Source organism: Garra rufa, chromosome 20, assembly GCF_049309525.1.
Source record: "Garra rufa chromosome 20, GarRuf1.0, whole genome shotgun sequence".
NCBI classification, from domain to species: domain Eukaryota; kingdom Metazoa; phylum Chordata; class Actinopteri; order Cypriniformes; family Cyprinidae; genus Garra; species Garra rufa.
In genome coordinates this window covers 17,337,652-17,481,830 of record NC_133380.1, presented here as the reverse complement: position 1 = coordinate 17,481,830, position 144,179 = coordinate 17,337,652, and the positions used below count along the sequence as shown (strand labels likewise).

General features: G+C 36.8%; 6 protein-coding genes across 6 annotated transcripts in view; all 6 read left to right on the top strand.

The window, feature by feature from the left end:
• Positions 1-9,399, top strand: part of ipo9 (importin 9) — a 14,699-nt gene extending 5,300 nt beyond the window's left edge. Inside the window, exons 9-24 of the mRNA XM_073825756.1 lie at positions 436-494; positions 591-742; positions 817-915; positions 995-1,101; positions 1,791-1,930; positions 2,025-2,187; positions 4,430-4,656; positions 4,738-4,886; positions 4,971-5,099; positions 5,191-5,466; positions 6,322-6,488; positions 6,577-6,710; positions 7,663-7,782; positions 7,879-7,989; positions 8,589-8,665; positions 8,761-9,399. Coding sequence (XP_073681857.1) covers positions 436-494; positions 591-742; positions 817-915; positions 995-1,101; positions 1,791-1,930; positions 2,025-2,187; positions 4,430-4,656; positions 4,738-4,886; positions 4,971-5,099; positions 5,191-5,466; positions 6,322-6,488; positions 6,577-6,710; positions 7,663-7,782; positions 7,879-7,989; positions 8,589-8,665; positions 8,761-8,871 — 2,221 coding nt within the window. The 3' untranslated portion in view covers positions 8,872-9,399. The remainder of the gene's footprint in view (positions 1-435; positions 495-590; positions 743-816; positions 916-994; positions 1,102-1,790; positions 1,931-2,024; positions 2,188-4,429; positions 4,657-4,737; positions 4,887-4,970; positions 5,100-5,190; positions 5,467-6,321; positions 6,489-6,576; positions 6,711-7,662; positions 7,783-7,878; positions 7,990-8,588; positions 8,666-8,760) is intronic.
• A 2,152-nt stretch (positions 9,400-11,551) lies between these two features.
• On the top strand, positions 11,552-20,337 carry shisa4 (shisa family member 4). The gene is made up of 5 exons (XM_073826053.1): positions 11,552-11,976; positions 15,095-15,272; positions 15,592-15,728; positions 16,222-16,410; positions 18,620-20,337. The coding sequence occupies exons 1-5, from the start codon at positions 11,919-11,921 to the stop codon at positions 18,658-18,660; spliced, it is 603 nt and encodes a 200-aa protein (XP_073682154.1). The 5' UTR covers positions 11,552-11,918; the 3' UTR covers positions 18,661-20,337.
• A 1,625-nt stretch (positions 20,338-21,962) lies between these two features.
• Positions 21,963-27,392, top strand: lmod1b (leiomodin 1b (smooth muscle)). The gene is made up of 3 exons (XM_073825864.1): positions 21,963-22,407; positions 23,136-24,878; positions 24,972-27,392. The coding sequence occupies exons 1-3, from the start codon at positions 22,138-22,140 to the stop codon at positions 24,996-24,998; spliced, it is 2,040 nt and encodes a 679-aa protein (XP_073681965.1). The 5' UTR covers positions 21,963-22,137; the 3' UTR covers positions 24,999-27,392.
• Positions 27,393-30,930: 3,538 nt separating this feature from the next.
• On the top strand, positions 30,931-35,048 carry timm17a (translocase of inner mitochondrial membrane 17 homolog A (yeast)). The gene is made up of 6 exons (XM_073826334.1): positions 30,931-31,046; positions 31,668-31,767; positions 31,873-31,936; positions 33,596-33,724; positions 33,884-33,994; positions 34,106-35,048. The coding sequence occupies exons 1-6, from the start codon at positions 31,021-31,023 to the stop codon at positions 34,174-34,176; spliced, it is 501 nt and encodes a 166-aa protein (XP_073682435.1). The 5' UTR covers positions 30,931-31,020; the 3' UTR covers positions 34,177-35,048.
• An 18,064-nt stretch (positions 35,049-53,112) lies between these two features.
• sulf2a (sulfatase 2a) lies at positions 53,113-100,061 on the top strand. Its single transcript, XM_073825690.1, has 21 exons — positions 53,113-53,244; positions 84,447-84,686; positions 85,043-85,282; positions 86,146-86,297; positions 87,369-87,538; positions 88,681-88,831; positions 89,101-89,276; positions 89,362-89,490; positions 91,666-91,731; positions 91,978-92,101; positions 92,210-92,408; positions 94,360-94,603; positions 94,693-94,789; positions 94,869-94,963; positions 95,053-95,112; positions 96,361-96,530; positions 96,614-96,756; positions 96,852-96,960; positions 97,065-97,098; positions 98,706-98,759; positions 99,128-100,061. Exons 2-21 carry the CDS (start codon positions 84,506-84,508, stop codon positions 99,156-99,158), a joined length of 2,625 nt encoding a protein of 874 aa, XP_073681791.1. The 5' UTR covers positions 53,113-53,244; positions 84,447-84,505; the 3' UTR covers positions 99,159-100,061.
• Positions 100,062-102,599: 2,538 nt separating this feature from the next.
• On the top strand, positions 102,600-143,775 carry arhgap46a (Rho GTPase activating protein 46a). Its single transcript, XM_073825862.1, has 10 exons — positions 102,600-102,842; positions 117,228-117,686; positions 130,236-131,541; positions 134,639-135,263; positions 136,998-137,087; positions 139,526-139,599; positions 139,680-139,879; positions 141,951-142,042; positions 142,135-142,304; positions 142,392-143,775. The coding sequence occupies exons 1-10, from the start codon at positions 102,829-102,831 to the stop codon at positions 142,584-142,586; spliced, it is 3,225 nt and encodes a 1,074-aa protein (XP_073681963.1). The 5' UTR covers positions 102,600-102,828; the 3' UTR covers positions 142,587-143,775.
• The last annotated feature ends 404 nt before the right edge of the window (positions 143,776-144,179 follow it).

Below are 144,179 nucleotides of genomic sequence, written 5' to 3'. Positions count from 1 at the left end.
TTTACTCACCCTTAGGTCATCCAAGATGTAGATGAGTTTGTAGCTTCATCGTAACATTTAAAGAAATCTAGCATCACTTGCTCACCAATTGATCCTCTGCAGTGAATGGGTGCCATCAGAATGAGAGTCCAAACAGCTGATTAAAAACATCACTAATCTACAAGTTATCCACACAACTTCCGTCTATCTTATAAAGGAAAAGGCTATGTGTTTGTAATAAACAAATCCATCACTAAGCTGTTTTTAAATTAAATCGTTGCTTCAACTAAAATATGGGTCCATAATATTACTTTCTCCATCTTGGATGGTCTGGAAGTGAGCAAATGTCATTTTTGGGTAAACTATTCCTTTAATATCCTAGGCAAATTTTATGTTTTTATTGGTGCCAGTCATTTCACTCAAATTTTGAAGTGTTTTCCTTAACCCAGCATGTACTTATGTGAGAACTGAGGTCAACTACACAGAAGAAGTGGATGATCCTGTTGACTCTGATGGTATGTTGCACTAGATTTTTCCAAGAATTGATCGTCATTGCTATTTAGACTAATTTAGTAAGCACTGTGCTCTATTAATTCGTGTCATTGTCACAGGTGAGGTCCTTGGCTTTGAGAACCTCGTCTTCAGCATCTTCGAGTTTGTCCACACACTTCTGGAGAACAAAAAGTTCAAGAGCACAGTGAAGAAAGCTCTACCAGAGCTCATATATTACATCATCCTCTACATGCAGATCACGGAGGATCAGGTTTGTGGGCAGTGTGGGTGTGTGTCATGTCTTTTTTTATCGCTTTTGTCTTAACATTCTCATCCACCTCACAGATCAAGGTATGGACAGCCAATCCCCAGCAGTTTGTTGAGGATGAGGATGATGACACCTTCTCTTACTCGGTCCGGATATCAGCACAGGATCTGTTGCTGGTGAGAGCACAGGGAATTTATTTGTAGGTGTTTAAATGTTTTTCCTCCTTTATGTTGAACGCATCCTTTTGTCTATCAGGCTGTTGCTGCCGAGTTTCAGAACGAGAGCGCTGCTGCTTTAGCGGCGGCTGCAACACGGCACCTACAAGAGGCAGAACAAGCCAAGAACACAGGCAGTGAACACTGGTAAAGAGAGAGAAAACATCCTCTATCACAACTAAACTTTCTTTTTCACTGTTGCTTTACGTCCAGCTTTCTCAAAAAGGTTTGTGAGGGAAATGCAGGGGCTTTGTTGGTTAAAACAAGTCAGAGTTAAAGGATTTGTTCACTCCAGAATTAAAACTTTCTAATAATTTACTCACCCCCATTTCATCCAAGATGTGAAAAAATAAAGGTTTTTTTTTTTTGTTTGTTTGTTTGTTTGTTTTTTTGAGGAAAATATTCCAGGATTTTTCTCCATATAGTGTACTTCAGTGGGGATCGGTGGGTTGAAGGTCTAAATTGCAGTTTCAATGCAGCTTTGAAGGGCTTTACACGATCCCAACCAAGAAATATGACGAATACAAAGAAAATGACTGATTGTTTCGCTAGATTAGACCCATGTTCCTCAGCTGGGACTATGTAGCCCTTTAAAGCTGCATTGAAACTGCAGACCTTCAGCCCGTTGGCCACCATTGATATGGGGAAAATTTCTGGAATGTTTTCTTAAAACCTTAAATTCTTTTCGATTGAAGAAAAAAAGTCATGAACAACTTGGATAACAGAGGTAACCTATCAGAAAATTACAATTTTAATTCAGCAGTGAACTAATCCTTTAAAGCAATATAATATAAGAAGGGACCTTTTTTACATCAGTATCTCTTTTTAATATGCAGGTGGAAGGTGCATGAGGCTTGCATGCTGGCCCTGGGCTCAGTCAAGACCATCATCACTGAGAATGTAAAGAACGGTCGAGTGCAATTCGATATGCATGGATTCCTTGCCAGTGTCATCCTTGCTGACCTCAATTTACCAGGTAACATTATTCCACACTTTCATTTTCATCTTGCATCTCTATATGGCCTGAGTGTAGACCTAAGGTACTGATCCTCATGTTGTTCAACTCCCAGCGGCCTCTCCATTCCTGTTGGGTCGGGCCTTATGGGCAGCCAGTCGTTTCACTGCAGCAATGTCTCCAGAACTCATTCAGCAGTTCCTTCAGGCCACTGTGAGTGGTCTACATGAGAGTCAGCCACCCTCTGTCCGGATCTCTGCTGTGAGAGCAATATGGGGGTAAGACTTTCATTTCCAGTGACTAATGTGCAGGGTTTAATAATTTGCACAGAACTGTATGGGCTGCTACTAAGCAGGAATCTTATTTGGTTCTATATCTTTTAGTTTTAAGGATGAAATTAATATACAGATACAGTTGAGGTCAAAACTTTACATACACCTTGGAGAATCTGCTAAATGTTCATTGTTTTATCAAAATAAGAGGGATCCTACAAAATACATGTTGTTTTTTTATTTAGTACTGACCTGAATAAGATATTTCGCATAAAAGACATTTACATAAGCCGCTTTTCCACTATCGGGCCGAACCGTTCTTAGAACGGTCGGGTACAGTTCCAGTTGTGTTTCCACCTGAGCCTGGTACGGCACGGAACGATTACAAACCGTTCTCGGCCCGGAATTCTCGGCACGGTTGGACAACCGTGCTGAACCGGGCTGGTAAAATGCGTGTGCATGACGTCGCCACGCTGTTGCCTGGCTACCAGTTTCTCTATGGCTAAGCGGATGCGCAGTAAGCAGATACGGTAAATATAAATATAAATGGCTGAGACACTTTGGTCTGTGGATGAAACATTTGCGCTAATATTGATATTTGGACAGAAAGAAAAATTCAAAAACAGCTGGAGGGTGCAAAGAGAAACGAAAAGTTTTTAAAATTATAGCGCAGTGTCTTGCAGAGTAGGGCATTAAGAAAAGTTCAAAACAGTGCCGGGAAAAAATAAAAAACTCAAACATACATATCACATCCAAAAGGACAATAACAGTAGAAGTGGGGCTGTCTACTCTTGCGTTCCCAAGGCAACGACTTGACGCATTTGTATTTATATTCCAAAGAGTTCCGTTATCTGCACCACAGTGGAAAATCAAACCGTATCTGTGCTGACTGGCCCGGATCGGCACGGAACAGAACGGTTAAGCATTGAGAACGGTTCGGCCCGATAGTGGAAAAGCGGCTATATAGTCCACATGAAAAAATAATAGTTACATTTATAAAATGATCCTGTTCATAAGTTCACATACACTTGATTCTTAATACTGTGCTGTTATCTGAATGATTCACAGCTGTGTTTTTTGTTTAGTGATAGTTGTTCATGAGGCCTTTGTTTGTCCTGAACAGTTAAACTGCCCGCTGTTCTTCAGAAAAATCCTTCAGGTCCCACAAATTCTTTTGTTTTCAGCTTTTTTGTGTATTTGAACCCTTTCCAACAATGACTGTATGATTTTGAGATTCATCTTTTGACGCTGAGGACAACTGAGGGACTCATATGCAACTATTACAGAAGGTTCAAACGCTCACTGATGCCTCAGAAGGAAAAAATTATGCATTAAGAGCCAGGGGTGTAAACATTTAAACAGAATGAAGATACATACATTTTTCATATTTTGCCTAAATATCATATTTTTTTCATTTAGTACTGACCTTGAGAAGGTACTTGCATGTTCCCCAGAAGACAAAATAAGTTAAATTTACCCTGATCTTCAAATTCAAAAATTTGTTTTCACCCCCGCCTCTTAATGCATTGTGTGTTTTTTGGAAGCCTCAGTGAGCGTTTGAACCTTTTGTAATAGTTGCAGTCACTGTTGCAAAGGGTTCAAATACACAAAAATGCTAAAAAAAACAAAGACTTTGTGGGACCTGAAGGATTTTTCTGAAGAACATCAGGCAGTTTAACCATTTAGGACAAACAATGGACTCACAAACAACTATCTCTTAACAAACAAAAATAAAAACAGCTGTGGATCGTTCAGGTAACAACACAGTATAAGGATCAAGTGTGTGTAAACTTTTGAATGGGGTAATTTTTTATAAATTCAACTATTACTTTCTCTTGTGGACTATATGTAAACGTCTTTTATGTGAAATATCTTATTCAGGTTAGTACTAAATAAAAAACATGCATTTTGTATGACCCCTCTTATTTTGGTAAAATAATCAACATTTTGCAGATTACTCAAGGTGTATGTAAACCTTTAACCTCAACTGTATGTGGTTTAAACGGAATAATTAACACAATTGTAGCCATTTTAATTATTTTAAATAAATGCCATATTGTATGAACATTCAATAACTTAACTTGTAATTGGATAAAAAATCCTAAATGACAGTAATGACATTTAGGGTAGTAAATATTTCTATTTCAAATAAATGCTTTCTGGTTATCAAACCCTCTACCCTTTTTTCTTTTTTTTTAAATCACGATTTCCACAAAAGTAGCGATCTCTCTTTATGTCTGTTTCACAGGTACTGTGATCAACTAAAGCTGTCGGAGAGTACACACGTCTTGCAGCCGTTTCTGCCCAGTATCTTGGAAGGGCTGGTGCAGCTTGCGGCTCAGTTCAGCTCTGAAGTTCTCACTTTAGTCATGGAGACCCTCTGTATTGTTTGCACCGTGGATCCGGCTTTCACCACGAGTGCTGAGAACAAGATCTGCCCACTCACTATTGCCATCTTCCTTAAGTACAGTAATGGTAAGATCATTTTATAGTCAACAGCCAGTATCATTTCTAATTACTTGGGGCTTATCTTGTTTTCTATTCCTTTCTTGTTAGATCCCGTTGTAGCGTCTTTAGCACAGGATATCTTCAAAGAGCTTGCTCAGATTGAAGCCTGCCAAGGACCCATGCAAATGCGCCTCATTCCTACTCTTGTTAGCATTATGCAAGCACCGCCTGATAAAATCCCATCTGGCCTTTGCGCTGTAAGTTAAACTTCTCATTTTGTTTTGCTTTTAGCTGTTTTCTGTAAGTAATACATCTTTTTTTCTTTTTATTTGTTCTTACAGACATCCATAGATATCCTAACTACGGTTGTTCGTAACACTAAACCCCCGTTGTCTGACATGCTTGTGTGCCAAGCTTTTCCTGCAGTGGCTCAATGCACCCTCCGCACAGATGACAACACCACAATGCAGGTAGCATCATTCTCCCAGAAACAAATTAGATGTCTTTTCAGAGTCCCCATGTCAGTTGTTATCTAACTCTTATCATTGTTGATTTTACCAGAATGGTGGAGAATGCTTGAGGGCCTATGTGTCTGTTGCACTGGAGCAGATTGCCCAGTGGCAAGATGAGCAAGGCCACAGTGGCCTGTGGTATGTCATGCAGGTTGTCAGTCAGCTCCTGGACCCCCGCACATCTGAGTTCACCGCTGCTTTCGTAGGTCGTCTGGTGTCCACTCTTATTGCCCGAGCTGGCACTCAGTTGGCTGATCAGCTGGACCAAATACTGCGTGCTATTCTCAGCAAGATGCAGCAGGCTGAGACCCTCAGTGTGATGCAGGTAGGGTTGGATTGGTACCAGATGTTTGGCTTATATATATATATATATATATATAAGCTATTCATTAAAGGGATAGTTCACCCAAAAATAAAAATTACCCCGTGATTTACTCCCCCTTAAGCCATCCTAGGTGTATATGACTTTCTTCTTCCAGACAAATACAATCAGAGTTATATTAAAAAATGTCCTGGCTCTTCTAAGCTTTATAATGGCAGCAAAAAGGTGTTGAGATCTGAAGCCTAATAAAGTTCATCCATCATAAAAAGTACTCCACACAGCTCCAGGGGGGTAAGATGTTCGTGTAAGATGGATGCATTTATTTTGCTTCAAAATATCAACACCCATTCACTGCCATTATAAACCTTGGAAGAGCCATTTTTAAATATAACTGATTGTAATTATCTGAAATTTGTATCCCTTTAAGCAGAAGAGTTTAGTCAGTTCTTTTTGAATAAATCAGTCTAAACGGTTCACAAAAGAATCAGTGTGAATCAAAAATGGGTTTGAATAAATTGCCATAACCTTCCATTTTTAAAAAAAAGTATAAACAAAATAAACACCTTGGGCAAATTATTAAATGAAACTAGGACTATAAGTACATAATAACAGTTATTCAGTGTCAATAATTGGGGATTAATTAGTAGTTAACATGTTAGAACATTCCGTTTTATGTAATCAAGAGTAACACAGATCCAGAAATAGCACTCACTTAAGCTAATAGTAATAACTTTAATTGTTTGCTTGTTTTTTTTTATGTTGAACATTAATTTTCTTGTACAACAAATAAGTCTGAATTGTGGTGTAGCTGCTGGCTCAAATGAGGTGTGAAATGCATTCTCGCTCTTCATTTAACAGTCCCTGATCATGGTTTTCGCCCACCTGGTCCATTCCCAGTTGGACCCCCTCCTGGAATTCCTATGCAGTCTTCCAGGTCCCACAGGGAAACCAGCCCTAGAGTTTGTCATGGCTGAGTGGATGAGTCGCCAACATCTGTTCTACGGCCAGTACGAAGGCAAAGTCAGGTGAGGCTTTCCAATATTGTCTGCAAAGTGTTTGAAGAAACTGCACAGCTTCCATTTTGAAATAACACCGTAATCGCTCTGTCCACAGTGCTGTTGCCTTGTGTAAACTTCTCCAGCATGGTCTGAATACGAACGACAAGCGCCTCCAAGATATAGTCGTCAAAGGAGATGAAATTTTTAATCCGGACGAGGGAATCTGCACACGTTCCAAATCGGCCAAAAGTAAGTTAAAAATCTCTTAAAGGATTAATTCACTTAGAGAATAAATGTTTCCGGATAATTCACTCACCCCCATGTCATCCAAGATGTTCATGTTATTCTTTCAGAATTAAGATTTTTAAGGAAAAAATTCCAAGATTTTTCTCCATTTAGTGGACTTCAATGGAGATCAGCAGGTTGAACGTCCAAATTGCAATTTCAGTGCGACTTTAAATGGGCTCTACATGATCCCAGTTGAGGAATAAGAGTCTTAAGTAGTGAAACGATAGGTCAATATCTAAAATAAATTTAAATTTATATACTTTTTAACCACAAATGCTTGTCTTGCTCTAGCTCGACTTCACGCATTATGTAGTTGTAAAGTTCACGCATGACATAGGTGGGAGTACCGACCCAGTGTTTACAAAGCAAAAGTCCAAAGAAAGTCAAATGCCCTTTACAAAAAAAAGGTAAAACGATGTCTGAAGATTTTGAAGTTTGAGGAGAAAATTAGATGTTTTCACCCTACCTTTTTTAACTCTACGGGATTATTTAATGCACTAGCTCTGCAATGTGCATCTATGACTTCATGCAAAAAAAGCATTTGTGGTTAAAAAAGTATAGAAAATTGTGCTTTTTTTTTTTAGAAAATGACCAATCATTTTGCTAGATAAGACTCTTAATGCTCAGCTGGGATCATATAGAGCCCTTTGAAGCTGCACTGAAACTGCAGTTTGGACCTTCAACCCATTGGCCACCATTAAAGTCCACTATATGGCAAAAAATCCTGGAATGTTTTCCTCAAAAACCTTTATTTCTTTTCCACTGAAGAAAGAAAGATGTGATCTTGGATGACATGGGGTGACTAAATTGTCAGGAAATCTTTATTCCAGAAGTGAACTAATATTTTAAATTGCCTAATTATTCATCAATAATTGTTATAGTCTCGGACATCTGACCAATCTGTTTCTCTCAGACCCACAACGGTGGACCAACATTCCTTTGCTGGTAAAGATCTTTAAACTGATCGTCAATGAACTGTCTTCTGTGGTGGAGGCTAATGCAAACAGAGCAAATCCTGCAGATTGGAGCCAAGGTACTAGTGTGGTTTAACTATTTACCTCTAGTATTAGTATTGATCGATGACACTGAAATGTGGAGCTGTCTTACCTTTAGTACATTTGCTTTGCAGACTCTGGTGGAATGTGGGATGATCTGGCAGAGGAAGATGATGATGATGATGAGGAAGATGAAGGATTAGCAGGACAGCTTCTATCTGATCTCATTGCCTCCAACAAATACGGTAAAGTCTGATATTACTGACAAGAGATATGAAATGAAAATTTAAATTAAAATTCGGTCATTAATTACTCTCCCTCATGTCGTTCCAAACCCGAAAGACCTTCATCTTCAGAACACAAATTAAAATATTTCTGATGAAATCAGAGAGCATTCTGACCCTGCATAGACAGTAATGTAACTGACATGTTTAACATGGTTAAAATAGTCCATGTGACATCAGTGGTTCAAGCTAAATTTTTTGAAGCTACAAGAATATTTTTTTTGTGTGCAAAGAAAACAAATAATGACTTTGTTCAACAATTTCTTCTTTGTCTTTGCCACGTGTTCACAAGAGTACCACAACACATTCCTCTGCTTACAAACAAGGCAGTGCATCAATAAAGTCGCTATTTTTGTTTTCTTTGTGCACAAAAAGCTTCATAAAATTATGGTTGAACCACTGAGGTCACATGGAGTATTTTAACAATGTCAGAAAGCTTTCGGGTTTAAATCAAAATGATCCTAAAAATTGAATAAAACTGAAATCCAAAATGTTTTCCATATTCACCACCTTGTCTTGTCTACAAATAATCTATAACAATTCTTGTCGTTTCCCCATAGATGATGATTATTATGAGGATGATGATGAGGAGGATCCAGATGCTCTTAAGGATCCCATATATCAAATTGACCTTCAGGTAAGTTTTTTGGCATCAACACCAAAGTATTGCCATATCCAAATTTCAAGTGTTCAATGCTCATCTGTTTTTTTTTTGTTGTTGTTGTTCCACAGGCGTATCTGACAGATTTCCTTACCCAGTTTGCTCAGCAGCCTTGCTATAGCATGTTTTCAAGCCACTTGAATGAAGTAGAGAGAAGAGCCCTGCAGTCCATCGGTATATGACCTGTATCCCCATCCAACATCGGCTCCTTGTCCTTCGTTTCCGTCTTTACCACTCAGTCACCTTTTCTTCGAACTTGAACATTTGAGTGGACTCGGATTGCCTTTGGGACGACGCTCTTGATCCACAACCCAAAAGAGGACTTAAAGTAAAGGTTTACATGCCTCTCCCTGTGTTTTATTGAGGGAAGGAATGGACATTGATTCCCGGGGATGTTATAAGAGCAGGGTGCGAGGGGCAGCTTCTTAGCATCCCAGACAGGACCGTGTGGGTGCATTCGAATCGGATGTCAAAACACTACTGTCTAGTATGATGAGTGAATTTTCTGCAAAGGGACTGGTAATAGAATAGGAATGATTTAAAAGTATCAACTGTCCATTTGTACCTTCTCACTTTATTAAATCATGATGGTTACAAAATCTTTCTGTAGAGGAAGGAAAAAGACTTCTGACAGATGATCAATCTACACTTTGAAAAGAAGTTGGAACTGTTGGCGGCCTTATTAAAGTTATCCATGTCGTTTGTCATTACGTGGTCTCATGAGCATGATCTTTATGGCTACACTGTTGAGTAAGCATGAAAAATGATATAGTGTTACCATAGTGATCCTACAGTCTTATTAGCTGCATTGTCTCCAGTGAAGTATGAGAAGAATTTCAAAATAAAAGGCCTGTTAAGGTCTAAGTTTTAAGTGCCTAGTTTCAAATCTACGTTTTTGAAGATTTAGACATCTGTAAGAAAGTTTTTTTTTTACTGTAAGAGTAAATGAAGACTGTTTAAAAGATATATTTTGCAGAGTGCAAAAAATGTTACTGTTCACTGCCATTAAAATTTAACTGATTCAGATGACAATTCAGATGACAATTTTGGTTTTACATATGTGACCCTGGACCACAAAACCAGTCATAAGGTTAAATTTTACAAAACTGAGACATATATATAATATGAAAGCTCAGTAAATAAGCTTTCTATTGATGTATGGTTTGTTAGGATAGGACAATATTTGGCCGAGATACATCTATTTGAATATCTGGAATCTGAGGGTGCAAAAAAATCTAAATCCTGAGAAAATCACCTTTAAAGTTGTCCAAATTAGGTTCTTAACAATGCATATTACTAATCAAAAATTACATTTTGATACATTTACAGTAGGAATTTTACAAAAAATCTTCATGGAACATGATCTTTACTTAATTTCCTAATGATTTTTGGCATAAAAGAAAAATCAATAATTTTGACCCATGCAATGTATTTTTGGCTATTGCTACAAACATACCCCAGCGACTAAAGACTGGTTTTGTGGTCCAGGGTCACATATTATATTACATACACTTCCAATCAAAAGTTTTTGACCAGTAGGATTTTAAATGTTTTTTTGTTTTTTTTAAATAAGTCTCTTCTGCTCTTCTGCATTTATTTGATTCAAAGTACAGAAAAAACGGTAACATTTTTAAATATTTTTACAATTAAAATAACTTCTATTTGAATTTATATTTTAAAATATAATTCATTCCTGTGAATTCAAATCTAAATTTTTTAGCATCATTACTCCAGTCACATGATCCTTCAGATATCATTCAAATATTGTGATTTGCATCTCAAAAAACATCATTTTGTTGAAAACAGCTGAGTAGAATTTTTCCAGGTTTCTTTGATGAATAAAGTTCAGAAGAACAGCGTTTATCTGAAATAGAAATATTTTGTAACATTATAAACAGAAAATATATAAATCCATTTAAAACATCTATGCTAAATAAAAGTTTTAATTTCTATCATTTCTTTCCCCCAAAAAATATGCTACACTTAGTGTAGTGTTTAATGTTACAAAAGCTTTTAATTTCAGATAAATGCTGATCTTTAAATCTTTCTATTCATCAAAGAATTCTGAAATGTACTTAACTTTTTTAAATATTTGTAATCATTTAAAAAATCTTAAACAGCAAATCAGAATATTAGAATGATTTCCGGAGGATCGTGTGTCACTGAAGACTAGAGTAATGATGCTGAAAATTTAGCTGATCACATTTTAAAATATATTCAAATAGAAGTTAAGAGTTATTTTAAATGGTAAAAATATGTCAAATTTTTACTGTTTTGCTGTACCTTGGATCAAACAAATACAGGCTTGGTGAGCAGAAGAGACTTGTTTAAAAAAAAAAAAAACATTAAAAATCTGGCTTGACTGGTAGTGTATATGATAATTATGCTACTATTGTTTTGTTAAAACAAATGTGGCCTCAGTTTTGTTTTACTAAATACATTTAAGAACTAAATTAAGGTTTAGGAGAAAAAAGGACTTTAACAATTATTATTTACTATTTTATTTTGAAGTGATTTAAATTGTACAGTTTGAAATTAACATTCTAGTACAACCCTAATAGTGGCACTCTGTATTTGGCAAAGTTTTCACATTTTAAGATTAAGTTGTATATTTGAAAACTACTCTGGGAATATTATATCATATTTTGAGTTATGGGTGCTGAAACAAAATACACTTCCAGAGCTCCTCTGCCTTTATGTATCGCATACGACGCATTTGTGAATTACGAACTGATTAATACATGTAATTTATGTAATAATAATTTCTTCCTTTGAGAAAAGACACAGTAATATCTCTACATAAAGTGTGAATGAGCGTATTTATCTCCAGAAATGTTAAGTATTCAGAGGGGCCGAGGCGAGCTGCTACAGGAGCCCACGGGCTCCATTTTTCCTCGTGGAATTTCGCGCGTCTGCGGTCATTCTCCTGAATAATTCCTTTCATTTTCCCCTCACAATTTACATAAATTCATCGCGTTATCCAGGCGAAATGAACGTCCTTTAATTTATTTCATCAATGAGGAGGCTGGTACTGGAGATTTGGCGTGCGGGCGTGTAGCGTCACGGGCGGTGTGTCATTCCACACAGATCGCATGTTGATCACGAAGCCGCTGGATTCGGAGCTCCGCTATCTGCAAGACGTGGCAGATTACATCCTTTAAAGATCTTTTCAAAGGATGCAAATGTAACCGCTTTCGTCTGCTGTAACGGAAAGTGTACTGGAAGCAGGATGTCCTTCTACGCCTTTATTATACCGGTCCTCTATATCATTTTCTCGGCTTGGCAGGGTAAGACGATATTGTAGTTTCTTCATAGGCCCCATTGCCGCAAATATTTACTTATAAGCATGTTTTGTTTATGATGCATTATCGTCGTCAGCAAGAAACGCACTGTATTTCGCAGATGCCATGTATAGCTTTTATCTAATGCATTTTATATATACATAGCATCCTTGGCTACAAACCAGAATGTCATTTCTATAGCAACGGCTCTCAAACCCCTCAGATTTGTAAGTTCACACGAGGCTGCAGTTGTTTTCTTCTGCATTCTGTATAGGTAGGTCATTCACTGCAGAACCAGTAGCTGAAACATAATCCAAGAGTTGAGCCCTTGAAGCAGGTGGTTAACTGACCTACATTTAAGACACTGCAACAGAAGATCAAAACAAAGATGCAATTTCTGTTAAAAACGGTTATTAGATGTTTTAGAGGTTTTTTTACTCAAAATAAATGTAAGAAATTACTTTCTTAGCGGCACATCAGTAATTATTTGGGTTAGGTAAGTAAAGCCTCTACTGAAATAACTAATAATGAATTAATGATTCATGCACTTATGTAATAATGTGCGCATTAATTGTCCCACTGTCTATTTAGGTTACTGTTAATGTTTAGTATTAATATTTAAATATGTGTTTGTGTGTATACATACAATTTATTATGTAATAACATATTACAATATGTTTAATGAATGCATATTGTATTGCAAAATCGTTCAGTTTCTCAGGTTATTTTTAAAATTTATATTGAAACTAGAGTTATTCGGTGTCAACTCAACCAGAGGTCCCAGACTAAATTTTTTGATTTTGTTCATATTTTTTGCAGAAAGACACACATATAATGATAAAAGCCAAAATATTAAATGTCATAGATGTGTATTTACTGATTAATCCACTATTTTATAGAAGGGGATCAAAATGACAATTTTCACCTGAGATTTGAAGCCAAATTACAGGGGTGTGAAAATGACTGTAGAAAGCTGGCAGCATTGTCATTTTATTTTTACACAGAGATTGCTAGGTCTATTAGTAAAATCTGTTGACTGTAGCAATTTTTGTTTTATTAAATGCTAACTGTGACACTTCAAAAATGGCAAAGAGCAAGTTTGCATGCTCAAGTATTAAAGATATTTTAATATCCTTTTAGATTCTGGTTCTTAAACCTTCCTTTTGGTAACTTAATTTTATAGGCCCTCGATGGTTGAGTTTCAGAGATATGGAGATATTAATGCAACTGGTCAAAAGCCAAATGTGGGTCACTTTGCATATGGCTGATCCTTTTGTCTTTTAAAGAATAAATAGTGTTAAAACTAGAAGAGTATCTCTTTTTTTCTATCAGCTCAATTGCATAGAACGTTCTTGTCTGAGTGCCATAAATATTCTTTTTCTAAGTTGTCATGCCTGTAACTCTAAAAGTATTCAAGATGTCTTAATATCCTTCTAGATTCTCATTCTTAATATAGATTTCTTTGGGAATCTTTATTTTAAAGGTTCTATGTCGTTCAGTCACACAGATATTGGGACCCCAATGTGACTCCATGTCCAAATTTTACCTATTTTCAATGATCAATAACCAAATGGCAACATTTTAAAAAGCTGATAGTTATTGTTTAAAAAGGGATGTCTAAAGAACAAATAATCCTGAAACTTGAAATGTATCTTGTTTCCTTCTATCAAAACTATTGAATATAACACACCTCTCGAGTGCCAAAAACAAACATTTAAAAACAAAGTTTGCAAGTTCTTCATTCACGAAGTGTTAAGCATATCTTATTGTCATTTTAGATTCTTGTTCTTGTAACTTTGGAGTCTTCATTTTTAAGGCCCTATGGTTCAGTCTCATAAATATCGGGATTGCGGGATTGTCAATGCGGTAGGTACAATACTGTGTATTTGAAAGCTGTTAAAATAAATATAATCCCTTCTTCCAAATATCCTTAAAACTGATTCATATATAGATTTTTATAAATACACCTTTGAGAGCAAGTTAATGTGCCTCAGCTTGACCATTTTCAGTAGATTTTGGTACTCAGAGAGTTGTTTTAAACAAGAAACACTTCTAGTTTAAACACTATTTATTCTTCAGACATTCCTCTTTAAATGCAGTAAGTATCAGCTGTGTGCAAAGTGAACCACATTTGGATTTTAAAATGTAATAATTTGAACATGGAGCTGCTTTGAAATCCCCATATCTATGGGGAATGAACTATATGGGGACTTAAAAAATAATATTTCAAAAGGAAAGTTTATTAATAATGAGAATCTAGAAGAATATTAAAATATCTTGAATGCTTTTAGAGTTACAGACATGCAAACTTTGGAAAATGATCATTTATGGCATGTAGACAGGTTTGTTTTATGCAATTGTGTTGATAGAAAATCACGAAATACCTTCCTACTTTCTAGTTCTAGTTTTGTTATTTAGATATTCCACTTTAAAAGAAAAAAAAGTATCAGCTGTATGTAAAATGACCCACAATTGGTTTTTGACCACTGAAAATGTGTCAAATTTACCAATTTTCTCATGGAGCTGCATGAAGATCTCCATATCTCTGGCATTGAACTATTGAGGGCATTTAAAATGAAGATACCAAAAGAAAAAATTGCTAAGAATCAGAATCTAAAGGGATATTTAGATATCTTTAATACTCCTTGACTTACAGGCATACAGAAGTGCTTTTTGCCAGTTTTGAGGTGTCACAGTTGGCATATAATGCAACAAAGATTGCTAAAGTCAACAGATTTTACTTATAGACCTACCAATCTCAGTGAAAAAATAAAATAACAATGCTGCCAGCTTTGTAAAGTGTAATTTGGCTCCAAATATTGAATATTGTCATTTTGCACCCCCCCCCCCCCCTCTACAAAATAGTGGATTACTCAGTAAATATACATCTGTGACATAACATTTTTTGGCTTTCATCACTATATGTTTGTATTACTACAGAAAAATGAACAAAATAAAAAATTTGAGCCAGGGAAGTTTCCAAAATTTGGTTGATTTGACGCAGAATGACCCTATATTATATTATATACTGTATTAACTAGATTCAGCTTCAACTTCATCTTTTTTCAAATATTTTTTTAATTATATATACCTTTATCCACAAGTTTTGTTTGATTTCTTTCAGTGAGTGCGGATGAGGACTGTTTGTGGTACGTGGACAAAAATGGCACCTGGCATAATGGTTTTGACTGCCCACTCATAACCTTCTGCTGTGGGAACTGTCACCGCCGTTACTGCTGCCTGGATGGCTTCAAGATGATCACCGAGGCGGGACAGAAGCGCTGCATGCTGTTCCATCTCAGGTACACTTTTCAGGACTATTGACCTATAGCGGCATAGAGAGGGTCATGAACCTCACATTAACAGGCAAATAAAAGTCATTTGTTTTTAAAGATAGCTGAGGAGAAGGATAATTCGAAATGCCTTAGAAATGATCATCTTAATGTTGAAGGAGCTAATTGCTAGACCTAAGCAAGCATTTTATTTCACATTTATTTAGCAGATGCTTTTATCCAAATCGATTTTTTCCAAAGGGAGTTGCTCCCAGAGAAGTCTGATAATTCGAAATTGGTGTTGGATAAGATTAGTGAAGTTTTCAGTTTTCTATCCTGCCTCTCTCAGCCCGTCCACCATAGCTGGCATTGCTTCATCGATCCTGCTCTTTGTGGCTGCTATAGCAACCATGGTCTGTTGCTTCATGTGTTCCTGTTGTTACCTGTACCAGCGCCGCCAGCAACGCGGCAGAACCCCTTATGAAGGTAAACCCAAGTACTTTAAACTCTTCACAGCAAAGTACTATAAGTGCATCCAGTCTTACCTGGATATATACAGTACACTCCTAAAGCTAGATGTAATATTAAGCAAAACTCAACAGTCTGTATCGTCAAAAAAATTTTTTTAAGTATAATACATCCAACTTTTTCTGTATAGATACAGTGCATTCACATTATGTACTATAGAGCAAATACTTGATTGTTTATATCATGTAACTATATTACCACCCAGCTCTAATCTACTAAATGTGACTGTAAGGCTGCTTTAAAACAACTTGTATTGTTAAATGCACTGTATAAATGAATTTAACCTGATTTCTAATTTCTCTTTTTCTGGTTGCATTGTTCTTTGTTAGTGTACTTATTTAACCACTGGCTTCTTATTGGAATACCAAGGCTAATATTTAAAATTCTTGCTTGCATGTTTTTTATATAAAGAATAAAAAACGTCACCTGCTAACTTGAGTCTCACTTTCAGCCCAGCATATTCCAATGGCCAGCTATCCTGTAGAGCACATGTATGATGCTTCTGGTAAACCTATTGGACATCCCGATTATCCTGGATATCCAATGGTGCCACAGTATCCAGGTATCCCCCACCAGTACCCTATGATGCCCCAGGGTCCTTATCCTTCTCACCCTCCTGACGCAGGATACAGTCAAGCAGGTATTTGAAAGGGGCTTTTCACAGCAGTGACATAGAATAACTATTTTCGGTTCACACAAAAGCTGTCAGTGAACAGTTCTTAAAGGGGTCATGAACTGCATTTTCATTATTTTATACTGTTCTCCGAGGTCTACTAATAATGTTATTAAGATTTTTACATTAAAAAAAAAAAAAAACATTTAGAAGCAAAAATCTATTTTCTGTCCTGGTTTGACGGTGAGTTGTAGACTCTGAAGTAAATGCCCCTTGCTATTATTGGCTAATAGTTGTGTATGTTTGACAGCCTACATTTTTCATAGATGGACACTTCTGTGATTTAGGTAAAAAAAAAACACAAATACTCAGTACATATCAAATAATCTGTAATAACAGACAAAGCAGTAGTGACCACATATTAAAAATAGTTGTGTTGTTGCAACATTACTGTCAGATCCAATATGGTCGGCACAGCATTGTCTTTTAGTTTCATCCTTTTGAAAATCCTGCATCGAACTGTGCTTTGTTTGTAAACAAATCTCTGGTAAAATGAAGTGAACAAAGGACCAAGTTCTTACTGAAGTGGTCTGGAGCTTCATTTGAAATAAAGTTCATCCGCTCAGAAGGAAGGCAATTCAAAGGCTGTTTTTGTTTTTCCTTGTTCACTTTTTTATCATTTGGTTTCTGTGTAGACATGCGTTTGCCTCTCTTATTATTTACACTACATGCATGAATTGGTGGGTGGGGCTAAACAGGCAGTGATGTAGAAGCAGGTGTTGATCTTCTTCTGTGAAGGCGGTGTTTAGCCACACTATTACATCATTAGATGGCAAATTCCACAACCTGTCATTTTGGCAGATTGGCTTCAATATAAGCTGTTTTTAGACTAACAAAAAAGCTTTGAGTTCTAAAACTTACAGGATGTTTTTATAGCACAGTGACCTCTTATATGTCAAAAAATCAAGAAAAGTTTGGTTTCTTAGTTCATGACCCCTTTAAAAAACGGATTTTTCTTATTGTAAAGAATGTTTTAGTAATCTAAAGAACTATTTTCACTTTAAAGAACCTTTTGTTCAGTTGAATGGTTTCATGGATGCTACTGGTTCAATTTATCATTAATGCTAATAAGAAGCTTTATATTGAAAGGGAACCCCAAGTATGGGTTGAACCCATGAAAGACTTACTTTATATGAAAAAAATCCACGTCGTTTTATACACCTTTTTCCTGAATGCGGAAGTCTTGTCCGTCTCGTAACAGAAAGATGCTTTGTGTTTCTGTTCTCTGGTGTTTCTAGTCAAATTAGCACACAGCTTAACCCTTTTTAAATTTTGTTTTATTTAAAAAGTTTAACTTTAATTTATTCAGTTGATAATTTTACCCCACTTTAACATGGATTTCTATGGAGACCGGAACATACGAGCATCAAAACGGAAGTTAGAATCCATTATGGCGCTCATCGCTCATAAGTTACTAAAAAAAAAGGTGGATGCATATTTTGGACTATGAGGGGGGCACCATTATTTCAGTGACGTGAAATGGCTGCACTCTGCCTGCCGCTACCTGTTTCTATTTTTACCGCAACACAGAAAATAAAATACTGATACAATGCCACATTGTGTGACTTTTGGATGTAATTTTCATTCAAAGGGCAACAAGAGAAGTGATGTAAGTCTTCACTGCTTTTCCTAGCGATAAGAAGAGAAGCAAAGAATGGGAAGATGCCTGTGGACAAATAAAACTTCCTAACGACCTCAGACTTTGTTCTGCTCACTTCAGCCCTGTTGCCTTTGAGGCTTTTAGTAGACCACAGCTACTGAAAGAGCTTACAAATGGCAGAGACAAGAAACGCCAGACTATAAACATGCTGACGCTTGTCATGACGCCACAGCCACTGAAGGAGTTTCTCAGCGTGGATTTCACTTGATATCCAGGGATGTTTAAACTCCTTGTGGGGAAAAAAAGAAGATACAACATTTGGTTTAAGCCTACACTTATATCCATTGCCACCTGAAAGCTCTTTCAGTAGCTGTGGTCTTCATATTACTATTTTATTTTCAGAGTTGTGTTGTGGTAAAAATAGCAGCAGTAGCTCACCAAGCGCAACCATTTTACATCCAAAATATGTCTAAAACGATGTGGATTTTTTAAATAAATATAAAAACACCACTCTTGCATATAGTAGCACAGACAATCATGACACTTTTCTCTAAGTTGTGTTACTTTTGTTTTCAGCTCCTCCGCCGTATTCACCTCCCCAGTACCCAGGGCATTGAAAGAGCTGAAGTCCCTCAGCGAGGAGAAGATAACCCATACAATGGGTGTTGAAGAGGGCCCATGCTTGTGTGGAATCCCTTGTATGAGAAGCCGTTTAAAAATGATTTCTGTTATTTATTTCTTGATTAATTTGTGGAGTGAAGCATGAACTGACCTCAGAATCGCCTCACGCGTCGGAGTGTTTTCTTGTTTGATGTACAGCTTTCATGTGTCACTAATCAGCTAAACTCCTCCCACTTTAATCCAGCAACTCACAGACTCAAAAGACTGCTTTAAATGTGCCATTATGTTTTGTCAGACTCTCCGAAATGGACTGCCCTGCAGAAGAGACCCAGACTCATCCAGGATGTCGTTCTCTGTTCAACCAAATAAGAAAAAGCTTGTGTCATTTGCACTTTATTCTGCAATAGACATGCTTAGCTGTCTCTCCCGGCTGGTTTGTTCAAAATGTATTTATTTGACTGCTAATTCAAGCATGTCACGTGCATCATTAACATGAAATCATGCTGTAAGCCTTTCATGTCTTCTAGACAGCTAACATGCAGACATGAGATGTAGATGTCTTATAGACAATTAACATGCAGTATGTAAATAAGAGAAAACTTACATTAAGAAAAAACATCATGTTTCATAGCATCCAACCAAATCTCATTCTGTGCATTTGCAGATCATCATCTGTGTGGATCTGACTTGAAGTTGAGCTGTAATGTTAACGCCACTTAGATCTGCATGTCTTTAACTGTATCTCATGCTACCTAGGCCAGTTGTCAAAGGGAATCACAGAAATGTTTGCATTCGGTTAGCTGTCTGTCTGTGCGTCTTTATTCGTCTCGAAAAAACTTTTTGATCTATGAAACATTTCCGTCATTTATGTTGTTTTGTTACATTCTCACAGTTTCTTCAAATTTAGAATTGCAAGATATAAGGTCCAAATTGTGAGATAAAAAGTCACAATGGTGTGGTCATGTTTACCATTGTTATGTGAATTTTTGCAGCCAAAATTTTCAATATGAATCCATGCATTCTAGAATTCCGCATGCCAACTTCACATTGGATTCAGTTTGTCCCACCAATGGGAAGTTTTGAATGTTACTGCAAATTCTTGCCTAAATTTTGCTTGTGTGACCAAACATTAAGGTGGGACTTCCATTGGCAGCATATTGAGATTTGTCCCCATTCATATAATTAATAAGTTCATCATAAATCATATCTTTTCAGTTATAAATTAGAATGTAAATTAAAAGAACATTCTCATTAAAAGGAGCATTGGCTTAAAATAATTCATTAGGTACATTTCAAGGTATTTGATTTGATTTCTGCTACCTCCTCATCTCACATTTGTAAGATAAGTTGTGATGCTTTGTCCACTGTTTAAATAACTTGTTAGTTATTTAAATTAATGTATAGTTAACAGTGTTGGTTTTGCTATATACAGCATATGCTACTGTATTTGTCACTTTGGAATGTGAAGTACAAATGAGAAAAGGATCTATTAAGAGGAGTTTTTACAATGTGGAGTATTAACAGGTATTTTCAACTTGGAGGGAAAAAGGCAACTAATAGGCTACTAGTGTTTGAACTTGCACTAATTATCGTATAAGAGAGGTCTAATTGAAGAGACTGGACAAGGAGTATTGCATAATTCTCTTTTTACAATAAAAACAAAATTGACTTTGCATGCTGTCATTATTTAACACTGCCTTATTTTTACAGATCACAATTTTGTAAAATATCACATATATTTTATATGCCACAAAATACTGTTGAGGTCAAAAGTTTACATACACCTTGCAGAATCTGCAAAATGTTAATTATTTTAGCAAAATAAGAGGGATCATACAAAATGCATGTTATTTTTTATTTAGTACTGACCTGAATAAGATATTTCACATAAAAGATGTTTACATATAGTACACAAGAGAGAATAATAGTTGAATTATAAAAATGACCCCATTCAAAGTTTACAAGTTTAGTGATAGTTGTTCGCGAGTCCTGAACAGTTAAACTGCCCGCTGTTCTTCAGAAAAATCCTTCAGGTCCCACAAATTCTTTGGTTTTTCAGCATTTTTGTATATGTGAACGTTTTCCAACAAAGACTGTATGATTTTGAGATCCATCTTTTCATGCTGAAAACAACAGAGACCCTTATGCAACTATTACAGATGTTTTAAACGCTCACTGATGCTCCAGAAGGTGTAAATAGAATAGAATAAAGATAGATAGATAGATAGATAGATAGATAGATAGATAGATAGATAGATAGATAGATAGATAGATAGATAGATAGATAGATAGATAGATAGATAGAACAAAGATGTGTACATTTTTCTTATTTTGCCTAAATATCTTTTTTTGTTTCATTTAATACTACCCTTCAGAAGATACAGAAGATACTTACATGTTTCCCAGAAAACAAAATAACTTAAATTTACCCTGTAAATTCAGTTGTCCTCAGTCATTGTTGGAAAAGGGTTCAAAAATACACAAAAAAAATTTGTGGGACCTCAAGGACTTTTCTGAAGAACAGCGGGCAGATTAACCCTTTAACCTTTAACAACTTGATTAACAACTATCACAAAAAAAAAAAAAAAAACAGCTGTGGATCAGGTAACAACACAGTATTAAGAATCAAGTGTATGTACAGTTTTGAACAGGGTCATTATTATAAATTCAACTATTATTTTCTCTTGCGGACTGTAAACGTCTTTTATGTGAAATATCTTATTCAGGTCAGTACTAAATAAAAAATAGCATGCATTTTGTTAATTTCAAAATTTTGCAGATTCTGCAAGGTGTATTAACTTTTGACCTAGTGTTTTGTTAAACACGGTTATTAAAATAGCTATAGGCTGAGCAAGACAAAAAAAATTAAAGGGTGTATAATTCTTTTGCTTGCAAATGATTTGCGTTATGACACAGTCATATTTTGTGGTCTGGCTTGTCTCCACTAATTTGGATGAAACAGTATCACTTCAAATTTATGAATAGCCTAAGCTATTCTATTGAACCACATTAAGCTCCTGGAATAGCACAGCAGCCTATTATAGTAGCCAACCTATTTCTATAACATTCTTTAACATCACTGGAAAAATATTGTCAATACTCCAGGAATCCTGATTTCCTTAGTGACCAGGAAGTAACAGTTTGTTTCTGGGATGCTTTTGAGTTTTAGTAAACCAAAGCCTTCCCAATTGCCTTTAAAGGACTATGTACCCCTATCTAAATATGGGCATGAGCTTGCGATGGATTTCAAGGAATGTCCGAGCACCACAAACTTGCACTGATAGTCCATCGCGTCTCACGCTGCTCCTCGCGGTTCTTCACATCCAGAAAGGGCTTTGGTTTGACTCTTTTCATCCTCCTCATTTATTTTAAACTTTATCTGCTAATTAGTAGTTTTTAAACGTAAAATAAGCGAAAAACATACGGATATCTTCACCAGTCTACATTAGTCTGTGTCGCTTTTAAACGCAACTATGTCCCGGAGGAAAGTGAGGGGACTCACCAAAACCGGTCGACAGGTGAGCGAGGACCCGGACCTCGACAGTTTACTATCAAACCTGTCGCCTGAAGAAATGGAGGAGCTGCAGAAAGAGGTTTCCGTCGTTCCCGATCCAGACCCGAGTGAAATAATCATCTTGGACCAAACGGATTTAAGACCAACCGCGCCAGTTAAAAAAGAACCACAACTGAGCAGTCCGACCGATGACTTCAGATCCCGCTTTCAGAGAAACCTGTCAACTGAGGTAAAATATTCCCTACATTACGAGTTCAGCTATGAAAATGTTAATGCTTATGTTTAAAGTACCAACATCCTTAATACAGTAGGAGCTTGAAAGACATGGCAAAACATACAAATCAATAAAATAAAAAAAGCTTCCTAGCTCTATCGACAGATGTTTGAAATATACACGTAGCCTATTTGTATAATTTTATAACTCTTGTATGTCTATGGCAAAAAAGTCATCTTATTTTTACATCTTGCATATATTTGTAGAACTTTTACTAATCACTTTAACTGTAAAGTAGTGATGGTATGTAAATGTTTACTTTGAGAGGCATAATACAAACAGAAGAAATAACCCTAAAGACGATCTATCTTTGGATGCTAAAGTCTCTTGAAATGTTGGCCCGGTTGAAGTTCCTTCGTTGAAAGCTCCTTTGCTCACTGCCTTTTAAGGATAAGTCTGCCAAGGCTGGAGCTTTCCACTGCAAAACAGTGTCGCTCACAAATCAAACACTTAGCCACTGTGCGAGTTTACATCTTCACTGTGAAACAACCGACTGTGCGTAGTGTAAATATCCAGTGTTCATGCATTACAGCTTTTGTGTAACCAGCTGGGTCAAAGCAATGGCTTCAGGTGAACATTTTAATGTTGATATGTAGGCCTAAGCCTCCTCCAAAACAAAAAATATGACATTTGTCGCATATGTCACCTTGGTTGTCCATATTTCATACATGTTTGATCTTCAGGGAGAGCCGAAAAAGGAGAGCCGGAAGCAAGAGTACCTGCGTAAAATGGGCCTGAGCCAAGAGAAGAACAACTCTGACAGCAAAGATGGAGGACTTCAGACCTCTACATCTTCCATTTCTAAACGTGATGGTAGAATGGAGGACAGGACCCGCAGAGTAACCGAGGGCACCAAAGACGACAAATACGACCCATCTGCCCTTTCCAAGAAGGACGAGGAGAGTGAGAAGAAAGTAGAAGTAAAGGAACAAAATAATGGGAGTAAGTTCAAAGATAGAAGAGAGATGAGAGAAAGCAGTAGCAGCAAAACCAAAGATTTAATATCCAAGCTTCAGGAGAAGAAGGAGGATAGTAAGGAGAAAAACAGAAAGGAAGACAGTCGGAAAAGAGAACCTGGGGAAAGTAAAGCAAAGGAGATGATTTCTAAGATAAAGGAGAAAGAGGAGAAGGAAAGGGAAAGAAAGGAAGAGATTAGGAAAAGAGAGGAAAACAAAACTAAAGGCTTTACATCCAGGTTAGAGGAAAAGCCAAATCAGGTTCTGGAAGACAAAACGAAAGAAGAGAAGAAGGACACAGAAGGAAACCAAACTAAAAGAAGGTTAAGTGAAAGGTTCAAAGAGAGCCCCTTGTTGGAAGTAAAGGGACCTCCTGAAAATAAAGAGAAAGCTAATGAAAATATGAAGAAGCTGCAAGAATGTAATGCTAAATCATGTGATGAGGGAACAGGGGATGTTCAGAAGCAAAATAAAATCGAAAACGAAGTTCATGAACCCATTAAGAAAGAGAAAATTGGAAACTGTGTCTCAGACACTGTTTCAAAAAGTAAAACAAAAGACGAGGAAGAGGAGGACGAGTCGGCCAGCATGTTTGATGAAGATTTGGAGAAAGTTCGTCAGAACGACCCAAACAAGACTGAACTCAACGTGAACAATTCCGAGGTCATTAAAACCAAGACGCTTATTCAGTTCGCAGAGGCCTTGAAAAACAACACACACATCAAAGTGTTTTCTTTGGCTAACTGCCGAGCCGATGACCACGTGGCTTATGCTATTGCCGGGACCTTGCGCAATAACAAAAGCATCACTAGCATCAATTTGGACTCCAATCTTCTAACTAGCAAAGGTGTTATGGCCTTGATCCACGCCCTCCAGCACAACTCCACACTCACCGAGTTACGCTTCCACAACCAGCGGCACATCATCGGAGGAAAGTCAGAGATGGAGATGACCAAAATCTTGAAAGAAAACACAACTCTTCTGAAACTTGGCTACCACTTTGAGTTAGCTGGTCCTCGTATGACTATGACCAATATTCTCAGTCGCAATATGGACCGGCAGCGGCAAAAGCGGCTGCAGGAACAGAAGCAGGCTCAAGCCCAAGGCAGTGGAGACAAGAAAGACTCATTAGAAGTTCCAAAACCAGGCTTTGGTAAAAGCTCTCCGAAAGCTTCGCCCAGGCCATCTCCTATGCCTTCTCCCGTACCGTCACCTGCCCCGTCGCCCAAGTTGACTCATAAGAAAAGGGTCAGTGGGCTTGTAGGTGGACCACCTCCGCCGCCACCACCACCTGGAGGGCCACCACCGCCTCCACCGCCAATGTTAGATGGAGACTTCCTGAAGAACTCCCTAACGCCCGTGTCGCAAAGGAAGCTAGACGATAGGAGTGGAGGAAGAGGAGGAGCTCAAAACTCAAGGGACCAACTTCTGGCTTCCATTAGAGGCACCAATATCAAACAGCTCAAAAAGGTAGGAAATAATTCATATATATCCTAGACTAATAAAATCTCAAATTAAGAGCTTTTTCCCTGAGAAAATGTTGAATATTTTTTTTTTTCACAGGTTGCAGTACCGAAGCTCTTGCAATAAGCCGACATGCAAAGAGATAATTATGGGTAAAGAAAAAGTCAGGAATGCAAGGACAGACATCTCACAGACCTTGAGAAGATCATTACTCAGAATCTTCCATACAGAGTCTTACTGCTGCCCTATAGTATGGAAGACATGCAAGGACTCGTATACAACTGAATGCACAGCTTCTACCCAGGAGTCGTTGTATAAAATACACTGGACGATAGAAAGAAATGGAAGTGCGGTGCAGTCATGGGTGCTTAGGGGCTTCAGTGGCCTATGGAACTGCAGAGTTGATGCCTTGCTTGTCATTTGCACTAAAAGAATCATTTCATATAATATATTTACTAGTGTGTGTGTGTGTTATAATCCCGTCTGTGTTCCCCTGTCTTGGTCTTGTGTTTAAGGACGCATAGTGAGCATCGATGCTCCCTAGTTTTTGGGGTGCATTGTGGGATTTTTCAGGGAGATAAAACTCCCTGATCGAGTGCCCTGACTATTGAGCTAGGGAGTTGATTGAGACGGACCCAGGAGGAACTGCACACAGAAAGAGGGCACAGAAACAATATGAGAATTGACTTTCAAAACAAGAGTCCTTGACACAGGGGAACACAGTCTTGGATCATAACAGTGTGTTTGGTACAGTATGTGTGGATGTTGAAAATATGTTTCTTTCTGCAGTAGAATTGGATTCTTTTACAGCTGACTGAATTAAACTAAGAAAAATAATTACCTGGATTTTATCCTAGTATTGTATATGGAAGCCTGTTTCCGCCACTCAATTAAAAAAAAAGGTAATTTTTCTCTCACAATTCTGATCTTTTTCCCCTCCCAATTTCAAGTTTACATCTAGCAATTCTGACTTTTTTTTCTAAGAATTAAGATATAAACTCGCATTTATGAGTTATAAAGTAATAAAGAGAAATAAAGTCAGAATTACAAGATGTAAACTCACAATTCTGACTTTGTTTCTCACAATTTCCTCGCAATTCTGACTTTTTTTCTCAGAATTGTGAGATATAAACTTGCAACTGCGAGTTGAAAAGTCAGAATTGCAAGATATAAACTCAATTCTGATTTCTTACCATTTCTAGTTTACATCTCGCAATTTTGACTTTTTCTCAGAATTGAGATATAAACTTACAATTTTGACTTTGTTTTTCACAATTTCTAGTTTACATCTCGCAATTTTGACTTTTTTCTCAGAGTTGTGAGATATAAACTCACAATTCTGACTTCAATTCTATTCATTTCTAGTTTACATTTTGCAATTTTAACTTTTTTCTCAGAATTGTGAAATATAAACTCGCAATTGCAATTTATAAAGTCAGACTCGCAATTCTAAAAAATAAAGTCAGAATTGTGAGATATAAACTCACAATTCAGACTTTTTTTCTTGCAATTTCGAGTTTACATCTCACAATTTTGACTTTTTTTCCATAGAATTGTGAGATATAAACTCGCAATTGCGAGTTATAAAGTCAGAATTGCGAGATAAACTCACAATTCAAAGAAATAAAGTCAGAATTGGGAGATTTTTTTAATCTATCAATTCTGACTTTATAACTCATAATTGCACGTTTATATCACGCAATTCTGACTTCATAAATCGCAATTTGCGAGTTTATATCTCACAATTCTAAGAAAAATGTCAGATATGTGAGTTTGTATCACGCAATCCAGAGAAAAAGGCAGAATTGTGAGATAAAACAGTCGTAATAACTTTTTTTTATTTTTTATTTAGTGGAGGAAACTGTCTTCCGTAATTTTAGGTTTAGGAATCTCTATAATAAAAGCTATTGCTGATCAGGGAATAAAGGTGGGATTCTAATCAAAAAATTACAAATAAAGAAATAGCTTCCATGGTACTACAGATTTTTTATAGACCTTATGTTTTGAATGATTAAGCGTGGAAGAAAACTACAAAATGACAGCATTCAAGAGAAAGCGATGGATGATCAGATCTATGTGAATATGACTGCGTCAACATACTATATTTATTTTGATCTGAGTTTTCCTTTAAACTTTTATGTAATCCATCAGTATATAAATGCTAATCACTGTCAAGTGTATTTTTTTTTTACCATCCATTTGTAATTTATCAAAAAACATTAAAAATGTAGTGAGTTTTTACTTTGGGAATGGAAGCAATCTCTGCACAAAAAAAGGTTAATGTACCTCACATGCTTTGAAGACAATATATTTTCATGCTTGCATGATCTCAGTCTCTTCAAGAGCGCATCTAGTGAAAGCTACAGCAGAATGTTATGCTTAATGAAAATAAGCAGTATCAAACATGAATTCACAAATCTTATTTCAGGTGTCAACTGGGAAAAATAATGTGGAAAATCAAGCTGAATAATCAAATTGTTTTGGATGAATATGCCAGATAAAGAAATGATTGGTCCAACACACCTGGTCATGTGATTTTACTTTATAGAGGGTTTGCACTTACGTCACATTTTAGTCGGTTACCCGCATACATGGTCATATTGGCGATACTCAGATGTAAACAACAGGTTAATGTACTACTAAATACGTTGTTCTGCTATTTCGTTGTTCTGAAAAAACACGTGGAAGCTGAGTTATTTCATGAGGACATAAAAATGCAGTAAAACTTTAAGAGTCCAGATCAGAACCATAGATAGAATGATTCCAGTGTTAGTGAACAGCTCTACATGATCACACAGATCCTAATAAAGGGCTGTAGAATGCTTCTAAAGCTACAATGAGTTCCTTGGGCATGGAAAAGTCAGTGACCTAATGCATTGTTGCAAATGCCACGTAATTCTGCTTAGCTCATTTGGTCACTAGAATAAAGAACTATACATGAAGGCTATGTTGGACGGACGAAGCGAAAAAACAACACGAGAACACACTTTACGGCCACTTGTGAGGTAACACTGCGAATTTCATCCAACTTGGTTACAGGTTACACATTTCCTTTCTTGTTTAAGGTAAAGCACAGATTACTTTCTAATTGCTGGATTGCAATTTGTTATTCATCCTTTTCAGAGCCCTTCAGAAGTGGACTTCTTCAGAGTTTGTTAGTTGATTGGAATCGAAGCTAGTTTATATTTTGATTGCCCCTGACTAACCCTCAGCTCTGCTGAAATGTCTATATTTGGTCATTTCTCAATGCAGGCTCGGTCTGCATCTCATTCCTTTCCCCTTCCTAATAATGGAAACATAGCCAACAGCCTGTCGGACTCAGAGCAATGACTTAAAGGCGACATGAGAGAGAGAGAGAGAGATGGTTTGATGCAGAGCCATTTATTAATTTATAGCTTCTTCCAGGCCCAATGAAGAAGCTATAAACAAGCTCAGTTTTATTAGCCACTTGTCAACGCTTGACAAAATATCATTGGAACTGTGTGATACTAAAAGCATAATTGTGATATTCTATGTATCTCAATTACAAGTCAAAATCAGAAAGAGCTTTATTGCCAAGTCCAGTGCCTTGCAAAAGTATTCATACCCCTTCATTTTTTCACATTTTGTTTTGTTGCAGCATTATGTTAAACTAATTTAAATTAGTTTTTCCCCACATCAATTTACACTCCATACACCATAATAATGACAAAGCAAAAACCAGATTTGCAAATTTTACAAATTTATTAAAAATAAAACCCTGAAATAAGTACATTGCATAAATATTCATACCCTTAACTTAGTACATAGTTGAAGTACCTTTACAGCCTCAAGTCTTTTGGGTGTGATGTGACATCTGCATTTGGCAATTATCTGCCATTCTTTGCCTCACCTTTTTACTTCTCAAGCTCTGTCAGCTTGGATGGGGGCTGGCAGACATTTTCTAGAGTCCTAGTTGTTCAAATCATCTTCAATTATGGATAATGGAGGCTACATGCTTCTGTAAACCTTAAATGCAGCAGATTTTTTTTCTGAACTCTTCCCTAGATCATTGCCTTAACACAAGTCTGTCACTGAGCTCTACAGGCAGTTATCTTAACCTCAGGACTTGGTTTTTGCTCTGATATGCAGCTGCTAGACCTTTACTTAGAGGTGTGTGCCTTTCTAAATCATACTCATTCAAATGAAATTGCCACAGTTTAACTCCACTCGAAGTGTAGTAACATCTAGAAGCAATATGAATGCTCCAGAGCTAAATTCCGAGTGTCCCAGAAAAGGGTGTGAATACTTATGCAACGGGATCTTTTCAGTTTTTTATTTCTAATAAATTTGCAAAGTTGTTACAAACCTGTTTTGTGCTTTGTCATTATGGTGAGATGTAGATTGATGTGGAAAAAAAACTAATTTAAAGCAGTTTAACATAATGCTGCAACAAAACAAAAAGTTAAAAACAATGAAGGGGTATGAATACTTTTGCAAGGCACTGTATGCTTGTGCATACAAGTAATTTGTTTCAGTGTCATTAGCATTCAGTTGTCACAGAGACACTAAAAATAAGATGAGAATAAAAAAATACACACATATAATACAGTTATGCTATAGATGGAATAGGATAGAATAGAAAGTGATGCAGGGATGTACTAGGGTGGATGTGGTAGCAAATAAATATCAGGTTATTGCACATAATTTCTATCACACAATGGGAGAAACATTTTTACTGTTCATAAGGTGGATTGCTCTGGGGAAAATGAGCTATTGCCATATTTAAAAGGACATAAAGGTCTACCGCATACTACAAGGTCTTACTTTGTTCCATCCCTTGTGAAAACAATGTGTGGGGGCCATTATACCTTCTGGACGACATGGAGTTAACGCATTTCAGCCTGTAGCGCGATGACGTAGCTGGATCAGGTCCAATACGTACTGGACGTTGTAACGCGCATGCGCGGTGGTTTGCTTTGCTGATATTTCAATATATGATCAGTTTGTACATTGAATCTATGTTGTTGAATGTTTAATGTTGTTTTTCCCCCCATATATGTACATGCCCTGCTGACATTGGGTTCTGCTTCAATTTGCTGATCAATGTAGATTACTGTAATTAAAGAAGGAATTCTTACCAGTCAAAATATCATTAAGCACACTATTTTTTTGACATCTGACAAGATTATTATTATTATTATTATTATTATTATTTACTGGTGGTGTTATTATTTTTCCATTTCCCTTGAATGGTTACTGGTATTTCAAGTATTTTACATACCTTATTGTATTGTAACTTTAATTAAAATGACATAGAGACATATTTTTAAAATGACACATAAAATGACATATTTTTGCTTCCACTCAACAAAAAATATGACCTGAATAAAATGGCTTCATTTTAATATGTTGTATATACACTCACTGAAAATAATGACAAATAGCTCTAAAAAAGCTCTAAAGTTATGCAATTTAAAACTTTAAAATAGTAACATTTTGCATGTGTGTAGAGAGCATCACATCACAACATAAGCATTACATTTGTGTAAATTATTATTCATTAATTATTACTTATTAATTTTCATCACTATTAGTACACAGGTTAGAATATTATCACAATACAATATTGTCCCTTTAAAGCAGCGCACGCGTATTATATTCAGAGATCGCTACTTCATGTGTCTATGACGTCGGCAAAACAAACCACTTATTTATTACCACCATTTATTATTTTAAAAAAGAGGTTCAACAGTATATCCAAACTATTATTATTACTATCATCCAAAAATGTTAAGGCTTCTAAAACTATCAATTTCTTTCATCTTTTTAATTTATATTGTTTAAGGTTTTGTTTTGTATTTATTTATTTTTTATTATATACATGTATAATGCTGACATTTTTGTACTTTTGTGCTTTGTACCTTGGCAATAAAAAAAAAAAAAAAAAAAAAAAAAACGTCCAGTACGTATTGGACCTGATCCAACTACGTCATCGCGCTACAGCCTGCAGCAAGGACCTCTTGGATTTTTTGGCTTCCTCTGCTTGTTATCTCAGTTGGTAGTAATACTGCCACTAGAGGGTCCTCTATACAACGAGCACAAAGAAAGAGACTGCAAAAGAACACGCGAATAACCGGACGTGGGTTTGCGTGGGTGATTACGTCAGTGCGAACAGGAAAAGAACAAAATGGAGGAGTACGCGAGGGAGCCATGGTGAGCCGACAGCATCAAATAACTTATCATTTTATTTATTTTCATTTCATTTATATTTTTGCTTATATATCTGTTAGGATAGTCTTTATTATTTATACGGTCTGATCAATTGTCAGGCTTTTTGATGCTTGAATGTTTGTAATATGGTCGGTTTGATAATCGCTCCTGAGCGCGATGTCCTTCAGTGGAGGTTTCATGCTGTCAGTCAAGCACATGACCTTGTTCTGCCAGCATTGATAGTTTATTTTGTTTAATATTATGTTTACTAGTCATTTATATAAATTAAATGTTTAATCTATTAAAAAGGAAATATGTCTTATTTCTGTTAACATATAACATATGGTCAGTGGGATCTGTAGATCAACCATAAGACGTGAAAGCATAGGCACTAAAGAAATTGCATATTTATTTATTTATTTATTTATAAATAACACTTGTCTTGTTTATTCATTATTATGAATATTTTGTCGAGTAGAATTCCCATTAACAAAAATAAATCATACAATAAATCATTTTAAAGTTGTTCCATGTTTTTGAAACTGTTTACCAAGGGTTGTTAGTAAGAGAGATGATTTTTATGTACTATTATCGTTCTCATAATCATGACCTCTCGTTTCTCAGCCCCTGGAGGATAGTGGACGACTGTGGGGGCGCCTTCACCATGGGGGCCATTGGTGGAGGGCTCTTTCAGACCGTCAAAGGTTTTAGAAACTCTCCTTCTGTGAGTGATTCTCCATGCTGCTGATGTTGTTTTGAGTTAACTACATGTGGTACTTCTTAGGTTCAGTTTTAAGATGTCATTGTTTTTTGTTTCTCATCTCTTTAGGGAATGAGTCACAGAATGAGGGGTAGCTTGACAGCCATAAGGACCAGAGCTCCTCAACTAGGAGGTAATGAAAAGTTCAAAGGTTGTCTATCACATGATTGCCGCATGTGTACAGAGTGATGCACTCTGAAAAGCTTAGGGGTCAGTAACCAAGGTCGCATTTATTTGTACAAAATACAATAAAACAGTAATACAGTGAAATATTATTACAATTTTAAAATAATGTTTTATTTGAAATTTTTCAGCACATGATTCCTTAGAAATCATTCTAATATGCTGATTTGGTGCTCAATAAAATTTCTTATAATAATCAATGTTAAAAACAGTTGTTCTGCTTAATATTTAATGTAGAAATGTCATACATTTTATTTCAGTATTCTTTGATAATTGGAGATGCATTTATTTATTTGAAGCTATTTTTTTTAAATCCTTGTAACATTATAACATTCTAAAGGTTTTTGATTTTAAGTTAATATATCCTTGTCTGCATTAGTAATATTCAAGATTAATAATATACTTTAAAAGTTATATATACATTACCAGTCAAAACCTTTTGAAAAGTAAGATTTTAAATGTTTTTAAACAAGTTTCTTCTGCTGACCAAGCCTGCATTTATTTGATCCAAAGTACAGCAAAAACAGTCAAATGTTGAAATAGTTTTACTATTTGAAATGACCGTTTTCTATTTAAATATATTTTAAAATGTAATTTTTTTTCCCTGTGATTTCAAAGCTGAATTTTTAGCATCATTACTCAAGCCACATTATCCTTCAGAAATCATTCTAATATTCTGATTCACTGCTCAAATAACATTTTTTCAACATTATTATGTTGAAAACAGCCGAGTAGATTTTTTTTTTTTTTTCATTATTCTTTGATAAATAGAAAGTTCAGAAGAACAGCATTTATCTGAAATGGAAATCTTTTGTAACATTATAAATGTCTTATCATCACTTTTGATCAATTTAACGCTTCCTTGCTAAATAAAAGTATTAACATCTAAAATGTATTTCCCAAAACAAACAAACAAAAAAATACTGACACTAAGCTTTTGAATGGTATAGTGTATAATGTTACAAAACTTTTTATTTCATATAAATACTAATCTTTGGATTTTGAAACAAAGAATCATGAAAAAAGATGTACTCGACTGTTTTAAATATTGATTAATAATAATAATAATAATAATGTTTCCTGAACAGCAAGCATATTAGAATGATTTCTGAAGGATCAAGTGATACTGAAGACTGGAGTAATGATGCTGAAAATTTAGCTTTGATCACAGGAATAAATTACATTTTAAAATATACTCAAATAGAAAATATTTCACAGTATTACTGTTTTTACTGTATTTTGGATCAAATAAATGCAGGCTTGGTGAGCAGAACAGAATTCTTTAAAAAACATTAAAAATCTTACTGTTCAAAAACTTTTGACTGATAGAGAGTAATACATATTATTTATTATATAATCTGGATTAATTGGCCACTATTTGGCCATTTTGAGGTTGTCAAGATGAGCAGATAACTGTGTCTGATTAGCTCATTTTATTTTAGTTTTATTGATTGATTGATTCAATTAATTAATTTGTGTCTTAACTTTTTTCCCCAACATTTTTTTTTTTTTTTTTTTACATTTGCCTGCATCACACACCTTCGCTTTACTTTAAAATATATTACAACATACATCAATGTTTAATAAAACAAATCTTTGTCTTCATCAGGAAGCTTTGCTGTGTGGGGTGGCCTCTTCTCCATGATTGATTGTGGGCTGGTGAAGGTCAGGGGCAAAGAAGACCCCTGGAACTCAATCACAAGTGGAGCCATGACAGGAGCCATTTTAGCAGCAAGAAGTAAGTCAAATCCCAAAGAAATGTGGCTAATGATGTAAGCGAATTAGGCGATATAAGCAAATTAGGTGGTAAATCATTGCCAGTGCTTTTCTTTTAATTCTTTTAAAAAAGAATGATCTGCGTTTATGTGTGTGGTATTAATCTTTTGTGTCATCACAGATGGGACATTGGCAATGGTTGGCTCTGCTGCAATGGGAGGTATACTGCTTGCATTAATAGAGGGTGCAGGTATTCTGCTCACAAGGTTTGCCTCAGCGCAATTCCCAACTGGTAAGTGTGCGAAGTCGTCATCTGTATCTGTAAAAGTTTTTATAAATGTAAATATTCATAAGTAATGTATAATCAAAACAGAGAAACCAACATCATCTTTTTTTTCTATAGGCCCACAGTTTGCAGAAGAACCCGCTCCCATGCCTGCTTCATCATTCGGAGACTACAGACAGTACCAGTGAGAAGCCCTTTGAAACTCAAGGCCTTTTCTTATTCCATGAACTCATCTAAGACACTGAAGTTACAGCGTGGAACCTCATTCACCAACAAAGCATGCCACCAACCACGAATCAAAGGGAATATGAAGGGCAAGCACTACTGTTCCTGTCATTGCGTTTGTTTTCAGTATGCCTTTTGCTATTCTCAGCTTTGTTATTGGGTCAGCCTATTTAAGTCAAAAAGCTTTTGTTTTTCTATTTTGTTTCTAACACAGCTGGAAACGTTTGTTGAAGCAATAGGTATACTGTTTAAGTCATGCTAGGTTGTTGAAGATGAGCCCCAATCAATTGGCTATTTAAAGTATAAAGTGTGTTTGTTACGTGTGTGTGTGTGTGTGTGTGTGTGTGTGTGTGTGTGTGTGTGTGTGTGTGTGTGTGTGTGTGTGTGTGTGTGTGTGTGTGTGTGTGTGTGTGTGTGAGAGAGAGAGAGAGAATGTGTTGATACCATTGAGTGTGTGTGTGTGTGTGCAAAAGAGTTTAATACATGCCTGTGCACTGATTGTTTGCCTTAATGTAAACTTTCTCATGGGCCTCAACAAGATCATATATACATATTGGAGATTTTTATTGACTGTTCCATGCCAAACCTTCTTTTGCAGAATTTATTCCTTCACAGTTTACTTTTTGAATTAGCTATTTATTTTCTAGAAGTAAAACTTCCTCGTGTCGAGATGTTATGCTGTCTTGTACTTTAAGTATTTCTCTACAGTGAATGTTAGGATCAGGACGCATCAGAAAATAAAGGTTTATGAATGGACAGAATGAATTCTCTTCTGGTGGATATATGAGCCAAATTAGGCTGAGAAACGTCGTAAATAAACTAGTTATTACTACTATGACGGTGTCTGTTATTTCCCACTGAAAATGGTATTTGCTTACTTTCCCAGACACGTACTACGTAATCTTAATTTCAAAGTTGAGCAAAGTAAAAAAAAAGAACATAAAAAGGTAGTAATATATTGTCCACTAGAGGGAGGTATAGACTTTAAGTGATGGAGAGAAATTGTCAAGTTGAAATGTAGATTTAAGTAACCTCACTAAACATGCCGATATGGAGAAAGAAAGAAGAATGTGGGACACTTCAGTGAAATTAATTAGTTTTAGTTTTCATTGAGCTTTTGAAAAGAAAAGAAGAAAAAGAACAGCTCTCAAAAAGTCAATGAATTGAAATGAAACAGCAGAAATACCTATATTTCTGCAACTTCCAGACGTCAGAAAAGCCTGTATTTTGTTGTATTTAAAACAGCCATTCGGATTTAGCTATGAGTGCTCGATTGTATATTGTTTCAGAGAACGTTTGATTGAAAATAAAATCAGTGTGGTGAGAATTAGTTTTTTTCTGGGAGAATGTAAATGTTTAAACGTAAGCTGAAAGTTACTTTAGTCGATGTTTATTATAAGTACGCCCACATACGTGTCTCATAACATTGACCAAAAGCCACAAAATAGCACTATAACGCTGTTTGGTCCGTTTTAATAGTCCGTCATTCTTGAGACATGGGACAAAACATGTCCAGCAATTATAACAGCTATTAGTTTTAAAAATAAAAAATATTTTTAATTGTAAATGTTATGGAGATTAATAATAGAATGTATATATGTATCCAATTCAATTTAATTTAATCATTATTATGTGAAGTCTATGACACGCATTGTCTTCTCACTACATCTAAAACCGTGTGTCCACAGAGAAGGGTTTATTTATTCATATGCTATAAAATGGATAAAAAGGTTTTTTAATGATGAAAAAGACCTTGTTTTATCAAAAGCAACATTTAATATCTCATATCAAAGCAAGGTTGTTTTTCAGTGAGACGTGTGTTTAATAAGGTTTTCGAAGTTGTGTCCTCACTTTTTGTCAACACCGTCAGACATTAATTAAAGTGTAATAAAATTAGGGAATATCAGGGGCAGCTGTCACTCTAAAGGACCCCCTTGCCACAGTCCTCTTCTGCAGAGTACATCAATGTCACACAGGCTCTGCTAAGTTTTTTAGTTTTAGAATATTTTAATTCTAATGTTAATATTTCCGGTGTCACAACCATGATATGTCAACACCATCTTCCAATTTCTATGGAAATTATTTGAAATATTTAGATCATTTTATTCTCCTGAAGCAGGTTCCATTAGCCTCTAGCATCAACAGAAAAAAACAAAATGGCTACTACATGAACTCCATTTGTTTTATGAAAAAAAAATGGCAAATTTGTCAAAGTTGTTGGTCAGAAATGGACAGAGTTAAGTGTTCTACTGCTAAATCATATAGAGAAGGACTTAGTAAGCAAATTAGGAAAGGGCAAACTAAAAATAAGTACGAGTAGTATTAGTTAAAATATTAGCCTAATATTTCACTTAGCTGACCGGAAATGATGAGAACAAACACAAATGTCGTCAAGATTCTTGCCTATAATCAGACAGGGCTGCATTTCCCAAAAGTATCATAAGAAAGCTGATGCTTTTGGAAATAGCAGCCCAGAACAATGCTTATCAGATGACAGAAAAATTACATTCATTAAAATTAAAAGTTCATATTGATCATGCTCTATTCTGTAATATTAATAGAAATCAGTCACTGTCAGAATAAAAACACTGTCAGTCCCTTATGAAAATGTGGTTTTACTAAAGTGACCAACTGTAGTATTTGTAGATTTGAATCATGTGTAAACAAAAATATAATCCTAATAAGTTACAAATAAGGCATATTGACTATTAAAATACGTTTTAAATATAAAGTGAAGTGGTTATCATCACCCATGTTACTCTCAGTAATTTAGTAATTTAATAAATTTCATCATTTAAAAGTTTGGTTTAGAAGTATCGATATCGACAATACTTGGCCTTGAATTTATGGTGGTATTGCCTACCTTTATTGCTCAACCACAAACACATTTTGTTCCCCACACTCTTCTCCTTGATTTGTTATAACTTTTGGCAGTCTATAGTACACCAAATGTTTTTCACGGTCTGACCGATTAGTACAGCCCAAAACATGACAATAATTGATCACTTTCAGCAATAATCAGCAAAATATGAGAGTTTCATGCCATTCAGTGGCATTGATTTGGAGTGGTGGGGATTACTTCTATAAATTAGAATACTTTTTAACATGAGGAAGGAAATTATGTTATGTATATTAACAAATGTGTTGAATTGTTAATGTTGAGAGAAAAAAGCATAGCATGTTGCTGGACAAAAGGCGTTCTAACAGACACATGGTTTCCTTTGAAAACTGGACATAACCTGCTGTTTTCATTGGTTTTGTTGTTTCATGTCATTCAGGGTTTTTTGCTTCTGTGTCTTTTTAGCCTTGCCGGTTGACGTCCCTTTATGGGAAAGTAATTTTCTTTGACCTTTTGCCTCAACATTCACAGGCCAAAGTGGTTTGGCTTGACTTCTGCTTTTATTTTCACTCCAATCCTTCCCATTCAGTAAAAGCATGTCTCCTATAAAAAGCCCTGGCGCTTTACCTCATACCGCTTGCGAGTTTGTTTGGAGACAGCAGCATCAGAGGGAAGGTCAACTTGTGGTGCAAACAACTCATTAATAATTTAAGGCAGCGAACATGACTGGTTGCTAATCTACATAGCTCCTAAAAAGTGCTGCGATTATTAATTCAGGGCTTTTGAAGCCACTGTGGGAGCGAAGCATTCTTGATTGTATACAAGAGCATTGAACAAGCTCTGGCCAGGCACTCAAGATGTTTGGTTGAAAGACTCCAAAAACTTTGTGTTGTTGGAGATGTGTGGTTGGTCTGAATGAGGAGGAGAGAGCGCATGTGGCATTTTAAGTTATAGGTGAATGCTTACAGAATGACGTATAGATGCTACTGCAACAATCTCAGTCCTCTTTGAGCACTACAAACAAGCTATCAAAAGAGACTTTTAATTAGATGTTTTTCTCACTGAACTATCAACTCATATGCAACTACAGAAGGTTCAAACACTCACTGATGCTTGGGGGGGGGGGGGGGGGACTTTTTAAATTTGAAGATCAGGGTAAATTTAACATGTTTTGTTATCTGGAAAACATGGAAGTATTTTCTGTAGCTTCTGACGAGCAGTACTAAATGAAAAAAACATGATATTTAGGCAAAATAAGCAAAATTTACACATCTTCATTCCGTTCAAAAGTTTACACCCCTGGCTCTTAATGCATAGTTTTTTTCTTCTGGAACTTTAGTGAGCATTTGAATCTTCTATATTAGTTGCATATGAGTTGTCCTCAGTGTGAAAAGATGGATCACACAATCATACAGTCATTGTTGGAAAGGGTTCAAATACACAAAAATGCTGAAAAACCAAAGAATCTGTGGTTTAATCCTACTTTTCTGAAGAACAGCAGGCAGTTTAACTGTTCAGGACAAACAAGGTACTCATGAACAACCATCACTAAAAACAGCTGTGGATCATTCAGGTAACAACACAGTATTAAAATCAAGTGTATGTAAACTTTTGAACAGGGTCATTTTTATAAATTCGACTATTATTTTCTCTTGTGGGCTATATGTGAACATCTTTTATTTGAAATATCTTGTTCAGGTCAGTACTAAATAAAAATAGCATGCCTTTTGATCGCTCTTATTTTGTTAAAATAATTAACATTTCGCAGATTCTGCAAGGTACATAAACTTTTGACTTCAATTGTACTTGTTCAGTATTGATGCCTAATAATGATCATGATTTTATTGTTTTTTAGTGGATCCAGTCAGCTTTTTATCCTCAGCGAAGACTGTTAACACTGAAACATTGGCATCTCTCAACGGCTCAGTGATGCATTTGTGTCCCGTTTTAATCAATGACTGCCATAAATCTGCCCTTTTAAATTTTCTCCTTGTTTTTATCACTCTTCTGCTCTGTCCTTCACTTCTTCCTGGGAGAATTACAGACCATTTTTACAGATGTGAGGCTTGCAGGCAACTGCAAGGAATAAACGGCAGTTCATAAATGTCATATTAAATATTTATGTGAATAATCAGAATCTGCCATGTGAACAGTGGCAAGCGGAAAAAATAAATAAGACGGAATACATTAGACATGACAGCATGATGTACAATAGACATTATCACTGTTGGTGATAATGACCCTCAGATGTTTGGTGGAATGCTGTGCATTTAATGAGGTCTTGGTATGCGGAGCACTACTCTAGGCTTCTGTGACACAACTTTTGAAAATGACTGCATTCACTTCTGTGTCACGCTGACATGCAAGAGTTTTGCTTTTAAATTTATTAAAGAAATATTTCAGGGTAAAAACAAGTTAAGCTAAACCGACAACTTTTGTGGGATAACATTGAATACCAGAAGAAATCATTTTGGCGAATTCATTATTTATCTTAAAGAGCAAACATCAAGGTTACAGTGAGGCACTTAAAATGAAGGTGAATGAAGCTAAAGCTTTAGAGGCTTTAAAAGCAGAAATGTGCTGCTTATAATTGTATAACAGCACTTACATGATTTTTCTGTTAAAACATGTTTTATTTGAGTTTTTAAACTGTTTTAAATAACCTTTCACAATCGATTTAACGATTAAAGTGACTGTATATCTGTCACAATCAGGCGGGGTTGAGGAGTGAAGATGGATGAGAAAAACCGGAGTAACTGAACAAATAAAGTTTATTAAAACAAAACACTGAAACTGATACAAAAAATAAACAAAACCGGGAGTAAGAAATGGGCACATGAAGCCAAACAAACAGAAGTAACATATACATTGACTGACAAACGGGGAGTGCAAACACAGACTCTTAAATATACTGAAACGGGGGCGTGGTCACAAACAAGATAACGAGGGGGAAATACAAATATGGGAAAGAACAAACCAAATGGACAAAACCAGGAGGGGGAGACAAAGACTAAACCAAAAGAACTGGAAACATAGGGGGGAACACACTAGGAGAACAGAACAGAACAAGACATAATCCTGACACCCCCCCCCCCCCCCCCACTATGTAGGGACACAGGATACAGAGGTGATAAACAGTCCAGGTGGCCATGGTGGATCTGGGGGCTCAGGAAGCCATGGCCGAGTAAACAGTCCAGGTGGCCATGGCCGGGTAAACAGTCCACGTGGCCATGGCCGGGTAAACAGTCCAGGTGGCCATGGCCGGATCAACAGTCCAGGTGGCCATGGCTGATCAGGGGAGTAGCCCCCCCCCCCTCCAAAATTTTCTTGGGGGACCCTAGGGTATAGTCCACCCAGGAGAGCACGGAGGGGCGCGCAGGAGAGAGCTCCGGCTCTGGAGGGCGTGCTGGCTCTTGAGGAGCTGGCTCTGGACGGCGCTCTTGAGGAGCTGGCTCTGGACGGCGCTCTTGAGGAGCGGGCTCTGGACGGCGCTCTTGAGGAGCGGGCTCTGGACGGCGCTCTTGAGGAGCGGGCTCTGGAGGGCGCTCTTGAGGAGCGGGCTCTGGAGGACTGGACGACCCCAGCGGAGACTCTGGAGGACTGGGCGTCTCCAGCGGAGACTCAGGAAGAGCAGGCTCTGGGCGAGCGGTCACTGGAGGGCACTCTTGCGGCGCAGTCACTGGAGGGCGCTCTGGCGGCGCAGTCACTGGAGGGCTGGGCGGAACCAGCGAAGACTCTGGGAGACTGGGCGGAAGCAGCGGAGATTCTGACTTGACGGTAGCCATCTTGGGTGCAGATTCAGGCTTGGCGGCCATCTTGGCCGGGGACTCAGGCTTGGCGGCCATCTTGGCCAGGGACTCAGGAACAACGGCCATTTTGGCCGAGGATTCAGGAACGGAGGCCATCTTGCGTGCAGACTCTGGCGTGGTAGCCATCTTGAGAGCAGATAATAACATGGCGGCCAACTTGCTTGCAGACTCTGGTGTTGCAGCCATCTTGCTGGCAGACTCAGGCGTTGCAGCCATCTTGCTGGCTGGCGTGGCGGCCATTTTGTGAGCTGACGCGGCGGCCATCTTGTGAGCTGACGCTGGCTTAGCGGCTGACGGGCTTGAGCGTGGAGAGGAAGCCTGAGGTACTGGGCTGAGGACCATCGTGGGGCTTAGGAGGACTTGGGGACACGTGGGGGACAAGGGAGTGAGGTCGCTAGAGCGATATGCGGAGGGTTTCGGCTTTTGGTGAGATGGGGTGACTGCATGTTTCCAGATGGGAGGAGGATTACCATCCTCCACCATGACTTGGAATGGGGAATCACATAAATCAAGAACAAAATTTACAAAATCTGCTACGGGACGGTAGCAATCACTAGGAGTAATCAAATTAAACAAACTATCATCTTTGAGTCCCATCTGGAAACATGCGTTAACCATCTTGTCACTCCATCCCACCAGATGGTAAACGCTCAAAAACTCCTCCACATATTCCTCCAGCGAACGCTCACCTTGATGCAAGTTCCAAAGGAGGTCCTCAGCCCGGTTCATCTTCTTGTATTTGGTCGGTCAATCTGTCACAATCAGGCGGGGTTGAGGAGTGAAGATGGATGAGGAAAACCGGAGTAACTGAACAAATAAAGTTTATTAAAACAAAACACTGAAACTGATACAAAAATAAACAAAACCGGGAGTAAGAAACGGGCACATGAAGCCAAACAAACAGAAGTAACATATACATTGACCGACAAACGGGGAGTGCAAACACAGACTCTTAAATATACTGAAACGGGGGCGTGGTCACAAACAAGATAATGAGGGGGAAATACAAATATGGGCAAGAACAAACCAAATGGACAAAACCAGGAGGGGGAGACAAAGACTAAACCAAAAGAACTGGAAACATAGGGGGAAAAACACTAGGAGAACAGAACAGAACAAGACATAATCCTGACAATATCCTCTTTTTTTCCAAATCCTTACTGTGATTTCTAAATTGCCTAAAATTGTCTGGGTTTTGGCTTTGTTTTCCTATTGTTTTCATACTTGCTTTAAGATAATGACTAAAAATAGTTATAGTGTGCCAGACCAATAGCGTGCAGGCACTGTGCATAATTGACCAATTGTGGTATTTAAGTTATTTCTGCTGCATTTTAGGCCTTGAACAGTTAAAAACACACACTTGTATGAGTCTTTGCAAGTATCCTCTTAAACACAGTAGTTTAGGTCTTTTGTGAAAGCAAACAGCTGAGAAAGAAAACACATGTAACGATATATTGAATCCAGGCAGCTCTTAAAGTGACAGCAGTTTAATATTCCTGCTTTCTGTCATTCAAGTTAATCAAACAGAAAAGAGAAAAATCACTGCTCTTGACTAAATCACTTTCGTAACTTTAACTAGGAGAAATATATGTTTAATTTACACAGAAGAATATGCAGTATTTTTATACATTTGATTACTTAATACTACACTATTTATGCTATTGCTTGTATTTAGTTTCTTATTCCTTTTATTTAATCACTGACTATTTGCTTGTCTTCAAGCAGTTTTTTAGGCTGGTATTAGGTTTTTTTTCATGATGTGTGACAAGAATGAGGAAATTTCTGTTATCAAAAATGTTGACATCATAAGACCTTATTTAAAGCAAAAATAACTATAGTGTTCTTATTATTCCCGTTAATTTAAATTGGATTAACCATCAGAATGAGTTTACTGCTATTCCAAAACTCGCTATACATTAACCTATAGGAGGAATGCATAAGTAGTAAATCCGCATACCACTCCAACCTATGTGTTGTCCCTCAATATTTAAGACACTACCATTCAAATCCATTGTAACCGGCAGCAGCTCCTTCCCTAAGGTAGCCATGGTGATCACAAGGGCATCAACCGATGGATAGAGACGCTCTTTGAGCCGTCAGGAATAAAAGGGGAGCAGTTTTTAAGAGGCAATGTGGGGTGATGGAGGGCCTGAACAAAATAAAATGCCCATAGAGAATGGACTGCTTTCAGTGGTAGAGAGGGGTTGGTCTAATTTGCACAAAGTCTTCTCCTTCTCAAACCGGAGCTGACAGCAGACGTTTTTATCAGTGAAGAACACACTGCATGGGGAGAAACACATTCATTTCAATGTGGAGTCCTTGCCAAGGACAATGGCCCAGCAGGATGGAACATTGCCGTCCTTTTCGGAAAATCAGAGTAAACATTATTCCGCCTTATTTATTTGCCGAACAACTGTGCCCACGGGAACTAAACGAGGCTTTTGAATGAAGGCCAGTGGTTGTTCAAAATCCAGGTGGAACTGTTTTTATCCATGGCTTTTACTCATTTATTATTATTATTACTATTTTTCGTGTTCTTTCATCCATCTTCATGGTACTTATATAGAATGCTTTTTGCACATTAAAACGGACTTTGAGCCTGCTTTTCATTTATTTGGTACATCTTGCCCTTATAAAATAGAATAAAACCCATGATAAAATCAATTGTTTTATTTTATAATATTTTATAATATTAACATTTTTATTTTCCAATAACAAATATTTTATAGTAAAATAAATATTTTCTTAACAGTTCTTTCTGGTCCTTGAATCTGATTGGCTGAGAAGAGTGCGATATTCTAGTGATAACACAGTTTGTTTTTGACAAGAATATACTTGTTTAGACTACAAATATGTGGTTTGTTAATAAAGATAATGTCTATTTGAAAAAAATGTCAGATGTGAGCTCCAGGGAGTCAGCAGCTGTTCAGCACTCATTAACCCACCAAGAGCAAGTTTACCTAGGCTAGATCTTCTGGAATTAGCCCCTGGCTTTGATGTCTTATAGTGGTTAAACATAAGATATAATTCATCTGGGGTAAATCTAACAGGCAGGGTTTTAGTCTCATTAATCTATTATTTGTTCCAGAGCAAATTGCTTGTCTGAGGGCAAAATCTCCTCACGCTATATTTTATGTAAATGTAATGCTGTATATCAGAGCGCCGCCTTTGCACTTTTGACTGAATTGCCTAGCAACTTTTATGATGGCTGTTGTTGTGTATTAAATATTATTAATAGGTAAATGTTTAGTATTGGGAAAACAATGTGTCACACACACGTGATGGTGATTTTAGTTAGATTATTCCGCCATTAGATGGCGACAGAAGACTTTTTATGAGTGAGTCAGCAGTACAGACTTTTATATTGAAAAAGACTGAAACAGGGTTGTGAAGAAGGAAGATGTTTTAATTTAAACAACAACAATACACTAAGCAGCGATGTCATAGGAAATAACCCTGAACGGATGAAAAGATATATCTTTCCTCAGCGGACATTGAATGTTTTATTGTGAATATAAGGTAGGGTGATCATACGTCCTCTTTTCCCCGGACATGTCCTCTTTTTGGACCGACTTTTGCTTTCTACAGTAGCCAGGGGCGGATTAAGGTTGTCAGGGGCCCCTAGGCTGATCTATGTGTGAGACCCCCCCCCCCCCCACCCCCTTTGGCCCACCGACTTTTCAACAGGCCCATCCCAAAAAAATTTTTTTTAATATATTCTAATTTTGTCAAGAATTATACAAAAAAAAAAAAAATCGGCAGTAAGCTCATAATTTGTGTTAAAATAGTCTAAATATTAGTTTTAAAAAATTAATTTTAAAAAGCTGGTTATGTCTAAACTGTCTTTGTTTCTGCGCAAGTTCAGCAGACATTGGTTCGTCTTTGTTCCGATCAGAGCATGTGAGCGGAGAGCGCATTCTGAATATTCCGCTTGCTCATTCCACTCAGGGTCGCTGGCTCAACCCAGAATGGCCTGCAAATATGTGGAATAAGGGCTGCCTCCGACTAAAGTCAACTAATTGTTCATTCAAGCCATTCGTGGACAAATCGCCCCTTTATATTAATTTCATTACTTAGGCTATATACCCGATAGATGAGCGTTTACGTAATATAGCCGCACTCAAGCGCAGACCACAAGGAGACATTTAATTATTTATTAATAAACTGGTGTTTTCTGTGTTGCAGCAAAGATGAAGTTGACGATGTGGTCTCGCCATGAACGCCAGAGAGAAACGCACATTTCATATGATTACATATTCAGAGAGAAGGCTAGCCTATTTATTTTAGTTTTGAATATTTTCGTTTAAAAGTAGACATTTCAAACTTTCTATAATAGATAGTCTATATTTCTCAAATCTGTGATGCACAAGCTGAGTTTCGGCGCCCTCCAGTTCACATGCAATGCAACTGATCGTGTCGGCGCCTTATTACATTGTCTGCTATATATTTGCTTGTTATTTATTAAACACAGGCAATTGGTTGATAAAACATCAAAATTAAGATACAATTTATACAAAACGAAAATCTTTTAAAAAAGAGACTACAAAACAAAACTTAATGAACCAGGAGATGAAGAGAGCCGAGACCCACATCACCAAGCACATATATTTGTCTCTGCCACCCCAGGATGCTAGCCCAACCAGCGCCATTGCTAGGAGGGCGCCAGCGCCCGCTAGACCCGCATGTTTAATATTTGCGACTGACACAGCGATTATATGCGGCTATGCGGTGGGCATGCGTTCCCTGTCAAACATGATTCAGCATTAATTAGGTAATTTTGTCAAAAGAAATGTTCTTGATTACAAGAAAAATACAGATTTTTTTCTTGTTGTGGTTTATTTTGTCTTTCCTTTATACAGATTTAAATAGTTTCGTTTTCGAAGTACTCTAAATTATGTCAGTGATTCTCCGATGTTAAATATGATCAAGAATGATTTTATTTCGATCTACAGTGTAATAAAAGTTGAGAAAAAGATTAGCCTATAGCCCTAAATATATATATATATACACTACAAGCTAATTCCTTTTTTCTTAACTTTTAACTTTTTCTAAAAAATTATAAAGAATATTAAATCAACTTAATAGGCTAGGTTAACGAATTTTCTTATACAAACATAACGAATGCACTTCAAAACGAAGTTTTCAAATAATATTATTTTATATATATTAATAGTTGTATTAAACGAATTTATAGTGCTTTAAATTTATTAAGTAATGTTTAATTTCGTTCGTTTAGCTCTCTGGAAATGTAAAGAAAAATACCCTTTGAATTCGTTTTCAATCCCTGGTTTTAAACAAGCATATATTTGAGATAATTTATATATTATTGATTGAATAAACGTTTAAAAATAGTGCTAGAAATTGTATAATTAAGGAAATTAAACAGACCTAGGCATTTGAAAAGACATAGTGAAATGTGTCTAATAATTCCAAAAAGAAAGAGAAGCATTGGACATAATCAAAATATTTATTAGGAAAACCATTTTCTTAAGAATTAAGGTGCTGCATGTGTTTATCCAGTCTAATCGAAGTGTGCGTCTCTAACCCGTCTTTCCCAACAAAAATCCCACCCCCTCTCAGAAAATACATAAAACTAACATTACTGAGCTATATACGTTTAAAAGTAGCCTATAAAATGGTTCAATGGCATTGCTCAGTTAAGCGTGTTTGGGAATAGGGCATTTTGTTCCGCCTCAGCTTTATTCAACAGTTAATAACGCTTAACATTCAAAAGGTAAATAGGTCTGTGTATTTCAAAGAAGATTGTGTCTAGTACAATATGAATTACAAAGGTTTAATTGGCATCTTTATTTCAAACGACCCGACCGACCGCGACCCGAATAACATTAGAAATATTTTTGGATGACTCGTAACCGCGGGTAACCGCAGCCTCCCGCTCATTTTGGATCAACCCGCGCATCACTGGTGGGGAAGGGAGACTGGAGAGAGGGCCGCACAGGAGATCACCTTTTCTCCGCTAATTTGGTCTAGGCCTATATTACCTTTATATTGCTTTTGTATATCAACATGCTTTAGACATATTTTATTTGTTATTTATACTAGTAGCCTGTCGTGATGATTTTTCACGACCCAGATTTTTTGGTACCCCCGCAGCCCAGGAATGATGCTTATGATACGTAATGGAGATTCCAAAGCACTCTTCTTTGGTCAGAACCAGAGCCATATAAAAAGAGATCTTTTTATATGGCTCTGGTCAGAACCACGGAGAGGGATCGCGAATAAGTCCGTCCTATGCACCGAAACTTTTTTACAATGCAACAAAATATTTAAAGAGCAAGCTATTAAAATGTATATTATGTATAGTCACAGATAATTTAACAGTATATTAGTCAGTAATTTTTATTAGGTTAAACAGTGATTAGATAACGTTTTTAATTTAACGTTCACAATTGGTCTGGCCCATCCAAACTGGTGTCCCTGCCTGCACCGTGCCGTGCCTGGTTCGCACTTAAGTATAAAAAAAAAAAAAAAAAATTGTCTGGCCAATCCGAGGCCCCCTGAACACGTGAGGCCCCTAGGCTGCAGCCTATGTAAGCCTGTGCGTTAATCCGCGCCAGACAGTAGCCATTCATTGTGTGCGTTTTGCATTAAAGCCTTTCTCGGGACTGTTTTCTTAATCCCGCTTCCGCAAACATTCTAATATTGAATATAATTTTCTCGCATCACGGAGTCGCTATCAATATGCGGAGTATTTAAATCGCTTTGGATGCAGCTCTTGTTGAATGTAGGGTTGCCAAACCCGCATGTTTTCCACGGAAATGGGCTGATTTTAAAGTGTTGCGGCGGGTTGATTTTCTCCCGTGGGTTAAAAGTTTGAAATGTTGTATCAATTCCATTTGACTGAAATGCTTGTATTGAAACATTTTGCATTGTACCTGTGATAAAACTGTGGTAGATATTAGTTTTGTAAAGGATGGCCACTGTGGTAAAAAGCTGAAGCTGAAACTGTGAAGTGTTTGATCAATCTGCATAACGGTGACTATAAAATATGTAGTTTTGGTATGATACCAAAACTAGGACCCACCCTAACCTATGGTTAGTGGTAAGAAAAACCGGCTTGACTCCGGTTGCACGTTCATACTGTAAGCTTCTGTGTGAACGGGACAGTGTGAACGTAGCCTAATAGAGCAGAAGAATGAATGCTGTATCAGATGCAGGTAATCGCACCTGCTCAATCCTCTCATGATATTTGACTCTACATAATACAGTGAGCTTTTAATACAGTAATTTATACAATAAGCTTTCAATGAAGCAACTCAATGTTTCTGATTACTAGTTCTAAAGTGACGTTTTTGAATTAGTAATAGAGTGTTTTCATGACACATCATAAATCAGCCATATTGACGTAAACAATGGCACTGAACCGAACGAAACTTGCATATTTTGCTGATTATTGCTGCTGAAAATGGCCAATTATTGTCATGTTTTGGCCTGTACTAATCAGTCAGACCTGAAAAACATTTGGAGTACTATAGAATGACAAAAGTTATAACAAATCAAGGAGAAGAGTGCAAAAAACTGAGGAACAAAAGGCATTTGTGGTTGGCAAAACTGAACCAGGATTTCCAGGGCAAAAATCTTGATAACATTTGTGTTTGTTCTTATCATTTCCGGTCAGGTAGGTGAAATATTAGGCTAATGTCTCAATTAATATTGCTCATATATATCTTTAACACCTATTAACTTTAGTTTGTCAAAATGTTGTGCCCTTTCCTGCTTACAGGTCATTCTCTATATGATTTAGCAGCTTCCACACAGTTTTTAAGAGGTTTAGATGGCATAAATTAGCAGAACAACATATTCAGTAGTACATTAACCGTGCAGTCAATGCTGTTGTCTACATCCGAATTTTGCCAATATGGCCGTGCATCTGGGTAACTGACCAAACTGTGACGTAAGTGCAAACCCTCTATGGAGGCTTAGGCTCAGCTGTTAAACTGTCAAACTGAGATTTGAATCCATGGCGAAAGGAAGAAGTATTGCACAAAATATTGTATAAACACCCGTAGCCGTAGTATTACCTTCGGCCGAATCACAGCTATGTTGATAAACAGCCATATCGCATTGCTACACATGTGATATTGCTCATATAAAATAAATAACATTTAAAAATCTCTTATGTCTTTATGTTAAAGATGTAAAATGTTGCTTTTAAAGCCTTAGATCAAAAGGTTCATGAGATCATGGGAAACATTAGTAGTTTGTTTTTAGCTAATAAACCAGAAACCACAAATATCTTTTCCAAACCTACTCAGAGGAGGTCTCACATTTTTGTGTGAGATCTGGTTATCGATTACCGCCATGAAGAAAAGTACAACAAACTGTGTCCTCGGGAGGAATGACATCAGTGACACCTGTTCACCTCTCCATCTCCATGTGAGACGGGCCAAAATCTCACAGGAGCTCAATCCAGACATCCCATTCCTCCTGGGAGAATGTGCATTAATAAATCATGTCTTTCCATTCAGTGATGAGTGCGAGTGCGTCTGCACATGTCATCTCCTCTTTAGAGCAACATGTTTGTCTCAGGGGCTGTTCCAGCTGCTCGTCTCACTGACTATTGTGTCTCTTCCTTCATTAAATCTGTGATCAGAAATGACAATTAGTGACTGACATGTGATTTCAATCACCTGCAAGGCAGTTCAGCTAGTACAGCTTGAATAGTAAAACCACATGGATTCAGGCAAATACAAATCTGTGTGAAACTAAATATTTTTTTGTTGTGATCAAAATCATTTTATTAGAAAAAGATTGAAGAGTTGGCTGTGTCGTTTGCACTTGATCAAAATGCAGACCTAGCAAAAGCAAATAAACTCCTTTCTTGTTATAAATCAAATTTAGTCAGTTTCTTGATGTTAATGTCCCCACAAAACGGAGGGAAAACTTTAGTTGTTTGACTGCAATAGTTTCAGTATCATTAGAGATGCTGCCTGCAGCCCCTGAGATATACAGTATGTGTGGAAGGGGGTGGATGAGTGATTAGATGTCCTCTTCCTCTGATCGTTTGTGCCTCTGTGCAAATAAATAACCTGCGAACGCAAATAAACAGAGGCATCCATCATGAGAGCGTCCCGAAGACAGTGACTGATTTCCATGCGGGGCTCCTGAGGGAACAGGATACGTGACACTGGCACTTTTATTGTGAGAAATGGCAGCTGCCAGTGAACCAATATGCACGTGGGTGACATTATCACTGAGATGTAAGAGACGCCTGGACTGGATGGGTGAGCAGGCAAGTGTGTGGTATGTTGATGAGCAACATGATTAGGTGTGTTTCTTTAAAAAAAAAAAGAAAGTGTCCTTGGCATTTGATATGGGCTTAAACATTGAGATTGTATTGTATTGAGTGTGTGTGCTAGTCCCAATGCTAGGTAGTTAAGGTGTTCGTAGTGTTCTTTAGCATGCATTATGCATTGGAAGAGTGTTCTGAGACATTGCTAGGTGGTTGCTGTGGTCTTCTGGGTGTTGCTATAGAATGCAACAGTTGGGTTCAGAAGTAAAAATACTATTAATTTCTTTTAATTAGGGAAATTGATTTTTAATGATAACTTATCTATTAAATGGACCAAAAAATAACAATTCTGTCATTAATCACTCATGACGTTCCAAAGTCGTAAGACCTTTGTCATCTTCAGAACACAAACACCATAATTTAGTAGAGGCTGTGGCAAATAATAATTGGCTCATTAGATTCAAAAATGTTTAATTAATTTGAACAAATTTTAAATGAAAAAAACAGTTTGAATGAATGATTCAGTGACACACTCATAAATACATCACTTGTTCTGTTACTGAATGAATCAGCAGTTTTGAACAAATCTCTTGAATGAATGATTCAATGACAAATAAATTTTTTAACCAGGGTTGCCAGGTTTTCACAACAAAACCCGCCCATTTACTACTTAAAACTAGCCCAAAAGTAGCCCAGTCGCATTTCAGGGAGGGTCCCCCGGTAAAAATCGCGTTCCAGGGGGTAAAATACATGTTTTATGGTGGGGTTCCTTTGGTAAAATTAGTTTTCCAGAGGCTAAATATTACATAATTCTGTGTAGTTGAAAAGACTGTTTGTGAAGCTCTTTTAGAGGCCTACCTAAACATGTAGGAAATATGTCAGGAGCAGTGCGACTTTGTCAAATGTTTTAATAGACAGAAGAATGGTTGTCATTTAGAAATAAGATTGCATTATTGCTCTACCAGCAACTTGAGGGTAATTGAGGGCAACTTTTTGTACATTGTCTTGTACTTTTGTCTTTCATCCAATTTTCAAATACGTATGAGCTTTAAATTAGGGTGACCATATTTTAGTTTTCCAAAAAAGAGGTTGGGGTCCTAGTTTTGGTATCAAATATGTCATTTCCATACCAAAACTACATATTTTACAGTCATCGTTATGCAGATTAATCATAAACACAGCTAAAAAAGCTTCCGACCACAGTGGCCATCCTTCAGAAAACTAATGTGTACCGCAGTTTGCAAAATGTTTGAATACAAATGGAATTTATGCAATATTTCAAACTTTCAACCCACGGGAGAAAAATCAACCCAATTCCGTGAAAAAAATGCAGATTTGGCAACCCTACATCCAACACGAGCTGCATCCAAAGCGATTTAAATACTCTGCATATTGATAGCGACTCCATAATGTGCGAAAATTACATCCGATATTAGAATGTTTGCGGGAGCAGGATTAAGGATTAACAGTCCCGCGCAAGGCTTTAATACAAAAACGCACACAATGAATGGTGACTGTAGAAAGCAAAAGCAGAATCCCGGACATTTTGGGTCATTAGGACTCCCGGCCGGACGCATTTATTAAGTCCAAAAAGAGGACATTGTACTTTGTACACACAACTTTGTAATGTTGTGATTCACCTTGTATTTGGTTTGTTCAGCTTAAAACTCTTAAAGGGATAGTTCACCCAAAAATGAAAATTCTGTCATTAATTACTCACCCTCATGTCGTTCCAAGCCCGTAAGACCTTCGTTCATCTTCGGAACACAAATTAAGATATTTTTGATCAAATCAGAGAGCTCTCTGACCCTCAATACAGTCAAATCAATGCATTATTTTTACAGTGTATATTCTTGTAGCTTTAGAAAATTACAGTTGAACCATTGATGTCACATGGACTATTTTAACGATGTTCTTGGCACCTTTCTGGACCTTGAACATGGTACATTTCATCAAAAATATCTTAACTTGTGTTCTGAAGATGAATGGACTTTTAATTAATGACAGAATTTTTATTTTTGGGTGAACTATCCCTTTAAACAAAGATCTTTTTTTTATCAAATTGCTATAGGAAAATCAATGGGAAAAATACTTACTGAACCAAGGCCACTGAAAAAGTGCACTCTACAGCTAAGTGGTCGCTTAATGGTCCAAGCCAAAGGAGCCCACCTTCTCTGTGAGCGCCCAAAACACTTTCTACAAATGTAACATCTACTTTTATAGACTTTAACTCAACAACACTGCAAATTGTTGACTCCTGTTTAAATAAAAAAAGACTTTGGATGAAAGATTTCATTTAATTTTAATTGTTTATTTATTTATCCCTCTAAGTTCATTTGTATGCATCTAATTGTGTCTCACTTTTTTTTTTCTTTGGCAGTTGTTTCTTGGAGCACTCAACTTTGCAGTTTGTTCGTGCCCCTGTTAACAGCCCTCTGCTCTTCAGTGCTTCTGATAGTTGCCAGCCCAATAAATACTGTCTCTGTACCCGGCGATCCAGTCCCCTGCCCTCCTGCTCTAAGATTGATCCCTTATCCCCACCCCTTCTTTTCTCTCGTCGCTGCCAGACCCGCAGCTTTAGAACCCATGTGAATAGGTGAAACTCTGAGGCTCCAACAGATGGCCAGAGCTGCCCTGATTCAGTCACACTGCCGCCGGATGAATACCAGCTCAGAGAGCCCAGAAAGAGTGGAAAAAATGGAGTTCGAGGAGAGCAAAAGAGAGATAGAGAGAGTGATAGAGTTTCCCCCATGTGTGTGGGAGAATAAGGGGAAACAGGGACGTGTTAATATGCATGAGGGGAAGAGTAACTGTGTGAGAGAGAGGGAAAGAGAGACAACAAGAGAGGGGAGTGGACGATATTGAATTGTAGATTGAGGGACTTCTTTCCCTCCCGCCTTCTTTTATTTATCTGCTATGGAACCACGCCTCCTTTCTTTCACCTCTCCGTGTGTCTATATCAGGGGACTGGCTATGAGAAAGCCCACTTGTACGCCTGGCAGAGGGGGAGTCGAGTCAGAAGTGGTCTGGCGAAGACCGAACAGGTGACGGATCTTCATATCCCTGACTTTAACGCCTCCTGTAGTTGCATACTTTCTTCAGGAAGGATTCAGTGGTGGGCATCAGTGAGGTACGTGCCTTTGTCCTTTATTAATGCTTTGTACCACCAGCTCTGTCAGACTGACACCAGTAATGGATGCACAGGTACATTCCTCCATTGTTAAAGCGGGTTATAATTTTCCATTCTCTCTAGATTATAAGTATTTTTAACTGAAATCCTAAATTGCTTTTTTTTCTAAATGGATGTCTGAGAGATTCAGATAGTGAGATTCTTGGATTTTTTCATTTATTAAACCTTTCAAAGGTTTGTTTCGTCTAGTCTTCTCAGACTTTTCATGTTGGTGTCTCCACAGTTCTAGATTTTTCGTATTTCAAGCGTTCGTCCCTCATACTCTTCGTTTGGCTGAACTAGTGCTTACAACATTTGAGTCCGGTTTGTGTGTGATTTTGGCCCTTTTAAGGACTTTAACAAGAGTGTGTCGTCACTCCTTTAAAATGCTACATGCTCATGTTGCATTTTTGCTCTCTGGGTCAAGCAGGTCTGATGTTTGGAGTGCTAGGGATTCGCTAGGTGAAATACATCAATGTATGCATCAATGAACATGCGCTTGTGTTTGCTCTGTGAGGATATGAGGTAATGACAAAGGTGATGGGGGCTGAGAGATCTGTGCCTTAGTCATTCATTATTTAATGTGCACTCTGTCTCCGCTCAGCCCCATAACAACTGGCCTCCTTTTCCTCTTCTGCTGTCTGAACCAGAACTGTGGACCAGGTCCTGTGACATTTAGTGCATCAGACCTGTACAAATGAGTTCACATGGTCAATGTCACATATGATTAGTGACCTAGAAATAGTGCAGGATTAAGAATTTTTGTCGTATTCAGTTCACATCATAGTGATTTACAATAATTTTGGACCCCTTACACAATGTGTCCACAGCATAAGATTTCTTAAAAGTAGATCAGCAGTAACTTTAGAGCTGAGTGAAACTGCTCATTTGGGACTTCTGCCTGACAGCACAAAAAAAGGAATTTGATCTCAATTTTCTAATTCCTGAGTGGGATCTAATTAGGGTTCATTTGCATATGTCCGTCCCGGCCTCAATAGGGTTCTCATATGTTGTGATGATATCTAATTTACAAGTTAGAAACCACCTTTTTTGCATTTCTTTGTCCACTTGCAACCATATAAGTTGGCGTATTGTCAGTTTTACAGAGAAAGACCCCAATGGAATTATGTTATACAGTAGCTTCACTGATTTTATGCTAAGTACAATTCAGTGTTGCCGAAATTACAAAATTGTAAGGTGGGATATACATTTCAAACATAAACCTAGCCATGAAGCCTAACCTCTAACCAAGCCTTAAAGGAGAACTCCGGTGTGATATTGACCTAAAGTGTATTGAATCATGATACCGAGTGTGAACGTACCTTGCATATCTCATCTCGTCTTGTCCACTGCTGTCCGAAATCTGGGGTCAGTTAGCCGATGCTCACAACAGCTTGTCAATGAGAGTCAATGGGGCATCGAAGCAGTCATGTAAATAAATCACTGTTTTACGCCATTTACGAGGCACAAAGTAGCGCCACACTTCATCGGTAGACTTCCAAGGGCCCCGACATTTAAAACGAGACATTGAGAACTCAGAAAAAGCACCGGTAGTTTATTTACGAGAAGATTTATGCAGACAGTAACTGCAAGATGTTTAGCGGCCGCCGCCATCTTGAATGTAGTCACGTTAAGTCGAGTGACGAGCAGGAAGGAAACTACAACCTGATAAGTTGAAAACCTGATACGTTCCTTCCTGCTCGTCACTCGACTTAACGTGACTACATTCAAGATGGCGGCAGCCGCTAAACATCTTGCAGTTACTGTCTGCATAAATCTTCTCGTAAATAAACTACCGGTGCTTTTTCTGAGTTCTCAATGTCTCGTTTTAAATGTCGGGGCCCTTGGAAGTCTACCGATGAAGTGTGGCGCTACTTTGTGCCTCGTAAATGGCGTAAAACAGTGATTTATTTACATGACTGCTTCGATGCCCCATTGACTCTCATTGACAAGCTGTTGTGAGCATCGGCTAACTGACCCCAGATTTCGGACAGCTGGACACAAACCGAGATGAAATATGCAAGGTACGTTCACACTCGGTATCATGATTCAATACACTTTAGGTCAATATCACACCGGAGTTCTCCTTTAAAGGGACAGTTCGCCCAAAAATGAAAATTGTCACCATTTGCTCACCCTCATGTCGATCCAAACCTGTTTGAGTTTCTATGTTAAGCATAAAAGAAGATATTTTGAAGAATGCTGGTAATGGTCCGCATTGACTTACGTAGTATTTCTTTCCCTACTCTGAAAGTCAGTGGGGACTATTAACTGTTTGGTTCTTCAAAATTCTTAATAAAACAAAAAATCTTCTTTTGTTTTCAACGCAAGAAAGAAACACATACAGGTTTGGAACGAGATGAGAGTGAGTAAATGATGACAAAATGTAATTTTTTTGGGTGAACTATTTCTTTAAATATTGTAAAATCACTTTTGATATTTTTTTCTTGATTGTCGCTCAGATTCTTGGATTGCTTCCCTTTTTATACCATTTATAGGTTTGGTTCTCCTAGTCGTCTTCTAGGCCACTGGTCATGAGAAGTCATCATAACTGTAGATCCAAACTTCCACTATTTAACCATTTTTTTCCCATTTCAAACTCTAACTTAACCTTAAAGGCCCACCCTTAACCAAATCCGTAATTTAACTAGGGTTGTAATTGGAAAAACCTATTAAAGGAGAAGTTCACTTCCAGGATGAAAATGTCCTGATAATTTACTCACCCCAATGTCATCGAAGAGTTTCATGTCTTTCTTTCTTCAGTCACAAAGAAATTAAGTTTTCCGAGGAAAACATTCCAGGAATTTTCTCCATTTAGTGGACTTCAACAGGACCCAATGGGTTGAAGGTCCAAACTCCAGTTTCAATATGGCTTCAAGTGATCCCAGCTGAGGAATAAGGGTCTAATCTAGTGAAATAAAATTAGTGTTGGTAATTTTCTAAAAAATAATTTTTTTTTTACTTTTTAACTACAAATGCTTGTCTTCATGCATTGTGTAATCACATTGGAAAAGTCACATGTGGTTAGTTCTTCACCTCTTTACTTTGGTTGATAAAGGTAGGGTAGGGCAAAAAATCTCCAAATCCTTGAATGTTTTCCTCAAAAACCTTTTCTTTTCGACTGAAGAAAGAAAGACATGAACATCTTGGATGACATAGGGGTGAGTAATTTATCATTTTTATTCTGAAAGTGAACTAACCCTTTAAATCACTGGTCTCAAACTCAATTCCTGGAGGGCCACAGCTCTGCACAGTTTAGCTCCAACCCTAATCAAACACACCTGATCCAGCTAATCAATTTCTTCAGGATTACCGGAAACTTCCAAGCAGGTGTGAGTTGGAGTTGGTTGGAGCCAAACTCTGCAGAGCTGCGGCCCTCCAGGAATTGAGTTTGAGACTTCTGCTTTAAATCGACAAATTGCTGAGAAGTCAAGTTTAATTGGCACTTTTTAATCTCTAGAGTAAGGTATGATAGGTTTGATATTTAACCACAGTTTGAGAACTGAGCCGGATATTGTGGTCAAGTGAGCTCAGTAGATCAATAAGAGCAAGATTTAAATAAAATGATGAGAAGCAGTGAACAAGGTTGTGCACATATTATCGATCTACTTTTATATTCTCCCAAATATTGATTAAATGGGATGTGTACAAACAATTTTTGTCCTCCTCATTTCCCTCAACATCTCTAATGAAAACCATCAATCGCAGCCCAAAACATCCAAGTGATTTTTTTTAATCAAAGAGCCTGGACACTAGACAAATCAGGAAGCAGCCCAGAGCACATCTATGTGAGACACAAGATCTCATTTACATGAACTGCTGAGAGCAAAACAAGGCCTGATATGAATCTAAAGTATAATTTGAGCTTGGTGCCCACCGTCTTAAATGTTAATGCTGACTGGAAGTCTTTGATGAGTGATTTGGAGTACAGCACCTCTGGCGGTGCCCTCTGAGGCAGAGAGTGATGTGAATGCATTATTACAGAGCTGTGCCAAGATACGGCAGGTGTCCAGCCGAGATCTGTAATTACATCCAGCCACGGATATGGAGAGCATCAATCTTAGATCAGAATCGGAATTTGTCATTCAAAGGGTTTTTTCTTTTTTATTTCAGTCGAGATCAAATATGTGTTTACTGTTTACCTCTCCAATCAGATAACTGGAGAACATTTTCAATTGCTTTTTGAATGATAATACGGCACTGATATAGGAATACATGTCTTACCGTGGACCTCACCTCTCTCCCATCAGCCATGAACATTTAATACTAGAATCCATCTCTCGTCTCATATAACATAAGCATCTGTCACAACTACAATAAGTGGTTCATTGGTGCTCAGATGAATTGAGTATATTTGATATGGATGAGTTTAGGTTTCAGGCTCCCTTGTAGATTTACATTGAAAGAAAGAGTTTACTCAAATGAGAAGTTACTCCAAACCTGTGTGATTGACTTTATTCTGCAGATAACAAAGAATGCCATGCAATGGAAGTCACTAGAGTTTTAAAACAGCACTGGACCCCAATGACTTTAAATTTACGGATGAACAAACTATCCTTTTAAGGCTTTTAGCAGATGTTGTTATCCATAAATGCTGAAGAATCATCACAAATATGATCAACAAGCTAGTTCATCTACAAAAAATGATGTATGAAACCGTTTTTACTCAGAAATTGCTAGTAAATCTCACAAATAGTGCTACTTAAGTCTTTGTACTTTTGTAATTTCATGTTTAATTCAATGTGTCACTTGACATTTCTTTGTAATTTTATTGCAAAAGCAATGATCTTTTTGTCATTACAACTTCATTTAAAAATCACTTTTTACAGGGTGTATGTGATGTAAAGATATAAGGCGGCAACCTAGTTTCTTTTTACAGGTTCATAGACTATGGAGGAACATGCTTGACCTTTGATTATCTTTAGGTGTTTTGAATTTGATTTTAGCTGGAATACGGAAGCAGTGGAGGGACAATAGCAGAGGTGTGATGTGGATCTACTTGGGAAGGTTCAATAGGGAGGCTGCAGCATTCGGGATGAGCTGCAGAGGTTTGATTACTTACCTTGGGAGGCCATTGTGACAGTCATTGGGACTAATGGTGAACTGCACACCAAAGGCAATTACAGTGACCATAAAGTGATCTGAAGCACTTGTGGGTGAACAGAGAGATTGTATAAAAGAATATAGAGAGTTTGATGTTATCGATATTCATAGAGTACTGTTTTTAAAACATTGTAAATATACTCTACATGTCAAGATGTGTCTTTTTGCTCATTTTTAAAATAGCATTTTCCCCCGTTCTCCTCAGTCACACTCCCTCAGGGTTCTCTCAACTGAGTTTTATAGGATCTCGCTCAGACTTCAGCTCACATCTAGCCATTACTCTCTCTGGCTTTCTCTCGCGTGCCGTATCTATCTCTCACTCCCTCAGGAGCTCAGCAGGCTTTGTGGCTGCTTATTAACTTTTATGGAATTATAGATTTCTGAAATTGGATTTTCCCAACTCACTAAAGAAAGCTGATTAGCTGGCTACTCCTACATGCACTAGAGTTTTTCTGGCCTCAGACGTAACTTGAATGCTTGAATGTGGACAATTAGTTTAGATGGCAGGTTTATCGGTCTCTTTCCAGTAGTTTTTTTCTCTGCTCTAGAATCAAATCACAATAGCCTGAGGTAGCTGTTTTACTTAAACAGATATCTTACATTGTACAAAATGTAATTGTATTAAATTTGATTACAATTTAATTGTAATCCAAAAATGTAAATGCATACATACAAAAACAATTAAAATAAATAATAAATTAAATTAATTTAATTCAAGAATTGAATTAAATTTTGACTTTATTCTGAATAGGTCCAGGAAATATGGAAGCCCGTTTCCGCTACTAAATAATTTTTTTTTAAAAAATGTAATTGCGAATATTTATCTCACAATTCTGTTTTTTTTTTCTCATAATTGCATGAAACTCACAATTGTGAGGTATAAAGTCAGATAGTGGGATATAAACTTGCAATTTGCGTGAAATAAAGTCAGAATTGTGATTTTTTTTCCTCAGAATTGCATGATATAAACTCACAATTCTGATAGTTTTCTCAGAATTGCATGATATAAACTCACAATTATGAGTTATAAAGTCAGATAGTGGGATACAAACTCTCATTTGCGAGAAAAAAATTTAAACATAAAAACTTGCAGTTCTGACTTTTTTTCACGCAATTGCGAGTTTATATCCCACTATCTGACTTTATAACTCATAATTGTAAGTTTATATCATGCAATTCTGAGAAAACTATCCGAACTGTGAGTTTATATCATGCAATTCTGAGAAAAAATAAAAGAAAAAAATTCACAATTCTGACTTTATTTCACGCAAATTGCAAGTTTATATCCCACTATCTGACTTTATACCTCACAATTGTGAGTTTCATGCAATTATGAGAAAAAAAAAACAGAATTGTGAGTTTATATCTCGCAATTCTGATTTAATAACTCACAATTGTGTGTTTATATAATGGAATTTTGATAAAAACTTTAGAAAAAATTAAAGATAAAAACTTGCAATTCTGACTGAGAACTGTGAGTTTATATCTCGCAATTCTGACTTCATAACTCACAGTTCTGAGAAAAAAAATTCAGAATCACTAGTTTTTGTCTTGCTATTTTGCCTTCCTTGCGAGTTTATATCCCACTGTTCTGACATTACAACTAGCAATTAGGAGTTTACAGTATATCATTGTTAGGATTGTGTCATGTTCTGTTCTGTTTTTCCCCCTGTGTTTCTAGTGCATTTGGTTTAGTCCTTGTTTCCCCCTTTGGTTTAGTTTAGTTGGTCTGTCCTTGCCCATATTTGTACTTCCCCTCGTTTGCTCGTTTGTTGCCACTCACCCCGTTTCTGTGTATAAATTGTCCCTTGTTCCTCACTCCCTTTGTCCGTTGTTAATGTTTCTATGTGTTTGTGTGCTCCTCGGTTTTGTTTTGTTGTTAAGTTGCGACGTGTTTGTCCATTCCTGGCTTTTTGTTTGTTTATAATATATTCAGTGTTTTGTTTTGCATCTCCTGGTTCCCTCGGTTGTTCCCCTGGCTCCTCTTCTCCGCACATGTGACAAATCTGATGAAAAAAAAAATCTAAATTGTGAGATAAAAACTCACAATTACTTTTTGATTTTTTTTATTCAGTGGCAGAAACGGGCTTCCATAAGGAAATGATTGTACTAAAATCTAAAATAATCTTAATACAACCCCCAATACTGTTTATGAATGATTATATTATTACTGCTCTATAACAAACAGTAATGCTGATATAGACTACAAATTAGTAGCCAATAATTACTCTCAAATCTATAAAGATCCTGGCAAATGTTTAGTGTGATGATTAGAAAGATACAAAATAGCTGTATAGAAACTCCAAAAAATCAGGGGCGCACTGCACAAACTCAAGGGAGCTTCTTCGTGGGCACACATCAAGATCTTAATAGGATAAATGAAAGACTTCTGGAATCAATTGAGAGAGATCTGGACCAGACGGAATCAAACAAACATGGCCTGAGGGCCAGTCTGCAGCAGAACTGATCTGAAAACACTGATAAAGCTCCCAATGCAAAGGCTACATATTTCTTGTAAATTAAAACTAATGAGTTGGTGATGTGCATTTTTCTTCACTTTATAAATTAATTATATGTTTCTTCTTATTAAAGTTACAAATGTGATTTAGTGAAGAGCAGTGAAAGATTTTCTCTCTTTTGTTGTTTGATTAATATGAATGACAGACAGCAGGAATATTAGACTGCTGTCACTTTAGGAGCTGCCTAGATACAATATACAGTCAGTTACACACTGTGTTTCCTTTCTCAGCTGTTTGCTTTCACTTCAAACCTAAATTACTGTGTTTATGAGGATACTTATAAAGACAGACATTATAAAGACCACATAGCACAGTAACGACATGTGAGTGTGTAACCAGGTTAGAGACTGTAGTCCAAAATCTCTAGTTGGCAAATTTCTTACTATTATTCTAGTTCTTTTATTGATTTTATTGTTATCTAATAGTTGTATTCAGCTGTTGTTATGTTGGAGGACTGGAGTTATCATGATGTCATCACAGCAGATGTGTGAAGGTGGAGTGATGACTGCGAGTGTCAGCTGTTAAGTGTGAATCATGGTAAATGTCATCGGTGAAAAGACAGAGATTCATATCTAAGTCAAGCGTTTACTTGAAATGAGCCATATTGGATGTCTTGGATAACACCTGACATGGGTGTTATAAGTATAGCCTGTCTCAGACACAGATGTTAAAACACTTAAGTTTATCAAAGTTTAATCGCCGACCCAATGGTTCAAGAAAGTAAATTTGATATGAGGCCTGAGATCAGTTATAAATCGAACTACTCTGAAATAGAACAGAAAACATTATTCAGCTCAGTAAATAGTGTCCTACAGTGCCTTGCAAAAGTATTCATTTTTTTCACATTTTGTTTTGTTGCAGCATTATGTTAAACTGCTTTAAACTAGTTTTTCCCCACATCAATTTACACTCCATACACCATAATAATGACAAAGCAAAAACCAGATTTGCAAATTTTACAAATTTCTTAAAAATAAAACACTGAAATAAGTACATTGCATAAGTATTAATACCCTTAACTCAGCACATAGTTGAAGTACCTTTACAGCCTCAAGTCTTTTTGGGTGTGATGTGACAAGCTTTGCACATCTGCATTTGGCAATTATCTGCCATTCTTTGCCTCACCTTTTCACCTCTCAAGCTCTGTCAGCTTGGATGGGGGCTGGCAGACATTTTCTAGAGTCCTAGTTGTTCCAGTCGTCTTCAATTATTGATAATGGAGGCTACATGCTTCTGTGAACCTTCAATGCAGCAGATTTTTTTCTGAACTCTTCCCTAGATCATTGCCTTAACGCAAGTCTGTCACTGAGCTCTACAGGCAGTTATCTTGACCTCAGGACTTGGTTTTTGCTCTGATATGCATTTTCAACTGTTAGACCTTTTGTGAGAGGTGTGTGCCTTTCTAAATCACACACATTCAAATGAATTTGCCACAGTTGAACTCCACTCGAAGTGTAGTAACATCTAGAAGCAATATGAATGCTCCAGAGCTAAATTTCGAGTGTCCCAGAAAAGGGTATGAATACTTATGCAACGGCATCTTTTCAGTTTTTTTATTTCTAATAAATTTGAAAAGTTGTTACAAACCTGTTTTGTGCTTTGTCTTTATGGTGTATGAGATGTAGATTGATGTGGAAAAAAAGTAATTTAAAGTAGTTTAACATAATGCTGCAACAAAACAAAATGTGAAAAACATGAGTATGACATGAATACTTTTGCAAGGCACTGTATATGTGTTTGTTTGAGAAAGGGCCTAATATTGAGACTTACATCCTCCTATGCTTGTCTTCTTAGTGTTACTTTCACTATAATTGGTTGTGGGTGGCAGTGTGGTTAAGCCTGATTTGGGACTGGATTGTTGCCTAGTTTCTGCACAGCCCCAGAACAGAAATAGAACGGGGCCTATTAGTTTTTATCTTGCCATGTATCCTGCAGTGAGTCGAACAAACAACCCATTACACAGTTAGCTGTGCACTGAGTAATGATGCACAGCCCTCATAAGAACCCACGTTCAGAGCATCTCTGCCCGTCACGTCATTTTTGAGTCCTCATTTATATTAAATAGCTGCCAGAGTCACTAATAGCCACCTAGGCAGTGGGAGACAGGGAAGATCAGTAGCTCAGGATCCTGTGATCTCATGAGTGTGTGAAGTAATGCAGTTTTCATGAGCTTTCATGAGAGACCTGGCCTCTGGACATAATCAGGACCAAACCAAAGACTAATGCATTTTGGGTTCTGTACATAATTACATCAGCGTCTGTGGCGTCTGAGCATTGACAGATCACACCGTAGGGGTTTAGTGCAATGTTAATGAATTGTAAGAATCGACGTAGCTGTCCATCAGCAGATTTGGATTTGAGGCTTGGATTAGTGTTTGTGTACTAAAAGGGCTTTTGCTTGATGATATTACAGGAAGCAGATATATATTCAGTTATTCTGTTTGAGGCATGATCTTATACTTCAAAAGAAAGTGTGTATACTTCACCTCTCGTCCCCTTTCAGGCTCTTTTTTGAATTTGCCTTCAGAGCAGCAAGATAAAACAGCCACTGCCACCTGGAAGAAAGGGGAAAACTCTTCAAAGACATTGTGAAAGTGTTGATATATATATATATATATTTAGGATTTTTTCAAAATGTCTCACAAGCCCTTGAAGTTTCTCATTATTGCGCATTATTGCATAAAATCTTTTGGTCTCCTCATAAAACCTTGCTGTTTACATAATGGGCGCAAGTACTGGCTGAACAAACATTTTAAAAAGGATTTCATGTGGCTCAAGGGAATGTATTTATTCTTAATGGAGTCCATTTTAAAAGTCTATAAAAATAACACTAATGTATAATTTTGTGACAGTAATGTCAGTTGAAATGTATATGCTGGTGTTCAAAATTTTGGGATCGGCAAGATTTTTTTTATGTTTTTTAAAGAAGTCTTTTCTGCTCATCAAGGCTGCATTTATTTGATTAAAAAAATACAGAGAAAAACAGTAATATTATGAAATATTATTGCAGTTTGAAATAGTGGTTTTCTTTTTTAATATACTTTAAAATAGAATTTATTCCTGTGATGCAAAGCTGAATTTTCAGCATCATTACATCATTATAATCAAAATGATAGATTTTTCTTTTTCTTTTTCTTTTAATAATCAAAAATGATTAAGATATTTTGTACATTTACTACCATAAATATATCAAAACTTAGTTTTGGATTAATAATATGCATTGCTAAGAACTTCATCTGGACAACTTTAAAGGTGATTTTCTCAATATTTTGATTGTTTTGCACCATCAGATTCCTAATTTTCAAATAGTTGTATCTCGGGCAAATATTGTCCTTCTAACAAACCATACATCAATGGAAAGCTTCTTATTAAAGTTACAAAATGTATAATGTGTAATATATAAATCTAAATAAAAAAAAATTACTCTTATGACTGGTTTAAGGACTGGTGGGGAATCTGTGATCTTTCGTAACAATATACACTACCATTCAAAGTTTGGGGTCAATACATTTTTTTCTTTCTTTCTTTGAAAGAAATGAATACTTTTATTCAGCAAGGATGTGTTAAATCGATAAAAAGTGATAGTAAAGACTTACATTGTTAGAAAGGATTTCTATTTCTTTTTAACTTTATATTCATCAAAGAATTCCCCCCAAAAATATTAAGCAGCACAAATGTTTCCAACATAGATAATAAATCAGCCAGAGGCGGTCAGTAGCGAAGTATCTTTACTCTGCTTTAAAAGTATTTTTCAAGTGTCTGAGTGTTTTTCTTTAGAAAACATTACTTTGCAACATTCCAAAGCCTAATATTATACTTTTTACTGCAATATGTTTCATATTAAATATAGTTTAATACTTAATTACATTAGAAATCTAGTACTTTCTTAATTTACTCAAGTAAAAGTAATTCAAAGATTTACTTGAGTACAAGAAAGTACTACATTTTTAATGTTCTTAAGTATTAAAGGGGGGAAAAAATCACAACAACTTTTATTTATGAAATGTAGTGCAGTAAAAAGTACGATATTATGCTTTGGAATGTAGTGAAGTAAAGTTTTCCAATGAAAGACACTGATAAAGTACAAATACTTTTTAAATTTACTTGAGTAAACTACTGTCAGGAATCAGCATATTAGAATGATTTCTGAAGGATCATGTGAACCTGAATACTGGAGTAATAGCTGATCAATATTCAGCTTTGTGTCACAGAAATAAATGATATTTTTAAGTATATTAAAATAGAAATCTAATTTGTTATTGCAATAATAGTTCATAATATTACTTATTTATCAAATAAATAGAACTTTGATGAGCAAAAGAGACTTTCTTTTGTTTAAATCTTACTGATCCCAAACTATATATTATTATACTGTCACTATACTGTCACTTTTGATCAATTAATGCATCCTTGCTAAATAAAAATATTAATTTCTTTAAAAAACAACAACAAATAAACAACAGTAATATTGTGGAATATTGTGAAATTATGTTCCATTGTAATGTATTTTGAAACTTACTATATTTTAGAGTTTTCAGCAGCCATAAGTGTCATCAGTGTCAAATGATCCTTCAGAAATCATTCTAAATTTAGGCTTCTATAATGTTAAAAACATTTTTTTGTAAAACTTTTTTTTGTTTAATAGGCAGTTCAAAAGAACAGCATTTATTTGAAATACGTTTGATCAATTTAATGCATCCTTGCTGAATAAAAGAAATCGTACTGACCCCAAACATTTGAATGGTAGTGTGTATATTAAAACCCTGATCTACGCACACCAGGGAGATCCCCCTGCAATCTAATTAGGAGTCAGATATTAAAACAGTGAGCTGTGTGCTGGGATAATTGATTCTTTCCACTCGGTGCACACGAAACAAGCAGACAGCAGGAGATACCCAGCTTTGTCAACAATGGGCAATGTGCCTGCTTTTTAAAAAAGGCGCCCCAATGAAGCTACGTAGATTGTGCCAACAGACAATCCCACACACAAAGGTACACCACATGCATCCCAGTGTGTATGGGGGGCGACTGAATAACCTCCTGTTTGTATGAGTGGGTTAGCCTGGCAGGTCAGTGGGAAATCATACGCGCTTTGTCTCACCGCACTTTTTGGCTGTCATCAGAGGAACGCTCGAACTGTCTCTCTCTCCTCCGGCAAAACCGCTCAAACCCTGATAATTACCCTCTTCCTTTGAGAGTTATCAAAATGGACAACTCTCCCGCTGCTTTGCTAATTACTTTAATAGGTTTAGATAGAGATTAGCAACAGACTAGAAGCTTAGGGAACGCGTGATGTTGATAAAAGTGAATAATTCCTGTTACTCTTCTTTGATTTTACAATTCTTGTTTGTTTTATTTGTATATTCAGTTTTAATCCTGCTGTATTTATGTTTGGGAACAGAACCACAAAACATATCAGCTCATGAGCGTTCAGGGTCATTAACCGAATAGGCTATAAGACTTGTATTGCTGTCCACTGACCCTAATGCCAAAGGCCCAAAGCCATGACTTTCTGTCTGTAGAGTCATTCACGACCACAATTTACGGCCAGTTTTATAGAGGCTAGGTCAGACTCAGTCTCTCATCAAGTACCTCTAGCTTTGTGTATCCTTTCCGCCCTCCGCAGATTCAACCCGAACCTCTCAATTAGTGGTGGTAACCACCTGCGCTGGCCTATTTGTGAATATAACAACCATTGTGACCAGCAGGGAAGCAAATGGAGGGGAAAAGCAGTGGAAATTGTGGGAATGGTAATAGTCTTTTTTTATGGATTACAGATTACGATCATCAAAGGGGCAGTTGAGAGGGTCCAGTCTCGCCACAGGGAAAAAAACGCATACACTGGGCCCCAATGACAGCGTCATTAACGAAATAGGCTTTAGTGACGCCACATTAATGGCCAGTTACCAAATGGAAGGAAAAAGTGGCTATTGTAACCAGATACTACTATGTAATGATTAGGTACTGTAGAAGCTAAATGTATATACAGTATGTGGGAACTGTGTAATACTACCTCAGGAAACTGCATATTTTCTGTTACTCTTGTGAACGCGTGGCAGAAACTGAAACTGAAGAGAAGAAATTGTTAAATAAAGTCGATATTTTTGTTTTCTTTGTGCAGAAAAGGTATTCTCATAGATTCATAACATTACGATTAAACCACTGATGTCAAGTGGACCGTTTGAACGCGGGCCGCGGTGAAACCTTTTGTAATTGTTAGAATGGTCACGGATCAGCGATCTCCATTGAAAAACTGATTGTGCAGACCAAACTGTAAGTCGTAGAGGTATGGTAGTACTCTCACCGCTGACAACATCAAAAGAACAAAATCACTAATAACTCCCAAACCGTAAGTCACAGGCTCAAGTGTCTTATGTCGTTGGAATCCATGGCTAATGCCGTACAACACACAACATTTTTGGGTATTTTGGATTTTTTGCAAACTAGTCCTAGGTTTTTTCTTGATTAGAACTAAACCAGTGCAGAAAGAGTCTATGGACAGCGAATATGGAATCCATGGCTAATGCCAGACAAAATGCAACATTTTCGGGTATTTTGAATTTTTTGCAAAACCTACTTTTGCAAACTAGTCCTAGGTTTTTTTCCCTAGGTTTTTTGCCCGATTAGAACCAAACCAGTGCAGTAAGAGTCTATGGACAGTGAATATGGAATTCATGGCTAATGCCAGACAAAATGCAACATTTTTGGGTATTTTGAATTTTTTGCAAAACCTACTTTTGCAAACTAGTCCTAGGTTTTTTTCCCTAGGTTTTTTGCCCGATTAGAACCAAACCAGTGCAGTAAGAGTCTATGGACAGTGAATATGGAATTCATGGCTAATGCCAGACAAAATGCAACATTTTTGGGTATTTTGAATTTTTTGCAAAACCTACTTTTGCAAACTAGTCCTAGGTTTTTTTCCCTAGGTTTTTTGCCCGATTAGAACCAAACCAGTGCAGTAAGAGTCTATGGACAGTGAATATGGAATTCATGGCTAATGCCAGACAAAATGCAACATTTTTGGGTATTTTAAATTTTTTGCAAAACCTACTTTTGCAAACTAGTCCTAGGTTTTTTTCCCTAGGTTTTTTTGCCCGATTAGAACTAAACCAGTGCAGAAAGAGTCTATGGACAGCGAATATGGAATCCATGGCTAATGCCAGACAAAATGCAACATTTTCGGGTATTTTGAATTTTTTGCAAAACCTACTTTTGCAAACTAGTCCTAGTTTTTTTTCCCTATTTTTTTGACCGATTAGAACCAAACCAGTGCAGAAAGAGTCTATGGACAGTGAATATGGAATCCATGGCTAATGCTGGACAAAACGCAATATTTTCAGGTATTTTGGATTTTTTGCAAAACTTACTTTTGCGAACCTGATTAGAACCAAACCAGTGCAGAAAGAGTCTATGGACAGTGAATATGGAATCCATGGCTAATGCCAGACAGAACGCAATATTTTCGGGTATTTTGGATTTTTTGCAAAACTTACTTTTGCAAACTAGTCCTAGGTTTTTTGCCTGATTAGAACCAAACCAGTGCAGAAAGAGTCTATGGACAGCAAATATGGAATCCATGGCTAATGCTGGACAAAACGCAATATTTTCAGGTATTTTGGATTTTTTGCAAAACATACTTTTGCGAACCTGATTAGAACCAAACCAGTGCAGAAAGAGTCTATGGACAGCGAATATGGAATCCATGGCTAATGCCAGACAAAATGCAACATTTTCGAGTATTTGGAATTTTTTGCAAAACCTACTTTTGCAAACTAGTCCTAGGTTTTTTTCCCTAGGTTTTTTGCCCGATTAGAACTAAACCAGTGCAGAAAGAGTCTATGGACAGCGAATATGGAATCCATGGCTAATGCCAGACAAAATGCAACATTTTCGAGTATTTGGAATTTTGTGCAAAACCTACTTTTGCAAACTAGTCCTAGGTTTTTTTCCCTAGGTTTTTTGCCCGATTAGAACCAAACCAGTGCAGAAAGAGTCTATGGACAGCGAATATGGAATCCATGGCTAATGCCAGACAAAATGCAACATTTTCGGGTATTTTGAATTTTTTGCAAAACCTACTTTTGCAAACTAGTCCTAGGTTTTTTTCCCTAGGTTTTTTTCCCGATTAGAACCAAACCAGTGCAGAAAGAGTCTATGGACAGTGAATATGGAATCCATGGCTAATGCTGGACAAAACGCAATATTTTCGGGGATTTTGGATTTTTTGCAAAACTTACTTTTGCAAACTAGTCCTAGGTTTTTTGCCTGATTAGAACCAAACCAATGCAGGAGTCTATGGACAGCGAATATCAATAATTAAAAAAAAAGTCTAACTTTTGACTTACTGTCGCAAAGGGATGGCAAAAGTTTGAAAGGGGCAGGGCCACTTGCCTATAACTCAGGCGCGGTGCCAGGATTTAATCTCTGGATGGGCCGTAGTAATTTTGGGTGGGCCTTAATTTAACGAGTCAATATCTTCAATATAAAATGTATATAACAAGCATGTATACACATACTATACCAAAGTTAAACTCCTTTTCCCTATCTTTGGATTGTGAATATTGCGGGCAGAGCGATATAGAATATTTGGTAAACTCCATTTACAGCAGCGGCGCACGCACTGTTAATTCCCTGACCGTTCCATTCGGAACACGTTATTCTTTACCGGAATAAAATGAAACGGGAAGAAAATTTCAGATCCACTTCTCAACGTTGTTTTTTTTTTCCAGCTTTCAGTACAAAATGCAATTAAAACAATCCGATGAGACAGTGAATGAATTTGCATTTTAAACACTCGGAACATGTTAAGAGGCAGGTTATGATTAATCGTCTATCTGCTTCTTTTGATCATGAAAAAAAAAATGTATTCGCTGTATAGCGCTGAATGAAACTAACATGGGCAATTTTGAATGGAATGAATGTTCAAATTAAATAGCATGCGTGAAAAACTGAACTATTGTGGGAAGTAGCCTATACCACATTGTTAAAACACAGGTGAAGTACATTCATATTCAAATCATATAACGGACTTTAAGCATTTAGAATAAGGAAAAAAACAGGCTAATAACCAAAACCTGCACATCGAACAGAGTAGCTAAACATCCGTGTCCTGTTTGTGTGTGTGTGTGTGTGTGTGTGTGTGTGTGTGTGTGTGTAGCTGGCAGTTACTCAGGGTGGGCCCAAGCACAAGTGGGTGGGCCCAGGCCCAGTAGGCCCACCCACAATGCCGCGGCTGCTATAACTCCTGAACTGAATAAGATATATTTGCCAAACTCAGAACACCTACGTGTTCTGAGCTAAATCTGAGGTCGTAGGACAAAAATCACAGAGTTTGGCCACTTGGTGGTGCTATAAGAGGGTCCAAAGTGCCACAGCTATATGAGGACATTTGTGTATCTCAAAAAAAACATGACCACCATTGGCTGATGAATTTTGAGCACCTGTTAGACATGGTTAACGGAGGCTGATTGGAACAAAACTTGGTGGACCCAAAGGTCTGTGAGAAATTTGAAAGAAATCGGCCACTTAGAGGGTGATATCACATTTTTCAAGGGGGTAAACAATTGTGCATTGCGTGTATTTTTGCACATACACGCAATATTAGTATCATATGACAGAACTCCTCATTCTGGACAACTTTGCCTTTAGAACCAGTGCTGTCAATCAAATCGTTTGTTAAATGATTGAGAAGACGTAAAAAAAAAACTTTTACGAACTAGTCCTAGGTTTTTCACTCTATCTGGAAAAAACACTGCTGTACAATTCTATGTACTCTCTAAGTCAATAATTTTCAAAAAAAAAAAAATTAATTAACCCTTTGGAAAGCTATAACGGGGTTGTTTAGAAATGGGGCCTGTTTGAATTTACCTAAAGTCCTATAAAGCCTAAAGGAAAACTCAAAAATTCACGTAGTGACAGGTGATTCTAAACAAGCATGCAAAGTTTTAAGGAGATCGGACCACAGCTGGCGCTGTAACAGTCATAAACATTACAAAACATACCATTTCTATGGTAAATGACCTGTATTTGCAAAAAAAGGCTTGCTACATAATGTCTTTTTTCATATGTGCTTAAATGCCTTAAAAAGCTTGAACCCCGGTAATCACTGCTTGCAGATATATTTTATCAATGTCTTAGTACCTTTCTGGGTCTTGCATTGCTGTCTATGCAGGGTCAGAAAGTTCTCGGATATCATCAAAAATATCTTAATTTGTGTTCCGAAGATAATGAAAGTCTTGCAACCAATACATAAGCAGGTAGTTCATTAGTAGAATTCTGGGATTGACAGGAGCAATTTTAATTCCGAGTAAACATGTTGATGGCAGTCATGGGTTGTTGGTGATATGATTAAAGATATTCATGCACCATTAAAACACATTGTGACGGAAATGATACTGCGTGATTTTCACCAGCTGTTATATCAATTTGGCGCTTGTGTCTGACAGTGAGTGGATTTATTTCTGTTAAATGTGTGTGTTTATGGTTATGCGAGTGTGAGAAACTGCTTTCGATGTGGATTACACATTAAGTCCAAATTCTGTAAGACAGGAACAAATGATAATGATAAGAGCTGTCCAGGAATACATCTTTAGTACTTTCTTAATCATAGGCAGAAATTACATATTAAATAAACTATTTACAAATTGAAAATAGAGAAATGCTGAAAAAAGAAAGATGTATAATGCTCTAGCTGTGGGAATTGCCGGTATGGGCAGGATGCCAATGGAGACTTTGGTTATGCCTTGGTTGTGCCCAAAACAGAGCATGATTAACAATATGGACCGTTGTTATTGTACAATCCGAATTTTAGAAACATAAACACAGTGTGATTTTTTTTATGAAGTCATTCAGTTCCACTTTATGTTATTCATTTTTATGTTGGTTCACTTCTCAATGCATTTGATGTGTTTTTCTTTTACTTATTGAGTAAAATTAGCTTATTAATGCCCTACAGTCTCCGAAACACATCAAGGTCCATATTTCATAACTGTTTCATGCCTTATTAACTGTTTCGTTTCCCATATAGACAATCAAAGGCATTTATATCTGAATAGCTGAGATTTCTTATGAAGACTCGGGTCAGTGTGCTGGGCATCGGACCTTGTCTAATTCCTCTTTTCAAGTTCCCACCCATCCCTGCTGTTCTTAAAGCCCTTGTGTGTTTTTGGCAATGAGGCCTGAAACATGTATAGATTTTGGAGGGGCTACCACTAAGCCTGCTAATCTAACCACAAAGAGAAGGAAGGGAGAAGGAGAAGAGGATTAGGATGAGGAAAGTCAGAAAATAAAATACCAAGCGGCCGCACATCCCCAGGGACAATCTCCAACGAAGATTAGAAAATCCCCACGGTGGCCACACTGACAGTGGGAAGCCCATGCGAATAACTGCTAATGTTCAAGTGCTGGAATCCATAGGGGTCAGAGGCGTTGGATGTGATAATTACACTTTCTGCTGAGTGCTCCTTTGTGGGAAGAATATTGAAGATAGTATTAGTGAATGGAGGCAATTGGGGTTATTATGGTTTTGAAAATGAAGATTTCTGAGGAAAAATTCAAGGATTCTTCTCCATAAAGTGGACTTCACTGGAGATCAATAAGTTGAACATCCATGTGTACACAATGTACAAGAACGGGCTGGTGCAAGATGAACATTTGTGATTAAAAAGTATATAAATTTGCATTTTTTTTTTAAAATGAGCAATCGTTTCACTAGAAAAGACCCTTATTCCTTAGCTGGATCGTGTAGAGCGCTTTGAAGCTGCATTGAAACTGCAGTTTGGACCTTCAACCCGTTGACTCCCATTGAAGTCCACTATATGGAGAAAAATCCTGGAATGTTTTCCTTAAAAACCTAAATTTCTTTTCGACTGAAGAAAGACATGGATCTCATGGTCATCTTGGATGATGTGGGGGTGAGTAAATTGTCAGGAAGTGAACTAATTCTTTAACCATCTTTATAAGTGAGTCATTGATTCTTTCGATCAACCAATTAGTTCTAAAGCACTGATTTATACAGGAACAAAACACCACTACTTCGTATTGTGCAAAAGTTTGTTTTAACTCTTTTCAAAATAAACTTAGATTTTGGCTTTCGTTGCCTTTAAAATAAAAGACCAGCAAAAAACTTTATGCTTGAGTCAAAGTTTGTAAATGAAAATGCTTTAAAATTACTTAAGAATTATAATTTAGTCCAACAAGAGACTTTATATGCAAGCATTTTCTTTTGTTGGATTTTAAAACATTTTAACTTTTAGTTAATTAAATGTTTTTGACAGCTAGTTTTTGCAGTAGCTTTCATTAACGATTTATAACGTTGGTTTTTGCTGAAGTGATGCTTGTTATTTCTGTTTGGGTCACTGGAAAAGATTTATGTGTTTCTTTGTATTCATCACTGAGCCAGCTTACTGAAATAAGAAACCAATATTGTCTGTAATCATCATTAAGTCAGGGCCATTACCCTTCCCCTCTCCCCCAAGTAATTTAGAGGAGACAAGAAAAATTGGAAGTAATTAAAAGAAAATGAATGACGTGAACTGGCATCCTGTGGCGTTACAGAAAGCAGATTGTATGGAAAACTGATACTAATTGTCGGACACAAACAAACAAATCTTTCACTGCAGACTCACAGTAGATGCTACATAGAAGAAAACATCAGGGTTTCATCATGGATATATTCATGAATATTTGAATACTTTGATGAGCAGAATGGTCCTGCTCTCAGTTTCTCTACCCTTAAGGATCCGAGGTACCACTTCTCGTTCCTCATTAGAATATGTAAATGAAGTAACCAGTAGTCATTCTCCCCTCTTGTTTTATTTCTATCTTTCTCACTCCATCTCTTTCTTTTGTCAGAATAGGATGAGTGGAGCCAGTGCTCCCAGAAGGAGTAATCTTTAAAGATTTTCCTGGTGGCTGGCAGTGGAAAAACACTTTGTTGTGGTTGAAACATTCACAAGAAACAATTTTCTCTTCTATTTGCTGTTTAAGACCCAGATATACCCAGATATTTTCATATCCGAAAGGATAGTTCACCCAAAGATCATTGAGGTCCAAAAGTCTGAGATCGAAGATGGAAATCTGCGATTCAAAATCCATTTTAGGGCTAAAAACATGAAAACTGTTAAAACTAAGAAATTTTGAAGCTCATGGAGCTTGAGTTAAAGGGACAGTTGAAAATTCTGCCATTATTTACTCACCCTCATGTCGTTCCAAACCCATAAGACCTTTGTTCATCTTCTGAACGCAAATTAAGATATTTTTAATGAAATCTAACAGCTTTCTGATGCATTGTGTTACTCTCATAAACATGCAGTGAATAAAGTCTATATTGCGTTGGTGTCTATGTAGGGTCAGAAAGCTCTCAGATTTCATCAAAAATATCTTAATTTGTGTTCTAAAGATGAACAAAGGTCCTACTGGTTTGGAACGACATGAGCGTCAGTAATTAATGACAGAATTTTCAACTGTCCCTTTAACTCAAGCTCCATGAGCTTCAAAATTTCTTAGTTTTAACATTTTTCATGTTTTTAGCCCTAAAATGGATTTTGAATCGCAGATTTCCATCTTCAATCTCAGATTTTTGGACCCCACTGTATGTGGCGCTTTTGTCCTTCTGTCACAGTACAGATGGAGGGCGTTAAAGTGGCCTTAGACACCAGGGTGACCCCCACAAATATCCCCCACTTTGCCACAGGGCTCAGGACCACCACGCTTGCCTAGTGAATGCCATATGGTTGCCGATGGATACAGAGAACGGGAAATAGATTCCTTTGCTCCTGATGGCAGGAGTACCACACGTATCATTTATTAATCAGTCACCGGTTAGACTCTGTAATTAGTAAGGGCAACAACAATTATTAGTACCTAGGGTTCCTGTCTAAGTTGATTGTGATTTTTGGCCTCATAATAGCAACAGTAGACACATTTCAAAACACATTCTTAAAATAATTCTTTAATGCATTTGATGTCTCGCTTCTTTTTTCCTCCCTTTGTTCTTGTTTGAAAATTGTGTCAGTGTCATTTGTCTTCAGAGGAAGCATCAAAACATTGCTTTTCATCTGTGCATTATTAGCAGATTGCTACGATAACAAGCAGATGATTAAGATCATTAATGGTTATTCTGACCTTTCTTTGGTGTTGTTTGAAGCTGAAACTGAAAAGGCTCATCATAAACTCACTCAGATATCAGTTCAAAGCAGCTCAACTAGATGGAAGATACTGGGATAAAGTAATGCATTTTTAAAACTTATATATGCTTCTACAGAACTTTTATTAAATTAATATTCTGGATTCAAAATACAAATGATGGCTTTTGTGACATAAAGTTAATTACCACCAAAAATTGGGGCAATTTTGGGAGCAGAAACGTTAGTAAACACTTTTCATGCCAAAGACATGATTAACCGGTAGAAATTTGTCAGCCGGTAGAGATTTTTTTCTTTATCGCAGTTACACGCTCATGTTGCTGTGCTACGTGGTCACGAAAACGTATCGCTTGCATGCGTTTTTAAGCATTACAGTTTAAAAACAAGTGATTTTAAGCTGTTAAAAATGCAAGTTTCAGCGAAAGAGAATTCATTTCACTATATACACTACTGCTCAAAAGTTGGGGATCAGTAAGACTTGTAATGTTTTTTAAAGAAGTCTATTATGCTCATCCAGGCTGCATTTATTTTAGTAAAAATACAGAAGAAAACTGTAAAATTGCAAAATGTTATTACAATATAAAATAATGGGTTTTATTTTAATATACTTTAAAATATAATTTATTCCTGTGATGCAAAGCTGAATTTTCATCAGCTGTATATTTCTAGAAAAATTTCTATTTTAGAAAATCTTTCACTACTCTTGATTAAATAATTTTTGTAATTAGTAATATATATTTTATTTTCTTAATTAATTAGAGACTGTTTACAGTAAGCTTGAGTCGTTTTTTATTTTTGAATTTAGGCTAGTATTAATTTTTTGTGATATTGACACATTGACTCTTAAAAATAAAAGTTCCGAAAGGTTGTTATTGCAGTGATGCCATAGAAGAACCATTTTTGGTTCCCCAAAGAACCTTTCAGTGAACAGTTCCTAAAAGAAACATTTTGAAGAACAATCTAAACTTTTTGGACTATAAAGAAACTTTTCTGCATTTGAAAGATTCCATGGATGTTCGAGGTTCTTCATGGAACCAATGGCACCATAAAAGAACCTTTATGTTTAAAAGTGTACCATTAATTTTCCCCACAAGGAGTCTAAATGCTGCCGGATGTTGAGTGAAATCTGTGCTGAGAAACTCCTTTAGTGGCTGCGTCGTCATGACAAGCGGCAGCATGTTTACATCCTGCCAGGATGGCATCTAATGTTAGCTGTGGTCTACTAAAAGCTTCAAAGGCATCAGGGCTAAAGTGGAGAGAACAAAGACGCAGGTCTTTAGGAAGTGTTATTCGTCCACAGGCATCTTCCCATTATTTTGTCCTCTTCTTATCACTAGGAAAGCAGTGAAGACTTAGGGTGTACTCACACTAGGCACGGTTGCCATGAACTGACCCCGAGTACGATTTTCCACCCTCCCCACTCCCCCTCTGGCCTGCACTCACATAGGGTTTCAGCATTCGTGCCGGAGCACGCTATTTATGGCGTCATTATGGTGTGACGGTTTCAGGATAAACAGGAATAGCGGCGCTCTCGCTGAACGCAATTTAGTCTATCGCTCTTTTTACTTTGTGGATAGTAATTTTGAGTCGTTTGTTCTGCGGCGGTCCACAGCCTGCTGTTAAACAGGTCTATCGCCTTTGTGGCACGAAAATTTTCGCGCAATCGTGCTGCTCGTATGAGGAGGTTTGCAAGGTACCAGCTGAAGTGCAGCAAGGACTTTGCAGCTTTGATTACGGACTATAAAAACGTTGATTACCTCGCAAAAACGCGACGTCACGTGTCCCGGTTAGCTCTCACACTGCATGCGAACCCCGCCTGAGTCCAATTGAACCGTGCTCTGGCCCACGTCTTCCATGCTCTAGCCCATCTCTTCCAAGCGGGCCAAGGACGGCTAAACGAGCCGCGCCCGGGCACGGTTCGGAGCACTCACACTAGTCAAACGAACCGGGCTTTGGTGGTCAAACGCACTCGGGCATGGTTCAAACTGCCTAGTGTAAGTACACCCTTACATTGCTTCTTTTGTTGCCCTTCGACTGAAAATTACAACCAAAAGCCACACAATGTGGTCATCGAATCAGTATTTTTTTTGGGTAAAAATAGCAACAAGTAGCACCAATAGCTCACCGAGTGCAACCATTTCACGTCATCAAAATAAGGCCCCCCCCCCCCTCATAGTCCTAAATATGTAGTAAACGATGTGGATTTTTTAAATAACTTAAATTGTTCATGTGTTTCTACTACATGTTTTAGTTAGAGACATAATTTACGTTATGTTAAGCCATACAAGTGGTCATATTGCCCACCCCTACTTTTAGGTAATATTAGATACTTCGGCCTTTCTCAGTCAGTAACATAAAGCAATGCTTTATTGTTTCTCACTTGCTCAATTTCTCTCTCATTTGCTCTTGTCAGCATAGTCGTGTGATATGTCCCAGAGGGTTACGTGTCAATGACGATTATGGGACTTAAGGTGTTGACTCTGACCAGGCTAATTAGTTTAGATGTATGATTTAGTAGCCCTTTGTGCTCACACAGTGCGGACATGCAGCTTTTCAGCTGTTTATCATATTGCTGATCAAGGCAGAAAACACCATTCGCTTCTGATAACTGCATGTTCAATATTTGCCCTAGGAAAATGCCCCTCTGCAACTGCTGCCGGCATCATTAAAACTCGCGAATCAATTGTTGTAGGTGCCATGGCCTATATGTTCCACTTCAAACAAGTAGGGAATGATGGATACTGATGTTGACCAAATCCGACGCAAGTCCATTTGGCCACAGTCTATCACAAAAGGGCCTGATGTACAGTATTCAACTGGAGAATCCACATATCCCCCCACCTCACTTTAAACTAGCTGGCAGATAAAGGTCTTCTCCCTGAAAGAGGCTTGTCAGACCATTTGCATCTGAATGCCAACTGCTGTTGGCAAATTCAAGGAGACTTTGGAAAGTTTGCATACTCAATTGGAGGGTGGACGCACATTCCCCAAGCCATGCCAGCATAGTTATGAGGGCAGGAAGTAGACGGATGGCGGTACTTTAGAGGCCCGGGGCATGGAAGTCGGGTCAAGTGCACCCTATTTCACCTGCGTCCAATGGCTCTTTGCGGTTTCTGTTGTTCTGCCATGTTTAAAGGTGCCATAGAATGCATTGAAATAATATTTTAAATTGTTCTCTGATATCTACATAGAAGTTATATGGCATAGGAAAGGGCAAAACATTTCCAGAAATGGTTTTACAAGTCAATTTACAACCCTAGAATTTGTCCCTAGAATGAAATGGTCTGTTATTCGCTTATTTGGAAGGCTCGTGGATATTAATGTGAGCTCTGCTCTGATTGGCTGTTTCACAGAGCTGCTCATCTCAATAGCTTGCACATGGAGGAAATATTTATTTAATTACGGAGCTCTAGCCGCTTTTAATATGCGGTTTGTTGAATCTGCCGTTTTGAATCCCCGACATTTTACTCTCACTATAATAATTGCATGCGCTCTGTGTAACGTTATACTGCAGCAACACAAGTACTTACCACACAAGTTTTGATACTTTAGTGATGCTCAGGATCTGTAAATCATTCGTCATCATCAGCGTAGTCATCTCTCTCCCTTTATGTGGTAAGTGAAATCTAACTGCAATGTAACAGGCTACCGCTAGCATTAAGCTAACCATGTCCCTTCAGTAGCTCGTGTTATTTTACTGATGTACTGACGTTACTGGTGATTGGGCGATGCAAATGTTGGGGGCGTAACTATTAACGATCAGGACTATTGCGTAATAGTTCGTGTTTTGTTGGAATTGACCTATTTTTCGGTGGTCTTTTGCAAACACCAGAATTATATAAGGAGGAGGAAATGGTGGTGTTTGAGACTCATGGTATGTCATGTTCATGTACTGAACTGTTATTATTCAACTATGCCAAGGTAAACACAGTTTTCCATTCTATGGCACCTTTAAGACCTTACGTAAAAATCATTATTACACTAGTTTGTCAATGAGTCTGTCAGTAGTGCATGCATTCCTACAGAGCTACTTTTCTTTGGTCTGATTTTGTTTGACATTTGTTACAGAAACCAACCAACTAAAAAAATATATAAAAGAAAAAGAAAAAATGTCTTGAACATGTTTTGTTGACAAATGTCAACAATTATTTTGCCATTCAAGCAAATAAAGCAACACATTATTATGTTGAAAACATACAGTTTTTTTTAATTAATAGAAAGTTCAAAAGAACAGCATTTATCTGAAATAGAAATCTTTTGTAACATTATACATGTCTTTATCATGACTTTTGATCAATTTAACGCATTCTTGCTAAATAAAAGTATTAATTTCTATAATTTTTTTCCCAAAAAAAAAGGTGTATAATGCTGTTACAAAAGCTTTTTATTTCAGATAAATGCTGATCTTTCGATCTTTCTATTCATCAAAGAATCCTGAAAAAAAAATTTGTTTTAAATATTGACAATAATAATAAAAAAACGGTTTCTCGAACAGCAAATTAGCATATTAGAATGATTTCTGAAGGATCATGTGACACTGAAGACTAGAGTAATGATGCTGAAAATTTTGCTTTGATCACAGGAATAACTTACATTTTGGAATATCTTCAATACACTGTAAAAAGTTTTCACTAGTTTCAATTTAAAAACTTAAGTTTAGCAGCTGCCGTAAGATTTTAAGTTAAATCAACTTAAGTCATTTAAACTCACAAGTTATGTCAACTCATTTTTATTGTAATAAGTTAAAATGACTTGTAGTTTTAAGCTGATTTAACTTAAAATCCTAAGGCAGCTGCTGAACTTAGGTTTTTAAGTTGATTCTGGTGAAAACTTTTTACAGTGTAGAAAACAGTTACTTTAAATAGTAAAAATATTTCACAATTTTATTTTGCTGTACTTTGGATCAAATAAAGGCAGGCTTGGTGAGCAGAAGAGACTTCTTTAAAATACATAGACAAATCTTACTGTTCAAAAACTTTTGACTGGTAGTGTATATATCTTTTTTTTAATTTGTCCCTTATTCTGTATCTTTTTGCAAAAAAAGGGGTAAAACTAAAGTTTAAAAAAGTGTTACTTGTTTTTAATAAACCTTATTCGTTTTTGCCAGATTTATGCTTTAAAAAGAAACATTTGCCTGTGAGGTGAAAAAAAGAAATCTGAAATATTTTCTCTAAAAACAAGTTTTATCAAACATTAATTTATATATATAAGGATATTTGAATGTTTTTGGTAAATACGTTATGTTATATATGTGCACTGCTTGCAATACTCTATGGAACAATGCAGTATTTTTAATAATTTAAAAATGTACTGTACAGTTTATAACTAGCTCAAAATTGAAAAACGTTATTGCATTTTCCCCTACATTTGAATGAGATTTGATGTGAAGTTTAAAATTGGTTTTCTGAGGCCCAAATTGCTTTTTTTTTATTTCTTTCCAGCATTTATTATATCCCTACGTTTGCGTACCATATCTTGTCACCCCAATTTACAATGCAAGCTGAGCAAAACGCTGACGGCAGCAATAACAGGAGCTTTGCGCTAAAGGACAAGCTGGCATGCAGAACAGTACATCAGACACAGAACATCTGATACTGGCACCATTTTACCTCAAGCCCCTTGTCATAAATTATTCTCACTGGTTCGGCGGTAATGAAGAGCCTGTAAAATCACACGAGATTGCTTGAAACTTATCTTTCCATCTCCAAAGAATCTGTAGCAATCAGTATGTCGCAATTAACAATGTTGGCATTCCTTTTAAGGACAAAAACATCTCTTGTTTGTCCAGCTAGAGCTATTTAAGATTTAACTCTTTTCTCAAGCTGTTGTTTTTATCAATTGCCAGCAATGAGTCCTGGAGAGGGAGAAGGAGGAGAGGAGGGGGGCCCGGGGTGAACAGAGCAGCCAAGAGAATTTAAAACAGGAGACCCCCAAGGTCAGACCTCATCCATTCCCCTGAGAGAGAACAATGACGGAGGAGAGAACGGGAATTAACATGGACTGAATGCAGCTGTGTGAGTGTTTGTGAGGGCATGAGAGGAGATGGTGGGAGAAATGGAAAGAGAAAGAGTGACGGGAACAGCATAGACGCAAAAGCTGCCAGATATATGACAAGATTAAAAAATACCCTTGGAGGATTTGTTGATGAGAAGGTCTAGGGATGAGCAGTATCTCAAGGCATCTCTTTCAGAAAGTTTTGGCTGCTAGTTTGGAGGGTGAACTTTGTGGGATCACCTCTGCCCTGAAGACCGCAGGGTGCCTGGATCTACAGCACGCCTGGCTTTGACCACCCTGAGGTAAGATTATGAGACTTAGGAGGATAGGATGAATTTTAACCTCTGGAAATAGCTGATTTCTGCTGTTGCAGCCTGTGTGTACTGAACTTGGAAAAATAAGCTTCATGAGATGGATACTTCCATGTGGATTTGTGTTTCAAGGTTTGACGCTGTGGGAGATGGGTTTCCTGTGGTCTCCAAAACAAACAGTAATTCCTATCCTAGCTCATGTTTCCTTTTGAATGTAACCCATCACAGTTGGTGGTGCGTTGGGTTAATGCTGTGTAAAGAAGCTACAAAATCCTCATATTGTGTTTGATTATCAGTTATCAGACTTTTCGTTTGACCTCCTCAGAGGACAAAGAACAACTGCTGTGGGTTTTATCCAGTAATTCTGGTGTGTTAGAGGTGGAGTGTTTTGTGCTTGTACTGATTTGGCAAATTGACTGCAATTTGCATCTTGTTATATGCGTAGTGCAGCTTTCACAGAGGAAAATGTTTCTTTTCGACATCAGTGAATTACAAATGATGGTCTATAATCGTAGTGTTTGTAACAGGTTGTAAATGTGGCAGCAATTTCCACTTTAATTTGCCAAATTCACTGATTAAATCAGTGGTTCTCAATCGGTGTGTTCTAATGAACATTTGGGAAAAAGCAGCGCAACATATACACTACCAGTCAAAAGTTTTTGAACAGTAAGATTTTGTAATGTTTTTTTTTTTTTAAGAAGTCTCTTCCGCTCACCAAGCCTGCATTTATTTGATCCAAATTTTGCAATATTTTTATTATTTAATATAACTGTTTTCTGTTTGAATATATTTTAAAATGTAATTTATTCCTGTGATTTCAAAGCTGCATTTTGGCATCATTATTCCAGTGTTCGATGTCAACATTTTTATTATTATTATCAATATTTAAACAGTATTTATAAACATATTTAACTGTTGAGTACATTTTTTCAGGATTCTTTGATGAATAGAAAGATCCAAAGTTCAGCATTTATCTGAAATGAAAAGCTTTTGTAACATTATACGCTATACCATTCGAAAGCTTGGAGTCAGTATAATTTTTGGGCAAAAAATTATAGAAATTAATACTTTTATTTAGCAAGGATGCAAAGTGATGATAAAGACATTTATAATGTTACAAAAGATTTCATTTCAGACAAATTATGTTCTTATGAACTTAATATGCATCAAAGAAACCTAAGAAAAATTCTACACGGCTGTTTTCAACATAATAATAATAATAATAAATGTTTTTTAAACAGCAAATCAGAATATTAGACTGATTTCTGAAGGATCATGTGACTGGAGTAATGATGGTAAAATAGGAATCATAGGAATAAATTACATTTTAAAATATATTTACATAGTAAAAATATTTCAAAATTGTTCTGTTTTTGCTGCACTTTTGATCAAATAAATGCAGGTTTGATGAGAAGAAGAGACTTCTTTAAAAACAAAAAATCTTACTGTTTAAAAAGTTTTGATTGGTAGAGTACATACAAAATGCAATAATTATGCATAGGATAGTAAATAGATTTAACTTTTGAAATGCAATAAAATCATCCAATGTGATTTATTTGTAATGTAAAAGGCTAAATTGAAGTGTTTTGGCTTTTAGTATGAATATGTTAGCCTTAAGGTTATCTATAAGCTAGTGTGCTTCAAAACAATGACAAAATGTGCATTTAGAAGACATAAGCATTGAAGACTTACAGTCTCTAACTTCCGCCAATATGGATCAACGATTTTGATGACATCACCCTGCTCTTCAGCTTCTCATCAAACTTTCTGTCCAATCAAATGCTCTCTAGAATCCAAATCGTCCCGTCCCCTACACTATAAATAGACGCTGAAGCTGCGGCTGAAATCATCCACTTGTTCTTAGAATTTGTATTTTCTGCACAGTAGATGGCACATAGTGCACTATATAGGGGATAGGGGACGTTTAGGCATGCAACGATATGCATGCAATGCACTGTGTTTCAAAGCACTTTAGTGAATCTTTAATAATTGCGAATATTATTAATTTATATCTTTATTCTTTGCTTTGGTACGAGTCAGTGTAAAATCCTATATCCATATTCTTAATGATAGTCCCTTAAGCATTTCAAACTGCCCCAGCTCTGGCTGTGAGGTCAACTTTAACATGCATCTGCACATTTCCATAACTAATTTGTGTCAGGCATCGCATACCTTCCTTTTTCCGATCCATTAACGCCCAACTGTCTTCTCTAATAATGACCCTTTCCTCTTCTAACCTTTGGCCCGTATCATTCACCCTCTCTCTGACTCCTTTTGGCCTGTTGCCCGCTGTCATTAGCATCCACACCAGCTGCCATGTGTTCAACCGAGCCGATCGTTACACTTCGGGAATGAGTCGGTCTCTATGCATCATTAATGATTAATTAATGCCAAGCTTCATAAATAAGATCATTTATATGGACAAGCTCCTCAGTTACTCTGCCAGTGGTGACCAAAACCCCAAAGGACTAGAAGTGGAGGGTCATTTGAGAAGGAGTGTGTGTGTATGTGCCACTGTCAGTAAATACCAGTTTTAATTAATGATATATATCTATCTATATATATCTACAGTTGAAGTCAAAAGTTTACATACACCTTGAAGAATCTGCAAAATGTTAATCATTTTAAATAAAAGGGATAAGAGGGATCATACAAAATGCATTTTCTTTCTAGATGGTCAGTGAGGGTTTGAACCTCCTGTAACAGTTGCTTGAGTCCCTCAGTTGTCCTCAGTGTAAAAAGATGGATCTCAATATCATACAGTCATTGTTGGAAAGGGTTCAAATACACAAAAATGCTTAAAAAAACAAAACAAGAACAAATAATTTGTGGGACCTGAAGGATTTTTTTTGAAGAATAGCAGGCCAAACAAGGGACTCACGAACAACTATATTGTGGACTACATGAAAATGTCTTTTATGTGAAATATCTAATTCAGGTCAGTACTAAATAAAAAATAACATGCCTTTTGTATGATCCCTCTTATTTTGGTAAAATAATTAGCATTATGCAGATTCTGCAAGGTGTATGTAAACTTTTGACTTCAACAGTATATATAAAAATTCCACTTACACTTATGTTTTGTTCTACAGGTTGAGAAGAAACCTTAATCTTTCTGACAAGTGTGGGAGGTGGAAGACAGGTTAAAGTCATGGCAGTTGGGTGGAGACCAGCCACCCTTCTCCTTGTCTTCATCCTGACATTCCTCTACCCTTCGGATGAAACCATGTACCTTTCTGGCCAGAGACTGAAGTCTCGTCTTCAGAGGGATCGCCGAAACGTTCGTCCAAACATCATTCTCATTCTTACTGATGACCAGGACATTGAACTCGGTGCGTTGCCCATCTGTGCTTCCCTCTGTATGTGGGTGTGTTTTATAGTATGATTCACGTATAATTGTATTATTTTCTTAGCATAAGGGCATCTTACATATTCTGTCCAGTATCATCAGCCAACTGCTGAGGTCCATTGTGCCAAACATGCTGTTTTTCTACTCGTTTTTTGGCTCTTTAATCACTGAAGTGGCCACATAATGGCCTTGCTGCTGGTCTTTGTTCAGGCTTTTCATTCAAATCCTTTTAGGAAGGAAATTTATGGTCAAGCATCTGTTACATAAAACAATCTGGATCTCTTTTTCTCTGTCTTCGTCTTTTTCGAATCTACATATATTCCCCGTTTTTCCCTACAGGCTCAATGCAGGCCATGAACAAAACAAAGCGCATAATGATGCAGGGCGGCACTCACTTCTCCAATGCGTTTTCCACCACTCCGATGTGCTGCCCTTCTCGATCTTCCATCCTGACTGGGAAATATGTGCACAACCATCACACCTACACTAACAATGAGAACTGCTCATCACCATCCTGGCAGGCCCACCATGAGCCACACACTTTTGCCGTCCACCTCAACAATTCAGGCTACAGGACGGGTTAGTAGACAGCAACACTGAGCTATGTTCACAAACTGCTTTCAGTTAAAGCAGTGGCTTAGGCAAAAATGAAATTTGTTGGAATTTTACTCACCCACAGGCAATGCAAGATGTACACAAGTTTGTTTCTTCGTCAGAATGGATTTTGAAAAATTTTGCATTGCATCACTTGCTCACCACCAGTGGATACTTTGTAGTGAATTGGTGTTGTCAGAATAAGAGTCCAAACAAATGATCAAAACATCACAATAATCCACAAGTAATCCGCACGACTCCAGTCCATCAATTAATATCTTGTCAAAGGACAAGCTGCTTGTTTGTTAGAAACAAATCAAACAAAGGGTTAGTTCACCCAAAAATGAAAATGGATCATTATTTACTCAACCTCATTTTGTGCTGAACCTGTAAGACCTTTGTTCATCTTCGAAACAGAAATTAAGATATTTTTGATGAAATCCAACAGATTTCTGACCCTCCATAGACAGCAATGCAACTACCACCTTCAAGACCCAGAAAGGTAGTAAGGACACTGTTAAAATAGTCCATGTGACATCAGTGGTTCAATCTTAATGTTATAAAGCTATGAGAATACATTTTGTGGGTGAAAAAAAAACCTTTGCTGTCTATGGAGGGTCAGAAAGCTCTTGGATTTCATCAGAAATATCTTAGCTTGTGTTCTGAAGATGACAAAGACCTTATGGGTTTGGAACAACATGAGGGTGAGTAATTACAGACAAAAAAATCTTGGATGGCCTGAGGGTGAGTACATTTTCAACCAATTTTAATTTTAAGGTCAATTGTTTCTGTCTGACATATGTGCTTCTGCCATTTTCTGATCTCAAAATAATGGCTTTCTCTTACAGCGTTCTTTGGGAAGTACCTGAATGAGTACAATGGCTCTTATGTGCCTCCTGGTTGGAGAGAATGGGTAGCACTGGTGAAGAACTCTCGCTTCTACAACTACACACTGTGCCGGAACGGTATCAGAGAAAAGCATGGCACGGTGTATCCGAAGGTTGTTTCCTGTCTCTTTTCAAAAAGCATGACTGAACGTTGTATGATGAAACTAATATGTATTTCCTACAGTAGAGAGTGTAGTCTGATCTGTTCAGCTCATTCACAGTATTTACCCAACATATTTGGGGTTAGTACCATATCAGATATCGCACAGTATCACAGTTTTAGATATTGGCTATGTCCCTGAGGTATTTAAATGCTGCCCTTTTGAACTTTCTATTCATCAAAGAATCCAGAAAAAATATTAAAGGGATAGTTCACCCATAAATAAAAATTACCCATGATTTACACACCCTCAAGCCATCCCAGGTGTATTTGAAATTTTAATTCCGACGAGTACAGTCAGAGTTATATTAAAAAGTGTCCTGACTCTTCCAAGCTTTATAATGGCAATGAATGGATGGTGAGATTTCGAAATCCAATAAAGCGCATCCATCCATCATAAAAAGTGCTCCACACACCTCCAGGGTGTTAATAATGGCCTTCTGAAGTGAATCAATGCATTTGTGTGAGACAAATATCCACATTTAAAACAATATATGACCCTGGACCACAAAATCAGTCTTAAGTAGCACAGGTATATTTGTAGTAATAGCAAAAATACGTTGTATTTTTCTTTTATGGCAAAAATCATTAGGATATTAAGTAAAGATCATGTTCCATGAAGATATTTTGTTAATTTCCTACCGTAAATATATCAAAACCTAATTTTTGATTAGTTTTATATGCAACTTCATATGGACAGCTTTAAAGGCAATTTTCGCAATATTTAGATTTTTTGCACCCTCAGATTCCAGAATTTTAAATAATTTTTTAAAATATTTTAAAAAATGAGCCTTATGACTGGTTTTGTGGTCCAGGGTCACATATAAATGGTAAACTCTAGCTTCCGCTAACTGTCGCACACATGTTCATGAGAAAGTGGCATTCCAGCAGATGATGTAGGACGTAGACATAGCGTAAACTCTAATGAGAATATGCTAAAAAAATTAAATTGCTATAATATTTCACAATATTACCATTTAGCTATTTTTGATTGAATAAATGTAGTCTGGTATTTCTTTTACAGGACTATCTCACTGATTTAATCACAAACGACAGCATCAACTATTTTCGTATGTCGAAAAGGATGTACCCACACAGACCTGTGATGATGGTCCTGAGCCACGCTGCCCCCCATGGGCCAGAGGACGCAGCACCTCAATACAGCAGCGCCTTCCCCAATGCATCTCAACACATGTAAGACTCTGTTTCTCTTCATCTGTCTTTCTCTCTCTCTCTCTCTCTCTCTCTCTCTCTCTCTCTCTCTCTCTCTCTCTCTCTCACACACACACACACACACACACACACACACACACACACACACACACACACACACACACACACACACACACACACACTAAGAGAATTCTCAGTCTGCATGAACAGCTTTATGAGGTCTCATAAATCTCATTCAGTATCAATTTTTCAGTCTTCAGAGCTTTATCAAATGTTCTCATGCCGTTTGAGATACGACCTCCTAATAAATAATGCTCACTGTACAGTACTGTAGCCACTATTCTCATTTCACACTAGCTACTTTTAATGAACCAACTCTTATGACTTATTTGCTCTCGGTTATTGCAGGAACAGAGGTTTGATTATGTATTCTGTGTACAGTAATTGTTTCCATAGCGCCTCTGGCAAAATGAGTTTATATAGTAGGCTCAAGAGAGACGTACAGTGCTATTATTATAATATCATGATTTATTTGTTCCGTGTTCATTCGTAAGTCTTATTAGAGGTATAAACCCCATGGCTGGTGCATGTACAGTACTTCTGTTATTTTTGTTTGCTTTGTGTTTTGCGTTAGGTTACTCTGCAAATTTTTCTCTGATATTCAGTTCTAAATTAGCATAATAATTTTTCGAAACGCATTCCCAATTTCAATTTCAGTGTTATTTTATTGTTTTTATGATCATTTTTAGTTCCTCATTCTTAAAGCTGCAGCTGGAATGTGCATTATGCAAATCAAATCTTCACAAACAACAGTGCAAACCATAAGATGACAATGCATTGGCTTATTACAATATGAAACAGGACTTCAGAATTCAGCACAATGCACAATTTTGCAACAATGACATTTTCAATCCGCAACACAATAGAAATTCTCAGCAATGTTCAGAACCATGAAGCTCACACAATGCACTACACACAAAGCTTCTCCATTCACAAACGTTTGTACCCTCAAGATATGCTCATAAAATAGAACTGTGACTCTAATTTCCCATTGGCAATGATTTTAAGTTTTATTTATGGACTGTAAAGTGTATTAAACATTTGTAAAATCATCCAGTGTTATAGAAAACAGGTTTTAACCAATCTGAAAATGTCCTACACAGAACACCAAGCTACAACCATGCCCCAAATCCAGACAAGCACTGGATCCTGCGATACACGGGACCTATGAAGCCTGTTCACATGCAGTTCACCAATATGTTGCAGAGAAGGAGGCTGCAGACCCTGCTTTCAGTGGATGACAGCGTTGAAAAGGTCACAGATCATGCTAACCTTACATTAAAGCACATCGATTATATTTTATGCAAAAATGTGTTCCATTTGTTATATTTGATTGGCAGTGTGGCATTCTAGGAGTCCTTACACTACTGGGATATTTTTATCACTCAGTCAGTCTGCTCACAGTGTTGGAAAGGTTACTTTGGAAATGTACTAGGTTACAATGAGCCATTTAATTATTAGAAAAAAAAAGAATACGGTTGAGATCAAAAGTTTACATCAAAAGTTTCTTTCTTCCCCCACAGGTTTACAATATGTTGTTGGAAACCGGAGAGCTGGATAACACCTACATCATTTACATGTCTGATCATGGCTATCACATTGGCCAGTTTGGGTTGGTCAAGGGCAAATCAATGCCTTATGAATTTGACATTCGAATCCCTTTCTACCTGAGAGGGCCTAATGTGGATGCGGGCGCCATGTGAGTCAAAGATGTTAGCTTACAACTTCACTGTGAAGTGCTTAAAATAACACATTGTTGATTGTAAGTTTGTGGTCTCCTGCAGTAATCCTCACATAGTCCTGAACGTTGACCTTGCCCCTACCTTACTGGACATGGCTGGAGTGGATATTCCCTTGGATATGGATGGCAAGTCCATCCTCAAGCTGTTAGAAAAAGAAAGACCGGTCAACAGGTACTTATTGAATTATGCTGGATAATGACACTGTTGTCTTCTTAGCCGAATTGACTTGTTTCATAATTGATGAAGTTTGCAACATTGACACATATTAAACTGAATTGAAACAACATTGAACTGACTTTACCTGAATAACAGCACTGTTGCCTTCTGTAGAGCAGCTTATTACTGAATTGAACTTTTTTATAATTTATGATCTATACACCGTTATTGGAATAAACTGAACCAGTGCTGAATTATAGAAGCCTGTTTCCACCGCTAAATAATAAATAAAAAATAGTTTTTTTATTTAATCAAATTTCTCAGAATTTTTCTCAGAACTCGCAACCCTGACTTTTTTCTCGGAAAAGCGAGTTTGTATCGGAATTCAGGTTTTTTTTTTCTCTCGCAATTGCGAATTTATATTTTGCAATTTTTTTCTTGCAATTCTGACCTTTTGTCTCAGAACTGTGAGATATAAACTCGCCGTTGCGAGTTATAAAGTCAGAATTGCGAAATGTCACAACTCTGTGACATTTTTTCTTGGAATTGAGAGTTTATATCTTGCAATTCTGACTTTTTTTCTTGCAATTCTGACCCTTTTTTTAGAATTGAGAGATATAAACTTCCAATTCTGTTTTTTTTCTTGCAATTCTGACCCTTTTTTTTAGAATTGAGAGATATAAACTTCCAATTCTATTTTTTTTCTTGCAATTCTGACCCTTTTTTTTTAGAATTGAGAGATATAAACTTCCAATTCAGTTTTTTTCCTTGCAATTTTGAGAAATGAAGTTAGAATTGCATGATATAAACTCTTAATTGCAATTTATAAAGTCAGAATTGCAAGACCTCACAATTCTAAATTTTTTCTCAGAATTGCGTGACAAACTCACAATTGCAAGAAATAAAAATTGTGAAACAATTTTTCCGACAAATGAGTTTTTATCACAATTCTGTCTTTTTTGCAATTTCTTGGAATTGAGAGTTTTTATCTTGCAATTCTGACTTTTTTTTCTTGCAATTCTGACCCTTTTTTCAGAATTGTGAGATAAAAACGCAATTCTAAAAATGATTTTCTCAGAATTTTTCTCAGAACTCGCAATCCTGACTTTTTTCTTGGAAATGCGAGTTTCTGTTCTGTTTTTTTCTCACAATTCTGTTTTTTTCTCTCTCACAATTGTGAGTTTATATCTTGCAATTCTGACTTTTTTCTTGCAATTCTGACCTTTTTTTTTTTAGAAAGGTGAGATATTAACTTGCAATTTAAAAAAAAATAGTTTTTTTTCTCCAGAATTGCGTGATAGAAACTTGCGATGAGTAATAAATTGTGCCTTTATTTCTCACAATTGCTAGTTTATACAATTTTTCTTGCAATTCTGACCTTTTTGTCTCAGAATTGCATGATATAAATTCACAATTGCAAATAATAAAGTCAGCATTGCGATATAAAAACTTGTCAGATATAATTGTCAGATGTAAAATTGCAATTGCGAGTTATAAAGTCAGAATTGTGAACTTGCAATATTGAGAAATGAAGTCAGAATTGCGTGATGTAAACTCGCAATTGCAAGTTATAAAGTCAGAATTGCAAGACGTCACAATTCTGACCTTTTTCTCAGAATTGCGTGACAAACTCACAATTGCAAGAAATAAAAACTCTCAATTCTGAGAAAAAAAGTCACTGACTTTATCATAATTGTGCCTTTATTTCTCAGAATTGCAAGTTTATATCTTACAATTCGGACTTTATAACTTGTAATTGCGAGTTTATATCACATTTCTGAGAAAAAAGTCAGAATTGCAAGATGTAAACTCATAATTGTGAGACAAAAAGTCGCAATTACCTTTTTTAAATTTTTTATTCAGTGGTGGGAACGGCCTTTCATACTAAACTGATTTGAGCTGAATAATGACACTATTGTCTTTTTTTTTTTAGACCAAAATTTGAATTAGTTTCATATTTTAAAAAGTTAATTGATTGTATTATTATTTATGTTAAGCTGCCGTTACAAAAAAAATCCTGCAGGAATCCTGTAGGATTTTGCTTCTATGTGCAGGGATCCTGCAGGTTTTTTTTGTAAGGGTGCTTTGAAACAGTCTACTGTATATAAAGCACTATATAAATTAAAATGACTTGACTTAAACTACATCAACATAAACATTTAAGAGACTTTTGTCTTCATATTCCTTCAGTTTTACCAGGTTTCATTCCAACAAGAAGGCGAAAGTGTGGCGGGATTCGTTCCTGGTAGAGAGGGGGTGAGTACATTTGATCAGGCCAGATGAACCCATGCATTTTTAATTGAACGCCGTATCACAAACTCTTACACTGTATCGCTCTGAAAAAGATTTTGAAAGCAAGAAATTGATTGGACATGGCTCCATTAGAGAGGCACCAGATGGCACACTGACATCGGACACATCTGCATGTTTCAAATAGGGGCTGTATCTAATTCTTTGCTGTTTTTGGGTGGCAACCTGATGTGATCTCTTTCCGATCTACAGGAAGCCTCTGCATAAGCTAGCAGATGGCAAAGAGGTGGAACAGAACACGCTGCCAAAGTATCAGCGGGTCAGAGACCTGTGTCAAAGAGCTGAGTACCAGACGCCCTGTGAGCAACCAGGGCAGGTAAATATTCACTATCAATTACACTACATATTCCCTTGATTATTTCCAGTGGTTTTCCTACTATTCATCTGTCTAGTGTTATGAACTAATCGCTGCTCCTCTGTGCAGAAGTGGCAGTGCATTGAGGATCCCACTGGAATGCCGAGGCTGTATAAGTGTAAAGGGATGGCGGGTCTCTATGCACCCCGTGCTTTGGGCCTGATGGCTGCCAACAGGGGAGAGATCAGTGGAGCTCCTTCCGCATCATACAACTGTGATTGTGAGCCCACTGTACCAGTCAAGAGGAAGAAAGCGCTCACTAAAAAAAGTGAGTCATTCAGTTTGATAAACTTGATTCAAAATAGTTGAGTCAAAATGTAAAAGGGTTCGTTTGAAGGTGATTTATAATGCATAAAGAATAGTATCTGTTTTTAAACAGTAAGATATTTAATGTTTTTAAAGATCTCTTCTGCTCACCAAGCCTGTATTTATATGATCCAAAGTACAGCAAACCAGTAAAATTTTGAAATATTCGTACTTTTTAAAATAACTGTTTTCTATTTCAATATATTTTAAAATGTAATTTATTCCTGTGATTTCAAAGCTGAATTTTTAGCATTGTTACTATAGTCAAATGATCCTGCAGAAATCATTCTAATATTCTGATTTGCTGCTCAAAAAACCTTTGTCTCTATTATTATATTAAAAACAGTCAAAATTTTTCAGGTTTCTTTGATGAATAGAAAGTTTTAAAGAACAGCATTTATCTGAAATAGATATGTTTTGTAACATTCTAAATGTCTTGATCATCAAATGTCTTTTGATCAATTTAAAGCATCCTTGCTAAATAAAAGTATTAATTCATATAATTTAATATTTAATTTATTTCAGATAAATGCTGATCTTTGGATATTTCTATTCATCAAAGAATCCTGAAAAATGTTTCTTGAACAGCAAATCAGCATTTTAGAATTATTTCTGAAGGATCATGTGACACTGAAGACTGAGTGATGAAGCTGAAAATGTAGCTTTGATCACAGGAATAAATTACATTTTAAAATACATTGAAATAGAAAACTGTTATTTTTAAATAGTAAAAATATTTCCGAATTTTACTGTATTTGCTGTACTTTGGATCAAATAAATGCAGGCTTGGTGAGCATAAGACATCTTTTCAAAAAAGAAAAAATCTTGCTGTTCAAAAACTTTTGACAGGTAGTGTATGTGAATTAAAATCTATTGTTCATGGGTTCATTTAATGCATTTAAGAGCTCTCCAAAAACACCGGGAAAATATTTACTCTAATATAATAAAATATGCTGTATTTATACTATTTGTGATCAGTAAGATTTTGTGTATGTGAAGAAAGAAATGTTTACTTTTAGAATAAAATACTTTTATAACTATAAGGATGAATTCAATTGAAGTATCACATTTGTTTTACAAAAGATGTATCACAGTTTCCACAAAAATATTATACAGCATAATTGTTTTTTATAATTGTTTGATAGTAATAAGAAATATATATTGGGCACCAAATCATCATAATGATTTCTGAAGGATCATGTGACACTAAAATTCAGCTTTGACATCACAGAAATAAATTCTCGCAATTCTGACTTTTTTTTTTCTTCTCAGAATTGTGAGATATAAACTCGAAATTGTGAGTCAAAAAGTCCAATTGTTAGGGGAAAAAAGACACAATTCTGATTTAATAACTCGCAATTCTGAGAAAAAAGTCTGAATTGTGATTTTTGTATCTCAGAATTGGGAATTTATATTACAAATCTGACTTTATAACTCGCAATTGCGAGTTTATATCATGCCATTCTTATAAAAAAGGTCAGAATTGCAAGGTTATATCACACAATTCTAACTTTATAACTCACTTCTGAGAAAAAAAGTCAGAATTGCGAACTTGTATCAGAATCCTAAAGGAAGAAAGTCAGAATAAACTTGCAATTGCCAGAAAAAAGTCAGAATTGCGAACATGTATCACAAAATCCTGAGGAAAAAAATCTGAATAAACTTGAAATTGCCAGAAAAAAGTCAGAATTGCGAACATGTATCAGAATCCTGAGGAAAAAAGTCTGAATAAACCTGCAATTGTCAGAAAAAAATCAGAATTGTGAGATAAAAAGAAAAAAAGCACCTGTTCTTTTCAGTACAAATGTCTCCATCTGGTGGTTGATTACATTCATTTGTAAATTTGATATTGCTATGATATCAGTTGTATTCAGTAACAAATTCGGTAAGCTATATTTCAATGTTGATTCCAGAGTTGAAGAACAAGAAGAGTGTGCCGCGTAATCGCTGGGCTCGCTCTGTTCCTTATCACATGGACTCAAATGTATACACTTTGGACCTGGAGAAAGGCTACCAGCCCCTCAACCTCAACTCCAGCATCATGCTAGGCAGAAAGCAGGCAGCATATGGAGAAAATGTAGAATATAGCGGAATGGGACCAATAGACAACAACTTCAACTCTTTGACGCCACCTGCTGCTCTCAAAGTCACCTACAGGTACAACCCAGAATAAATGGAAATATTATGAATCCTGTTTCTATGAAGGAGGAGACAACTAAAAGAGAACTTTACTTTTGTATGTTCAGATGCTCAATACTGATGAACGACACAGTCAGGTGTGACGGTGGATTATATAAATCTCTACAAGCATGGAAAGACCACAAACTCCACATTGAGCATGAGGTAAGATAATGAAGTTGTACTTAGACAATCTGAATGGAAAGTAATGCTTAGACTTAACCACTTTTTGCTCTTTGAATAGATTGAGACATTACAGACCAAAATAAAGAACCTCAGAGAGGTCAAAGGACATCTAAAGCAGGTTCGACCAAAAGAGTGTGAATGCAACCAAAACATGTAAGCCTCTTATGCTTTTCTTGCTTCATTAAGTGTTGTCTTGATCTTTCTCACACAGCTGACATAATCATGTAATGTTTTCTTTACAGGTATCAATACAACAGTAGAGCACTGGTCAAACTCAAATCAGGCCGGATGCCTTCAATCAAGTAAGTTTCATTCATCGTCTGTCGTGAACTGAAGGAAGACACCTTAAAGGAGTAGTTCACTTTCAGAAATTTAATTTATTATCAGAAATTTACAGATAATGTACTCACCCCCTTGTCATCCAAGATGTTCATGTCTTTCTTTCTTCAGTCGTAAAGAAATGATGTTTTTTGAGGAAAACATTTCAGGATTTTTCTCCATATAGTGGACTTCTATGGTGCCCCCGAGTTTGAACTTCCAAAATGCAGTTTAAATGCAGCTTCAAAGGGTCTTATCTAGCGAAACGATTAGTTGTTTTCTGAAAACATTTACAATTTATATACTTTTTAATCTCTACACAGAATACACCCAGAGCTGGACAAGATGAGCATTTTAGGTTCAAAAGTATATAAATTGTATATTTTTTTTAATATAACCAATCGTTTTGCTAGATAAGACCCTTATTCTTCGGCTAGGATCGTTTAGAGCCATTTGAAGCTGCATTTAAACTGCATTTTGGAAGTTCAAACTCGGGGGCACCATAGAAGTCCATTATATGGAGAGAAATCCTGAAATGTTTTCCTCAAAAAACATAATTTCCTTACGACTGAAGAAAGAAAGACATGAACATCTTGGATGACAAAGGGGTGAGTACATTATCTGTAAATTTTTGTTCTCAAAGTGAAATACTCCTTTAAAGGAACACTCCACTTTTTTTGGAGACAGGCTAATTCTCCAACTCGCCCGAGTTAATAAGTTGAGTTTTACCGTTTTGAAATCCATTCAGTCGTTCTCCTGTTCTGGCGATATCACTTTTAGCATAGCTTAGCATAGATCATTGAATCCTATTAGACAAATAGCATGACCAACGAGTTTCAGTATTTGTCCTATTTAAAACTTGACTCTTCTGCAGTTATATCGTGTACTAAGACCAAAGCAAAAAATCACATCTTTACATTTTCTGCCAGTCTTAGTACATGATATAACTGCAGAAGAGTCAAGTTTTAAAGGACAAATACCGAAACTCATTGGTTATTTTTGAACATGATACTATTGGTCTAATAGGATTCAATGATCTATGCTAAGGTATGCTAAAAGTGATATCGCCAGAACAGGAGAACGGCTGAATGGATTTCAAAATGGTAAAACCCAATTTATTAACTCGGGAGGAGTTGGAGAATGAGTGTATTTCCAAAAAAAGTGGATTGCTCCTTTAAGGCCTTATCACTAACCTACAGTTGATAGTAAAGATACCTGCTCTTTTATTCTAGTAGAATGACTTCCAAAGATAAGAAACAGTGGCTGATGAAAGAGCAGAAGCGCAGAAAGAAGCTGAGGAAGCTCCTGAAGCGCCTCCGTAATAATGACACTTGCAGCATGCCTGGCCTTACCTGCTTCACCCACGACAACCAGCACTGGCAGACCGCCCCCTTCTGGACAAGTACTGCATGCATAGCATATCACATCATTCGTTTTTTATATATCACACAAAAATGTACTTATATGATCTTTTTGTGTTGTCAGTGGGGCCATTTTGCGCTTGCACCAGTGCCAACAATAACACTTATTGGTGTCTGAGGACTATCAATGAGACGCACAACTTCCTATTTTGTGAGTTTGCCACTGGTTTCCTAGAGTATTTTGATCTTAACACAGACCCTTATCAGGTATGTCTTTCATACGCTTTTTTAAAATCTCTTTTGCACTTTTTTGATTATTAGGAAGATTTAAATGAATCACTGTTGTTGTTTTCTGTGTGCAGCTGATGAATGGCGTGAGCACGCTTGATCGTGATGCAGTGAATCACATGCACCAGCAGCTCATGAAACTGCGCAGCTGCAAAGGTCACAAAGAGTGCAATCAGGAGACAGGTGAGTCATGCCACGAGATGAATGTTTTGGCATTGATGTTGCATTTTAACATTATAACTATAAACATACAGTCTATAACCCAGTCACTTCATTATCTCTTATAGGTGGTAAAGAAAGAAACTCTTTGTACGATTACAGGTATGGCTTCAATCCTTTTTTAATGGCTAAATAAAAAAATATTATATACATGTATATGTATACATAGTACATAGTTATTTTTAAAATAAATGTATTCATCAGGGGAGCATTAAATTGATCAAAAGTGACAGTAAAAACATTAAGAATGTTACAAAAGATTTCTATTTCAGAAATAAAGCTCTTTCTAAAAGTTTATTTTAAAAAATATTATATATATTAAGCAGCACAACTGTTGTCAACATTGTTACTAATAGAAAATGTTTCTTGAGCAACAAATCAGCAAATTAGAATTATTACTAAAGAATCATGTGGCACTTAATACTGAAGTAATGGCTGCTGAAAATTCAGCTTTGCCGTTATAGGAATAAGTTATATTTTTAAATATATTAAAATAGAACAGTTTTTGTATTGTATTCTAATAATATTTCACAATATTTGTGTTTTTACTGTATTTTTTAAAATCAAATAAATGCAACATTAGTGAGCATAAGAGACTTTTAAAGAGTAAAAATATGTTTTTTTAATGAAATGTAATAATATAGAGAAAGAGAGACAGAGAGGAAATTAAATAAATCAGTTGTAAATCAGTAGTTTAGAATTTTATATTATTATTATTATTATTATTATTATTATTATTAACTTATTAATAAAAATATAATAAATATTTTATAATAAATATTTTATAATATGTTTAAACATTATCATATAAAGCATGTATGTATTACATTTATATTTAATAATTGTATATTTTAATATTATATTAGTGTGCATATATATATATATATATATATATATATATATATATATATATATATATATATATAATTTATTAAATAATTACTTTAGAATATTTGGATAGATTTTTTTATATTTAATAAATATATTTATAATTTTTATAATGTTTAAAAATTAATATAAAGCATTTATGTATTAAACTTATATTTGATAATTTGACATTTAATATTTTAGTATTATATTTATATTAGTGTGCATATATACAAGCCTTTATAAATGAATAAACCAATATTAACTAACTAATAACTAATTATATAACTTAGATAATAGTTATTAGTTAGTTAATATTGGTTTATTCGTTTATAAAGGCTTGAAAGGCTTGGAAAACAATGAAGGTGTATTAGTTGGTCAATAAAGTGTTAAATACCCATGTGTACTTCTTTTATATTCCCCTTAAATATTTTTTGTTTCAGAAAGAACACAAAAACTTTATGGAAGCCCATTTCAGCCACTGAATAAAGAATAAAAAATTTTTATTGTGACTTTTTTTTTTTTTTTTTAGATATGCGTGATACAAACTTGCAATTCTGACTTTTTTCTCAGAATTGTGAGATAAACTCACAGTCACAATTGCGAGATAATTCTAAGAAAGAACTCGGAATTCGAAGAAAAAGTCACAATAGCGAGATAAACGAGATAATTAGTTATTAGTTAGTTAATATTACTTAATTAGTTTAAAAAAGGCTTGTATTTATTCATGTTATAAAGTTTTTTTTAATCTATTTCTTATCTATTTCTTATCTCTGTTATATGTGTTTGTGTTTTTTCTGGCATGGTGTGTTGTGTGTGTGTGCGCGCTCCACATGCTTCAGGCCCGTTCATCGTCGAAAGAGGCCAAAAGTGAAGAAACCGTCCTCCAAATCAATGTGAGTTTGTAGTACACACCATCTGCTTAATATAATTCAGCCAGCCAGTTATCAGCACTAATCCTCAGTAGCCCTCTTCCCTCTGTCATACAGTGTGTTCATGCCATCCTTCGCAGCATGAGCAGCTTTTCAATTCTCCTGACATTCCTTTAGACTCACATGTGACGACAAGAGTCCTTCATTACTGATAAAAAAGTGTGTTAACGGAGTACAGAGTAATATAGAGTGGTGCAGAGCGTCCCACTGCCATAATTACACATTGTCCTCCTTTTGTACTTGACTTTCTTTTGTCTTTATGTTGTTCATATTCTGCTCAAACCTGAAGTGTTGTTATCAGAACTGAGATTTGTTATTGTCTGTTTACTCAGGGGCCAAATCTGGGAAGGATGGGTAGGTTAGATCTGTGTCTTCTATCCGCTCTGAAGGATGCGCAAAGGTGAGGAATGTGAACCGATGAACTGCTGACCTGAGGACAGCAAGTAAACTCTGCAAGTGTGGTCATCTCATTTTCTCTCTCAGTGCAGTTCATTAATTTTTCTTTTTGATTCACTACTTTTTTTGTGAACTTTTTAATGAAAGACTTCCATCATGGAAACTTTGATATGTTGGTGAGCCAATCTCTGTCCAGCCAAGCATGTAACATTTTGTGGATAAGATTGATCACCTTCACTCTCATAAGACAAGAAAACTCACATGGCTCATCATCAAGATATCAACCTGTCATCTATTTTTCAGTAAACACACTACTTCTTAATCATTCCTGTAAGACTGTGGGACTGTGTTAAACACAGGGCTGCTGTGCTCTGACTTCTCTGCTGCTGTGGATATTGTAATATTACTCTCAAAGTGAAAATCCCAAGGAAGCGTCATAATACTTTACACATGTTGTGCTATAATAATGTTAATGTCACCTGCAATCTATGTGACTCTCTTCATGGAAATGTTGCTTTTTTGAAACATGGTGCTACTGTAAGTTAACACTTGGAACTGAAAATAGTATGTATTTGAATGTATGTGCAATTAATGTAAATATTAGAATATTTTTACTGGACTGAACATACAGGAGTTTCTCTTTGTGAAAGGAGAGCACCCTCAGTCTAACAAAGGTTTTACGTTTATCTGAATGCACTTATGAATAACATACTAAACAGTGTTTTGAGTAATGATGTGTTATAATAGTTATGAAATTTCAAATATTTGTGTAGTTGTCATCACAAACCAATTCCTTCCTTTTTGCTGTTTTCCTTTGCCTTGAAATTTGGAAAACAATGAAGGTGTAGTAGTTGGTGAATAAAGTGTTAAATACCCATGTATACTTGTTTTATATTCCCTATAAATATTTTTTGTTTCAGAAAGAACACAAAAACTTTAATGGAAGCCAGTTTGCACCACTAAATAAAAAAATGAAAAAAGGTTATTGCAAATTTTAATCTCACAATTCTGACATGCGTGATACAAACTTGCAATTCTGACATTTTTTCTTAGAATTGCGTGATATAAACTCACAGTCGCGAGAAGTTTTGACTTTATGTCTCATAATTGTGATATAAACTCGCAACTGCGAATTATAAAGTCAGAATTGCATGATATAACCTCGCAATTGCAAGTTACAAAGTCAGAATTGTGACCTTTTTTCTCAGAATTGCGTGATATAAACTCAGAATTTTGAGAAATAATGTCAGTCTTACGAGAAAAATTGCAATTCTGACTTTATTTCTCAGAATTGTGTGATATAAACTCGCAATTGCAAGTTATAAAGTCAGAATTGTGTGATAGAAACTCGAAATTGTGAGTTATAAAGTCATAATTGTGAGATATAAACTTGCAATTCTGACTTTTTCTTAGAATTGTGTGATATAAAGTAGAATAAAGTCAGAATTACGAGAAAAAAATGCCAATTCTGACCTTTTTTCTAGGAACTGTTATAAACTCACAGTTGCAAGTTATAAAGTAAGAATTACGTGATATAAACTCGCAATTCTGACCTTTTTTCTCAGAAATGTGTGATATAAACTTACAGATGTGAGAAAGTCGAAATTACAAGGCAATTAAAAGGCAATTCTGACTGCAAGTTATAGTCAGAATTGCGTGATATGAACTCGCATTTGCAAGATACAAACTCACAATTCTGAGCTTTTTTTATCAGAATTGCATGATATGAACTCTCCGAATTGTGATATAACTCACAATTGCAGGTTATAAAGTCAGAATTGCGAGATATGAACACAATTCTGACCTTTTTCTCAGTATTGCGTGATATAAACTCACAGTTGCAAGAAATAAAGTCAGAATTATGAGGAAAAATGGCAATTCTGATCTTTCTTCTCAGAATTGGGATATAAACTCGCAATTGCAAGTTACAGTCAGAATTGCGTAATAAAAAACTCAAAATAAATATAATATAAACCCATAAATAAAGTCATATAAAGATAAATAAAGTTGGAATTACAAGAAAAAATGGCAATTCTGACTTTATTTCTCAGAATTTTTAGAAAAGTGCAAGTTATAAAGTCAAGATTGCGTGATATAAACTCACAATTCCGAGAAATAAAGTCAGAATTGCGAGAAAAATGTCAATTCTGACTTTATTTCTCAGAATAGTCAGAATTGCGTGATATAAACTCGCAATTGCAAGAAATAAAGTCAGAATTCTGAGAAAAATGGCAATTCTGACTCTCAGAATTGTGATATAACTTGCAATTGCAGGTTATAAAGTCTCAATTTCATGATATAAACTTGCAATTTCGAGTTATAAAGTCAGAATTGCGAGATAACGACACAATTCTGACCTTTTTCTCAGAACTCACAGTTGCGAGAAATAAAGTTGCGAAATAAAATTGCGAAAGAAATGGCAATTCTGACTATTTCTCAGAATTGTGCTACAAACTCGCAATTCTGACTTTATTTCTCAGAACTGCGATATAAACTCGCAACTGCAAGTTGTAAAGTCAAGATTGTGTGATATAATCTCGCAATTGCAATTTATAAATTCAGAATTGCATGATATAAACTCACAATTCCGAGAAATAAAGTCAGACCTGTGAGATAATTCTGACTTTTTTTCTCTTTACTTTTTTTTTTAACTTGCATAAACTTTTGCGACAGTAAAATAATTGCGTGTAATAAAGTCAGAATTGCGACTTTGCAATTCTAAGAAAAAAAATCACAATTACAAGATATAAATTCACAATTTTGAGAAAAAGGTCAGAATTGAGAGTTTATTACCTTTTTTAGCAAAGGCTGTTTGACTTTCTTTGCACATTTGCTTTGTAAACACTGGGTTGTTACTGCCACCTAAGTGACACCTGACCTCTCCAACTTTACGCAATGCCTGAGTTCAAGCTAGTGCAAGACAAGCATTTGTGATTAAAAAGTATTTAGTCTAAATTTGTATTTTTCTTAGAAAATGGCCTATCGTGTCGCTAGATACCTCTAGATTCCTCTGCTGGGATCATGCAGAGCCCTTTAAAGCGGTATTAAAACTGCAATTTGAACCTTCAACCCATTGGCTTCCATTGAAGTCTCTTGAATATGAAGAAAAATCCTGGAACGTTGTCCTCAAAAAAACTTAATTTTTAACATCTTGGATGACATTGGGGCTGAGTATTAATTTGTGCTCCTCGTTCACAACATGTTGCCTTGTTCGCCAGCAGGTGGCGCTTTTTGGATAATCCGACATAAATCCCTTCAGGCAATCAAACATATGAATCCAACTCCACCTGAATTTGCACCTGTCGTTTAGTATAATCCAAAACCAAAACTCTCTGAATCACTTGTTTTACTAAACTTTTTGGACGACACGTTTACTCACTCCGTGTCTAGGAAACCGGAGTGGCTGTATCTGTGTGTAGGGGGTGGAGAGAGAAAGAGAGAGAGAGGTGCCCACGAGACACCCCCAGCCATCCGGCTCACGCGCACGCAGCAGCACAGGCGCGAGCATTCAGGACTCTGAACACATCGCGAAGTACTCGCACAGGACGTCCTACAGACAGACCTAGAGGATAAAGTTTTACCGTCTTTGACCGGTTCTTTTATACTTTTTGAGGTTTGACCGTACAATGTGAGGAGAATGGCCGGGACAAGGTAAGTTTTAATGTTTTTTTTTTTCTGAAAATTAAGCAAGTTTTGACACGAGCGGTTAGCGCGGTGACTCTTCAACGTTAGCCGCTCAACTAACGTTAGTTTTAGCTCTGTAAATTAATTATTACTTAAGAAGAAGCTAGAAATACAACTAAATCTGCTGTAGAAGTCAGTATGAAGGAAAATATAGAGATTGTGTGAATGAAGTAATGATTTTCCCACGACTTCACGACTCACGAGGGTTCAGTCATAACGTTATGTGATATTTTGGTCAGTTTGCTGCTGTCGATTGCTCAGTCGTGTCGTTAAATTAGCATCATTGCTGGAGGTCAACTGTTTCGACAATATGTATTTGAATGGACTCGCCGATCATTAGTTGTTTGGACTACATAGTAACGTTATTCCTCTTACTGTAATCTCAGACTGATCTCATCTGATACATGAAAAAGATAAACTACAGCACTGATCTTGAGTCATTTAACAAAACAGGTTTCACAACTTTACCTGCCATTAGTTTTTAAAATAGCAACATTTCCTTTTTTGATCTAATCAGTTGATTCAAACACAACTGTGTGCTTACTTTTGGTCAACATATCAGATATTTAAATAAATCAATTAGGCAGTAACAAAGTCAGTCTTTGATGTATTTCAATTGCTTTGAGTTTATTAACATCACACAGGCTTTGGTGAGTTTGAAAAAAGTTTGTAAGTTAAGTAATTGTGAGCTAAGTTAAGTAATTCTGTTTATATATGTCATTTTTTCCTACAACTATGATATTTACACAAGGTCATACAAACAAGGCATTGTTTGATCGTTTTCCTCATTTGTTGACTTGTATTGAGTTGAACAATATCACACAGCCTTTGGTGACATTTATATTTTTTTATTAAATAGAATTTGATTTTTTCCATCACAACCATGATATTTACACTTTATTAAGACATTTTGATTTATTATTTTACTTTATGAAGGTATTTCTAGATAATTTCCCTTATTTTAAGAGCAGGTCAATTGGAACCCAATTGGTTTCTCCATTAGATACACAAATGCTATTAAAAATTTGGTTATTTTGTCAATGTTGAACAATTGCTCAATTCATTTTATAAGTCTCTTCTGCTCACCAAGCCTGCATTTATTTGATCCAAAATACAGCAAAAGCGGTAATACTTTGAAATATTTTGACTATTTAAAATAACTGCTTTCTACTTGAATATATTTTGAAGTGTAATTTATTCCTGTGATCAAAGCTAAATTTTTAGCATCATTACTTCAGTCTTCAGTGTCACATGATCCTTCAGAAATCTTTCTAATATGCTGATTTGCTGTTCAAGAAACATTTTTTAATTATCATTATCAATATTTAAAACAGATGAGTACATTTTAGACAATAGAAAGATCCAAAGATCAGCATTTATCTCTAAATAAAAAGCTTTTGTAACATTACACACTATACCATTCAAAAGCTTGGAGTCAGTATTTTTTATTTGCTTAAAATTGATCAAAAGTGATGATAAAGACATTGACAATGTTACATAAGATTTCTGTTTGAGATAAATGCTGTTCTTTTGAACTTTCTATTCATCAAAGAAACCTGAAAAAAGTCTACTCAGCTGTTTTTTGAGCAGCAAATCAGAATACTAGAATGATTTCTTAAGGATCATGTGACGAGTAATGATTCTAAAAATTCAGCATCAATAAATTACATTTTGATATATTCAAACAGAAAACAGTTACTTTAAATAGTAAACATGTTTCAAAATTTTACTGTTTTTGCTGTACTTTGGATCAAATAAATGCAGACTTGAGACTTTTGACTGGTAGTGTACTTTTTTTTAAAATCCATTTTGTGGCCCATTTTTTTCATCAGTGTTATTTGAGATATTGAATCTGGTCTAATTCACAGTTGTTGTATTCAAAGCTGCTTAATATCGGCTGATGGTTACAGGAAACCACTAGAACCCTCTTTGATATCCCACAAAACCTTTACTGTGGTTACAAGCACTGAAGTCACATAATGTGAGCTGGGGACACATGTTGCGTTTGCTGCTGCTGCACTGTCAAGAAAAACACAGAGCATCTGTTTAGTCCAGGGTTACAGATGTACGAATTAATTAAATTGATTAAATTAAAATGTAGTCTAACCTCTTTTTCCACCCTGAGCTTGATTATGACACAGATGCTGAAGTGTAAATAGATGAAAAGAGGTGGTTGAAAGACTTCAACTGTTTGATGTAACACACTACCGAGCTTTGATCAGCTCTGTTCCTCTTTCCAAGTTCCCCGTACAGAAGCTGAACAGGGGCATGACATTGGACACTTGATGGGTTGCACGTCTCTGTGAAGTTTGCCAAAGTTTGAAGCTTGTTTAAAATACTTTAGACAGTGTTGTAGTTTTGCACTACTCTCAAGGAATTCTAATATGATTAGGGATAATGTTGATAAGGGTTAATGGACACTTTCGTGGTCTGTTCCAGCTAGTGAATGTAAATGTATGTTTTGACAAGCTGAGGTTTATCTTTGATCCAGAATGGGATCTCACAATAGGATGTTTTTCCCCTGTTTGCATGTCTGGTACACAATAGTGTGCAGACAAAGGGAGGACGTAGCATTGTGACAGCAGTTTAGCACCAGTGTTTTAACAAGACCTTTGAGCACAATGTGAAAAGCACCCAATGGCCCGTCTCCAGCGCTCTGCCTGAGGGCGTAGCCTGGAAAAATCCAGACCCTAATCTATTAAGATTATGGGTCTGGGATCGAGCAATGAAAACTGCCTAACTCGAGGGGCGGCACCAAACATGCATTTGAAACTCTAACTGTACGCAATTGGATAACGCCACGACCAATCACAACAATACACGCTTAGCTACCAGCAGAGCTAAATGATGTTTCATTAACAAAGTTCGGGAGAAGCGCGTCAGATGCTTAGCGTAAACATCACAAGTCAATCAGCACCATAGGTTTAAATACAGCTGACTCACCTCAATTCACTCGATGGTTTATCAGTAAACCTCCACCACCCCATCTCATCACTCCGAGTCCTCGCTACGCCTATTGGGGGGTACTCTGGGTTCGGGCCACTCCCGAGCTCGGAGCCCTTCACCGGACAGCACGCCAAACATGCACTACTATTCTCCGGCTATATTATATGTAAGCGTGAACTCGTGAACTGATAGATTAAACTCTTGCCGTATCCAGTCGGCAAAAACGTCCTTCTTGCAAAGGAACGATTAGAGTTTTCGGTTTTCTGTTCCTCTATTATATGGAAAGCCAAGTCTAACTCGTTCATTGTAGCGGCCAAAGTCGTTTCAAACAACTTGTTGTTCATCTGTAGCGACAGCGATCTTTCAAAGTTTACTATATGATTCGAACGTCGCAGTGCTGTCATCATCAGCTTAGCTCGCCTCTGGCCCGCCTACATCAGATACACCGATTTGATTGGTTCCCACAATTGCTTACGTATTGCAGTAACCTGCATCATTGCTCGATGCCAGAGTGTCTTGCAGAGACAATTCAAATTGTGCTCTCGCGAGACCTCTGGATTTCCAGGGTACCTGAGGGCGTGCTGCGCGGGCCAATGAGTTGCTTTTCTGTTCCAGTTTTGTTTGTTTTTTTTAGTCAGATGTATGTATGATGCTGTTCTTTTGTATTGATGATATACTGTGAATCAATGCGTCACGAATAGTATTGTGGTTTTTAAAATAATACAGTGAATTTCAGCTGTCATTTATGTCACAGTTTGTTTTTGATGCTCTGGCAACGGCATTATGTCACTGTTGAAGGTGCCATTTTGAAAAAGATGTGCACAAAAATAAATTCACCAAAAAATGAAAATTACCTCATGATTTACTCATCCTTAAGACATACTAGGTGTATATGTCTGTCTTCTTTCGGACACATACAGTCACAGTAATATAAAAAATGTCAAGGCCCTTCCAAGCTTTATAATGGAAGTGAATGGATGTTGAGATTTTGAAGCAAAATAAAGTGCGTCTGTACATTATAAAAAGTGCTCCACATGGCTCCAGGAGGTTAATACAACCCTTCTGAAGCGAATCGATGCTTATGAAAAATATTCATGTTTAAAACTTTATAAACTGTAGTCTCTAGCATCCGCTTACTGTTGTATGCACATTCACAGTGGCAATCCAGCGCAAAAGTCATCTCGTCTGAATCAGGAGAGAAATATACAGTTCAAGCACTCTTTACAAGTCGAAACAGTCTGTTCTAAACAAACTGTTCTAAACAAATGTTTGACGCTGGATGACAAGAATAGATGGACTTTTAAATTATTTCATTCAAAACCAGCCCGTTTGCATGTTGCCTGCTTTACATGCTGCCAACTTTAATGGGCCAACACATAACAGTTGGAGATTATTTGATGTCTGTATTATTTGATCACAGTCTTTTGAAACACTTTTCTTATGAAATTAGTATTTGAGTTGCTTTTTGATTTATTAGCTTTCTTGTACACTACCAGTCAAAAATATTTTTTTTAAAGAAGTTCTTCTGCTTACCAAGCCTGTATTTATTTGATCCAAAGTACAGCAAAAGCTGTAACATTTTGAAATATTTTTACTATTTAAAATAACTGATATTTGAATATATTTCAAAATGAGGTTTATTTCAGGTATCACAAAGCTGAATTTTTAGCTTTGCTGCTTAAAACATTATGTTGAAAGCAGCTGAGTAGAATTTTATCAGTTTTTTTAATGAATAGAAAGTTCAGAAGAACAGCAGTTATCTGAAGTAGAAATCTTTTGTAACATTATAAATATCTTTATTATTACTTTTGATCAATTTAAAGCATCCTTCCTAAATAAAAGTATTAATTTATATACTTTTTTTTTCCCCAAAGAAGCTTTTTATTTTAGATAAATTCTGATCTTTGGATCTTTCAATTCATCAAAAAAACTCTTTTAAATATTGAAAAAATGTTTCTTTACAGCTAATCAGAATGTTAGAATGATTTCTGAAGGATCATGTGACACTAAAGACTGGAGTAATGATGCTGATAATTTAGCTTTGATCACAGGAACAAATTACATTTTAAAATATATTCAAACAGTAAAACTATTTCACAATTGTACTGTTTTTGCGGCACCTTGAATCAAATAAATGCAGGCTTGGTGAGCAGAAGAGATTTCTTTAAAAAACATTAAAAATCTTACTGTTCAAAAACTTTTGACTGGAAGTGTATCTAATCTCCTGTGTTTGTTCAGGATGGGGCACTTTATATGCAGCTGTTGACCCCACCTTGACAGTTCGCACCATTAAATTGCTAATCCTCAGCAAAACTTTAGGCCTTTAGGCAGAAAACATTTTTTTAATCTTGTCCTTACTCAGCCTTCCCTACAACAAACGTTAACAACTCAATCAGTTGGGCATTCAGGCCTCCCGTTCCCATCTCCTAGGAGCTCGCTTTGACAACATTGTCCTTTGAGGTGGTCAGGTGACCTCTGACCCTCTGCCCACCCAGTCACCCAAAATGACCGTTGACACTGAGAAGAAATCTGATGCGTTGAATTTGATACTTTTACAAACTCTGAGTAGATTTTAACTTGTTGCCCATATGACACTCACTGGACGAGTTATGATAAAGTCTTCACATACAGAAGGAATGTCAACTTAGGGAACAGTTAATCTCTTTTATCTTACTGAATCTTTACAGTTGTCTCTGCATTTCAGAATATGTTCATTTGAAAGCAGTATACTGACATTGACAGCTGGTAGTAGACTACACTGCTAACTTCACTGTGTCTTACCCCCTCACACATGTCCATTCACGTCTCGCTGTTGCTGTCAATGTGCTCATTTGTCCTGAATAGGGCCTTTGGCGTTGTGTGTGCATGCCTGAAAATGGCGGGCTTGTCAGATTTGTCCCCTCTAGAAAGAGCTTTTATTGTTTTGCTAACACAGTTGCTGTTTGGCAGTTACACACTTCCCGCCTGGAGTTTCCGGTAGTACTGTCCACTGAGACAGGAAGTAGATCAGCAGCACATATAGGCAGTGCATCATCCCAATGAGGTCAACTTTTCAATGCTTTATATAGAAAGAATTCCCGGAAAGGGGGTTGTGGTTCAGCATCTTAGACCCCTTATCCTTACCCCAAAGCAACACACACCCCCCCTAAGGCACGACTCGCATTCTGATTGGCCAACAGTGCCGTGAGAGCTTTAATTGTAAAGGGGGTTGTTCCAAATGAATAGAGGCTGATGGTTGAGTTTACAATGCTCTCCATTGTCATGTGCCTATTATCCATTAGTAATGGGTGGAATTCTCACGCATTGTCATGCATATGATACTGACTTACTACAATTTGGCTAGACAGTTTGATGCCCTCCTTCGCTGAACCACAACACTTGAATACTATCTAATTTAGCTCTCATCGTCTCATTACTTAGTTTTGTTTTCCAACAAAAATTTCTTAAACAGTTCACCAAAAAAACGAAAATTCTGTCATTAATTACTCACCCTTATGTCATTTAAAACCCGTTAGTAAACGGAAATTATGCAGGGTCAGAGAGCTCTCAGATTTCATCAAAATATCTTAATTGGTGTTCCTAAGATGAACGAAGGACTCACAGGTTTGGAACGACGTGAGGGTGAGTAATTAATGACAGATTTTTCCCTTTAAGATTCCTTTATTTACTTGAAAATTACTGGCAATAAATAAACATGTGTTTAGAAAATATGTGAACTTTAAACATGTTTAGATACTTGTGATGTAATAAGTAGGAAAATTATATTTTTTACATAACTGTAGGAGTGTTTTGGCATCTCTTCATAATAAATGAGAAGTTTAGATGAGTCATACCTGAATCTGTGGTTTTCTAATACCACACCTCTTGACAAGCTGTCAGTGTTCAAAAGAGTGTAATGTGTTTGTTTCTGATCTGTACACACTGTAAAATTTGGTTGTCAGTAATTTTACAGTGAATTTCTACCAACTTAAAACATCTGTTTGTAGCTGCAGTGTGTATGCTCCAACAATGAAAAGGCCATTTTACGAAATCAAAATATTATAATTTGGAATAAAAAAAAAATATATATATACATGATTAAAACTTTAGTTATATAAATGATTTCAATACATATAATTCCTTATTTTAAAATTTTATTAAGCAGTTTTTAAACAGACAGCTGTCATAGCATTGTATTCGTTGTAAATTTTAGTTCTAGTTTAAATAGACAGCACTTAAAGGATTAGTTCACTTTCAGAATAAAATCATTTACTCACCCTTATGTCATTCAAGATCTTCATGTCTGTCTTTCTTCAATCAAAAAGAAATTTTTCTCCACATAGTGGACTTCAATGGGAACCAGTGGGTTGAAGGTCTAAATTGCAGTTTCAATGCAACTTCAAAGGGTTCTACATGATCCCAGCCAAGGAATAAGGGTCTAATTTAGTGAAACAATTGGTCATCTTGTACTTCACGTATTATGTAGTCATGTTGGTTAGGTCACGCTTGACGTAGGCGGAAGTATCAACCCAGTGTTTACAAAGTGAACGTGTGTAGAAAGTCAAACGCCCTTGACAAAAAAAGGTACAATTTTGAAGTTGAAGGAAAAAATGAGAGCTCACTCTACACTAGCTTTTTGAGCCCAAGCACACATACAAAGATCTAAACACACAACCTTTTCAACTTGATAACAGAAAGTGTGAAGTCGCCAACGCACATTGCAGAGCTAGTGCAAGATAAGCATTTGTGGTTCAAAAGTATTTCAATTGTAATTTATTGTAGAAAATGACCAAGCTTTTTATTAGATAATACCCTTATTTCTCGGCTGGGATTGTGTAGAGCCCTTTGATGCTCCACTGAAACCTCAGTTTGGACCTTCAACCCATTGGCCACCATTGAAGTCCACTATAAGGAGAAAAACCCTGCACTTTATAAAAGTTGTCACCAGTTTCAACTTAAGTTTTTAAGTTCAGCAGCTGCCTTAACATTTTTAGTTAAATCAACGTAAAAGTACAAGTCATTTTAACTAATTTTATTGTCGTGAGTTGAAATGACTTGTAGTTTTAAGTTGATTTAACTTAAAATTTTAAGGCAGCTGCTGAACTTTTTTAGTTGAAACTGTTTTTAAGTTGAAACTGGTGAAATCTTTTTACAGTGTGGAATGTTTTCCTTAAAAAAAAAACGAAATTTCATTGTGACTAAAAACAGAGAGATATGGACATCTTGGATGACGTGTAGAAAACTCTAACCATACCTAAACGACCAATTAAGCCTGTCCTGTTCTGTATGATTTTCCTGGCTTTCAGCCATGTATCAGAACCGTTAACACAAGGCCAGTTATATCAGTCCTCACAAGTTACCCCCAAAGATAAATAAAGCCAGTATAGGTCTGTACAACCAGGCAGAATAAAAGTGAAACAGACAAGAGCAGCTGTACCATGACCTCTGTTGATAGAGACCTAGTCCGCTCTTTAAGATGAGCTAAACCAGCCTGCACCTTCACATATCAACCACACAGCCTAGAAACTAAACTCTGAATTCAGTAGCATTAAATAAATGAAGCATTTGCATGTAACACGGAAAGTACAGAAGAATCATATCCATCTATTTTCATTCAGACCTATTATCATTCAAATGTGTATAAGTACAGTTTGTACGTCCAACTTTTTATAGTGTCACGGGAGTGAGTTACCTCACTTCACAGAACCACAAAATTCCTCTGACAGGTGCAGCAGTTTGTTTTTTATTTGAATAAACGTGCGCGCTCTTCTCTGTTTCAGGGGCAGGGCAGTGTCCTTCCATGTGTGTTCTGTTTGTGGAGCTACGCCTATTGTTTGCTTATGTGTGTACTCAGCTGACACTTTGTGCATTTGTGTTTGAGAGTGACACAGCATGTTTTCTGTACTCAAATTCAACAAATATGCAAGTTAAATGAGTTGCAGGCCACATGTTTGAACACTGATTTAAAGTTAAAACAACTTTTAAGATTTATTATATCAAATAAAGTATATTTCTTGACTTGTGTAGTTATATAACTCCACCTGTCCGACAATTTGCATGTCATTCCATCATATTCAATGGCATTACGTCACCTCAACCCTCTTGCAACTTTTTTTTTTTTGACATAATCCTTAGGAACAGTTTATTTAAAAATAAAAAGGCTGTGTTTAGTATTTTAAGCTAGCTAGAGGTCTAATAAGGTGTCTAAGTCAAAGGCAGGTTCTTTTTTAAACACTTTGGCTTGGCGTAGTCAATGCTTGTCAAGTGTCAAACTCAGAATAGTATGTTATTGTTTGGCCTGGCGCTCAACTTTATGAGGAGTAAATGGCAGCATGAAGACTTTGGCACAGAGAATCATTGTTAAATCTGTTGCGTTTTTCCATACTTTCTGAGTGGTCTCGGGTAGTCTAAATCAGAAACACCTAAGGTGGAATTTCAAAATTGCGCTCCTAAAAAAAGCAGTGAATAAAAATGGCATTTGGCCTCGTTTGAAACAATGGATTTAGTCCATTATGTCGTTGTTTTTTTAGTGCTTGGAGACCAGCCATTTTACAGCTATTTTTAAACAATCGTGCAGATTTCTAGACTTCAGGAATTTGAAAAATGATTTCATTGTTTTATGTATGTGTAAATATTTTAGCATACAGAACTAGGGTTAAAAAGGGGGTGAAACAGATTTAGCATCACTTTCTCTCGTATACTGTCTGTTTTTGGTGGTGTATAACCTGTATAACCCAGGAATAACTACTGGTAGAGAATAGCTTTTGCAGATTTCTCTTTCTGTGTCAAGACTCAACTCTTACATACAGTTGAAGTCAAAAGTTTACATACACCTTGTTGAACCTGTTAATTATTTTACCAAAATAAGAGCAATTACACAAAATGCATGCTATTTTTTATTTAGTACTGATCTGAATAGGATATTTCACATAAAAGATGTTTACATATAGTCCACAAGAGAAAATAATAGTTGAATTTATAAAAATGACCCTGTTCAAAAGTTTACATACACTTGATTCTTAATTCTGTGTTGTTACCTGAATGACCCACAGCTGTGTTTTTTTGTTTGGTGATAGTTGTTCATGAGTCCCTTGTTTGTCCTGAACAGTTAAACTGCCTGCTGTTCTTCAGAAAAATTATTTCAGGTCCCACAAATTCTTTGGTTTTTCAGCATTTTTGTGTATTTGAACCCTTTCCAACAATGACTGTATGATTCTGAGATCCATCTTTTCAAGCTGAGAACAACTGAGTCATATGCAACTATTACAGCAGGTTCAAACACTGATACTCCAGAAGGAAAAATGATTCATTAAAGGAACACTCCACTTTTTTTGGAAATAGGCTCATTCTCCAACTCCCCCCGAGTTAATAAGTTGAGTTTTACCGTTTTGAAATCCATTCAGCCGTTCTCCTGTTCTGGCGATATCACTTTTAGCATAGCTTAGCATAGATCATTGAATCCTATTAGACCAATAGCATCACATTCAAAAATGACCAACGAGTTTCCATATTTGTCCTATTTAAAACTTGACTCTTCTGTAGTTATATCGTGTACTAAGACCGGTGGAAATGCAAAGCTTCAATTTTCTAGGGGCTGATAAGATTAGGAACTACACTCCCATTCCGGCGTAATAGTCAAGGAAGTTTGCTGCCGTAATATGGCCGAAGCAGGAGCAGTAATACCACGCAGCACATGTGCAAATGCTAAACTAGCTGGGAACTCATTTCTGATAATACTCCGCCTGCTTCTGCCATATTACGGCAGCAAACTTCCTTGACTATTACGCCGGAATGGAAGTGTAGTTCCTAATCTTATCAGCCTAGAAACTCGCAGCTTTGCATTTCCACCGGTCTTAGTACACGATATAACTACAGAAGAGTCAAGTTTTAAATACAACAAATATGGAAACTCGTTGGTCATTTTTGAACGCGATGCTATTGGTCTAATAGGATTCAATGATCTATGCTAAGCTATGCTAAAAGTGATATCGCCAGAACAGGAGAACGGCTGAATGGATTTCAAAACGGTAAAAATCAACTTATTAACTCGGGGGGAGTTGGAGAATGAGCCTATTTCCAAAAAAAGTGGAGTGTTCCTTTAAGAGCCAGGGGGGTGAAAACGTTTTAAATTTAAAGATCAGGGTAAATTTAACTTATTTTGTCTTCTGGGAAACGTGTAAGTATTGTCTGTAGCTTCTGAAGGGCAGTACTAAATGAAAATGTACACATTTTCATTCTGTTCAAAAGTTTACACCCCCAGCTCTTAATGCATCGTTTTTCCTTCTGAAGCATCAGTGAGCGCTTGAACCTTCTGTAATAGTTGCATGAGTCCCTCAGTTGTCCTCTGTGTGAAAAGTTGGATCTCAAAATAACTATAAATTACTATAAGTAAGTTTAGTGATAAAACTATCACTAAACAAACAAACAAACAAACAAACAAACAAAAAAACAGCTGTGGATCATTCAGGTAACAACACAGTATTAAGAATCAAGAGAATGTAAACTTTTGAATGGGGTCATTTTTATAAATTAAACAATTTTCTCTTGTGGACTAAATATAAATGTCTTTTATGTGAAATATCTTATTCAGGTCAGTACTAAAAAAAAAAAAACATGCATTCCCTCTTATTTCGGTAAAATAATTAAAATTTTGCAGATTCTGCAAGGTGTATGTAAACTTTTGACTGTATGTGCCTGCAATAAATACCCCAATGAAACCACTCCTACATGCCTGTTTGATTTTTACAGTGGTTTTGGCTGTCAGCCCCAATGCTTCCTTGTGCAACTTTTCACATTCTTTCCTTTTTATTTTTTCACATGCACACAAATCTGTTTTCTTGATAATATAATGCCAAACATTTGAGTTTGATGAGGAGGAATTCAGTCGTTAGGATTCTTCTGCAGAAACCGAATGCCTCTCTTGAGACGGCGCAAATGAGTGAGAAAAAGGTGGGTGGAGTTCGGCACACAAAGACCTCCAGTTTAACTGCTCTTCAATTACACGGCTCCCACCCATAAAGCTCTTGATCTGGTAGGCGAGAAATAGTTTCTGCAGAATAGACACTACAGGATTCTTCGTAATCAGTAGCACTGCCAAGCTTAGCCATAATTTATTTTGTCAAATTGTCAAACAAGCAACACACCCTTAGGATTAATGCATTGATACAAACCCAATGCATTTTACTTGGGGCATTTACTGTTTCCCTTAAGGCAAGGCTCAAATATTTAATGGTGATAATGAAGGTGAAATGAAATTATTGGTGTGTTTGAGACAGATGGTGTCCCAGCATGTCTCTTCGGTTTGTGTTTCCCTGTTTACCTGGTACCAGCTGTATCGCAGTCTCTCATGGCCTCTGTATATCTAGTTTTGTTTGTTTTTTATGAAGATGTAATAATATCTTAACAGATTTGGTAGTTTCAAGTAAAAACCAGAGCAATAAAGAGAGTAGGATTGCTTTGTGCTACGTGTCAAGCACCTTTGAACAGGTGGGCTGACTATTTCTGATCCAGAGCCACAGCTTGGGCTGAAGCCCAGGGAACAAATGGACATATGGACATGACAACACACACAAGCACACTGTTCACTCTCCAACCAGCGGTATAGAAGGCACGTGGCAGGAGAGAAGGAGCACACTTGTTGTGGCGTGGAAGCTGGGCGAACGTTGACATGCCTCACCAGAGTATCATCAGACCGTGCTAAACAGCTGAAGATTCATCGAAAGGATAATTTACAGTAGCTGTGTCTACATGTCTAGACATCTGAGTGTTCGTATCGTCTCTTGTTTTATTCTAGCGTGCACTGTAAGTGTTTGTTTAGTTTACTGAGGCCTAAGATACATATCAGTATTTTGACTCTCTCAGAATGAGTCATAGCAAGCGTTGGCTGGTTTAGTTGCCTAAAGAAGCAATCCTGCCGCCCGGGACAGATAGTTTGAGCTCCCACATGGCTTAAATTAGCTCACTTATGATTCTCTGCATTAGGAAACTAGATCAAAAGAAACATAATAGGTTTCTCAGAGGGGCAACATGACCCAAATTAGCATCATTAGAGTATTTTTTGTTGTTTAGGTCTTCATCAGATGTCACTTGCTCTATTGAGTGTTCAAAACAATAAGTACATTTATTTGAGTTTAGAATTGAATATCCAGGATACTAGTTATTGTTTGAATGGAGGCACATATAAATATTGCAGTGAAACAATAAGATACAGTAAGATCAATGGTATAAACTTAGAACAATTTAATTTTTAATGAAGACTTGTTCCTTTTGTTCCCCGTGATGTTAGTCACTGTGCTTGGTTATGATTTTTAAGTAATGTCAAGTGTCTGGTCAAACATGTTTTTGAACTTTCCACACCTACGTGTTTGATTCCAAGATGATTGCGTGCTCTTTAGTCTTGCCTTTTTTTTTTTACAATCCTGTCCTCTGTAAATTTTTTAGCTGTCACGTGACACACTAAGATTTTAGAGAGCTCAGACCATGACAAGCGCATCTACTACCAGATGGGAGACCTGACTTGTCTCCTGATACCCTGTGTGTGTGTGTGTGTGTGTGTGTGTGTGTGTGTGTGTGTGTGTGTGTGTGTGTGTGTGTGTGTGTGTGTGTGTGTGTGTGTGTGTGTGTGTTTGTGTTTGTGTGTGTGTTTGGTAATATATGTGAAGGCTTTCCAGCTCGCAACTTTGTTTCCTCGGGTGTATCTGCAGATAGGATTATTATGGGTGTGCTGAGCCAGCATTTCTGAGCTTGCACTCTCACACATGGCGAATCTCTCTGTGGCTTTGGCCTAATTCCCTTGATAACACATCCATCAGATTACACTTAAGAGATTGACCATGAAGCCCAGCCTGTAATTTATAACAGTGCAGCTGTGGCATTTTGTTGAGCTGATTTACTAGGATTCCAATATACCGTATTTTTGTTTGGAAAACAATCAGGGTCAATATTATGACAATAAATGTGTTTTCTAGGTTTTTTTGCCTAGTGAAACAAAATATGAGAAAATTTATCTATTTTTATATATACATCTATTTAAATAGGCTTTCCATTGATGTATGGTTTGTTAGGATATGACAATATTTGGCTGAGATACAACTATTTGAAAATCTGGAATCTGAGGGTGCAAAAAAATCTAAATATTAAGAAAAGGCCTTCAAAGTTGTCCAGATAAAGTTCTTAGCAATGCATATTACTAATCAAAAAATGAGTTTTAATATATTTACAGTAGGAAATTTACAAAATATGTTCATGGAACATGATCTTTACATTATATCCTAATGATTTTTGACATTAAAGAAAAATCAATAATTTTGACCCATGCGATGTATTTTTGACTGTTGCTACAAATATATCCATGATACTTAAGACTTTTGTGGTCCAGGGTCACAATATGATTTAAATGGAAATAATACTCTCTCTTTTTCTCCTCAGCGCTGATTGGGTGGAAATCCTTGAGCCTCGTTCGCAAGAGCGCATGTACGTGAATCTGGCCACGGGGGAGTGCGGCTGGGACCCGCCCACTGAGGGCCCCGTCCGCCAGGCCGATGGCAACCAGTGGTGGGAGCTTTTTGACCCCCTGAGTGGCAGGTTTTACTACTACAACTCTGTTGGCCGCATGACTGTGTGGCACAGACCTCAGGGAGCAGATATTGTTCCTCTGTCTCAGCTTCAGGCCATGAAACGCAGCACTGCGTCTGAGCGCAAGGCCGATGGGGGTACTAGGGAAAGACAACATGGGAGTCAGTCCACAGGGAGTCAAGATAGACGCACCCCTCTTCCACCCATGGAGCCCTACACTAAGGAGCCGGAATGTGTCGTAAAAGAGCCTAAACAACAAGAAATGGACAACAGACAGAAACCAGACATGCACAGCAGCAAGGACTCACTCAGGTAGGCCTCTAGGCATTATCCGCATGTTATCTTGAGTCTGGCCGTTATGGTTCCCCAGAAATAACTAGCCTTAACCAGAGACCAATTATTTTCAACTGCTGGAATATCACTCAGATTTTCCCTGAAACTAAAGGAACCTTCGGGGTCAGTACAAGTTATGCTCAACTGGCAGCGCTTGTGGCGTAATGTTGATTTACCAAAAAAAAAAGAGAGGTTATGTTGAGGCATGAAAGTAAATGGATGATTTTTGGAGGATTTATAAGCAGAAGAAGAAATTATTTTTCTTAAAAATTAAAAAAAAGCTGTTCAGATAGCTTTTGCAGTTTTGGCATTATGCTATCTTGCCAACAAAGTTGAACACTTCAAAAAATGCTTTTCTTAAATCAAGAATTTTCTAGACAAGTAAAAATTATTTTCTTGTTTTTAGGTGAATAATCTGCCAATGGGGTAAAAAAAAATCTTATTTCAAACAGAAAACAAGATTATTTTTCTTACCCCATTGGCAGATTATTTTGCTTGTTTCAAGCAAAAACGCACTTAATTTTTACTTGTTTTTTTCTGAAAACAAGACAATATTTTTTACTCGTCTAGAAAATCCTTTTTGATTTATAAATTTTTATAGCCTGGAAAAAATCCAGACCCTAATCTATTAAGATTAAGGGTCTGGCATCGAGCAATGAAAAGGGCCTAACTCGAGGGGCGACACCAAGCGTGCATTTGAAACTCTCACTGCACGCAATTGGATAACGCCACGACCAATCACTAAGTTTTCACTAAACAGCAAAAACGTCCTTCTTGCAAAGGAACGATTCGAGCGCTGTTTTCTGTTCCTCTTTTATATTACAAGCCAAGTCTGACTCGTTCATTGTAGTGGCCAAAGCCGTTTTAAACAACTGGTGTTCATCTGTTTACTAAATGATTCCGGACGTCGCAGCGCTGTCGTCATCAGCTTAGCTCGCCTCTGGCCCATCTACATCAGATACACCGATTTGATTGGTTCCCAGAACTGCTTACGTATGCAGTAACGTGCATCATTGCTCGATGCCAGAGTGTCTTGCAGAGACAATTCAAATTGTGCTCTCGCGAGACCTCTGGATTTCCAGGGTAGAATTTTTAGATATTTTGGCTGGAAACAAGACAAAAAAATCAAAGTAAGAAAAGTATTTTTTGCAATGTAACATTAGGTGTGTCTCCATTACAGATTTGAGCAAAACCTTCACGATATTTTATAAATGGCTATAAAAAATATTGAGAAATGATGTCGTTTCCTTTAACCCATGTTATGTGACTAAAATGTAATTTGGCAATAAGTCATGGCAATGGATATTGGTAGGTTTTTGCATGTCTCAGCCACCATGCTTGCCATTCATTTTAATTGTAGGAGATGTAGGCATCTTGCTTTACTGAACCAGCATGGAAAGTTGTTTCTGGGATGCTTCTGAAACTGAAACAAGCAGCGGCGCCTATAGTATAAACACAAGCATTGACTAGAGTAGCCGCAAGCAGCTCCGCAGACTTGTGCAGTGTAAATAAGGCATTATCCAGGCTTTTGTATAGTCAATGCTTGTGTAAGCGGCCAAACATGAGGTGCTTTTTTGAGGTTATAGTACTTTAAAGAATGATGATGTGACTTGTACATATGCAAGGTGACCTGTAAATTCAAAAAAGCTGTTCCTTTTTCGAATGCGAGAGTATAATGGGATGTATGGGAGTTTTTACGAAATTAACGTGTTTCCATGAGGCGTATTTTCAATTCGCAAGTGTAGTTTGAAGGGTAATGGAAATGCAGCTAGTGTGCACTTATTTCACACTAAAATCATATGTGTGAGATTTATACATCATCTGAAAGCTGAATAAATAAGCTTTCCATTGATGTATTGTTAATATAGGACATTGTTTTGGCCAAGATACAACTATTTGAAAATCTGGAATCTGAGGGTGCAAAAAATTAAGGGTGCAAATTAAGTACTTAGCAATGCATATTACCAATCAAAAATGAAGTTTTGATATATTTATGGTAGAAAATTTACAAAGTATTTTCATGGAACATGATCTTTAATTAGTATCCTAATGATTTTTGACATAAAAGAAAAATCTATAATTTTGACCCATACAATGTATTTTTGACTATTGCTACAAATATACCCCAGCTACTTTTTTTTGTGGTCAAGGGTCACATGTTTACACATACATTTACACATAGAACGTGTACACTTACAGACTGGTCCCATTCACTTCCATTGTAAGTGCCATAAAATAGGAAGAAGTGGAAATATATTTGTGCTATAATCAACATTATACCACAAATGTTTTCGACTGAGCTTAACTTGTACTGAACCCAAAATATTCCCTAGCTTTTGTTGCCGCACTCGTTGTGATTATCATGTGCTCGTAAGGCAGTCATTTAGATAAATTGCTGCCAAATGTGAAAAGTTGATATTTCCTCATAACCCTTATTATGGAGTGCTTTATGAGAGTTAGCTTGTTTTTTTCCCAAACCCATCAAACCACCTTCATAACCAGATTCCAGTCATGCCAGCTCTATTTCACCTGGCACTGGGCTATGTCTCTGTTATTTCAGTGCCTTGTGCTTTACCCATCTACAATCCTTTGGCCATTCATTCTTTCCTAAAACAATCTCTGGGCCCCACCAGATGAAAGCTGCTGGGGTCGGGGCCTAGAGAGAGCCAAACCATTGTGGTTCGAACGTGACTGGACTTTCCCTTTTTCCTGCAAAGAAAAGCGCTCTTGAAGTCATGGTATACATTATCCAGCATATACAGCGGTTCTGTCTATTTCAGGGAAATGCTTAGCAGGGCTTTCGCTCTTTCAAATCCATCCATGGAAAAAGAGTTAATGGAGTCCAATATCTTAACTGCGGGATCCCGCTGTAGCTTTTTGGATTTTGAAATATTGCGGCTGCCTGTGGCACGAGCTACTTGGTGAGTGGTGAGTGGCGAGTGTTATGAAGAGCTGTCCTCTTTCTTCACTTTAGACACGCATGACTGCTGTCTCTGGGAGGCCCAGCATTTTTAACCTTTTTGTAAAAGTAGTAGGGCAACAAATTTTTGACCTTTAGGTAAAACTAGAAGGGCAACAAACCACTCATCTCCCACCTCCTGTCCTCCAAACCTCACAAGTAACAGAATGTCTCTCTAGGGAACCCCACACGTCCAAGCCTCTTTACGGATGACTCACATTTTTCAAAGGTCATACGATGTACTCAAAACAATGGACAGCTGTGTGCGAGAGAATCAGTGACCATAACTATAGCTTTAGGACTGCATTGTGCCTAATATAGCTGTATGATAATATCTTAGTTGTTTTCAAATAACTTTTGTGGGTTGTGTGTAGGGCTGGGAGATACATTGAATATTCATGATATATACTGTTGTTCACAAGAAATGCTTTTCTTCAGCAAGGCTGAAAAAGTATTTTAAATGAATGCTGTTCTTTTGAACTCTTTTGAACAATTCATCACATAAAAAAATATGTCACAGTTTCCACAAAAATAATAAGCAGCACAACTGCTTTTAGCATTGGTAATAAAAAAGTTTCTTGCATTCGAAATTCTGCTTTGCCGTAACAGAAATACAATATATTTTTAAAATATACTACAATAAAAAAAGTTATTTTAAATTGTTTTTTTTATATACCATATTTTATATACTAGTGTATTTGCTGGCAACATAAAATTAGCCTCCTCTTTATTGTTAAAATTATGTTATTTATAAGGTCTTTTGATTTCCGCAATGCAGAAAAGTTGGACGGAATCCAATCATTAAAAATGAAATTTACTGTATACCGCGGAATGTCAAGGAATTTGCCAAATTTTGGATGAATAAAAAGTAGGTTATTACACTTAAATCAAAATGTGATATGGACTAGTGATATGGATTCATTTAAATATGAATCCTGCATGTTCTGTGTGTCACTGTGTGAATGAATGACACAGACGCGCAGTTTCATTTACTACACACATACTGAAGCTCAATATGAGTACATGAAAACATGGACATAATCTCTAAAGTTCTCTGAGAGTCATGTGCATTTTACCATTTATTTTGAGAACAACTATCACCATAAACAAACAGAAACTTCACAGCAACCTGTCAAAATAAAAGTTCTGTTTAACTTGAAGAAATTGTGACCGAAATAAATTACTTAATATACTGTACTACTACTATTTATTATTTAAACATTATTTTTAAGGAATATTTACACAGTATTTCAGTATTTCTGAGAAAAAAACAAACAAAACAACAATAATAAAAAAAGTCAGCTAGGACTGGGCGAGATCTATACACACACTTTCAGCAGAGTAAACAATTTAAATCAAACTTCCACTATTACTAAACATATTTGATATGAGAATATTTTATATATATATATATATATATATATATATATATATATATTTTTTTTTTTTTTTTTTTTTTAATTCTCATATCATATATGTTTAGTAATAGTGGAAGTTTGATTTAAATTGTTTACTCTGCTGAAAGTGTGTGTATAGATCTCGCCCAGTCCTAGCTGACTTGAAAAAATCATAATACAGGCGTATATTTCTGGCTACTGAAGGTTTCAAATTAGTTTCTATGAAAAACATCTTATTTAAGCATATTCCACCCATGGAAAGCGGCTATTTTGGGCTCCTACAGTCTGTGTTTGCTTACACCAGAATAAAGCAAGATAATTTTGCTGAATTGCTGTATAATTATTATTGATCTGTTGTGACACATTCTTTGTTATTGTTTCATGCCTCACGGGGAAGGAGTCTCCAGTAACGATTTCCGTTGTTTGTCCATCTAAAAATAAAAGCTAGGGAGTGGTCATAAAATATCAGCCTGACAATGATCCAAACAGCACCATCTGTGTTATCATATGGTGTGTGTGGTACAAGCAGCTTCCCCTGATTGATGAACAAAGTACTAAATCTGGGAGTCATCACAGGACGCAGCCATAGTACGGGCTAGTACTCTAGTAAGAAACTCTGTAAACATGCTAACCGACCCCCGTAAACAAACACTTACACACTGACACACACATACAACGTGATCCTGTTTAAATGATGGATGGCTGGCTGGGACGGGGGTATTTCTGCGAAAGTTATTAAGTGTGGAGAAACAGGAAGCTTAGTTTTTCCACATCTGCACTAAAGATCACAAGGGTTTATTCAACAGTGTCTGTTTTATCTAGCATTCAGCCGTTTAGTAGGTTACCATGGCGAGAAGATTGGAGATTAGAGGACACCTCTGTGCTTCCTTTGCGGTGTGACGCAATGGTGTAACGTAACCCAGGGATGACCTGGGGAAGTTGTGAAGGGGTCATGAAATTCTTTTGTCCTGCAGGCGGACCCCAGGCCGAGTGGCTGCTATACGAAGACAAGGGTTTTAGTTAAGCACGCAAATCCCTGAAGACCAGCTGTTAGGGTTTCCCATAGCATGAATTGGAGGGGGATCTAAGACATTAAATTAACACCCAACCTTCTCATTGTGGACAAATGATTTAACAGACTTGCTTTGAAGGAGTTCAATCAGATCTGAATAGTACTGATATTTAGAGTTAAAGACAGATGCCGTTTGATTGCATGCTTTTCAGAGTGAAATGATTTAGGGTTGGAGTTGAAGATATGAGATGATGTTGCATACCATAGTGTAGATAACAGATGTCATTAAGATGTTGGTATTTATGGGGATTTCTCAGAAGAGGCTGAAAACCGCCGTGTAACAGTTTGGTTAGATACCAAAAGTGAAAGCAGTAAAAGAGAAACAGCGCTTTTTACGCCAGTCATGTGCTCATGCTTTCACTTGTGTCATGCTCACAAGGTAGGGAATGTCTGGGAGTTAATAAATAGCTGAGATTGCAAAAGACCTTAAAGATGAATTATCTAGCCTTTTTATAGTCTATCGCTCATGTTCAGAGTGGAAAGGTCACCATTAATATCCTAAGGGAGTATCGCTGGAGGGGCATCTCAGATTTCAGAAATCATTTGGCCTTTCTCATGCTTTTACCTTTAAATGGTCATAAACATTGAGCTGTAAAGGGGACATATCATGAAAATCTGACTTTTCCCATGTTTAAGTGCTATAATCGGGTTCCTGGTGCATCTACCAACCTAGAAAACGTGAAAAAAGGTTTTGTTTACTACACATAAACTGAAGCATGTGTGACACTCGCCGTGATTTTCGGCCTCTTACTTTAATGACGACATGAACTTAATCTTCAGAGCTGTTGTGAGAGTCACTTCATGTGAATTTTACTATTTCATTTGAGAAAACTGGCATCATATCATACTGTATACACACAGAAACTTTATGACAATGTGTCAAAATAAAAGTACAGTTGAATATGTAAGGTTAACCACTTAATTGTAGAAAAAAAAACAATACAAAAGCAATATTCACACAATTTTTTTTCCATGTGTTAATTTTAACAGTAAACAGGTTTCAGGTACCAATACCAGTACCGTACCTCTTAAAATGTGAACGGTGCCCAGCCATATCCGTGACGTTGGAAGGAGATCTTATAATATTACCGCCCCTTAATCTGCATATTTCCACCAATGTTGCCGGCACATGCGGCTGTGTGACAGCCGCTTTCTTCCTCGTTCAGAAGTTTAAACTAATGTGGTTTAAAACGCATAATTTCAGCATGGTAGACATGATAATCAAACCCAAACAGATGTTTTATGGGATCGTATCTGATGTTTGAGCTTTAAGGGCTCAGCCCTTTTCTGGAAAAGGGGGGCAGGGAGCAGCAGCTCATTTTCATTTAAAGAGATATGCAAATGATATACTAATGATATATGAAACTTAACAGAAGCATTTAAGAAGCATAATAGGTCTCATTTAAAGACACACCAGAGCTGATCAGTTAAATCTTTTGCACTGCATGTCACGCACGTTTTGTGAGTTACTCAGTGAAAACTAGATTAGTGGCCTAACACAGATCGTCTTTGAAAGTAGAGCAATTTCAACTGTCTTTTGTTTTATTTTAGTCGTGCCTTTGGTGTTGCTTAAAATACATTGAGAACAGACTGCTGCCTTGATCCGCTGGCTCGACTTTAAACACAGGCAAACTCAGAAAGCCTGGTGCAGGGCTAGTGTTTCTCTAAACCAGAACGACCCGACTTAGAATTTACTTTTGTACCTTTATGTATTCATCTATTGACCAGAACGGTGACTCTCAACTCACTTCTCAAGCATAACTACAATTATATCTAATGAAGAAAAGCATTTGAAACTTAACTTCCACATGTTTTGGCCACCTTATGCACTGTACAGTATGTTCTCTGTTCGTGAGCGAAGAAGCGGTTTTCACAGCTGTAACTAGAGCTGTGAATTCTCATGCTATCTGATTTCATATCAACAGATGTAGATTAGCGCTGAGATTCCAGAGCCATCTCATTGTCCATATGCCGAGCCGGCCCCTCTTTGACTGCCTTTTCTGGGGGTTACATAGAGGCACAGAGTGTACAGCATTAGCTTGGTGTGAAACATACGCTATACATATTTCAAAAACAGGGTTCGTACAAGGAGCTTAAAGTACTTGAATTTTACTTTTACTTTTACATTTTAAACCTGAAAAAGCCTTGAAAATAGCAGTATTCCTGAAGAGATAACTTTATTGAGTTATTGAAAGACAATGCGTCTATGAAATGTGTTTATATTTTTCAATAATGCTTTCGCTCAATTCACACAACTAAAAAAAAATCATACTTTTTTTTCTGCGTATTTCAGTCATTCGATGCGTGATTTAAAGTCCAGATCTAAAATGATTCGTGAGTAAATCATTTTGTTGACGCAATGGTTTAACTGATTTACAGTTTCGAAAAGCTCTGTTTTACCCATCACTATGTGCGTTTTACAATTCGTGAATCGTTTTGTGAATTGAATCATTCAAATCAAATGATTCACCATACATGATTTGTCCAGATCTAAATTTATAAACTCATTCTTAAATGATCTGAAATGATGGTTTGCAAATCAGAAATTCCGATCATTTGATTTAGATCGTAACTTTGGAGCAGGTTCGCAATTTTTTTTTTTTTTTTTTGATTGGAACTTTGGACCACATATCAAATTATTTCATTTAAAATCGGAGCTTTGTGCGGGTTCGCGAATCATTTGATTCAGTTTGAGACTTCAAAGCGTGTATGGCGAATCCTTTGTTTCAGATCAAGTTTCCAGAGCAGTTTCGCAATTTGTTTTTTTAGATTTTTTTTTTCCTGAACAATGGAAAACTTCAAATAATTTAAGCAGTCCAGTCATCAAAACAAAACAAAGAAAAACAAAGAAAGTATACAAAAAATTAAAAAGAATGAAAGTTCTGGAATTTCATTTCACAGTATCTGTTCGAACCCTGCAAAAAGTCTTGCTGTGGGAAAAAATAATTAACTATAATTATTTACAGAGTAAATCCAAGTATTACAAAATCTTGTTGTAATATCCTAAGAGATTCCCACCCTGTAAGTGGTCTGGTTTTATTGCTCTTAATAATTTAAATTATCTGCTTAAGTTGTTCTCACGTCTTTGAGAGCAGGGTGTGGAAGGAGAGGATGGGCCAGTCACGTGTGCGGTATGTGAAGAAGCTAGACTCACTGACTCGGTAATGAGAGGTGTTCAGCTGTCCACAAACAGCTGAGTCCTCAGGACCTCGAGACCTAATAAAGAGTCGAATTAATACATGTAAAGCAGAAAAAAAAATATGTACACTACTGTTCAAAAGAATGGATCAACAAGGATGTTTTGAAGAAGCAAGGATCTTTTCTTTTCTCGAGCATGAGAAAAAGTTATTTTAAATGGTAATAATATTTTAAAATATTACTGTTTTTACAGTTTTTTTGATAAAATAATATTCTATTAAAAAAACCTTACAGAATCTAGACTTTTGAACCATAGTGTATATGAGTGTATGTTTATGTTACTTAGTCTATCACATCTGTTGAGATGATGACTGTCAACTCTGAGTCATGTTTCAGGTTTTTGCTATAGGCCGCATTTCCTCTTCTTGTCCATAAGATGGAAATAGCCCATTATCTCAGTTTTCCTCTTTTGCAAGGGAAGCGTTTTGGATGCATTGTCTTGATATGTTTTCCGATACTGACGGAAAGTCCAATGCATTGACCAAAATAATAAGGTTAGGCACATTACACCCTTCGAAACTCTTAATCTCAGCTTGGACTATTAGACACCAGACGGTCTGGGACAAATTGATCCTCACTGACTAGTTAAACTTATTTTCTTTGCTGCCAAATTAAATTATCCAAAGCGGCTCAACAGGGTTTTAACTCGCTTTTTAGTTACACTGACCTCCCTTTCTTCACGACTGTAATAAAACGCTGTGTCATCTGTGTAATTAGGTTTAATGACTAAATAATATGTAGGATCTAAATAATCTCGCCAAAGAAAAATGCTGAATTATTTTAGGTTTTAAAAAGATAAGGATTTTGTGATACATAGGTTCAGTCTTTTTGGTAGCAGCAACTTTCTACCCACAAGGATCTTACTATGGAATGTTAGAGTAAGAAAACCATCACCATGGCGCTTAACAACCACGCATTGTACTGCTATTTAAACAATCCCAACGCCTTTGACTGATCAGTGGAGGGAATGCCAACGTTGTGTCTAATACCAACCAAAGCAGCCTCCCATGACTAATCTCACTCTCTCTCAGTGTCTCTCTTCCGCTCTCATTTTACTTTTTTTTTGTTTTTGTTCTTTGGCACATTCATGGTCTCACATTACTTTTTTTTTCACTGGGGGTACGTATAAACACAGTCGACAACACGTCATTAGTGTCAGCTACAAGAAGTCTTGGTTGCTGTAGTTTTTTTTTTCATTCCATTTGGTAAAAGTAAAAAGAAACTAAATTTAGTTCAGTCTGTGGTGTTAAAAAAGTTGCAATATATCTGTCGTCTGAATCATTTTTGGTTTATAGTTCTGTTGTTTTATATAGTTCTACGCAGACATTAGATATGTTCAGATAGCCAAAAGAATAGCTTGATCTGTTGGAAATGCTAGAATTTGTCTCAGGCCTCTTTCCCAGGCTGCATATGTGTTTTGACTCTCCTGTGCATGTTCTGTATGTCAGTTAAATGTCAGAGGGTGGTATCAATATGTGTCTAGTTTCACCCAAAGGCTTCAAGGCAATGTATAAGTTTACTGGTGTTTGGGGACATGTTTAAACAGGTTTTGAGGTTTACTGTCCATGTCTGTTTAAGCTAAATGGTGTACAGTAATTACTGGCAAATTATGTTGTTCATTAAGGCCGTGTTCTCATGTTCAAATTATTTTTTAATGGGTTAGTTCACCCAAAAATGTTAATTCTGTCATCAATTATTCACGCTTATGTCATTCCAAACCTGTAAGACCTTTGTTCATCTTGGGAAAACAAATTAAGACATTTTTGATGAAATACGAAAGCTTTCTGACTCTGCATAGACAGCAACGCAACTGCCATGTTCAAGGCCCAGAAAGGTAGTAAGCTACGAGAATACTTTATTCAACAATTTCTTCTCTTCCATGTCGGAGACTGTTGAATAAAGTCATTATTTTGTCAGAAACATCATGATTTCCACAAGTACAGCAGTAAAGTTGATGCTAATTTTATATCTGTGTTAGTGTTTTCTCTTTGTGCTGTGTAGTTTGTCCTTTGACCTCTTTTAACGGTCATTCCCTGTGGCAGGAAATTGAGCTGCCTGCTTGCTCACATCGGCAGAACTCGTAAAACAACAGCACATTGAATCTGTGGACCTTACATAAACATTTCTCCTGGATGTTCAGTGTCACATCCTGGAGACCCAAATCTACATTACAACATTCATGCACCTTAAAATCATATTTAGCACTCTGCTGTATTGTTAAAGTGACCTTGTGTGGATGTTATGTCAGTGTGTCATGCCAAGGCTGAATTTCACAGGAAAGAGCAGCTACATGTTTACAGTCTTCTCTTTGGTAGGTCAAATTCCTACAGCAGTGTCCCCTCTGTCACCACCTTGAGAAAACCACCACCATCTAAACACTCACACTCTGTGTGATTCAAGTGTCAAGTCTCTCTATCAGTGTGACAGACTTTGAACATTGTTGATTGTTGTGTTGTCACGTCACACCGTCTTCACAATGGCCTTGGGGCTCTGCCAGATGGCTGACTTCCAGTCTTCATATATGCTGTACCTGTCTGGCATCTCAAACGGTTGTTTATCTTCAAATGTGTGAGAAATGATTTGAGAAGAAAAGGGAACAACTCTAATGGAAGAAAATGCCTCAGCGGTTAAAAAAAAGAAAGGAAGTGCTTGGCCCACAGCGATATCCCTTTGTTGTTTCGAAATGCAACAGTCGATTATGATAGTCACAGCAGTGTTTTTTGACTACAATCAGACACAACTCTCTTATCTCTTACAACTTATCTCGTCTTTCTGAGATTGATAGGGTAGATTTGGTTTGTTTGTGTTTATGGAATGTAAAGGTGTAAGACGGAAGTATTAATTTGAGAAGTGACTCATCAGAAATCCCCACAGTAGATCGCTTTTTTTTTTTTTTTCAGAGGATTTCTTGGGGGTTTTTCTATTGTGGTGTCCAGTACATAAAAGGTCAGGCGAAAGCATATTCCTCATACAGTTCTTTCAATATAGGACAGAAGTTCATCTCCTCACACAGTTAACGGTAAATTAAGTATTTAGTGCTCTCTTTACTTGATTTCTTTTGAATGTTTGTATGATTAGGGATCATCTATATGTGTGACTTTCTTTTTTCGAACATCTATCACTGTTGAGTTTTCATGTATTTTCTAACATTTGGCAGAAAATTACTATAAAATATTATTATATTATGTGTGAGTCTGGACCACAAATCCAGTCATAATGGTTAATTTTTTTGAAATAATACATTGGAGAGGACAATATTTGGCCGAGATACAACTATTTGAAAATCTGAGGGTGCAAAAAAATCGCCTTTAAAGTTGTCCAAATGAAGGTCTTAGCAATGCATATTACCAATTTACAAAATGTCTTTATGGAACCTGAAAAATTGAGCATTTTGACCCATACAATGTACTGTTATATATTGCTACAAATATATCTGCCTCTTATGCCGTGTCAGTATATGTTGTTTTGGGAACAGTGCTATTAGTTTAGTCTTGGACTACTGAAGTTATGGACGTTGTTTGGTTTACAAGCAGCGGCAGATTGGCTTAGTGACAATAACATGTTGTATTCAAACTCTCGAACAAGAACAATTAAGGGAACTGCATTCATTTTCACCACAGAACTGTTTTAAACTCAAACATTGTAGTGCTTTAAAATCTATTTCAGCAGAACAATCATGGTTTTGTTTTCCTGACAATGGCATTATGGGTGTTTAAATAGACATTTTATACTCTTAACAGATCTTAGTTTCTCTAAATTGCTGAGAATTTAGCTCGACTTGTCTGGATGTTAAAGGCGCAGATGAAGATTGCAGCTTTGGAGTTGTTAAAGAAGTCATAAAGATGATTGGTTTTGGCTTCTTATATTGAGCTAAAATGCATTTCTTTTACTTCTTACAACAGGGAAGAGCACAGAGACGCGTCTCAGAGGTGGCAGCCCTCTCCTGGATCCAAAGCCGCCATGTTGGTAAAGGTCAGCAGCATTGGCAGAAGCCAGACAAGAGGAACCAGCGGAGCTGCTTCCCTTCATCTCCCACAGAGCAAACCCAGTGAGCATAGTGCCTGCACACTCAATCCTGGCAGTGTCAAATCTGTTTCAGGCTACATGCTGTCACCACAGGCTTACAAAACCACACCAGGAGGAAAAATAGCAGCAGACTCGAGGCAGGCCCACCACTTGAGGAAGGCGAGCAATGGCAGCTTTTGCCTGGTGACCTCCGAAGATTCGACAGCATCTCTCCGATCACAGCCTAGCTCACTTAGGCCAGTATCTCCTCAGTATGGAGCAACGGCACGCTTCTATGATGATCCATCATCTGATTGCCCCATTTACGACGAGCCTCCAGTAGATATGGAGGTTGAAGGTGCCCACCTACACAATGGCTTATCCAGACACAGTCTCCAGAAGATGAAACTTCTCCAGCACCCGGGTCAATCTCAAAACAGCTCCAGACACAAGAGAAACCCATCAGACTATAGTCCAGCAGGCTTGGAGTGTATCAAGCACATGGTGAATGTAGACCCCAAACAAGGGCTTCTTTCCACCTCACCAATCCCCTCTCCCAGCCCATCTCCGACCTCAGCATCCGAATCTCTGCTTCTCCCAACAAGAGGGCATCAGAAAGAGCCTGCCAGCCTGGAGAAGAAACAATCATGGAGGATCCTAGAAGCAGGTGTTCTCAGAGCCATGGAAGTGCACCATAGCCGGCAGGGCAGCCAAGGATCTCAGGACTATTCAACACCACCACCTCCCGCCATTAGCTACCAAGACTCAGGTTACTCAACTGGCCCATCTCCCAGTCTGCGAAGGAAAAGCAGGAGGAGAATGGGTGCCGGGACTCAGGGTCGACCGGGCTCCGTAGGCAGCACCGGAGAACTCACAGCCCTGAACGAGCGTCTGATGGAAGAGATGAGGGAGGTGGTAAGTCGCTCAAACACCATGCGGGAGACCAAATCTAGTCTTGACTCAGAGATGCTGGAGAGCTCTTCCTCTCAACGCACACATAGTGTGGGACGGTGCTCCTCAAGGGAGGATGTTGCTTCTTGCAGCAGGTCAGTTAGCAGGACAAGTAACCATTCCGGTATGGGGTTCACACCTCTAGAGATTCCAGGACGACAGAAGAGGACGTATGAAAAAGTGGACACGCTTGAGAAGAGTCTGACTTTGTCCTCACCTGAGACTGCTGGACCCCCTTCACAGGTACTACATGTAAGTACAATTTTATTGTTCATTTGCTTGTTAAAGCATTAGTTCGCTTCCAGAATAAAAATGTCTTGATTTACTCACCTCCTTATCAGCCAAGATGTTCATGTCTTTTCTCAGTCAAAAAGAAGTTAGGGGTTTTGAGGAAAACATTCCAGGATTTTTCTCTTTATAGTGGACTATAATAAGGTCCAAATTGCAGTTTCAGTGTGCTTCAAAGAAGCTGCATTGAAACTGCAATTTGGACCTTCAACCTGTTGGCTTCCATTGAAGTCCACTATATGGAGAAAAATACTGGAATGTTTTCCTCAAAAACCTTCTGTTTGACTAAAGAAGGATTAACAAACATCTTGGATGACATGTGGGTTCAAATTCAAACATTAGTTGGGTTTCATGAATCAACAATGATTTTAAAGCATTTTTTTTAAAGATATTAAAAAGAAAAACTGAACAATGCAAGTAAATGGGGTCCAAAACAACAATAAACCAACATTTTTGGGTGAACCGTCTGTTCAATTGGGAAATTAACAATGAATTAAAAATGAACAATAGCATTTATAAATTAAATGCATTGATGTTAACAAATTAAATCGTATTGTAAAATATTACAGGTGACCTTTTGGTAAACTATGACTTCCTTATAATGAGCTTAACATTTACACGTCCTCCAGGGGAGCAACTTTTACCTTGTTATTTTATAAAGATTTGCAGTCTCGCATAAAATATGTGTATGAACTTTTGGCACAGTGTATTTTCCCCAGATCTTGAGTTTCAGCATCATTAAAACCCAGACGTCGTATTTGTTTAATTTCCATGTGGGACTGTTGGGAGCGAGCTTGGTTTGGTTGAAGTTTTTCATGCCTGTCTGATTTTTTTCCCCCATGGTCTTTATTAGAAACAGATTATTATGTACACCTTACACCCAACTATTATAGCATAACAGTGATGTAAAATATCAGTCTCGTAGTTATTTCAGTCTAAATCATAAATTGCAATGAGGCAACAACATCTTTCTCTTGAGTATTCAACATTGCAGTCAGGCGAGTTAGAGGTAATTCCCAGGACACACATGATTCTAGTTAAGAGCAATGATCACTCAAAGGAACGATCACTGCTGCTCTGACCCGTAGCAAAGCTGTAATCTGTCCTCCCTCAGTGATGAATTCTATCTGCATTGTTCAACAGCAAGGCGCCCAGAGGACCGTAGTTTCTCAAATGCCTTCAAGAATTAACTACTTCGGTTTCGGTCCAAATCAGCTCTAGAAACATCAAAGGAATTATTTAAGGCTTTGAGACTTACAGGTGCTGATCTTTGCGAATGTTTTCTTTACCTATTTAAAAAGAGACGATGATATCTATTCCCGTTGCGCCCACCTCTTCCCCTCCTGCCATCTTCTGATACGATTCCAGCAGTGGTCTGCCATGGTAATGGGTGAAATGCCAGAACGTAGCGGAGCTGCAAAACACGACGCCTATTGAGCAGGAAGGATGGCTACTGTGGCCCATATGGTAGTATCGCTGACACAGACGGGACAGTTGGGTCCTGGACAGGCGTGGTCACTGTACAGACCAATTGTGTGTCTACGGTGCAGCCGATAGGGGTTTGCTACCTGCTGGGGATTGTTCCATAAGCTCATGACATCATAGGTCACCTCATTCCCTGGTGTATAAGTCATTTCACCACATTGGCATTTCAATGTGCTAATTCCAAAAATTATTGGCAGATGAGGGTGGATATACAGGAAAAAATGATAAAAAATGTTTTGCAAATATTACGTAATATATTATATTTTGTCAGAAATAAACCAAAATAAAATATAAATTTTAGATTTACATGATTTAAAATATAGAAAAAACAGTAATATTGTGAAATATTATTGCAATTAAAAATATAGGTTTTCTATTTTAATACACTTTAAAATAGAATTTATTCCTGTGATGCAAAGCTGAATTTTCAGCATCATTACTCCAGTCTTCAGTGTCACATGATCCTTCAGAAATCATTCTAATATGCTGATTTATTGTGTAATAAAAAGTTTAAAAGAACAGGTTTTATTTAAAATATGAATATTTTCTAACAATTCTAACACATCCCTGCTGAGGAAAAGTATTATTTTCTGAATAAAAAAAAGAAAAAGAAATTATAAATTTACTGACCCAAACCTTTGAATATTAGTGTATATTTATTTTTTGGTGTGTAACACAACATTTCTATTTTGATTAAACACTGTTCTTTTTAACTTTTTCTTTATCAAAGAATCCTGAAAAAAAGTATCACCGGTCCCAAAAAATATTAAGCAGCAACATTGATTATAAATCAGCATATTAGAATAATTTCTGAAGGATCATGTGACACTGAAGACTGGAGTAATGATGCTGAAAATTCAGCTTTGCATCACAGGAATAAATTCTATTTTAAAGTATTTTAAAATAGAAAACGATTATTTTAAATTGCAATAATATTTCACAATATTACTGTTTTTTTTTCTGTATTTTTAATCGAATAAACACAGCCTTGATTGGCAGAAAAGACTTCTTTAAAAACTTAAAATCTTACTGATCCCACACTTTTGAATGGCAGTGTATATATATATATACCTGAACCTGAACTTTAATTCTTCTGCTTGAATAACCTCTATGAATTCTCATTTTTACCCAGAGTGTCCTAAAAAGTTTATATAAAGGATAAAAGTGAAATTAGCACATGCGTTGTGTCTGGTTTTTGTAACAGGAATACAACTTTCAGCTCAGCGAGCGAGGCAATGACTGCATAAGGGACCTCCTTACAGGACAAAATTCCTCTAGGGATCAAAATGAGGCCATTGCTGGATTTGCACTATTTTTTAAAGACATAGAAGGAGAAACAACTTACTGTAGAAGGACTTTTTATGTCAGCGATTGGTCATACTTCATCTATAGTGTATTGGAATTCTGTATCAATAGTGTTTCATTGAGTTTGTGTTTCTGTGTTAATTTAAGTGCTGAACGGAAGATCTGAAGGACAGTAAAGTTCACTGAAAAGCATTTGAACAAAGCAGCAGTGTAAAAATAGCTGTGTTATGAATGATTTTGCATTTCTCATCCTGTTTCTCCTCTTCTATAGGCAGAAACTCTGGAGCCAGCGGTTCAGTTAGAAAGCAGAAAGAAAGGTATGGGAGATAACCGAACAGGCTCACTCGGCCCTCATCGCCATGCAGTCAGTGATAGCAATTTGCAGGCAGGTGATGGTGGGGCGTACCAGCTGTCATACGCCACCCTCCGTCAGCCCCCACCCCCAGACGCCAACATGGCCGACTGGGCCAGCAAGCACCTGAACATGCACACCCAGGGCCTGTTCCGCCGCCGAGTCTCCATCGCCAACATGCTGTCCTGGAACCGCGGCTCCATCAAGAAGCCCATGCTGATGACCAACGACCGCACTGTACGCAAAGAAGCCTGTGAGATGTTTAAGCTCGTCCAGGCGTACATGGGAGACCGACCCTCGCGGCTGGACCGGCGTCATGCGGCTCTCCTCATTGTCACAAAATGCTGGGGCATGCAGGGCCTGAGGGACGAGCTCTACGTCCAACTCGTGAGGCAGACCACAGGCAACACCAGCCCACGCAGCCTGGCAGCAGGCTGGGAGCTCATGGCTGTGTGCCTGGCCTTCTTCGCTCCTTCACCCAAGTTCTGCTGCTACCTGGAAGGCTACATTCAGCGGCACATGGAGCCAGCCAATGACAAGAAACGTGAGTTTGTCAATTAATTATTTAAAAACATGTACACAATCTTATAGACCAATTCGGGGGTTTGCAAACAGTGATGACGTTTTTTGTGGGCGGAGCTTATCTGGTGGCAGAAAATAACAGTTTTCAGGTAGCGGTTTATGGAAGCCATGGAATAAAAGAATAAAAAAAAGGAAAATTTGCATTTATATTTCAAAATTCTGACTTTATTTTCGTTATTCCGAGATTATATATCATAGTTCTGACAAGAAAAATAAACTACATTCTCTCTTTTCCTCTTGGCTTAGAATCGTGAGTTTATATCCCATCCTTCTGGGGTTTTTTCCTCAGAATTGACAAACTTGCTATTGCTGAGCTATAAAGTCTGAACTAGGAGATATAAACTTGCATTTGCGGAAAAAAAAAACTAAGAATTGTTAAGCAAAATAGGTATGTTATTGGTTTAAATAGTATTTCATACTGTGACTGTAGGGCTAATGCAATATGTCCCCTATGAACTGCATATGTAAATATTATGTAGACAAATTGTTTAAATCAAATTTATGCTTTAAAAGTAGAGTAATCATAGGAGGTTTTATCCATTAGTCTGTCCGTTTAAACGTCTGCGTTTAGCTTCAAATGGCGTTTTTGACGACAGTATTCTATAAAAATGATTTGCATACTGATTCTGACATCCAAAGGCACAATACATTTGTCTCTTATTCCATGGATTTTACCTGCTTCCCTCCACTTGTTATTAGTGTTTTTTTGCAGGTGACGTAACTGTGATGTCTACTTCAAATTGGTCTATAGACTGTGTGTTTTGCCCAATCAAGGTAAAGCTGTTTAGACAGGATACATTCTTGTGCTGTAGAACAGCTGAAAGAAATTGAGGACCTCGAGACATATTTAAAATATGTCTCGCCTTAAAAATGCACAGAACACATCCTGTGTGAAAGGCCTGCGGGGCCAGCCTCAGACAGATCAATTACAAAGAGACCAACTTGACTACAAAATGGATAGCTGCGGTCTAGAAATAAGCCTTTGTGCAATGATATAAAAATAAAACAAACAATATATTGACTTAAAAAGACACTTTTTGTATTGCTTTCCAACTTCATTATATAGAAAGATTTAAAGTGCTGAATGTATTTTTTGACTGTACCAAAGCATAAAAACACCATTCTACCCGACCTAAAAAACCTTGGCATCGATTTAAAAAAAACTTTTTGACCAGAGGCATATTAAAACTCAAACTTACAGTGTAAGGCTCATTGCTTTCCATTGTCAACTGCGCTTGTTCGTGTTGTATATCCTCAATCTGGCAACCGGCATGAGCGCAGCGTCTGAGCAGTAAGGGGTGGGAGAAACTATTTTGAATTTGGACTGCAGTACCCATTTCAACTGCTAGCTGTCAATACAACAACTGCACCTTAAAACAAATGCTATTCTTTTGTACATTCTATTCATCCTGAAATATATATATCTCACGGTTTCCACAAAAATATTAACCGTAACTAATAGTAACTGTTTTTAACACTGATAACAATAAAGCAATAAAGACTTTTTTTAAGACTAAAACAGCATATTAGAATGATTTCTGGACTGGACTAATGATGCTGAAAATTAAACATTAAGATCACAGGAATAAATTTGATTTTAAAATATATTAAAACTGATTTTTTTTCATTATCAAATGACAGCACTATTTTATATGGGTTATTTAATGTTCTTTTTCTTTTTGTGTTTTCATTGCAGTAACCCAGTACATATTGGACCAGCAGGATATTAAGAAGAAGAACTCAAAGTCAAGGAAGAAGAGAAAACAAAACTCAGATGAAGCAGAAGGTAGTTTTTCTTTAAGGTCCCCATGAAATCAAAATGAGTTTTTTGTCTTTTACTATGACTATGTTAGCCTTAAGATTTTCTATAAGCTAGTGCTCCAGAACAATGACAAAATGCGCATTTAAATGATATAAGCATTCAAAACCTACACCAATATGGATCAACAATTTTGATGATGTCACACTGCACTTCAGCTTCTCATCAAACTTTCTGTCCAATCAAATGCACTCTAGAATTTGAAGCATCCCGCCCCCTACACTATAAATAAATGCTGCTGAATTTTTGCTCACAGAATTAGTATTTTCTGTAAGGTTAATGGCATGTAGTGCACTATATAGAGGATAGGGAATGATTCGGAGTGTAAATATGCTTTCCGCTGGGGCAAATGAAGTCTGGTTTTGCAGACTTCAGTCTGCTCCGGTCCAGAGACACGATAGCACAAAGTGGAACATATGTGTGAGTCAGCATCCTACACAGAATGCTATATTTTATTGTGATATGGCTGACATTGTGGCTGTCGTACAATGTCAGATGCGGCTTTACCGAGCTCAACGGCTCTGGTCCAAGCTGTGAAATAAACAAAACACTATATAAAGGGAGCAGGGCTGCTTGATATGTCCCGCCCTGTCTTTCTGTTTCAGTTGGAATTACGTCAACACGTGGAATACCACTGTGTGTTTCAAAGCACTTCAGTGGACCTTGGTTCCTTATCCAAGAACAAAAAAAGAGTAAATTAACTTTTAAAGTCACTTTGTTCAGTTTATTGTAATAGATCAACCAACCAGTGTTATTCACTGCACCACTCTGAAATAACACTGGTATGCAGGCCTCTGTAGAGAGATATTGAGTGCTTTTCATTTGTAGCTGCATTAGTGGAATCGATTATTTGCCATGTCAATAATGTTAATTAGCCCTTTTGGGCAGGACACATCACGTGCGCTTGTCAGTAGATGACAGTGCCTCCGTATGGTGATACTTTGACCTTATGACTGTGACCACAATGAGTGGTCCTGATGATCTCATTAAATTTCTGCCTACACATTGACCGCAGTGAGGATCTCTTACACTGTGACTCACAGCTACTGCTGCAACACTAGTCACAAGCCCATTAGACCGGCCACTTGAAGGAGCAGGATATGGCTCATACGTCTACCCTGGCCTGCAATGAGTCATTTAGTAGGATCTGATGGGCATATGTCCAGATGAGAGGGTCGACTTCACAGATACTGCTGCAGCTGGGTGTGAGTCACCATGGGGGATTCTTGAGGTTAGATCTGGTCTGAGTGTAGGGCCAGCTCCTCAACTCAGCTGAGGAGTTTATTGGGATGTTAAGTTGAAAGCCCTGATGACAGAGCCATTGTAAAACAGGAATTTGCTCATCTCTTTGACTTAGGGAGTCACCACAAAGATCTGTGTGGTCTTATTTGTGGCCTCTGAAAAGATGTTGTTTCCTCTGGCTTTCTTTCGCTTTATTGTTGCTTTTCATTTCAAATTAGGGCAAGCTGTTGTTCCAAAGCCGGACCACCAGCGCTTATTCAGTCATGCAAAATATCAGACTTAAGTCTGCATGTATGAATGTATGTTTACCCTGTAAATTAACTGTTTAGGACAAAAAAAAATCAAGGGCAAATTTATGATGCAGTATCTCTCATTAGACGTAATTGCAGTCTGGTGCACGGAAATTGACGAGAGCTTATGTCAACATGCGTGTGCGTCACCTGTTTGCCATAAATCTGAAGAGGTGTCGAGTTTGGGGCACATTCCAGAAAAGATGCTTTTTATCGCCGCACAGATTTTTACCATCTGGCTCCTTTAGTTAAGATTGGCAAAGCCTGTATTAGAAATGCCCCCTATGGATTTTATGAAGCTCTCCTGAAACCAGAGGAATCCTGCTGTGGTTTCTTTAAAACGCTGAGCATAAATTTAGCATTGCTGGATGTACAATAAATCCCAGTGATTCCACAAGCCTAGAGTTTGTTTTAAAATCTGACATCAAGTGATTTCTGGGAATATCATTTATTCCATCTAGTGGAAAATGTTCTGCGACGTCTACTTTTACAGTTCCTGGCCCTTACATAACACAAGGACAAGACAGAGCATTGATAAAACGCAGCCTAGTAGAAAATCCCTCTGTCTGTTTACTTCGTCTGAGTCACTGCTAACAGAATGTGCTGGCTGGATTTCATCCTCCACACTTTTGATACAGCTAAATTTTCATTTTTCATTCACTGTTAAAACAGTGAGTCATTTTGAAGAGTTTCACTCCTCATGTGCCTCTGTGATCCCATGATCTTTGATTCCATAACAAGCAATGCAGCCAGACAAAGAAAGGTGACTCACTTCTCAAAGTCTTAACCTTGTAAAACAGGTTAGATGTAAATCTGTCAGCGAGGTTCTGTGTCTAAGAATAGTAGCAATCACTCATGTTTTTTCATCTCCAGCTCTGCCGGTCAGCACATATGCCAAATACTGCCACCGGAAGCTCCAGAAAGTGGCCGTCACTGGAGGAAAAAAGGTGAGTTTTGAATCACACTAAAGGAGAATCGTATGTTTAAGAGAGAAAAACAAGTAGTAATTTCTCCTATTCCCATAAAGGGTCTTCGTAAGCCGAGTTTGGAGGAAGTGGACCACAGTCGGCGTGCCATCATTACCCCTTCGCTCTTCGGCAGCTCTCTAGAGGAAGTGATGGAGCGGCAGAGTGAACTCTTCCCAGACAGGAAGTTGCCGTGGGTGCAAGTGCAGCTGTCTCAGTATGTGCTGGCTCTAGGTGGAGCACAGACTGAGGGCATATTCAGGTAAGACCTGCTCAAATTCCTACTAATTAGGCAGAATAAAAGAGCACACTATAAGAGTGTGTTGACAAGTGCATAATTATAGTTGCAGAGCTACTAACTTAACTACATGTTTCGGTAATGTGACATTAGAACAGCTGTTTTATAACAGCGTGACAAAAATGAACTGATTCAATTATTCTATTGTTCAAAAATTTGTAGGATTTTTCTTAATGTTTTTGAAAAAAGGCTTATGTTTACCAAGGCTGTATTTATTTGATTATGATTATGTTCTAAAATGTAATTTTAAATAAATGTTTTCTATTTGATTATTAAAATTTTATTTATTCATGTAATCACAAAGCTGAATTTTCACCAGCCATTACTACATAAAGTACAGCAAAAACAGTATAATTTTGAAATATTTTTACTATTTAAAATAACTGTTTTCTGAAAGAAATGATAGAAATTAATTTATTTTATTTAGCAAGGATGCTTTTAATTGATCAAAAGTGATGATAAAAAGACATTTATAATGTTACGAACGATTTCACTTTCAGATAAATGCTGTTCTTTTGAACTTTCTATTCATCAAAGAAACCTGAAAAATTCTAGGTGTTTTTAACATAATAATAATAATTGTTTTTTTGAGCAGCAAATTAGAATATTAGAATGATTTCTGAAGGATCATATAACTGCAGTAATAATACTAAAAATTCAGCTTTCAAATCACAGGAATAAATGACATTTTTTAATATTTTTAAATGGGTAACAGTTGTTTTAAATAGTAAAATTATTTTAAAAATTGTATGTTTTTGCTGCACTTTGGAGCAGAGCAGAGGAGACTTCTTTAAAAACATTCAAATTCTTACTGTTCAAAAACTTTTGACTGGTAGTTTATTTTCAATAAGATAAATTAATAAAAAAGTAATTCTAACATGTTGATTTGGTGCTCAGGAAACATCAGTTTTAAAAACTTTCGAAAGCGGCTTAATATTTTTGTGGAAACTGTGCATTATGTATCTTTTAAATGGTAGTGTTAATAAATTAGGTTGTAGTTTCATTAGTAAATTGGGTCAAAAACATCTGTGACACACTTGAATGTTTTTGCTCTGACTGCAAAAATGAATCATATCTCATAGTAGGACTTTACACCCTTAAAAATCGAAGTAATTTGTAGAATAATAGTTAAGTTAGTTAAATAGTTAAACTACAGTCAATACAATCTTTTATTTGAAACATTTCAAATTACAATTAAATTGTTACTAGGCAAACTACAGTTTTAAAGGGATGGTTCACCCAAAAATAAAAATTCTGTCATTAATAACTCACCCTGACGTCGTTCCAAACCTTCCTAAGACATCGTTCATCTTCGGAACACAACTGTAGATATTTTTGATGAAATCCGAGAGCTTTCTGACCCTGCATAGACACCAATGCAACTGACCCATTCAAGGCCCGGAAAGATAGTAAGGACTTGGTCAAAATATTCCATGTTATGAAGCTATCAGAATATTTTTTTCTGCACAAAGAAAACAAAAATAACTTTATTTAACAATTTCTTCCTGTGTGTTTGTTGCTCTCATGAACAACCGAAGACTGACACGAAATAGAAACTGTTGAAAAAAGTATTAAGAAGAAACAATTCTCGTAGCTTTATAACATTATGGTTGAACCACAGATGTCACATGGAGTATTTTAACAATGTCCTTACTACCTTTCTGGCCCTTGAACGTGTCAGTTGCGTTGCTGTCTATGAGTCAGAAAGCTCACGGATTTCATCAAAAATATCTTAATTTGTGTTTCAAAGATGAACGAAGGTCTCACAGGTTTGGAACAACATGAGAGTGAGTAATTATTGACAGAATGTAAATTTTTGGCTGAACTATCCCTTTAAGATACTTCCCCAACACTAGTATATTTAACTCAAGAAAGGAAAATTGCACAAATTTTGGAAGTGAAAATAATATGCTCTGCAAACTCTGTGGCATGCAGTGTTTTCTAACTCGGTCACTTGTTCATATCTGTGCATATCCATAGTGTGCTGTCTCCCTCTGGTGGTCCTCAAATGTAACATTATAATATCCTCCTGCAGGGTTCCTGGTGACATCGATGAGGTCAATGCACTGAAGCTCCAGGTTGACCAATGGAGGATTCCTGAAAATCTATCAGACCCCAATGTTCCTGGTAAGCAACTATTCTCCAGGAAATATCTGCTGGCATTATGTTATCATACCAAAAACAAGCATCTAAACATCTATACCATTGTGTTTCCTCAGCCTCTCTGATGAAGCTCTGGTACCGTGAGCTGGAGGAGCCTCTCATCCCCATGAGCTTCTACAAGCAGTGTGTGAATAACTATGATGATCCTGTGGCAGCCATCAGTGTGGTGCAATCGCTCCCTGAACTCAACCGACTGGTGCTGTACTACTTCATCCACTTCCTACAGGTATTCACAACCTTCAACAAACACACACAATAGGCATGTTATCTGACTTATTGCATTGCTCTAATCCATATACCATGTTTTTCTCAGGTTTTTGCTCAGCCTTCAAACGTTGCAGTCACTAAAATGGACGTGAACAACCTTGCTATGGTAATGGCTCCTAATTGCCTTCGGTGCCAATCGGACGATCCTCGTGTCATATTCGAAAACACCCGCAAAGAGATGTCTTTCTTGCGAATGCTGATCGTACATCTGGACACAAGCTTCATTGAAGGCATTGTTTAAAGTTCTAACTACGAAACAGCGATACACAACCAACCTGCTTACATAAATGACATTGTGGACAAAAAAACTAAACAAAACCCAGGACAAAAGTACAATTTTCAGAATGATTGTTTGTGGGGGTTTTCACTGTTACTTTGGTTAGTTACAGTAGGTGTTCTGTCTACTTCATTGATATAAAAACTTTCAAAGTTGAAGTTAATTGATAACAGCAAACATTTTATCCCGAGTTCTTTGCATGGATAAGAAATGCATGAAAAAATGCAAATCTTCAGTTGCGATGAGTACATTAATGTGCATTGCAAGGGTCAAAGTTAATAGTAACTTGCATGGATGAATTGCTTTGTGAGCACTCAGATGCTGTTTGCTTGTTTTGTATAGTTCATAGTGACAGGCAGTAAAAAACACTTTATTTTGTTTGTTTTCTGACAGTATCTTTGTGTATTCGTGACTTTAAAAAAAGGATCATCTGTTTACAGGAGAAATGTATAAGTGTTGTAGTTTGATTTGAAAGCTTTAACTGTAGAAAAGAGGTTTTGTTTATTGGGGTGTGACTTTTTCATACTCTGTTTTAAGTACAGTATTTTAATAAGTGAAAGTTTTCTATTTTATTTTATGGTTTTAATGTTTTGTTTTGTTTTGTAAAAGCTACTATTGTTCCCTGATAATCAGGAATGTCATTCATGCAAAATTGTCCAGAGTCTTGAAATGGTACATTTTCATCTCCCATTGGAAGTCTGCAACTTCGTACATACTATTTAGATATACTACTATAAACAGAGTTTGTAAATGAATTAAATATATTAAGTGATATGCTATTATATGATGCCTATGAAATAGCATTTGAAGAATTAAAATATAAAATCTTGGAAGAAGAGTAAATAAAATCCAGGACTTCTCTAAAAAGACAGGTACCCTTTGTGTGATCGTGTTCTTTTTGAGTCTTTGTATGTAAATAAAGCTTGTAAATAGTGCTGCTTATTTTACTGATGTTACGTATAAATGGAACTGAGTGGTGCTGAGTTGTTGGTAAATAGATTTTAAAAAAATAACCATTTTTGTATTTGGTATTCTGTGCTATTGGCTGAATTGTGTATGAGCAAAATATTCTATACAACCTTTGGATTGTGTATGTATTTTGTGTGAAATGGATGTTGAGGAATATAATAAAGTTTCATAAAGATGTGTTACATTCATTTTTATTTCTTTGTGGTTAAGAAAATATTGTAGTATTACTCTTTTAAATACAAATTAAACTCTATACGTTTTACCTATGTTATGTTAAATTAAATACTGTTCAAATGTTTAAAAAAAATGTTTTTGAAAAAGAGCCTCTCAGGCTGCATTTATTTGACCAAAAACAGAGTAAAAACTGTGGAATCCTGTTTCCACCACTAAATAAAAAACTTTTTATCTCACAGTTCTGACTTTTTTTCTAAGAATTACATGATACAAAACGCAATTATGATTTTATGTCACGCATTTCTGAGAAAAAACATCAGATTTGCATGTTGCGACTATTTCTTAGAATTGCAAGTTATGTATCAGATTTGCAAGTTTATTTGTCCCAATTCTGACTTTATATTTCGCAATTGC

What these genes read in the sequence shown, in the direction of transcription:
- sulf2a (XM_073825690.1), top strand. Translation starts at nt 84,506, where the DNA reads ATGGCAGTTGGGTGGAGACCAGCCACCCTTCTCCTTGTCTTCATCCTG. An exon ending in TGACCAGGACATTGAACTCG is followed by an intron (nt 84,687 to 85,042) that starts GTGCGTTGCCCA and finishes TTTTCCCTACAG; the next exon opens with GCTCAATGCAGGCCATGAAC. An exon ending in TTAACACAGACCCTTATCAG is followed by an intron (nt 96,757 to 96,851) that starts GTATGTCTTTCA and finishes TTCTGTGTGCAG; the next exon opens with CTGATGAATGGCGTGAGCAC.
- arhgap46a (XM_073825862.1), top strand. An exon ending in GCCAGCCAATGACAAGAAAC is followed by an intron (nt 135,264 to 136,997) that starts GTGAGTTTGTCA and finishes TTTTCATTGCAG; the next exon opens with TAACCCAGTACATATTGGAC. An exon ending in ATCAGACCCCAATGTTCCTG is followed by an intron (nt 142,043 to 142,134) that starts GTAAGCAACTAT and finishes GTGTTTCCTCAG; the next exon opens with CCTCTCTGATGAAGCTCTGG.
- timm17a (XM_073826334.1), top strand. Translation starts at nt 31,021, where the DNA reads ATGGAGGAGTACGCGAGGGAGCCATG. An exon ending in AGCCATTTTAGCAGCAAGAA is followed by an intron (nt 33,725 to 33,883) that starts GTAAGTCAAATC and finishes GTGTCATCACAG; the next exon opens with ATGGGACATTGGCAATGGTT. An exon ending in CTCAGCGCAATTCCCAACTG is followed by an intron (nt 33,995 to 34,105) that starts GTAAGTGTGCGA and finishes TTTTTTCTATAG; the next exon opens with GCCCACAGTTTGCAGAAGAA.
- shisa4 (XM_073826053.1), top strand. Translation starts at nt 11,919, where the DNA reads ATGTCCTTCTACGCCTTTATTATACCGGTCCTCTATATCATTTTCTCG. An exon ending in CGGCAGAACCCCTTATGAAG is followed by an intron (nt 15,729 to 16,221) that starts GTAAACCCAAGT and finishes TCTCACTTTCAG; the next exon opens with CCCAGCATATTCCAATGGCC. An exon ending in CGCAGGATACAGTCAAGCAG is followed by an intron (nt 16,411 to 18,619) that starts GTATTTGAAAGG and finishes TTTTGTTTTCAG; the next exon opens with CTCCTCCGCCGTATTCACCT.
- lmod1b (XM_073825864.1), top strand. Translation starts at nt 22,138, where the DNA reads ATGTCCCGGAGGAAAGTGAGGGGACTCACCAAAACCGGTCGACAGGTG. An exon ending in AGAGAAACCTGTCAACTGAG is followed by an intron (nt 22,408 to 23,135) that starts GTAAAATATTCC and finishes TTTGATCTTCAG; the next exon opens with GGAGAGCCGAAAAAGGAGAG. An exon ending in ATATCAAACAGCTCAAAAAG is followed by an intron (nt 24,879 to 24,971) that starts GTAGGAAATAAT and finishes TTTTTTTCACAG; the next exon opens with GTTGCAGTACCGAAGCTCTT.